The sequence below is a fragment of the Fistularia commersonii genome, chromosome 4 (genome assembly GCF_037954325.1).
Source record: "Fistularia commersonii isolate RoL2024-O1a breed Wild chromosome 4, RoL_Fcom_v1.0, whole genome shotgun sequence".
NCBI lineage: Eukaryota > Metazoa > Chordata > Actinopteri > Syngnathiformes > Fistulariidae > Fistularia > Fistularia commersonii.
Window position 1 is genome coordinate 18,268,982 of NC_141287.1, and position 116,292 is coordinate 18,385,273.

At 41.9% G+C, this 116,292-nt stretch overlaps 6 protein-coding genes across 10 annotated transcripts; 3 read left to right on the forward strand and 3 right to left on the reverse strand.

Moving 5' to 3' along the window:
* Window positions 1-8,589: 8,589 nt before the first annotated feature.
* On the forward strand, window positions 8,590-34,427 carry ppp1r9ala (protein phosphatase 1 regulatory subunit 9A-like A). Of its 3 annotated transcripts, XM_086145738.1 has the most exons (20): window positions 8,590-8,724; window positions 9,248-11,288; window positions 19,429-19,561; window positions 19,886-20,006; window positions 21,071-21,175; window positions 21,537-21,672; window positions 22,380-22,538; window positions 22,640-22,693; window positions 22,937-23,166; window positions 24,269-24,365; window positions 24,457-24,586; window positions 24,733-24,884; window positions 26,168-26,495; window positions 26,577-26,634; window positions 26,716-26,787; window positions 28,368-28,569; window positions 30,316-30,360; window positions 31,436-31,552; window positions 32,159-32,347; window positions 33,327-33,630. In XM_086145738.1, the coding sequence occupies exons 2-20, from the start codon at window positions 9,393-9,395 to the stop codon at window positions 33,483-33,485; spliced, it is 4,383 nt and encodes a 1,460-aa protein (XP_086001864.1). In that variant the 5' UTR covers window positions 8,590-8,724; window positions 9,248-9,392; the 3' UTR covers window positions 33,486-33,630. The 3 variants fall into 3 exon arrangements, with proteins under 3 accessions (XP_086001864.1, XP_086001865.1, XP_086001866.1); XM_086145739.1 differs by lacking the exon at window positions 30,316-30,360 and having other exon boundaries at window positions 33,327-34,427; XM_086145740.1 differs by lacking the exons at window positions 30,316-30,360; window positions 31,436-31,552.
* Window positions 34,428-37,106: 2,679 nt separating this feature from the next.
* On the reverse strand, window positions 37,107-42,661 carry pdk1 (pyruvate dehydrogenase kinase, isozyme 1). Its single transcript, XM_086145741.1, has 11 exons — window positions 42,229-42,661; window positions 41,578-41,719; window positions 41,357-41,428; window positions 41,085-41,269; window positions 40,231-40,326; window positions 40,029-40,106; window positions 39,345-39,421; window positions 39,165-39,263; window positions 38,901-39,011; window positions 37,854-37,967; window positions 37,107-37,773 (listed from the first exon to the last, which is right to left on the reverse strand). The coding sequence occupies exons 1-11, from the start codon at window positions 42,335-42,337 to the stop codon at window positions 37,633-37,635; spliced, it is 1,224 nt and encodes a 407-aa protein (XP_086001867.1). The 5' UTR covers window positions 42,338-42,661; the 3' UTR covers window positions 37,107-37,632.
* A 7,379-nt stretch (window positions 42,662-50,040) lies between these two features.
* Window positions 50,041-52,489, forward strand: LOC147234993 (nuclear pore glycoprotein p62-like). Its single transcript, XM_086145745.1, has 2 exons — window positions 50,041-51,947; window positions 52,056-52,489. Exons 1-2 carry the CDS (start codon window positions 50,358-50,360, stop codon window positions 52,212-52,214), a joined length of 1,749 nt encoding a protein of 582 aa, XP_086001871.1. The 5' UTR covers window positions 50,041-50,357; the 3' UTR covers window positions 52,215-52,489.
* A 461-nt stretch (window positions 52,490-52,950) lies between these two features.
* On the reverse strand, window positions 52,951-74,610 carry itga6a (integrin, alpha 6a). 3 transcript variants are annotated; one of them, XM_086145743.1, is made up of 26 exons: window positions 74,371-74,610; window positions 67,000-67,124; window positions 66,776-66,855; window positions 65,084-65,345; window positions 64,385-64,516; window positions 63,216-63,429; window positions 62,896-63,089; window positions 62,723-62,817; window positions 62,223-62,350; window positions 62,059-62,148; window positions 61,905-61,966; window positions 61,655-61,824; window positions 61,014-61,157; window positions 60,762-60,877; window positions 59,462-59,624; window positions 58,167-58,253; window positions 58,001-58,080; window positions 57,850-57,927; window positions 57,664-57,766; window positions 56,519-56,698; window positions 56,343-56,432; window positions 55,722-55,829; window positions 55,528-55,626; window positions 55,328-55,453; window positions 54,446-54,571; window positions 53,883-54,018 (listed from the first exon to the last, which is right to left on the reverse strand). In XM_086145743.1, exons 1-25 carry the CDS (start codon window positions 74,547-74,549, stop codon window positions 54,464-54,466), a joined length of 3,213 nt encoding a protein of 1,070 aa, XP_086001869.1. In that variant the 5' UTR covers window positions 74,550-74,610; the 3' UTR covers window positions 53,883-54,018; window positions 54,446-54,463. The 3 variants fall into 3 exon arrangements, with proteins under 3 accessions (XP_086001868.1, XP_086001869.1, XP_086001870.1); XM_086145744.1 differs by having other exon boundaries at window positions 53,930-54,018; window positions 54,433-54,571; XM_086145742.1 differs by lacking the exon at window positions 54,446-54,571 and having other exon boundaries at window positions 52,951-54,018.
* A 13,233-nt stretch (window positions 74,611-87,843) lies between these two features.
* On the forward strand, window positions 87,844-89,492 carry dlx2a (distal-less homeobox 2a). The gene is made up of 3 exons (XM_086145746.1): window positions 87,844-88,310; window positions 88,570-88,754; window positions 89,021-89,492. The coding sequence occupies exons 1-3, from the start codon at window positions 87,992-87,994 to the stop codon at window positions 89,345-89,347; spliced, it is 831 nt and encodes a 276-aa protein (XP_086001872.1). The 5' UTR covers window positions 87,844-87,991; the 3' UTR covers window positions 89,348-89,492.
* Window positions 89,493-94,366: 4,874 nt separating this feature from the next.
* dlx1a (distal-less homeobox 1a) lies at window positions 94,367-97,841 on the reverse strand. Its single transcript, XM_086145748.1, has 4 exons — window positions 97,413-97,841; window positions 95,879-96,474; window positions 95,310-95,509; window positions 94,367-94,647 (listed from the first exon to the last, which is right to left on the reverse strand). Exons 2-4 carry the CDS (start codon window positions 96,189-96,191, stop codon window positions 94,396-94,398), a joined length of 765 nt encoding a protein of 254 aa, XP_086001874.1. The 5' UTR covers window positions 96,192-96,474; window positions 97,413-97,841; the 3' UTR covers window positions 94,367-94,395.
* Between the last annotated feature and the right edge of the window lie 18,451 nt (window positions 97,842-116,292).

The following is a 116,292-nucleotide window of genomic DNA, read 5'->3' on the forward strand; positions in this document are numbered from 1 at the left end:
TTTTTTCCATTCTACTTTTACTCATTTTTTAAAGTTGTGTTAAATGCTTGAATCCAACATTTATTGAGAATATGAGAAAATGTCATTGAAAGTTGACCGTTTGTTATTTATTGAAATCATTTTCATATGTGCTCTCTGACATGTTTCAACAGTGTCACTTTGCATCATACTGCATTAATTTGGTTTTGTGAAAACAATTGAAATAACATAGTGATTCTGTATAAAAACATTGGAATTTTTAAAATGATAGATGCTGGGGCTTGTGGAAATACATCTGTCTGTTACTTTAAGATGGTTTTGAAAATTTAATTTAACTTAAATGCATACATTTTAAGTTATTGGTATTTGTTGTGTAAGCTTGAAGTTTTGCCCTTGTAGAGTGAAAGCTCCTGACGACTTAAATCACGACTGAATGCCAATATGCCTGGCACAAACTTTTACTCCCACAATGCACTTACTAAAGCCTTGACTGGATATTACAGTCACCGCATAGTCATAAGTGCAGAAGTGCACTTGTTCTTACTCTCGGTTAAAATCCATTAGAATGGACTAGATAAACACAAATTGTGACATGGATGGATTATAAAGAAAAAAAGACTGAAGTTGTAGTTGATCCTGTATTGTAGGATATTACATTACAAATGGAAAGAAAATGTAAGGGAAAACAGGGTGACCTCGTTGGTACCCAACAACATAACATCCATATTATCATTATTAATATCCAAATGATAGCTCATGAGCAAAATGTTGGCAGATGGAATGGAGGCAAATTATCCTAACTATCTGAACAATTGAATATCTATTAATGCTTTTTGTTTGGCTGACAGCAACTGTTGTTGTGAGATACTTTGCATTGGGAATTACATCTCCTTCGTGCAGGTTAGACAATTTATGTAATAGCCTTTAGAAATTGATGCTTTTTAATAAGAGTCTATAGAAAAGGGTAGTTGGTGCCCTACCGTTACCTTGGCAACAAACTGATGGAGTCAGAGGAGTAATGATAAGTCATTCAGCAGCCTGTGATTCTGCAAAAATATGTTTTGGTGTGTTTTTTCTTTTTAATCTGGTGAGTACTGAGCTGTGGAGCACAGTATGTAAGAATATATGTAAAATACTGCACACATTTGAAACCCTTGTATTAAGTATTTGATGATCAAAATCTAATAGTACTTCAAGCTACCACATCTGTTGTTGTTTGACATTTTCTGCTCTACTTATTTGGTCTAACAACTAGAGGTACACCTTTTCCTTTCAGGTAAATATCCTCCATAATGCAGGATTCGGAAAGTAATGCTATTTCTTAATCTTCTTCTTCTTCTCCTTTCGGCTTTTTCCCTTCAGGAGTCGCCACAGCAAATCAACTTTCTCCAACCAACCCTATTCTCTGTATCTTCCTCTCTCACATCAACTACCTTCATATCCTCTCTCACTACATCCATACGTCCTTTGGTCTTCCTCGGGACCTCCTGTCTGGCAGCTCCAATTCCAGTATCTGTCTATCAATATATTCAGTATCCCTCCTCTGTACATGATCCAACCATCTCAGTCTGGCTTCTCTGACCTTCTCTCTGAAACATCTTACATGTGCTGTTCCTCTGATAGACTCATTCATGATCCTATCGATCCTGATCACTCCCAAAGAGAACCTCAACATCTTCATCTCTGCGACCTCTAGCTCTGCCCCCTGTCTTTTGGTCATTGTAACTGTTTCTAGGCCATACAGCATCACCGGTCTCACCACTGTCTTGTCACCTTTCGTTTTATTCAGGCAGATAGTCTCCTATCACATAGTACCCCTGACACTTTTCTCCACCCATTCCATCCTGCCTGAACCTGTCTCTTCAGCTCTTTTCCACACTCTCTGTTACTCTGGACTCTTGACCACAAGTACCTGAAATCCTCCAACTTCTTGATCTCCACTCCCTGTAGCCTCACCGTTCCACCCGAGTTCCTCTCATTCACACACATATATTCTGTCTTGCTGCGACTAACTTTCAATCCTCTCCTTTCCAGAGCATACCTCAAACTGTCTAGATGTTCCTCTACCTGTTTTCTGTTCTGACTACAGATCACAATGTCATCTGCAAACATCATGGTGCATGGAGATTCTTGTCTAACCTCATCTGACAGCCTGTTCATCACCACTGCAAACAAGAAGGGGCTCAGAGCCTAAGTCCCACCTCCACCTTGAACTTTTCTGTTACCCCTAAAGCACACCGAACCACTGTCTCAGAGCGAGCATACATGTCCTGCACCAGTCTAACATACTTCTCTGCTCCAGACTTCCTCATGCAATACCAGAGCTCCTCTCTTGGCACCCTGTCATATGCCTTCTCTAGGTCTACAAAAACGCAACACAGCTCCCTCTGGCCTTCTCTGTACTTCTCTATTAGCATGAGCAAAGCAAATACTGCATCTGTAGTACTCTTGCTAGGCATGAAGTCCATACTGCTGTTCACAAACGCTTACTTCTGCTCTCAGTCTAGCGTCCACTACTCTTTCCCATAACTTCATTGTATGACTCATCAACTTCATCCCTCTATAGTTGCCGCAATTCTGCACATTCCCCTTATTCTTGTTCCCCTTGTTCCTATTTTTTCTAGAAAAAGGTGTTCACTTCAGCCATTTCCACCCTTTTTGCAAAATCTACCGTCATCTGTCCCTCTGCATTCCTTTCCTGTATACCAAATCTGCCCATCACTTCTTCATCCCCTCAATTGCCTTCACCAACATGTCCATTGAAGTCTGCACCAATTACTGCTCTCTCATGTCTGGGGATATTCTGCATCACTTCATCCAACTAATTTCAAAACTTCTCCTTCTCTTCAAACTCACATCCCACCTGCGGGGCATAGCCACTAACAACATTGAGCATCACACCTTCAATTTCCAATTTCAGACTCATAAGTCTATATGACATTCTTTTCACCTCCAGAAGGTTCCTTACAAACTCCTTCAAGATAGCTCCTACTCCATTTCTCTTCTTGTCACTACCATGATAGTACAACTTAAAGCCTGCTCCTAAGCTTCTAGCCTTACATCCTTTCCACCTGGTCTCCAGGACACATGGTATATCGGCTTTCCTTCTCTGCATCATGTCGACCAACTCTCTACCTTTTCCTGTCATGGTCCCAATATTCGAAGTGCCGACTCTCAGTCCCAGACTCTTGCCTTTCCACTTCTGTCTCTGCTTCCGAACACGCCTTCCTCCTCTCCTTCTTTGACCTACAGTAGCCCAGTTTCCATTGGTAGACTGTAGGTCATCAGTACCAATGGTGGCAGTTGTCAACCTAGTTGTTAACCCAATCCGGTATGATCTGGTTATTATGGTCGATTCGCATGTTTGGTTGTGGCAAAAGCTTTACACCGGATGCCCTTCCTGACGCAACCCTCTGCATTTATCCGGGCTTGGGACCAGCTCAGGGAGACACTGCTCTGTGTCCCCCCGAGGCTGTTTCGGGGAGACACCGGCCAGTGCCGCCCTGAGGCTGCATTTAATGCTATTTCTTAATACTAAAATCAATTGTAAAAATCATATTGAATCAGCTGGAAAATGCGTTTCCAAAAAGTGCTTTTTTTCTGATTTTCTGAAATTTTTCTGTTGAAACTTAGTTCTCGCAGGACAGGGATGCTGCTAACAAACAATAAAAATACAAACAGATTGGGATATGGCTGGATTTTTTTTCTGTTTTGTTTCAGGTTTTTTTCTTCCATTTAACTCCTAACCCAAGTGTGAGTTAAGTGACTTCAACCTACAATATCTGCATAAAATGCAATATACAAATTAAAGCATCAGTAATATTGATACAGCATGTGTATGTGTCTAACAAAAACAAAGTTTTGTGATTTTAAAGTTATATAGCTGGTTGTCCATATTGTATGATATTATTGAAATGAAGTTGAGTTCGATGTTTGATTTAAAAACCTGATCAGCACTAATATTATCAATAAAAAAAACTCCGACCAGTGTTCACAAAGACAGATAACAAAATTGCTTTTACAAAGAAATACAATAATCCTATCATGATCATAATTATTGACTTTTATGCTGTGATTGTCATTATGTTTATCAGATTTTCACATAATAATATGAACGTACTGTCAATTGCCAGATGATGGCAGTACCTCCACAACTCTCTCTGCAGAGCGAAAGGGTTTACTAACTGCGTCTTATCACAGCTTCAAGGCACCGCTCAAGTGAGTTGCCAAGGCCTCTGCCTGACCATGAGATGCTAAATAAGAGCGAAAACGTACTCAGCACAGGCTGATAAGGCTCTATTGTTTGTATATTCATACCATCCTACGAATTCAATAAAGGTTGTTTTCACTCATTTTGTTTGTAGGTTGACATTGAAGTCTGGCACACTGTGGATTTAGATCACGAATGTGGCTTAAAATAGTGGAAATTCAAAAAGACTGAGACCTGAGAGAACGTAATCAAATCGCACATTCCTATAATGCTGCACAAAACCATTCACAGCTGCAAGAGAGCAAGACACAATAATATGTAAGAATTGTGGAGTTATGAAATGCCTCTTTTCTCATGATATTCTACCAAGGCCCTGTGACAGTTCATTTCAAAATTCTAACTCAGGGGGGATTTGTTGCACGAGTGCTGAGTGATTAACCCACACTGTTCATTTATTGCATGAAAATATCCAAACAATCCTGTCCTTAGAAGGCTATATACTTTCTTAAAAGCTTCTAACTGACAGTGGCTGGATTTAAATGCCACGATCACTCAAGAGAGAGGGAGGAATGCAAAGTGTAGAGACAGTTTGTCTCTTATGTGCCTGCACTGAGTTCCAGACATTATCTCAAAGGTTCCACTGGCTGTTTCGACCAGATATCTTCACCTGCTCCTTTTCCCAATTGGTTTGTGTCTTGCTCTTTCACTGTTGTTTAAGAGGTTGCTATAGGGACCGGTGTCTTAGCTCTGGCGTGCCATGTTACCCCCCAGGAGAAAGCCTACTGACTGTGTATACATGGCTTTAAGGATCCACAGTTGCTAGGAGATGATCCAAAAAGCTTGAAATTGTAAACACATGCTGTACTTACAGTATATGCAAACAGTGTAATTTCCCAGTCCTAATCAGCTCAAGAAGAATTCTGTTAACAATCCCAAAACATTTTGCTATAAATACACTCAAATGTGAATATCATCACACTTATGCCTCATTAAATAGTAACTCATCATATTTTATTGGTACATATTTATCTCATTAGTTTTTTTATTCTCAAGAATTACTTGTCTTCAAAAGAATAGTAATGGATAGTAAATTTTGTGGCTTTTGTCACATTTTAAGATTCCTTTTAAATCATTATCATAATTATTTTTGATAACTTTTTGTTTGTGCCAGGGGAGAAATCTGAGAAAGTGTTAAGCAAAATGCGCTAAAAGCATCATGGCTGAGTGGGGCTGTTAGGAGATATGGCATGACATCACAGCTATAGTTTGCAGAAGGAGCCAGCAGTCCAGTGAGTGCAGAAGTCATGGAGGACTCAAACTGGCCTGGGAGACACGCCAAGGTCTCTCATTCTGCGGTGAGCCAGCCAGAGGAGTGTGTGTTGTGAGAAAAGCCAGAAACATGCTAGGAGTCTGAGAAACACAACTGATGATGTGTCCTGAAAAACATCAGCTGGGGGTCTACTGATCCTAGGTGTTTGCCTCGGCTCAACGGCAATGTTTTTTTGGTCTTTTTTGTTATTTCTCTTCCTGTAAATTGCATTTCAGCATAGATGTATCATATTTTGACAGAGTTGCACTTGCAAAGTCAATGAAAATGATGTTTTGGGCAATGTGTTCCATAACTTGTATTGTTGACATATTTCACCCGCCTTTTCTGAGAGCTCTAATTCACATGAGGGCTTGATGTCAGCACATTAAAATGTTTACATCTCTTTGCTTATAAGTAAACATCATAAACTTATAAGATACAGCAAAGACAAACAATGCATGTGCATTTATAAAACTATAAAACTCCACATATCAGATAATTCACAAATGGAATGTAAGACCAGATAACTAAAGAGGAAATGCCTTGGGATTGGATCCAGAGATGTGTCTGTGGTTCTTTTCAAATGGTAATGGTAATTCTGATATGCTGGGCTAAGGAAGCCAAAAACAGGCATAATTCTATTTGATTTTTTTTTTTTTTTAATTCATGAGAAAAAATTCAAAAGGGGTAAAACATATTGCTATCTAAAGGAAGTTTTGAGAATGGATAAAAATTTAATTGTGTGATTAAATATGTAGAGCAGATTAGACTTTTGGCAATTTAAAAAAAAAAGAAAAAGTAAAAAAAAAAGGGGGGCGGGGCTGCTAAATAGACCACCATCTGCTTATGCCTCTCGCTGTAGTCAAGTTCAGGCCATTGTTTGCATTTTGTTGCATAATTCTCCTTATGTTCATTCGTAGACTCTATTAACATTTAATTATTTGTTCAAAGGTGGTTTATCAACATACACATGTACATCTATGAAAATAAATAATCTTAAATGTGGTGTGTTCAAAATATATAGCTAATAGGCATATTCTTTGTGGGACTCCTCTGAAAAGCAGAGATAAAAAGGTATCTTTCACATTTGATCCAACTTCTGCCCCCAAACCGCTTTGATTGGACGGTATTTTTGCGATGTAGGTTCTCAGCCACATTGGGAAAACTTGACTTATGCAATCTTTCGGCGGCCGTATATCAATTCAAAGAAAACCATCGTTCTGTATTCTATGCATCAAACAAGTGAGTGGAAAACAGCCTTTGAGCACAGGAAGCATAATAAGTTAGACTCCACAGTATTGCTCTCTGAGGAGGAGACCTGATTTTAAAAGAACATGACAACTAAATAAAGGCTGTATATTATGTTTAAAGAGGCTTCTATTTTCATATAGCTTTCTATTGTCCTTGTGAATGATCTATTATCCTTAATAAGCAGACAGTAATATTATCATAAAAATCAGAAGATATCTTGTCACACAGCACAGACCAGCCATCTATAGGGTGACCCACTTTTATCAAGACCAAATTTAATGTGACATAACTGTGTTCAATGATAGAAAACAGCCAGAAGAAAGATCTTGTTACATCTGCTGTAACTTCTTAAATAAAACGAATCCTAATTATCACAGTCTGGTTTCACGCTCGTGAGAAGTCTGCTCTCTTATTTTCCCACAAAATATTTGAATTTTTGTGTCTGTGAACACATATCTTATGTCTCAATGTATTAAAAATAACATGCATGACTTAAATAGTGAATAAACTTGCCTTGCTTAGAGCGAAGGGGGAACACCAAGAATCTGAATATATTTCAAAAAGCCAGAATAGACCATTTTTTCATTGTGTTCTTCTCTTATTTCTTCGTGTTTGAAGAGTACTTTGATGGAAAGTGCTTTATACATATATGTATTTGTATTTGGGACATAAACGTATAACCCGGACCCAACTTTAACACCATAAGAACAAGTTCAATAATGAAGTGCTGAAGTGGTTAATATCCCCAACACTTTAAGCATTATATATCTACGATATACGAACATTTTCATTTTCAATTTTGAATAAAACTGCAAGGAGAAACGGCTTGCAGATTTAACATTTAACAGAAGCAGAAACAGAGGGGAAACTAATGGGATATCTTCATTTTGAATGCAGGCCTAAAACAACTAGTAGAATCACTGCAAGACAATAGATCAGGGGTGTACAAACATCTTTAACTGAGTGTCAGGTACAGAAAAATATGGAAAGGACTGGGCCACTCACTAGCGGTCAGGTATGTAACTTCACCTCTATTGTATTAAAATTAGCAAAATCAAGAAAATGTTCGTTAACTATGCTTTTTAATTGAATATGGTTAAAGTGAAAATAGCAGCATACATCACAGCTTTCTATGGATTTTCAGTTATATTATTACCACAAGGGTAAATGTAATCTGCAGTGAAATAACAGTTACTCTGAAAACCAGCAGACTGAGAGACATGAAATAGCTCACAGCAACATCAATCTCTTCAGTATTCAAACCAGACCCCAAAAATGTACAACATAGTGATACAGTGTGAAGAGATTTAAGCGCAAGTTTTATGTGTGAGACATATTCAATTATATTTTTATAATTTGCTGCAGGCCAATTAAAAATGGACCACGGGCCACAGTTTGGACGCCCCTGCAACAGAGGCTGCTGGGCAAATGTAATGAAATCACTCATTTTCACCAGTGATGAGTGATTGGGCTGTGATAAGAATAGTGATATCATAATCTGAACAATGTCTGGAGGTGAAAATCGGAATGCAATTCAATTCTATCCAGTCTGGGAAGTTTTTACAAATGGACCTACTCGTTTGTTTATTGCCAAACCTCGACTGGAAAAATAACTCAGTTTGATTATAGAGTCAAACTGAGTTTTTGCAAGAGGAGAATGTACAGTAAGCGCCTTCCCACGCTTTTGTATTGTAAATCCGCGTGGAGTTACGGAGGAGGAAGAGGAGGAGGAGCGGGTTCAGTCCTGGAATGTGTGCGCGCTCCCGACTCCCCCCCGTGCACGCGGGCGGCGCGCCGCACAGACGGACTCGGGGACGCGCACCGGCCGCGACAGGTCTGGAAGTGCGGGGAGGCAGGAAAACGTTGGGTCGGGGAATGATGGCGGGGAGCGGGGAGAGGGCACAACTTTGAAACCGTGGAAGAGAGGAGTTTCTAAGCTATCTTTCGGCGCTTTGCGCGGTGAAGCACGAACAAGGTGAGAGCTTTTTTTTTTTACTCCTCGCCTCTACTCTTTAGTTCCCTTACCTTTCGCCGAGATTCCGTGGCCGTTTTTCCGGCGGTTCTTACTGGACACTGACACAATGAGTCGCTGAATGAGACAAACCGGGGCTGTTTTTGAAAATGCTGGCCCCCGTTTGCCTAAACTTTTGTGTCTCTCCCGCGTCGTGGAGCTTTACCACCAAAGTTTTAGTTACACCACAGTAAGGGAGCGGAGTAAAACACACACAGCTTGCGTTTCATTGTTAATTGTTGGGTTTTGCTAACGACGATAAGTTGGTCAACATCGGAACACATCAAGCTAATGCTACTAACGACGCCGCTGTCGTTGTCGCATTACTTCGTGATTCAAGTGAATATTTTGTGACCTTTCGCGTTATTACAATGAACATGTAATGACTTGTAGTTACACGTTAACTTTTTTTTATTGCCAGCGTTTGAAAGATAATAGAACCCGTGCTCGGGGCTGAAATATTTTAACTGTTTTTCCCCCCTCCCAGATGATTTGGCTGTGCGTGTTTAGTTGAAGAAGCTCCGCCGGACCCATGGCAGCGCCTGTGTAGAAGCGGGCAGGAAATAACAAACACCGAGTCAAACTCGACATTGGGCTGTAAATTAGAAACAAAAAAAAGGAGGAGGGAAAAAATGATTCAAGCGGAAAATAAAGGAGGCGAGAGGACGCTGAGGAGCGCTTCCCCACACAGAAACGCATACAAGTCTGACTTCCACGCCATTAAGTGCTCATTTGATGGTCCGAAATCGGAGGGCGCCGCCAAATCCTATGCAAATGGGTCCAGCGACTCCCGAGAGGACTCCAGGGGGAGGCCTTTTGGAACCAGAGTCAACAAGATCAAGAATATTTTCCTCCAAATGGACGGTCAGCAACAAGAATGCCAGGATGTGAAAGTAACCCCGAAGCCCGATGTGTCCCAGGTGTCGCCGCCGAAGGTGCAGTTTCCAGTCAACCCTAGCCGAGTCAACTACAACAATGCTGCGAGCCCCGAAGCTGTAAATTTGGAAAAAACTCCCAAGGGCGAGGAGACAGAGATTGACAAAGTTGCTTTGGCGGAGAAGTTTTCAGTGACGAGGAAACTCTTTGAGAGGGGCATCACAGAACAGCCCGCGGTTGAAAAACAGTCTTCAAACAGAGTAGTAAATCGTTTATCTTTCGGAAGTGCATCTGATGAGGGGAAAAGCCCAAGAAAAGTATCAGGTTCCTCTGAGACCGCTTTAAAAATAGACCAAACCCCTACATCGGCAAATAAATGTCGACAAGATGAGAATGCCGATACTGAGAAGAGACATGTGTCTAGAGTGTCGCTGAACGCGGGACCAATGTCCAAGAAGTTGGAGAATTACATGGCTGGAAATGACTCAGAAGATATCGCTGCTTCAAAAGGCGCAATGGCGTCCGTTAAACCAGGAAGTACCGCTGACCACTTAAGGCCTACCTCTCCAACAAGGGGCAGCTTACATAAGGCAACTTCTCCTGTCAAAGAAGCCGGTAACTCCTCGTCGTCAGCTGATGCCACAAACAAACATACATCGCAGGCATCTTGTGTTGTTAACAAGCCAGCATCCCCGGGGTCTACTTTTGGACTTAAACCAGGCTTTGTAGCTACTAATAGACCTCACAAAACTGTATCACCAAAAACTGACGTGACTCACACGCCGCCGTCCCCGGAGCAAACTGCACCCGCCAGCCAAGCCTACAAGCGTGATGGATCGAGTGGGACAACTGTTAGTATGGATGAGGGTCAGTCATGTAGTCCTTCCCCAAGGGACCTGAAGCAGCCTGGTCAATCAGCTGGTATCTCCCAGAGCACCAAAAGGACCAAATACTCAGAAAAAGCCAAGAGTAAGAACAATACTGTTCAAAGTCCCACCAGGGATAAGACATCCAGCCAGACGTCATCACTGGACTCCAAGGGGGTGGCTATGGTCAGGGCAGAGCTCGTTGTGGTTCAGAATGAGTCATCTGACAGTGATGAGAATGAAAATGAGAATGTTGAGGACAGTGCTGTGGAGGAGGATGGGCAACAAGGACCCAAAGACCCAACAACAGACCTGAAAAGAACCTTTGCTCCTGAAAAGCAAAACCTAAACTCCTCTGCTCATGTCATGGTGAGGCATGCGACGAAAGAGAAACAAAAGTTGGTTGAGCCTGTGGGTGAAGGTAGAGTCTTAGAGGATAATGATAGATATGGGCTGAAAGAGGAAGGCTGTTTAGATGTGGGTCAAGATGGTGAAGATAATCCTGAGGAAGATGACGAGATTGGAGAAGAGGAACGGGAACTGGAGGAGCAGTGTGGACACAGAAACAAAGACGGAGCCTCATCAGTAGTGTTTGGGATTGAGAATGCCGCATTTGTGGATGATAAAAGTTTGGACCAGGTGGTTATGGAGGAAGAAGTGGACGAAGAGGGGGAGGAGGACCTTGAGTACGGGCAGTATGATGACTGTTATGAGGTCCCTGGGCTTTCAGATGAAGAAGGCCCTCCATCGAAAAGGAAGATCAAGTTCTCCACCGATCCAATTCTGGTAAATATTTAAAACTTACATTTCTACAATAGCTACTCGTATCTTTGACCTTTTAACGAGGGAGCGGTGATTTAACAACGGTCTGTTCGTGGTGTTTCTATAAAGACATCTGAAATGTCATTTGCTGCTGAGAATCAAGTGTGTTGGGGTTTATCGATTTGGACTCTCAAGGAAATTTCAATCATTATCAATATAAACAGCGGCTGAGGAAATCAGGGATTTGACTTTTGAATGTCCAAGAACTGTAGAGATCAGGAGTAGTAGGGTGAATGCGTCACATAGTTGAGGGACATTTATTATTTGTATATAAATTGTTTTTACATTTGAAATGATAGCTATAAAGAAATCTTGGTGTGGAACCTATGAAACAGACAAGCGACCCTTAATAAGTGTGTTATTAATGAAGAAAACAACGCATACAAGAACAATATTACTCGTACTAACATAATGTTTTGATCATTTCATACTCTTGTAAATAACACTCACACATACACGTCCCTCCTAGAATCATAATTTGGTGTTCTTCATTAATATCCCAGCTGCTGTCATCTGCTGTGGTATTGCCTCACATCATGAGCTGAAAACACTAATGGGTGTTGTAGGGATGTGTAACATTGATAATATCTTTCATCATAGAGGCTCCACTGTCAAAATAACGCATCAACATTTTGCTAAAACAGGGAAAGATAAATTATTCTATCGCATTCCACACAGCCTATGAACAGCTTCATGTTTATCCAGGCCTCAAAATCTGCTGTTATCAGAGGGTGTGGATCCCCCACCATCGCAGCCGTCCAAGCAGGGGGTCCTGGTAGAGGGGATGAGAGGCTGCCGGAGGGCACGCAAACAACAGTGCGCCTCCTTTGCCCCAAGTGGAGCAGTGACAGAGATAAACACAACGATGTAGTTCACAACAATTTGCAATGTTGTGACTACTCCCTGTAAAAAATCACACCCTGTTCTTACAATCTGCAAGGGAAATAGGTGACATGAGGTTTGAGCAGTTAATATATCCTCTACTATCACTACTTTTTATTGTCCATAAACATTTCCGCAAGCATTTCCTTGGACCCTTTTTCTTTGAGGGAAGTATTGCATGTCAAGATGATGAATTGGCTGAAGATACTCGCTAAAAATATTCTGTTACCATACCATCTTTGTTACATCTTTAAAATGCTAGCATTATATGTTATAGTAATTGAATGTGAGGGGACCAAGTATTACACATGCACTTGATTGTTACATGAAACATATGTTGCAGTGAAGCATAGTTTTTCATGATTTGTAGATGGAATTTACAAGTTACAAATCCAATGTGAATTCCACATGTATTTTGAAAATGGTTCAAATTTAGTGTGCCATTTACTAAGCAGGTAAGTTGCATAGAGGATAGTTTTCACTGTCATATCATAACAACAAATAGTATGAAAAAAAGAAATCCAACTTTATGCACTATGAACTGTGTACTTTATAAAAGATTACCCAGTGTTTCCCCATTGTGCTGGGCAGTAGTGTATGCACCAGTCATTACCATTGTAATGGCTGTGTTTTAACTAGCTTGGAAAGCCAATGCGCTGCTGTTATTCACTAGGGTTTGTGTTGCAACTGTTGTAACTGTTGTAACAGCTGACGTGTTCATTTTTTTCAGAATCTAGTTTATTAAAATGACGTTTCACTTCCAAACAAGTGTTGTTTGGATAACCCGACGTACGTTGTTGTTTTCTCTTAAAATTCTTGATTAAATTATGTATCAACTCCACAATAGTAAAAGTACAAATCGAGCTGAAAGTCTGCAAGTGATTTGATTCTGACACAGAAGAGCCTGTCTAAGATGGTGGACCTTCCCTCATGCATTAAACCCAAGTTTTCTTTTTTCGGTTTTTGGGTTCACTCAGATCATAGAAGGGAAGTAGTGTTTGAAGTTCACAAAGAAATTCAACACAGTCGAATCGAAGCCTCACCGCCAACTAGTATTTCAGCATTGTAATTGCATAGAACACAGCCACATCAGTGCACAAGTATACATGCTCACTACAGCAAAAAGCACTTGCATCGTGTCTGGTGTGAGCTACAAACAGCAACAAAGCTGTAGTTAGTTATGTAGTTTTCCTTAGCCAGTATTTCCACCTGAAAGCAGGCTGACAGGTGCTTCTTCCCTAGAGCCTTCCTCGTACGCCTTTTTAATCTGTTGGTTAGACGTGCACTCTGAGCTTGCCCACTTGTGTTGTCGCTGACTAGGAGAAAGGAATTGCTTTGTGTTCCTGTCTCACAACGGGATTAGGTCCCTGAGTAACCTGAGTCCTTTTTACAGAGCTGGTGTCCTGTGTAAAAGAAAGGTTTTCTTTGTGAAGAAGAGGACATTCAACATATCACTCCTATCAGAGAGGCTGAACGGGCAAAGTGGAAAAAACGGATTTCTAGGGCAGTCAGGAGAAGTACAGGGAGTTTCATGATTACTGACAGCTTGCTCATTTAGATATTTTTGGCTGCTGAAAAGCTATGGAAATAAGTCTGTTTTACATTTTGTGTAGTGGAGTTGCAAAGAAAATGTGAAGTATAAAATTGAAATTAGAACTGTATTGTCTAGATTGAAATGCATTGTGACTGTTTTCTGTAGTATTTATTCAATGTACTCTTACACATACTGTAGACACAGCGTTGTTCAGTGGGACAACATTGAAATACTGCATTCCACCGTCTGCTGTTTCAGTGTACAGTGTGCTATCATATACACTTCAGATGTGTTGGCAGTAAACGATCCACTGCTAAAATGGGTTCAGTTTAATATATCATATTGTTTCATTTACAAATACAAACCCGGCCTTGTAATATAAAGTTTGCACGTACACGGGTGTGCTTCCTGGTGGTTACAGGACCTGCGTATGACACATGCCCTGGGGTTATTGAATGATTAACGCACCAGCTGCGGGTGTGTTACCTACTTTCATTGCACAGCACTTTTGTTGGATACCTACGGGGTCGGTTTGAGTTTTGTTCGTCTTGTTTTCTGACAAACAAAATGAGAAAATGCATTTTGACATCACATGCAGCCTGTTGATATTTCCAGTCAGGGGGTAGTTTTTTTCTTCTTTTTTTGCTTCCCCTGTCTTCACTTCTCCCTGTTTCACCTGTTGAAGTATGTTGCTCTGACTCTGTTCAGCTGAGTTCTACCACGTCACCCTCTTGTTGCCTCTTGTGATTTAATGATGTTCATAAGCTGAAAGCCTGTCAGCAAGTAAGCAGATGTAGTCAGAATATGACCAGAGTTAACCCGTTTTACATTCTTGCAGACAATAAGACACCTTTGTTAGGATTTTTTATAAATACCCGTACATTTCATGTGATGGCATGGATGCTACTTTAACGAGGTGGAAACAATGTATTTTCCGTTTTCAAATTGTTTGTGGGTTACTGTCGATGATACTTTCCTTGAACGGATCTGTTTCCCCGAGCAATTTGCTTTCAAAAAAATAGATCCCAAGAATGGTATAGTGACCTGCGGGTAGAAGATTTTCAGTTCTTTTTTGGGGTTTTAAATAGGTAGCAAACACATCGCATTAACTGCTGAAATAAAAAACAAACCTTACATGAAGAAGATTCATGTGTTTCCATTGATCTGAAAGTAATTTGCATTTACCATCCCTGTGTTAAATGAGAGTTGTCATGGAGAAGTGTGAGCTCAGCTGCCCCTTAACAACAGAAGGCATTTTGGTGCCCCTAACTGCCCCTTCCTCCATCCACAATTCTGTCTGATGGCATATATTGGATGCAGTACGAACCTAGCAAACTGTCTACTTTTTATCAATGGGAAACTTAAAAGTAGCACCAAAAAGGCTGAACAGGAAAGTGTTTTGGGATGCTCCAGCTTATAAAAAGCATCTGAAACAGGCACTTTGTCATATTTTGTTGCCTCCCAAGGGAAAGTGCAAATCATTCAAGTCCACTGAATAGTAGCGAATTCACCGTAAACTACGGCGCCACTTGTCAGCCAGGTAGAGGTTTCCCTCACACCTCTGTTCTTCTATAAAAGCAAATGAACAGAGTCCCCTTACCACTTGCCCAATGTAACATGACTCTTCTACTGCAAATGACCCAAATACATGTCCCATATTTGAAATAACTGGTCAGTGAATCTGCTATGTAAGAGGAGCCATAGTATTTGTACTTCTTATCTGAAAAGGTTCTTTTGCTGTCGTGAGGAATTCCTGGCAAGACTCCACCCTCGTCCGACCAGCACAGAGGCCCTCATAGGATCTCTGCTCCATCTCGGCACCTGGGCTGGTGGGGGATCTGTGTAGGATTGAATACTAATGATCTTAGCTCAATGCTGCTCATTAAACATCATGGCGTGGGATTAGTCTTGGGCTGTATGCGACAGCCTCATACTCAAACTGCACCAAACTCCATATTTGAAATTGAAGATTGCCATGATCTGTGCCAAATGTTTTGATCAGCATCCGGAGGATAAACGTGCTGTCTAGAAAAGAAACCTGTTGAGCCTGTTCCTGCATGTGCTCTGTTGGACATATGATTACAATTTGGAATTCTACTTCTTTCATAAGCCACTTATTCCTGTTGCTCATGCATCAATATTCGAGGAAGATATATATGTAACGTTGTTTTTTTCTCAGCAACTGTGAACTTCAGAGAGGATTTTAATATTGAGCACAGTGAGGAAGTACTAGATATATATTTTGTTCATTTTCCTGGCGGTGACAACTAGAAAACTGGGCCCCATGCGTTTTTTTCCTAATTACTCTATGATCTGTGCCAAGCCACCACCCCTGCCCCAGCTGGCTCTCATAGCACTCTTTGATTTGTTGTCTTTTTGTAGGTCTGCTTACATTACCCGCGTCCTGATCCAGTGGTCGGTCCTCATTTTGCACTGGAAAGAGATTTCTCTGGTTTGCTTTTCTTGCAGCTGCTGACTCATTTCCCACATTGGTATTCTTTTGTGGGGAGGGGAATATGGGGAAATATGGAAAGGGTTACGGTTTTGGAGTGTGGGCATGTGTGTAGATCTGAGCACATCTGTGCCTGTGTGCGTATGATGAGAGGATAGACCACTTTAGACAGATAATAACACATACTTCTGGGGCGTTATAGTTTCGGAAGAAATGGAAATATTAAGATGGCATGGTATTCTATGGACCCACATCAGTACATTAATGTAGCAATTTTGAGGAGGGGATCACCGTAAATAAACCTAATGCCTTTATCCGTTTTACAGTATAAAAAATTGGTTATCATCTACTCTTTTCACTGGGCAAAACTTGTGCTTCATCTGATTACAGTAGACAGTTAAGATTTCTGCCACTTGCAACAATTACAATTGTTGAGGGATTTGGTTATTGGGCATTATTGTTAATTGCTCTGATAGTCCATTGCAACAGGAAAATCAGACATCAGAGCCGGGGAGCTAAAAGGAAAGCTTGAGCTGGGTAGATGATCTGCAGCAAGGCCCAATTTGCAGTGGTGCTTGCTATATTCTATTAGCCCAGATTTTGAGCCTTTATTATTTAAGCTTCAAAGTATGTTGTTCAGCATTTTTGAGCAATAATGATGGTTCTGTCTGCTCTACTTCAGCAAGTCATTTTTAGCTGTCTAAATTAGATGTAGATGAGCTTTTTATGACCTATTAATAGAAGGACCTTCAAATGTTTTCGGACTCGTCGACTTTTAGTTTTAATTGCAAAAAGAGTCTAAATGACCCATAGCTTGTAGGTAATTTGGCAGCTGTGTGCCTGCTGAGTATGTCTTTTTCTGTGAAGTTTATCTACAAAAAGAAGTGTAAGAAAACAGAACAAGACATAAAAGAAATACTTCACTCAGGCTGATGGAGGATAGAGACCACATGAATTGCATCGCATGTTTTTTCCCTGTGTGGGGGCAAGTGCAACAAGTCTCTACTTGTTTATTTTACGTGGTATTTTTAACAACAGAATGTTAATACACTGTCTGAAATATGCAAAACATTCTGATAACTGTCACAACCCTTATGGTGAGGATTGGTGTTACCCCTCTGTCCGGAGGCTACAGTGGGAGGAGACATAAGATAGAAAGAGATTTTTGGAACAAAAACTGTCTTGATACGACGTACAATTTTTCCTTTTCCGACCCACCTTCAAAATATTGACTTAATTTGATCATACATCCTCGAAGCAAATGTGTGAAACATACCTGTTATCATACAACCTTATTTCCTCGTTCTCACTGACTAATTAGTAACCTAGATATTGTTGCTGCACCTCTGGCAGCACATTCTTCATCCTTTTAGAACAATGAATATTTTGACATTGTGTTCGAGTTATGTACTTCAAATACTCCATACTTCACAGTATAGGATTCAATTTACAAATAATACCCAACTTACTACTTTTCATGTGCAGTTGAACCTTTTATTGGGAAAGGTAGTATAAAAGCACATGAAGTATCACTTTATTCTTGTGACACATACATCAATTGAGTATTCTTGCAGCAAATTGTCAAACTTTTATCAGAATATGGTCAGAGTTGAACTAATTCTAGCACTTATGGGGGATTTTTTTATAGATCTCACTGAACCTGTTCTTGCAAATGCGTGGTCTAGACTTTTATTACATGTAAAATAAATAAAAGGTCTTCATTAAGTAAAGATGTCAAAGAAGAGACTTAATCCTCCATGAACTTTTGTGTTTAGTCTCTCCATCTACTGTAACACTTGGGTAGAATCTTCAAAGAGAAAGAAGACGTCTGAAGTTTCAAGTCTAACCCTGAAGTTGTAATTATTTCTTTTCAATGTGATTTTCAGTTATGCTAAAATTGCCACAATCTTACAATTTCAAGGCATCTACTTTCAAACTTCCTTCTTTTTTTGCATCTCAAGCGGCATCTCCCTCCCACCCCTTGTTTTGCTTGGCTCAATCAATCTCCATTCCCCTTGCCCTCAAGGGAGCAAAATTATCAGTGTACTACTAGTAAGTAACTTAGTCAGCGTCTTCTTACATTCTGCCACTACCATTATCACAGCTCCACCCAGAATATGGGGGCTAATGATGACAAAGCAGGGTGTTTTCGTTGCATGCTTGTTCACACATAATACCCATAATCAAACCTTAAATCCTGGTGGAGTCTGCAGTTACAGCTTAATTTCTTAGAGTGGTTTATTTTCAAAACATAGGTCACAGGTCCGCTGACATAGCATTTGTTATGTGCCAACATTGTCTTTATACAGAATTAACCACATATTCTGAAAGCAATTCTATAACAATCATAACAAATGGTCATTTCCAATCCATTTTATATAGAATAGCACTGCTCAATTTAGCTTGCCCCCGGGAGGGTAACTCTGAGTGGATTATGCATACCATTTCTGCCTGGAAGTATGAGTGGTATTTGATGTTAACAGCAACAGGAGTGCCGTTTTATGAAATAACCGCAGAGGGTGTTGATGGTCAATTAGGCACTTGACTGAGGAATATGAAAAAAAAGTTAGTAACTATTATTAGGAAAGAAAAAAATAACACCGACAGTAATACTGTACTGATGACAACACTTGTCACCTCAGAGCATTGATTCGTGCTACAGCCACTGCTTATTACTCCCCAGCTGTGTCCTACTTACTGCACTGTACTGCTCTCTCTGTCCCTGTGCGCGTGCGTGCGTACATGCACTTTTGCGGGTGGGTGTGTGTGTGTGCATGTGTGCTTTATAATTCTAACCAGAAAACAGCCACAGGGATTCATCCGGAGCTTTACAAAGCCTGTCTGCAAAGTTCACAGCTTCTTAAAAACAGTGATCAAAGTCCTTCAGAGGATGTTTTCTAAACTGTACTGTGTTTAGTTCCAGTGCCGTTAACTATTTATTAACAGGTGCAAAAAACTCTTGAACGTATGTCCCAAAATGCTGTATACTCAACAAAAATTATAAATAGAGTTAAGACAGTTAAATAACTAAAGAGTGCACCTACCACAATGCACCACCTTGGAGAGGAAAATTGACACAGTTTTATTAAACAAAGTCAGAACCACAAAAACCATAATAAAAAAGTATAGATAAGTCCAATTAAAAAAATCCATCTTAATTTTGCCTGAAGAAAAGTGCACTACTGTTTTCATAGGTTTTCACTGATGGTAAGCACTCAATATTTTGTCCAACACAGGTCTTTAGTACCTTCTCTAATGAGGAATATGATCGGCGCAACGATGATGTGGACCCTGTTGCAGCATCTGCTGAGTACGAGCTGGAGAAGAGAGTCGAGAAGATGGACGTGTTCCCTGTGGAGATTGAAAAAGGTGACTGCTAACCCAAAAGCCATATTGCGTTCAGTTGTAGGCAAATGGTGAAGACCAGTTCTTAAAAGGGAAAAAAAAACGAGCCACGCTGCCCTGCAAAGGCAAACAGTACGGACCACAGTCGGTGTATTTAAATGTTTTAGGGTTGTCACTGTGGTTCACATTTTAAATTAGCTATGTTTCTGTGGACAGATGGTATCAAATTATAGAGTATACATCAACCAAACAGCATTTAATTCCAAAAAACATTTGTAATGAAGGCCATTTGCAAGCAACTCGTTTTCTCCTCCCTTTTTAAGTCCTGAATATTTTCTCTGCATGTAGGAGACAATGGGCTTGGGATCAGCATCATCGGCATGGGAGTAGGAGCTGACCAGGGTTTGGAGAAGCTTGGAATTTTTGTAAAAACGATAACAGAGCAGGGAGCAGCTGAAAGAGATGGACGGTGAGTAACCATTGGCCCTACAAGCACAGTTTTTATTCTACTGTTGTGCAAAAAAAAATCCCACGATTATGACGCATTGCTGTTTTTCCTAGGACTAAAGAGTGCCAGCATGAATTAGCATGTGAGCAAATTTGTACAGCAAATTCAGACATTCAGCAAAGGAAGACCGACGTGTAAATACGCCTGTATCTGCTTTTGAAGTGAGCTGTTACTGTATGGCAGCTCTTTGTTTTAGACTGACTTGAGTTGAATAGTGCGGCAGCAGTGACTTTCTGCCACCTGCTAAGTGACGGAATATTCTATCCTACCACTGCATCTATTGACTTAAACACACAGCGAGGCATAACAGTGACACAATATTTATGACTTGCACAGACTTTGTCAAGGCAGTGGTCACAATAACCAGGATTTTCCACCTTATGATACCTATGTTGTAAAGGCAAGGTTAACTCTATTTTTTCTCAGGCATGACTGTAACCATGTAAATTTCCCTTGTGTGTTGATAACATTTCTGGAGAGCTATAAAACCAGCCATGGAACTATTTAGGTTCCTTGGCTCTATTATCTTATTATCAATTACACATCGAGATATTTCGAAGAGATCTGCTGTTTAGTCAGGACAATCTCAGTTCCATTTGTGAAAATTTTGCTTTGTGTCTATGAGTCATACAATGTGTCTGAATACTGTGTAGGTTCTTCCAAATTTGCCCATACTCTTTGACTGCTTTATATACTTCAGGAAACCGCGACACACCCCATCTGTACACTGCACCACCATACATTTTAATTTGAGATGCTTGGAATTCATCAACCCCCCCTGAGCCCACAGACCCACAAGACAAGACACACACAGATGGTTCTATTTATAACATTTGGTAGAAGTCAAAGAAAAAAGTCTCACTGCCCCTGTTTCCCAGGCAATCTAAGATTTGTCTTTGGCAGTTGCACTGAGACTTCTGTTTGTGTTTCCAAATATAACATTCACTTGAAGATAGTGCCTGACCGTTGAGTGGAAATTCTTTGAAAATACATTATCTTGTCACCACTCTTCTCTGTCCCTCTAGCATTCAGGTGAATGACCAGATAGTGGAGGTGGATGGTGTCAGTCTAGTGGGAGTTACCCAACTGTTTGCAGCTACAGTCCTGAAGAACACCAAAGGCACAGTGAGGTCAGCTCAAAGTCTCTTTCCTAAGCTCCTAAAATACCATGATTGCAAAGATTGTTTCTGTGACAAAAGAGAGCTACTGTTCAATATCATACTAATAAATACAGTAGCAGTTGAAGAGCTGAATATGTTGTGAACTCATGCTTTGGTCTTTTAAGTAAAAGACTGTAAAGAAGTAATTGTTGCAGGCTATTGTTTATCAAAGTCGAATGAACTATTAAAAAAGGAAGCAAGTCGCATCTAACCTGTATCTAAAAACAAAAAAGCTCTTCCATGTTCACAGAATGTTGTGCCATAATTGGTTTGCTTGCAACCACTATATATATATATATATATATATCCCAAAACCCATTCTATTGAACAGGTTTTTGATTGGTCGAGAAAAGCCTGGGACACAGAGTGAGGTGGCCCGCCTCATAAGCGAGACACTAGAGCAAGAAAAGAATCAGCAACAGCAGCAACACCACTTAGATGACCCTTATGAACATTCCACGGAAGAGGTGAGTCGCCTTGTCTGTGGAAATCCATGGAAAGCCCACTTGGTGTAAGCTTTACCACACCAGTCGAGTCTCAACTAGGAAATGAATGTTTGACTATGAGTAAGCCGGTGTCATCGGTCTGCTGATTTGAAAAGAGTCCTTTTAAGTACCGCCTGTCTGCCTGAATTGTGGAATGTTTGCTTTTTTTCCATTCAAGCACCCACAAGTCCCAACTTTAACTGTCAACAATATAATATGTAAGATTTACTGGAATTGTAGGAATGTAACATAATTTACTGAAAGGCAATGCTCACTCAAGCTAGTTGGTTTGGTATCCTCTGAGATACATCTGTAAAATGAATTCAGTTGCAAAATTGCCAAAACAAATCCCAAATAATTCGGTTAGTGTTTACCTTTTGAAATGCCGCCCACTTAACTCATTTCAAAAGACTGGAATTTGCAATCAGTTGTCTGATACACAAGGCATCATTTTTGAGTCATGATGCAACATGATGAAGGGCGTAGGTTGTATGTTTTCGATGCCACAAAAATGCTACAGACACTACAACTGCTGCAGAGCATCCTAGGACGTTTGGATGTGATACATTTATTTCCTCCCAGAATATGCCATTGGGAGTGTTGGTGACAATCACCGGGCATGTTCATCGGCATGCGGGGTGTGTTCGTGTTTGCAAATACGTCATGCCATTCACAATGTCATATTTCAGGAGGAGCGTTATGAGGAAGAAGAGGGAGTGGAGGAGAGGATTCTCGGCTCTAATTTCTCTCCGGGGCGGAACGTAGAGGTATTCGAGTTGCCTGTATCAGAGGATTTGTTTCTGCCCACCAACATGGACAACTCTCAGATGGCCTTCAAGTTTAAAGAGGTACAGTTTCTCACATTCAACGAGTTTCATGAGTTTTAAAATCAAAACTTCAATATGCAAGAAAATCAAATGTTATATTGGTTGCTTCTTCTTCTCCATAGCTGCAGCTCAAACATAGTATTGCTACAGCAGAAATACAGCACCTAAAGGAAAAGGTATGAGACTACGATGCAGAATTTGTTCTGTTTAGCTTTTCGAAATACTCATATTAGTAAAGGTAATTGAATGTTACATTGTACAACATGCAGTTGTAATGAGTGGCATTTGTTTGGTCAAAACGCTCTCAGTAAACTCAGTATTGTGATAAAATAATCATTTCATTTTGTCCGAGAAATATTGTTCAGTTTAGCACTTATCAGTTGTGCAGTAACTTTTAAATAATGTCAATATCTGCATAGGTAAGAATGTCTGATGAGGACAAATCACTGTGGGAAGCCAGGGAGTGTGCACTGGAGCAAAAGATCGAGGATGGCAATGAGAAGATCCTCAAGTTGGAAAGTTACTGGCTGGAGACCCAGGCTCTTTGTAAGAGTGTTAATGAGCAGTTAGCTGAGACTCAGGCCCAGTACGAGACCCTGGAGAAGAAGTACAACAAAGCCAAGAAACTACTAAAGGACTACCAACAGAAGTGAGCATGTTTTGACTTACACAATACTAAACTTTTTATTTTGACTGGAATCAGTGGATTAAAGTTATTCCATCAGTAGAATCCTGTACTAAAAAAACTAGTGTAGGCTGTGATTACATAAACAATTGGAAGGTACAAAAAAAAAAAAAATTCAAAATGTATGGAAATACCATGAGTTATTAGCATGAAATCACAAAATAGAGGTAGCACTTAGTTGTGGAATTGTTCAGTATGGAACAGAATGTGATTCTTTGTATGTTGGCCAATGAGACCATGGTATACAACAGGAAAGTTAAAACTGAATTCTTGGACTACTTTGAATGCAAATGTAGAAAGAGACTTGCAAAATACTGAAAAATCTAAACAACACTGGATAATCTAAAAGCTATTATTCAAATACCAAGCTAAAGTTACATACCTACTATTCACAAGTGCTAAATCATATTGAAGTGGAGTTTGCTTTAGCAGTATTATCTAAGACAGAAGTAAAATAAGGGACAATGGAGCTTTTCAAAACAGATAAAACACTCTCAAGATCAAGTGAGGTATAATACAAAATCCATTTTCTCAGATTTCCTTTGCATTCCCTGTGGGATTTAACTGTGACAGTAGTTATTGTTTCATGTTTTGATGTTTTTTTTGTTCTTTTTAATGTCGATTGTGCCTTTTGCTGCCACATAAACAGACATGACACTGGAATTTCCTCTATAGATTTTGAATATTACTCTGATAATGTTTGAAATCAGGACAAGCCACCACAACACAGATTTTTTGGTTTTGCTGAACTGAATTATTATTTGGAAAGGACCTTTTGGGTTTTAGGGCATGTAACAAGGGTTTTTGTAGTATCAAGGTACTCTTAATATTAAACTTCTGGGGTTTGGGGTTTTTACATGTTTGTAGGTTTCATATTGTGGGACATATCAAACATAGCTATGTATTATTTTTACTAGTAGTAATGTTAGTGTATAATGAAAAAAATTAAAATGTCAAAACACATTGCAAGTTATCCATCTGTTTCTTGATTACATTATGACATTATGTGACTTCTGTGAATTCGCATGAATACGCATTCACAATCACATTAACATTTTCCCTGCAGGGAAATAGATTTTGTGAAAAAGGAGGAGGAGTTGAAAAAAAGTCTCGATGAAAAAGACAAATGGTACAAGGAGCAACTGGACAGCCTGCAGGAGCGGGTGAGACCCCACCCTCGGGAGTAAATTCTTAAGCACCGCTGCAGACTTTCGAGGGAAACTAAGATAAATCTGGGTGCCCTTTTGTGTGCAGCTAATTGCCCTGGAGTCCAGGACGGGGGACTCGGTTGTGGAGCCTCACGTTGGTCCAGACTCTGCAGCAGAGAAGAGACAAAGTTTCCAAGATCCAGTCACCCCTACACAATCTTTTGACTCGCTGCCAGGTAACAAGGGTAACTGAAATTGAACTGGATTTATGACAGAAGTGCAAGTATCATATCTTTCGATGTGTAAAGAATTTCCAAACCTAATCCTGAAAGTTTGTAAATCTTGGTAAGCATCAAACATTTGAATTTTTCCATTTCTGTAGAGCAAGATTGGATTGAGTTGGTCCCTGAGACTGAACGGTTGGACACAAGTGCACACAAAGCTAAAGGCCTTTTAGCCCAGAAGGCCAAACGGCAGCTCCCATCTCGAAGCAAACTGAAGGAGAATCTCACAGTTGTCTCAAGTCATTCACAGGTCAGTCGATAATAGCTGCAAGATGTCACTAACCTGAGTTTTGTTAGTTTACAAAAAAAGAAAAGTCAGCCCCCTGCAGCCAGATGGAAGGTACAACATGAAATCCAAAATACAAGCTAGGTATAGTAATTTGAAATCCCATCTTTAGGGGAAAAAATTCATAACAAAAACATCCTGTGCCCACAATCATATAATGAACAGATAATTTATTAGTACGAATAATGTGAATATAAAAAACCCACACTCATCACAGTTGAGATTTACTGAGGGCATCTTATAGTACCATTGCCTAGTCTATCCATTTAGTATTTAGGAAACCACATTTGCACTTTCTGTTCCATCTTAACATTAATTTCCCCAGTCCAAACCAGTCCATTCTATAAGATGGTAAGAAATAACTAGCAATGTCATGTTGCATTTTCAAAATAATAATGCACTATTTTGATGCCATACAACAGAGTAAAATTACTGGGGCTGTCAAAATTAACACATTCATCCAGAATTAATCAGCACGAGTAATTGAATTAAATTTTAACACTAGTTAGACATGTACAGCATACAGTGACTCAAAATGCCACAATGCCACACACTGCTGCGGATTGGGTGCTCAAAAACTGTCTGGTGGTAGCACGTACTTGATCAAGATGGACGACTCAACAACATATTGGCCACTGGATGGGAGTTTGGAATACAAAAAAAACAAGACAAGATGGAAAGGCGTTTTCGCTTTACAAAAGTACTTCCAGCTTTACCACATCAATGCGAAGCAGACATTAGTTGGGGATGCCTCTGCACGCTCTCTGGTGACCGCGACGCCCAGCTTGCGCCAAACCCTCATGGAATATAGGGGCCTCAGATAAAGTAAACAAGTCTGTCTCAGCAGATGGCCAAAGAGGGCCACATTAATGTGGATAAGTATTTCTTTAAAAAAAGGGGGAAAAATGTGGTTGGTAAATGTGGTGCAGTTGGTCCGTTATTTATTTATTTGCAGCCACAACTTATAACAATTATTAATCCGTATGTATTAATGAAAATCACTCTAAATGAATCAGCAGCAGCCCTTCAATTAGTGTAATTGAAATTTTTAATTATTTTACACCCCTAAAAATTACACCAACAGTAAAATTAGCTTGTACATTTGGACTCTAATTTGAAAAACAAGGCTAACAGATGTGTCAGGCAGGGTGTGTGTTCTTCAATCAACCAGACACAGCTGTGGGAGTTGAGATATTAATCTTTCCTCCCTCCTTACTTTGATTGAACCATAAGTAATCTCTCTTCAGGACACAGAGGAGGAGGAGGACGATGAACAGGAGGAACAGGAACCAGTCAGAAGGAGGTCTATTCAAGAGAGCCTGTCGCTCCCAGTACCAGTCTGTTATCCAGGGAATGGACAGAAAGATGAACTTGGGGAGAGCAAAGATGACTTAAAGAGTAAACCTGAACTGTCCAGCAATCCGTCTCTGTCACAGTCACAGGAAGGCAGCATTGAAGGCAGCAGAAGCCCCTCTTTGTCCTCTCCAAAGGACAGCTCATCCCCACATTCACCCTCTGGAATAATGCGTAACGTCAAAAAGAGGGAGTCCAAAGGCAAGACGAAAGAACCCAAAGGTAAAGACCAAAATGAGCTGAGTGACAACAAGGGTTCCTGTCGTTTTGTTGTTACCGAGTCTGATGTTTGATTTGTTTTAGATGACTTAATGGAGTCCGCATCTGCAGGAAAACCCAAGAGACGGTTCCCCGACTTTGGGTACGTCTTCACAGCAATCTCAATCTTTTACTACATTCTCTCCAAAGTTCTGCACTTTATAATTCATGGTTACCAACACAGGGGCCTCCGGAAGTCAGGTGGCAAAGGGAAAAAGCATGACAAGGAGGCGATGAGAGTCTCATTGGACAGCAGGTATTCCTATTACACATTATCAATACCATTGACTTCTTCTTTTCCTGTCGACTACTCTCTTCTAGGGCCACCACAGTGAATCGACTACCATCCCATCCAATTCTCTGTGTCCTCCTCTCACACCAACTAACTTCATTTCCTCTTGCACTACATCCAGAAATCTTCTCTTTGGTCTTTCTCAAGGTCTCCTCAGCGTCCTACCGATATATTCACCATCCCTCCTCTGTACATGCCCTAAACATCTCAGTCCGGCTTCTCTGACTTTATCTCCAAAACATCTAACAGGTGCTGTTCCTCTGACGGACTCTTTCCTGATTGTATCCATCTTCATCACCCCTCCAGCTCTGCTTCCTGTCTTTCCCTCAGTGCTACTGTCTCTTAACCACACATCATCGCTGGCCTCGCCATTGTCTTGTACACCTTTCCTTTCGTTCTTTTGTCACACGTTGCCCCGGACACTTTTCTCCATCCATTCCAACCACTTGAACGCATTCTTCACCTCTATTATCTATATTATCAATACTATTGACATTAATAAGTCACCTAGTTATGGCTAACTTGGCAAGCATGAAAGGTCATAAAATGCAACAAGAGCCACAAAACAAAGTTGTGTTTCCTTACCTGGGTTCACTCAGTGGGACACCTGACTGTATGTGTTTTCCTGGCTTGAATGCACTTCTGGGCACTCCATCAGTATGTGTGTGTGTGTGTGTGTGTGTGTGTGTGTGTGTGTGTGTGTGTGTGTGTGTGTGTGTGTGTGTGTGTGTGTGAGAGAGAGAGAGCGAGAGAGAGCAGTGCATGGTTTGGATTTCACTTGTTCCAAGTGTGGAAAATAGCAGACACCAATGTGACCTACTGTAAGACACAATTTGGACATTTTTGAAAAAGGAAAAACCCAGGTTACTTTTCAGCATGTTCACCTTGTGCTTGTGAAGATGAGCCTGTGTTGGCATGATGTGCGCTGAAGGGAGGCTTTAAAAGTCAGGCATTTTCTAATAGAAAGTCTTCCCATTTTGCCGCACAAGAATAAATATAATTCCTCCCCATCAGGAAAAGGATGACCTGCTCTCCTGCTTGTATTTGCGCTTTCTTTTTACACACTCCTGGCTCTGCCATTGCTGTCTAGCCAGTAGTGTAGTCCTAGCCGCAAGCTAAGCTAATACTGCGGTACGAGCGTTTCAACGGTAACACCCCCTCAGGTCAGGTCTCTGGCTCACCCACCCGGACCAGTTTATCGATCAAATACACCGATAACGCTTTGACAATACTGTCAGCCCTCCACTATACAGTGCAAGAATTTCCTCAAATGCAAATTCATGAAAGTGGAAAGCCTGTAAAGTGGAGTAAATCAAAGAAAAACTGAAGAAATTTAAAGAAAAAAAAAGAAAAATTAAAAGCAGCGAGAGATGAAAAGCTAAATTCTTTTGGTTGTTTTTTTTCTAATAAATGTTCCTCCTCTTGGATAATTTAGGAAAACGTTTCAAGCGCTTTCCTGAAAATAACCTCTCACTCGGTGAAAACAAACAATTATCTATGGTAGGATGAGTATCTTAACAACTTCCTCTGTCGGTATTATGCAGAGGGTCTGCAGAGTTACTGGAGGAATCTGGGGGCAACTTGTCTCCCGCCGAATCCATGACCTCCATCCCCACATGCATGCCCTTCTCCTGGTTCGGAGACAGAGAGCGGGACAGGGACAGGGAACCGTCCTCATCCAGCAGCAGCCTGCCGTACACTGCAACCGAAACCAGCAGTGAGCAAAGCCAGGATCGCAAGAATAAGGTATGGAGATTTCTGTCACTTGAATTGCGATTTAAGGTCAGACACAGGATCCAGTGTTTTTGGCCATTTTTTAAACCAGTGACCAGCTATTATGTCAGCCAAGTACAGACTTTATTCCAGAGACTTTATTTCCACATTTCCAATGAACTCAGATGTGTTTGCTTCTTGTTATGAAAGAGGATCCACAAGTTTCAACAGTTTTTTAAATACACATTTTAATACTAATCGGCCTTTTGAAAGCATTTAAATAAAATAACTAAAATACCACAGATTTGACTTGTAAAATGTGTCTTTTCCATAATTTGACCTTTTAAAGAGCATTTTCCTTACATTTCTCCTACTCCCCTGCTCACTTGATTAGTATCAGATTTTCATATGATTTGGTAAAGCTATCAAGTTGCCAAGGAACAATGGGATTATAAAAACAACCATCAAACATGCTAGATTATTTTTTAAGATCAGTTTCCACCAGACAAAGAAATCCCTTTTGAACATTTAAAAAATCTCCACAATACTATAAATTGACTTATTGCTGATCCATCATCTTTTTTAAACTCAGCATTTTCTGCTTAAGACAAACAGAACATCACATTGTGGAATGAATTTTTTCTTTTATGTACAAAGTGAAATATCCCCTTCATTTTCTCTTTTTAGTATAACTTTAATGAATCCATAATAGTCACCAACCAATAATTTGTTATTTGGATGAGTCGGCAAAAGTTCCAAGATAATGCTGTCCTAATTACAGCGGAGCATGTTTCTGTAGCTCACCAGATTGAGATGGTGGATCAAATCTGTCGACCATTTTATTACACACTCTTTTGTTTCACTTCCTGGTGCCTTGTGCTATTTGGCCCTATGAAATAGATTGCACCCAGGTTACGTGGTATTATTATGTTTAGTATTTTTGATACTTATGGGTTCAACAAAAGCAATCTTCGGAATATCACCACATTAATGCAAGCTTTTTGCACAACTCCCATTCTAATCCCATGCCACGATTGCTCAATCTTATCTCTCTAAAATCAAAATCAGCACCACAAATTCCACATTGGTCAAGCCTAAATGAATCTGTAGTTCAACACTGGCCTTATCTAGATAAATGCACAGTGTAGAATAAAGTAGCACTACTTCAGAACACAGTACAGTGTATTGCTCAATATTTGTATGCTCACAATTGCTGACATTTTGTTTTGATTAGGAAATCTGAGGAGGCAATAACAACCTTAAATATGTGGAATACTATAAAAAAGGGGTTACAAAAAAAGACGTTTTCGACCTCATCAGCACAACCAACTGAAGGTGTTAGAACATCTTGCGCTTTCTGGGACTATTAAGTGTCCTCCCATCATGATTTATATTTATATACCATAATATGGTAAAAGGAGTGTACGCATAATTTCAAACTCCTGATTCCAGTTTCCAAATGTGTCATCAGCAACCAGTAACTAGATCCATGTGTAAGCCATAAGAGAGAGCTTGTGGGGATTGGAAGCCTTTTTTTTTTAAATTTGCAAATAGAGATACATCAAACAAAGTAATTGAAAATGGCTGGCTGTCCTACACACAGCGGTCAGGCAGAGATTCTCAAGACACTGTTTAATGAGTTCAAGCCATGGGTTGTAAGAACAAGTTAGAGAGCTAAGTAAGTGGCATTAGTAATTCAGCCGAGTACTTTCTGGTACTTTCTGTCAGGACTTTGCTGGCTGAACATACATCTCACTGAACTATGTTTTCTTTAAACAGACAAATCTCTCCTGGTCCTCTTTATTCAGTCGCTCATTAGATTTGGTACAGTATACTGATTCTTGATACGCTTCCCACTTGAGTCTACACGGTAGATTGTTACTAACAAATGTAGATGTGAGATTTAAAACGTCATCACACACTAAACCTTTGTTTTCTCTGTACTGGGTATGTGGTAGTGTTACCGGAAAGTAATTCATTCCCCTTCAAATCACCTTGAGAAAAGCTTGTGCAGCAGTTAATTCAAAGTTCTTCCTCTGGGTGTGGACTTGGACATTTGCCCTTGGGTAATATCAACAATAATTTCAAGATTGTAGTTGTCTTTTTGTGAACATTGACTAATTCTACATTGAAACCAAACTGAAGTTAAATTCACAAATAGCTAGATCAGCAGCATGCAGTCCACTGATGCACATTTATTTTGATTTCTTTTTTTCGACACCTTTAATCGATCTATCGATCTGTCCAAATTTTACCAAGTAAACATATTCTTGCTCAGTTGTCTGCATTTTTCCATAGCAGTTGTTGATATCGTTTAGCTTAAACAAGATTATCATGAAGCTGATTCTTTTTACTTTTTACATTTGTGTTAACGTACTGTCACCGAAATAAACTTGAAATATTTCACATTGACATAATGTAAAGCTGCCCAATTTTACTATATTCAGCAAATTCTTACTTTAGTGACATGAACATCATACATGATTTGAAGCTAGGATACTATTAAATTTAGACAAAATACTGTCTGTGCATATCAATGCACAGAAGGCTTACATATAAATTATTGATCAGTAGATATCCACCAATATTCAACAAACACACTCCCCAAAAGACAAGTTCTTCTTTCTAGTTTCCCAATTTGAAACATCACCGCATACCTATTTTTTGGTGTCATTAGTATTAGTAGTATTAGTAGTAGTAGTAGTAGTGCTAGTATTTGTAGATCGGTGGATGGATGTTCCTGTAGTAACACATATGAAAGTCATTTTTCTGATAGCCCTGGATTGTCACTCCTAGCTATTTTGTCACAACAATATCAGTTGCAAAGGAAGTAGCAATATTCTTACCACCTGTAGTTTTATACTTGTGTAAATGCGTTCCTTGTTTCCACTTGTTCCAGAGTTTTTCAGTCATAGATGATTCTAACCCTGCCAGTCCCAGTTCAGACATCTCTGGGTTAGTTGCTGAACCCAATCTTTCTGGGCGTTCCCACACTTTAATCTTCTCCTCCAGCGAGGTGAGTGTTCTCCTTGCTGCACAGTCACAAAAGCTGTGTGGGACGCCTTGATGAAGCTGAAAGGGAACATTCTCAAGCATGCTCTTTGAGCCCCCCTTTCTTCATAGCTGTGATTAAATCACGAGTAGAGAGGAAATAGAATAGCTGCATGTGTGTATGAAAGCTTTATAGTTTTGTCTTAACAAAAGTCTTGTGGTCTAGCTTTTCAATAGCCCGTTGTGCTTTCAGCCGGCCGAAGTTTTGTTTCTGTTATGAAACTCGTGCTTCACGTTTGTCTCAAGCTCGACAGACCTCGGAAGAATCGGATTGCTCTGCTGCCTGCTCGGTGACGATTCAGCATCTCGTGCTTATGTTTCAGTCTCAGTAAAATGTTTCAGGCTCGTCCGACTGGTGATGTTTGGTGCTTGGATGTCTTCAGAAAATGTTTCGGCTTGAAAAATTTCGCACTGCACACTATTTTGTTCAACTTGCACTGTGTGTTATTTTCTTTGCTCCATGCACACTTTACTTGACTGATCATTCTGAGCGAGCTCATTCTGAAATAAATGCATCGTGACGTATCTTTGGTTTCACATCTCACTGTGGTTATCTGTGTCCCCCCAACAGACTCTGGATGACGAACCGGTGGCAACAGGGAAAGAGTATCAGTGGCAGAACCGACCCGTCTCTGAGTGGACCAATCAGCAGGTCTGTCACTGGCTAATGGGTATGAATATGGACCAATACACACCGGAATTCTCTGCTAAAGGAGTGGACGGTCAGCAGCTTTTGCACCTGGACAGCGACAAGTTGAAGGTACTTATCATAGAATATTGATTATCAATATAAGGCTAGTCCCTTGTTTATCATGGGGGTAACATCCCAGAACAAGCTGCAATAAATGAAAATCCGCAACTATATTTGAATTTATATATATTTTATAGCTTTATGACCCTTCCCACACTAATATTAACCTGGTTAGCGTCTTCCTCTGCCACTTAGATTCAGCGCTAGATACCTTAGAAGGAGCAGAGTGTTGCTGTGTCATAGTCCGGGTCTAAATCAAAAACTTTCAAGTATGATTCCCGAAAACACAACAGCGCAGAGTAACACTAGTTGTCGCCATCGTACGCCCATGTGAAACGGACAAGGCAAAATGCTGAATGCATGCTATGCACAGGAGATGCAGAGAATGATGTCACCGTCGCTGAGCGAATCAGGGCCCAGGATAAGGAACACCTCACTCCTATTGGTGGCAACCCTAGAAAATGCGTAACTTAACTACGATATGGCGAGGGACTACTTTACCTGTCACTGGCTGGTTTTACTCTCCTGCTCCTTATTGCTGCATTTTGGTTGTCTGTTTCTAATCTGTCGTAATTGAGTCAGAGCCATTATAATGGTTCCAATGAGAAGAAATGGTGAGAGGATTAGAGACGATGACAACATTGAGCTCAGTTGCCGTTATTTAGAATTTGTTTTCAAGAACTCAATTTGGTTTTTCATTGACATCATCGTTTTCATCATTATTTTGACTCTTACTTCCTTAAATAAAAGCCTACAATCTCCTAAATCTAGCCACTCAGATTTGATTGACTGATTTTATTGAAATAGGATGGTGACATTTTATACTGTTTATCATAGTTAATCTTAAGATGTCATCGCAAGCAATAGGAACTTCTGATAGTTCATTCTTTTACTTTTAAAAGCTAAACAAATGATTAAAATAACTCTTTTGTTGTCCGTACTTTTGTCAAATGTTATGAGAAACACCATAGATATGTGTGTTCTTCAGGCACTGGGTGTGTCAAGTCAAAGTGACCGGTCAGCCATCAAGAAAAAGCTGAAGGATATGCGCAAGGCCCAGGAGAAGCTGGAGAAACAGAGAGAAAAGCGAGAGAAGGAAGTCCGACGCAGTGGGAAACTACCAGCCAGTACAGACTCCTTCTGCTGAAGGACCAGCAAAGACTTTCAGCTTAAGTGCATCTTGAAGGATACAACGCTCCCCTTCTGACACTACCGTTTATTACCACATCACTGTTGTCACGTCATAGAATTGAATCGAAGCGCCTCAGCCTGCTAAAGGGATTTCATCACAAAAGGTTGTCCCTTTTGGATTAAAATTTAGCTCGAAACCATTATGAAATTGGGAACATCAAAAAGGCTGGTGTGACCAAAAAGATTTTTTTTTTTTACCACTGTAAAGTTAGAAACTAAAAAGTCTGTTTCAAAGATCTAATGTAGTTATTGAACATGATAATGAAAGTCAAATGTGTATTCTTTTTTTTTTTTTTTTGTCAGTACAACATGCTTGATTCCATGTACAACTCTTGCAGAAACACTATTGTACAGTTAAGATAAAAGCACTATATTTGTCTTTTAAGCTTCATGGGTGACAAGGTTTAAAATGTATAAATAAGTTTTATACATGTGTCAATTAACTGCATTACTTTTTTTTTTTTTTTTTACTTGATTACAATTGTTCATTTTTTTTACTATCTAAATTTTCTACTAAGTAGAATAGTGAGACCATCATCTTTGCTGAATACAAAGTCACAAAGAAACCTTGTGGGGACCAGGTGATGGCCGTCCCTGGCTGCGAGTGGCTGAGATGGTACCGTGTGTAAATATGGAATGCATGCATGTCTGCTACATGTCCACTTCCCCGGGCCATTAGATTGTAAGGCGCGTGTTTGACGAGGGATTTGATCGCCGGGAGCAGTATCGTGTATGAATGTGAGGCTGAACGATGAGCTGAACCCAAGTGCTTCTTTTTCTATGTATTATACACCATGTTTGACCGCAAGAAAACAGTTTTCACCTCTCCCGAATCAGAGAAACACTTCTTGGTACAAACTGCATCAATAAACTAATTTTAACTGTTCTGCCAGTTGAATAGACATGTGGAATTATTTGAGTCGAAAAGTTGTAATCAGCTGCTAGCATCAGACTTCCAGGAGCCATAAAAATAGATATTTGAGTTTAGACTACATAGAACATTTCACTCGGTAAGGTTCACATGACCATTATCACTTTTCAGATAAAGCCATAATTAGTCATCAATAATATGGACGTTTTTTGTTTTTTAGAATTATAAAAAAAAAAAAGAATGATCGTTGAACCCCAGCCCACTGAGACTCAGTCCTTTACTTGATTGACTTTTCAGTGATGGGAGTTAAATATTTGTAGGTGGAGGATTTCCCAGCTTCTGTTTTGGGGAAAATACTTCTATTGTCAATTATACGTTGAAAGATCCAATCAAATAATAAAGAGCCAATTGCAGTTGTAACAACAGGTTTTGACATGGGCGGTGATTTCTGGGCTAAAAATTGTGTCCCTTTAAACATGGGTAGCTGCAGGTTAAACGGTCAACGATCCTGTTATTAATCTGGTCTTTGTGAAAGTTCCAGGAAGAGCTTAGATTTAATACGAAAGTTGATGCTGCCATTTGTTTTAATGTTTCTGGTGGCTCCTCCTTTAGAGTACTGAAATACAACACATTCATTATGCAACTGGAGACCATGAACTCGTGTCAACTTACCGGGCTACACAGTTGATTCGACTAAAGATGAATTTGCTGGCTGTTGGCCGTATACAGGTGAACACATTTCCACTCCCAATCTGTTGAAAAGCTTGATCTCACTTAATCATTAATAGACGGGGAGAAAAAAATAATACTGCGATCCCAGATAGTTTTCCATTTCAGCTATTTTACTCAAACTGTTCGGTTTTAAATACGAACACTAAAAGCTGATGTGAGATCTAAGTAAACAGATGGCAAACTGATAATCTATCATTTATGGTCTTCAACAATCAGCGAAATGCCCTCTGAGGAACTAGGTCAACCAAAGAGATCTGTTCCAAGAATTAAAACCATGAGAAACGGAAACATCCGGTGCCAGTAAGCAGAAGGGATGGATTGCACTGTCGTAGTCACCACAGAGAAGCATAGCAAATGTCAAAATTAAAGCAGCTGAGCAATAAAACAAAAGCAGGGGAGCTATAAAACTAACAGAATTAAACTTAGATTCCAGTCCATCTGGCCCTCAGCCTATCCAGGCAGGCATATGGTTCAGTCTCATCTTGTCAGATTTTCACTGAGACATTTTGCCTCGATCCAGGGTAGATGAAGGGATTTTATTGTGCGTTTACTAAAGCATCACAAATTACATTTCACTGACTAGCCCTGATGCCATCAAATATTAGATGACCACTGAGGCAAAATGTCTTGATATTAAAACTCAAAACTCAGGTCAATGGGTTGTTTTAAAAACAAAAAAAATCCCCCTTTCGTGGAACACTGCTTTCACATGTGAACTGGCAGACATTTCTCTGGTAGCTTTGCCGTATCATATTGAAGTGAAAAACAACTGGACAAATTACATGAAACACCAATAATTCAAAAAGAGTTACAGGGTTCAAGTCGAGTAAAAATTAAATTTGGCAACACATTCATTTTCACATAGTGAAAAACTACAATTTTATTATTTTGACCTTTTGTTCTTTTTTCGTAACATTTGTTTGCTGATGCGTCGCCATGGGATACGCAGTCCTCAGAAGCATGTGTCTCATTGTGACCACTGACCTTTACATAGTTCACCCTGTCAATCAGTGGCCATTCAGACGTCTCGCTTCAAGTATTTCCACTTACTTGCTTTAATTACCGAATCTATCGACCAGAAAGAAAGAAGCTTTCCGTCTCTGAATTCTACCCACTATTATTAAGCCTCAGCTCGCTCATCTGCCTTTATCATGATTAAATCCATTTTTATTTATTTCAAACATGATCTCAAAGTCTGTAGACTGCAGCATGTCTCTTGCAGAAGTGCTGCTGCTTTTCGTGTGAGCAGGCAGTACGGAGCGCTGGGCCTTTGCTGGGACGAGCTATTGCTTGTTATTAGTTTTTTGATCGATATGGGAGTCTCTAAATCGCTCCGTGAAATGTCAAAACTAATAAAACTAAACTAGAGTTATGGCCCGAGTCCAGTTCTCCAGTCAAATTCCTCAATGATACCATTCTTTCACAGGAGTAGCTCCAGAAGCCAATCGCAAGCAATCTTGTTAATATTTTTGAAAGTTTCCTCAAAAAAACAAAAGCATCTATTATCGCGATTGGAAACACACAAAAGCGACCATCTAACTGCAGAAAGCTTCTTATCTACCATACAAACACATGGGAAAATTAATAAATTTGCAAGCCGGGATGGCTAAGTAGCTCCCAGAAGAATACAAAGCCGAAGTGAAAATGGCACAGAACCGCCGCACAGATGGATCCGATTGAAGCGAAGGAAGCCCGAGTGACAGCATTCACCAGGCGGCCATTCTTGCTTAACTAAAGACAGAAAATGCGCTTATTTCAAACGGATGCTGCTTTGTAACAAGCTATTGAAAAGCAAGTGGATCTCCTTGACGCAGGCGTCGCTATTGACAGCCAATTAGGATTTGGCTTAATGAGATAAATGCTTCTGACAAATACCCGATGGGGCGCATCCCAAAAAGTGACACAATTTGCTCGGTGATATTCTGAGAACTGGGTTAATGCAAACAATTTTTTAGCACTACCGAGTGGAGGAACTTTTGTTTTTTGTTTTGCATTTTTCCACGTACTAAATTTGTTCAATGTGAGGTACAGACGGGTGAAAACCAAATCCATGTTTTTTGGCCCTCGTGAGTCACCTTCAAGAGACCTGCGCATGGATTTTGGACTTCTCCTGCACTCAATCGGATGTCAAAAAGTGATTTTTCGAAAACCATTTCCTCACGTGCTGCTCTGAAGTTATTGTTGTGAGGAGCAGTGTAATCATACCACAGGTATTACATATCTTTACACTTGTTTTGGCTGAGTGAAAATGAGAAATCGCAGCGCACGTTCCCAAAGGTTTTCCAGTTCTGCCCTTTGCATGTAGCCACTGATTATCCTGTGTTTCCACTCATCAATTCAGGATTTTCCTCCAATTTTTCACCCCTCTGCATTGAGCATTTTCTTTCTTTTTTGCCTCTCACGCACATGCACAAGCACACATTGACGCAGTCCAGCCTCCCGCCATTTGTTTCGTATTTCACTATTATGCACTTCACTACGGGACCGATGCCATGTGGGTCTAGTATCTACGAAACGTCGTCATATCCTTGGGTTCTTTGCTCGGGACGCACCAGTCGTCGGCCTCATGGATGGTCTTGTAGTGTTTCCAGGCCGACTTGTTGTACACGGGAAGCCTCTCGATGGACTCTGTAGAAAGCGCCTGATGGAGGAGAGGGACATTAAAACGAACCGTACTCTTCTTTCCACGCAAGTGTAATAATTGCAGCAAATGTAGATTACCCGAATGTAGATCACGGCATCCGTTCCGTAGCCCTCCAGAGAGTAGAGCTTCAGGTCCCCTTGAAAGTATCGTGCGTAAAGTCGTGAGATGGGGAGGCCGTAACCGTATCCGGCCTGTGGAAAAATGATCATTATTTTTCCAAAATAAAAAGGCAAAGGCACTGTAATCAAACCTACTTTGCCTTGGATTTTTAATGTCCTGTTACTCAACGCAACTCATCCACACACCCCCGCCTCCCCGTCATCCCTGTTTACGGCCTACCTGCCCATTCTTAAACTGGATTTGCCCTCGTTCGCCAAAATCCTCTTCCCTGTCTGGGTTTACTTGACGAAAAGAAGCTTAAACATCTCCTGGATTTCAAGCCAAGGAGCAGCTTAATAAAATGACTGCCAGACACAACGGCTCTGAGGGACACGGGATGTTTTGGATCGATTGAGAGCGTGTGGTGTTCCACAGATGCGCATCGGTCGACATTAGCATCATGTGCAAATCCAAGGACTCTGTCTGGCGTATTGTCTGGATCTTATGTTCTGCTTCTGCATCATATTTTTCCTGTGACAACAATAGCTTGATGATGAGTTTTCAAAGACAGAATTACCACTCTATCCAATTTCACTGCTCATTATCCAAACACACATACAGTTTGCGGCATCACTAGTATAGATCCCAGAGTCGTCAGCACGCAAGTGTGAACCCTAACCTGAATTCCACTTTGAATTGTTAATAAAAGGTTAACTTCCAATAAAAAAAAAACAAGCATCAATCATACAAAGAGCTGAATTCTCACAGATGCAGATCCATTAACTGACACTAATGTGGGACTTAAGTACACTGTCAGAACTTTTAGCTATTTATGTACATAACAATAGGAACATTATAATATCAGCAGTCTAGTGACATTTAAGGTGTGCGTACCAATGATTTGTTCCCCAAAATTTGACCGGACATGTCTTGACTACGATTAATATCCAAACACTTGGCACTTCGCTGTTCACATCCAGCCACATTTTTATGTGAAAATTTGACTGGACATGAATACCACTAACCAGAGGTGCGGCCCGGGACCCGTCGATGCTCGGCCGAGGGGCGGTGGAGTACGTGTAGGTGAACAGCCGGTCGATCTTACGCAGCGGAACACCTCCCCCACGATCGCTGACCTGCATAACGTCGACATCGGCACGTCAAGTCAAAACAGGAGCTTCTATTCCCGTACCTGCTGTTTTCATGTTTGATCCTGCGCTGAGAAACAAGACGGGACTGCATGCAAAGAAATGTAGATAAAACCCAAAGTCACAATCTGGTAGCTTCACCTTAACTGTCAGATCTTCACTTCCCAGGGCGACCTGTGCATGAATGGAAGGGTAATCCAAGCCATCGCCATACAACTCCATGGTGGCCCGCATGGCATTCTACACCAAAATAAAATATATAACTGTTATCCAGATGTCTAAAACAGGTCAAAGACAATAAAGTAAGAAAGAAAATCCTACCTTAAAAAGTTCAAACACCATATGGTATAAATGAGATGGAACGTAGACCATGGTGATGGGCTTGCCTGTCTCTTTGGCTATCAGGAGAAAAAAAAAAGCTATTGATCAGTTCTCTACTTTATAAAGTACTTCCCATAGATCAGGGATGTCAAACTTATTTTCACAGAAGGCCGCATCAGCATAATGGTTGTCCTCAAAGGATCACATGTAGCAGAAGCAGTATAAATTAAAAAAAAAATGTAACCAAATATAATGTAACAAATAAATGACTTCTTAATGTTAAATAACTCTGAATTTATTACTCATTCAAATCCAAAATGTCATATATGCATTCCCATCTTTCTTGAAAACAGCCTTCCATCTGCATCAATGTCTTCCGGGACATTTAAGGATCATTTGTATTTCTCAGTTCCACTCATTGAAAATCACATTGATGTGGATGCACTGCAATCTAAAGGTGGGTTGCCGTCACGTTGCGGATAACATGATCTTCATGAATTGTGGGAAATGTAGTTTATGGTCAATGTGCATGTTTGACTTATTTATTTTAAGACAGTCAGACCTTTTAAGATGATCTGGCGCACCACATTAAATGACGTGGTGGGCCACATTTGGCTTGCGGGCCTTTAGTTTAACACATGTCCCATAGATACAATTAAAAAATAAACAAAAAAATCATATTACCGTTGAATTCATCCAGCAGAAGCTCAGGAGAGTTCATGTAATACCTGTCACAGAGATTTCTTGCATTTTCATAGGCATCTACAAGAAAGAGGGTTTTCATTTGAGGAACATGCAGATTAGACATTGGCATATACTGTATCTACATGTGCGCCAAGCCGAAAATGCTTTTCGAACAACCGTAACGCAACAAGGATATTCTCACCTCTGATGACATCGGTCACACGGCAGTTTGGATCAATACTGCCTATTTGTTTGGGATGAGCTGGATTAACCTTCACCTTCCCACCAAAGAGGAGCGCTTCAGTAAGACACACATGGAGGAGACTATGTCATTTTGCGTCAAGACTTCAAATCTTCAACACCTAAAACTGGCACTCTGCTGGCCTAAAACAGAGGTCGAAGAATTAACAGAGTGTAAATCCAGGTTTAAACTGCCAGTGAAACAAAAAAATAGTGCTGGTCAGATTAGCTTTATAATAACATGTTATACTATCAATTTATAAAGAACAGCCTGAAAGGGGAAAAAAAAACATACATGAAACTTTGGTAGTTTGCCCGGAAACCACATTGATACATAGAGACCAAGATTTGATTTTGTATTATATATGAAAAATAAATACAAAATGTGCTTTTGGATGGCGGTCAGCTGCAAAATGTAGTTACTATGACAGTGTGCAAAACTTGGAGCTTTTGCACAGAAAAATATGTGAACAAGTTTTCAGTCAAGGGATTTAAGCAACAGTTGAAAAGATTAATAAATCACAATATACAGCAATACATTTAAAATTACAATAAAGGCATTGTGAGTGGTATTATGATAAGAGTCATATCCCACTGGTGATTCAGACCCCTGAGATAAGCTCATGCTTGAATAAACATTCACTGGCAGCGTTCAAGAACAAATAAGGTCATCTGAAAAGCAAAAACATGGCGATCTAGAATATTTAATTTTCAACCGACAAATTGTTGTGAAGTCGAAACAAAAAACAGACGGTATACATCATCCTTGTGAAAAACATTTCCCACAATCTATCGCAAATAGCAAAACCTACTCACTGTGCTGGTTGAGCAGCATCCTGATGGATATCCTGCTCATGTAGAAGCGATCCAAAAAATACTGCACGTTTTGGCTGACGACCGGGTCGGTGCCATAGGTCTCCTTGTACTCCACAACTCCTTGAGCCATGGTTGGAATGACATCATTGTGGCGATTACGGATTTTTATGACTGCGTCTGTGAAACTAAATGGTGCCACGAAAGGGAAGCGAGGCGGCGTTAAGAGTAATGCGGATAAGGGGCACCACAAGTGTGCACTTTAGTTTACTTACTCGTACATCACTTTCTCATCATCTGCGTTTTTATCTCTGAACTCGAGAATCTCCTGGAGACTTTGCACATACCTATGAATATACGATGAAAAAGCAATATTTGACACCCACTGACAGGAGATCGCTTGATGAATGCGAGAAGATTATGGCAAAGCCCTGGTTTCCAGGTGATCGTAGCAACTTTCAAAAAAAAAAAGGGGGATGTAAACAAACACACATACCAGCTCTGGACCAGACGCACAGAGGGGGTTCGAAGCAGGTTGTCCGGCAACAACTTGATCTCCTTCATGATGTTTGACAGCCTCACAGGTAACTCCTGCCTCAGGAAGACGAATGATGTTTTCTCACAAGCATTCTCTGAGCCTGGGGGTTCAAAAAAAAATGTAATAAAGAGTTTAAAAACACAGACATCGGTAGATGGCACAGAAACCCATTCATACAAAGGAATTTCCCCTATGGGGATCAATAAAGTTTATCTTATCATACTGTTGTGACGGATTACTGTTGTGTTAAGATTAAGAGGTATGATCATCTTAGATAATGTGCTCACCAAGGTTTGCACACACGTTGTACACAAGATTGCAAACATAGTTAGTTTACATATAGTTGAAGTGAATCTGCATCAACGTGAAGAGGTTCCTCTCGATGAACAGCCCGACAAACAGTTTTGAAATCGATTTACAGCGTGCATCGTTATTTAAAACGCACGCTAATGTAACATATCTTTCTTTTCTTGTTCCGATTATTGAGGTAACTGCTTGCAATCGGAACAAGAAAAGAAAGATATGTTCCACTAATTTACTTCTAAATGGGTACAGTATGTGCGAGTGGGCGTTTGTTTAGTGTGTGCGTGTTCGTATAGGATCACCTACCAAAATCCAGAAATTGCTTCATTGAAAGAGGGGAGGGTGAAAATTTTGAATAAAAGTCGATGTCCTTTCCGATGGACAAGCTGCTCCGAAGAAAGCGTAAGATCCTCATTCTGACCGCACTTGTGTTGCTAAACTGTCCGTTTCACTGACAAGAAGGGGGCTAAATGTTTGTTTACAGGCGGCATCCACAACACCGCTGCGCAGCTCTGCTCAGGCTAGCTAGACTAGCTTGCTAGCTAGTTTAAGAAAATCGCAACAACACCTGCGCGGGTAACATTAACATCATCTTTTTGGACCCCCGGTGAAATATGTGCATCTTACGATGTCACTCCGGTGAAAAAATTAAACGACCAAGACTTAGAATTGCTCGAAGTCTCGGCGCTGTCACCCCGGTGTAAAGGCTATGCCTGTGAGGAAAAATTTAAATCTAATCAAAGAGTGGTGACGATGCCAAGATAGAAATCCACTGACGATTCCGCTTTTTGGGCTAATTCTTGTATTTGCAAACGTGCCTGTCCAAAGTGATGTGTCCCCATGTATTTACCTTTTGAGAGAAAAAAAAGACAACTTCATTTAAGAGATGTTTACTTTTTTTTCCAGTGTTTGTTTATTGTAACTTGGTAAGTAACTCGGGAAATGAGGCCCTAAACCCGTTATATGGCGAATAAAACAAATACCAACAAATAGTCAAGAGACACTTGAAACAGCCAAGATAATGAATGTCCAGATTGGCAGATTCCAATTGAAGATGTATTATTATTATTATTATTATTATTATCATTATTATTATTATTATTATATTTGAGAAGGTTTTAAGTCAGATAGCATCCATGGGGTTGTTTTTCGCCATCCTTGTTTTATATTTTTGGCATAAATTACTTTATAACTTGTGATCTTTACAAAAAATAAGAAATTAATAGAACAAACAGCATTTCATCAGTAGTGTCTTGACACAAATAGTCAAATTCTAAACATAACTTCATCCTCTTATTCCTCCTCCTATTATTATTAATATTATTACTATTATTATTATTTTTATTTTGTTATTATTATTATATTTGTTAAGGTTTTAAGTCAGATAGCCTCCATGGGGTTGTTTTATTGCTGTCCTTGTTTTATATTTTTGCCATTTATTGCTTTATAACTTTTCATCTATACAAAAAATAAAAAATAAATAAAACAAACAGCATTTCATCAATATTGTCTTGAGACCCTAATGAAATTCTGTCTCCTACTGGCCCTCCTCTGCACATCTTTGTCACTCTTTATTTCCTGTAAGGTAAAGAACTCTCCTGCTGATAATTCTCCTTTTTTAAAAAAAAAAATATACAAACCATATATCACCAGTGTCCTCACATTTTTTTGGCTTGATGAATTCCATTGTGTATTATCTTGAGCATACATTTCTAATTTCAACCTTTTTCTTCTACATATCCACACTGACCTTCCCATTCCCAGTGATATACAGTACTTAAGAATATATCATTTATTTTCACCAATATACATACTCTGACTTATTTCCATGCCTTCATCCGAATAGTTCACATTAGTTATCTAATAAGTTTTTCCATAAAATCAATGGTTCAAATATATTCCTTTTGTTGTCCACCGATTGCAATTTAAGTGTATATTTCCACCTCCAATGTATATAACAGGCCTTTGCACCACAGACAACTGCAGCCTCTGGCTCTTTTGCTTGAGATTTTTTTAAATTTCCTCCTCTGGACACATCACTGGCTTCATAACGCTAATTCCCTTCCAAAATGCACACAGATGGGTATCCTCTACACCTCCTTTTTCCAAAGAGGCAATCAATCTTTTATTCGCTATTCATTTTATTCATTTATAAATGTGTGACATCGAGGCAATTGGACCATAGCAGGCCTACTGGCATCTTTTCCGGGCTCGCATATTGGAATGCCGTACTCGGCATGTGTCCCTCTTCCCAGACTTTGCTATAAAGCAGTAACAGTTTCTCCAGATTTCCTTAACTTCAATGATTGATCATGTTATAACATTCTTGATTTTTTTCCAGTTGCAGTCATTCCTGTTTCCCCGAGTGTTTTTATTATCTTACCCATGAAGGAACATCTTACTGGGAACTGCAAGGCTGTTTCTAGACGTTGTTACTTTTATTGGTATCCTTTCCTCCTCTGCTGAAATATGGGAGCAATGCAAAACTTCTCATCACCATCTCACCCCTTAAAATCCATTCATCCTGGGCTATATCGTTCCTCCTGCCGTCTTTTAAATCTACACTCAGTCTTGCTTCTCTTGACTTCTTTCCCATCACTTTCTCTCCTATCACCTCATTAAAGTCCAAATTCTTTCCATCGATCTCCTCCCCTAACATCCTCCCTGGGTCTGCCATTGATAGTAAAAGAACACCTTAGAACACCGGAGTTGTCTGTCGATAAGCGAAATCCTCATTGTACTCTGAAACCGTTTTCTTTGCAGCAAAATGAACCACCTGCTGATTAAATCTGTCCCTCCCATATGTCTGTATGGTATCCTTTGGTGTTAAGAAAGGCACCTTAAAATAAAATAGATCATTATTATTATTATTATTATTGTTATTATCCCTTCTGCTTTTCCCTTCAGGGGTCGTCACAGCGAATCAACCCTCTATATCTAACCCTATTCTCTGTATCCTCCTCTTTCACACCAACTACCTTCATATCCTCTCTCACGACGTCTATAAATCTTCTCTTTGGTTTTCCTCGAGACCTCCTGGCAGCTCCAATTCCAGCATCCGTCTAGCAATATATTCACTATTCCTCCTCTGTACTTGACCGGACCATCTCAGCTTTGCTTTTCTGACCTTCTCTCCCAAACATTAACATGTGCTGTTCCTCTGATGGACTCATTCCTGATCCTATCCATCCTGGTCACTCCCAAAGAGAACCTCAGCATCTTCATCTCTGCGACCGCCAGCTCTGCCTCCTGTCTTCTTGTCATTGTAACTGTTTCTAGTCCATACAGGATTGCTGCTCTCTCCACTGTCTTGTCCACCTTTCCTTTCATTCTGGCTGATATTGTTCTATCTCATAGCGCCCAAGACACTTTTCTCCACCCATTTCAACCTGCTTGAGCCTATTTCTTGAACTCTTTTCCACACTCTGTTACTCTGGACTGTTGACTCTAAGTAATTGAAATCCTCCAACTTCTTGATGTCCACTCCCTGTAGGTCCACCGTTCCACCCCGGTTCTTCACGGGCAGTGAATGCGACAGCCCCGTCATATCTTCGTCATATCTATAATCAAGTCACATGTCCCTACCCGTCCCCTCTGATCTGGCACCTCTTGGCGACTGTCCACCCCATCACTTAGAACCCCTGGCTGCCGATCGAACCGGTCTCGGCTCTTCTCAGTCTTGGCTCCTCAGTAGTGGAACGAACTCCCAGAAAAGGTCAGAACAGCGGGATTGCTGCCCAACTCCCACCGTGAGCTGACAACTCTTCACCAAGCACTACCCCACTAATCGCACTTAGACCCCCCCCCCCCCCCTAAAAAAAAAAAAAGAAAACGAAGAAATGAATGTATGTACATATATGGTTTTGAGACGGCTATTTGGTAGAGTGGTGACTTCTGAATAACGACTACTGGTACTTTGGATCTTCGGTTATCGAATTGCAATATTTGTAAGTCCCTTTGGATAAAAGCGTCTGCTAAATGACTATAATGAAATGTAATATAATTCACACACATATCTTCTGTATTGCTGCGACTAACCTTCATTTCTCTCCTTTCCAGCGGATACCTCCACTTCTCAAGATTTTTCTCCACCTGTTCTCTGCTCTCACAACAGATCACAATGTCAACTGCAAACATCATAATCCATGGAGATTCCTGTCTAACCTCATCTGACAGCCTGTCCATCACCACTGCAAACAAGAAGGGGCTCAGAAACCCAAGTCCCACCTCCACCTTGAACTTCTCTGTTACCCCACCACAGCAAACCTCGCCACTGTCTCACAGCTAGCATACATGTCCTGCACCAGCCTAACATACTTCTCTGCCACTCCAGAATTCCTAACACAATGCAAGAGTTCCTCTCTCAGCACCCTGTCGTATGCTGTTTCTAGGTCAACAAAACTGCAATGCAGCTCCCTCTGGCCTTCTCTGTACCTCTCTATTAGCATTCTCAAAGCAAATACTGCATATGTAATACTCTTATTATTGTTATTATTTACTACTATTATTGAATTATAAAATATTGCATTTTTGTGATTGGCGAATCTAGGCATTTGTATGTGTGCGAAATGACAAGCTATGGAATGGAAGCTATGATGTATATAACAGTGATGTCACAAGGGGGAACATGCTGTCAAATAGGCAACTTTGATGTTACAAAGTGGAGTGTGTGTGTGCTTGAAAAAGGGAAATTGATTTGCTAAGTGATGTCATAGAAGTGGCTGTTTGCAGGATAGTTGCTATTTTCAACATGAGCCTGTTGTTGATAGCAGATCTGTGACTGGAACAAATGTCAGATTCAACTTTGGTCAAAAATCCACTGGCTTAAGCTTTGTTCGCCTGCACAGAGGTCAGCAGATACATCTTTTTTGGGATGCCCAACACAACATTTGGGGTTGATTCAGCTCCTGAATCCACCACGGCACCGGGGCTGGTGGTTGGCTCCATGGCCAGAGTGGCGCCTCGATGTAACAGCAGCTCTGGCTTGACTGCATTATCTACCAATGCAGAAGGTACAGTCACCTTTAGGGCTGCTTCTCAAGCTCAACCCCAGCTTGCAGCAACAGTAGCAGCAACTGCAACAACTGCGTCAGGCGCCTTCTCATTGGAAGCGTTCAGTTTTGAAGCAACTGAAGTCCAGGTTAACACAGCTACTGCCACCTCAGCACCAGAGAAAAGTGATGCCTTTGCCACTTGTGCTCCCTCAAACCTTATCCTGGGAACCCAAACTGCATTTACAGCCTCGGAAGGTGAATTCCATTTTGGAATACCAAACCTTACCCAAACAAACACCAACCCTTTGGGAATTCTAAGCTTTGGTACTCGTGCTACAAACACTTCTGGAAGCAAAGACCTTTCCCTCGGGATTCCCACCACAACATTAAGCGTGCATTCATCACCTCAGACCAACATGGTGACAGGGCTGATGTTGGGCGCCACAGCAGATCCTGTTGCAAAGTTGGAGTCCACGGTTGGCTCAGATTTGACAGCTCCGGCAGGAGAGGATTTCACATGTGGGGCTACTTCGCAAGTTCAAACTCAGCCCACTGCCACAAATTCAGCCACTGCATCAGGTGATTTTTCGTTCAGTGGCTCAAGTTTTGGAGCAACCGAGGTTCAGGCTACCACAGCCGCGGCCGCCAGAGCTGCAGTTGCTGGGGGAGATTTCAGTTTTGCAACTGATGGCCCCTCAAACTTCAAGCTGGTCATGCAGTCTACACTTACAGCCTCTGGAGATGACAACGCCTCTGGAAATCCAAACTTCACCCTGACAGGTAGCAAACCTACAGGGACTTGTATCTTCGGTGTCCCTATGACAAGCACTACCACTTGTGGAGGCCTCTCCGTTAGTATGCCCACCGCAACAATCGGCTGTGGCACATCTACTCAAGTCACAACCTCCACCGGGCTGACAGTTGGCTCCGTTGCGGCACCAGCAGTCGATTCAGGGTTCGCTCTTGGGTTTGGCCTGACACCACCTGCCTCTGCCAAACCTGAAGAAGAGAATTTCACTTTCCATTCTGCTTCTCACGTTCAAACCCAGCCACCAGCAATGGGTGATATGACTGTAACAACGGCATCGGGTCAATTATCATATGGAGGATACAGTGTAGGAACAACCAAGGTTCAGATCACCACAGCTGACACTACCGCAGCTTCCCCAGAGGGAGACAGATGTGGCCTCAGTTTAGAAACACCCAATGCTATTCAGACCAGCACCAAAGCATTGAGCACAGCCTCCAACCCAGGCCTCTTTTATGGGATGCCCACCACCGCATGCGACCTTGATTCAGCTCTTCAAGCTATCACAGGAACAGGGCTGATACCTTGCTCCACAGCAGCGCCGGTGACAGGGTCAGAGGTATCCCTTGGTTCTCGTTTTACCGAACCAGTAATGGCAGGGGGCGACTTCACCCGACCCCAGCTAGCTTCCACCCCTACCTCCCAAACCGGACAAGAAGGGGACACCACCTCCAATATTAAGTCCCCATCAACTCAACCTCCCCCTGCGTCAACCCAGGCAGTTGTACCCTCAGGACCTGCTACTGGCTGGTCTTATTTCTACCACTGCTGCTGTCAATGCGAAGGGCGCAGTCTTTGCTTTGGCTGTTGCTCCTACTCAAGCAGTAGCCCATGCATCTGCTGCAAAAAACAACAGTGAGTGAAGGTTTGCGTTCTTTTCTTATGTCTCTGGGGTCAGCCATCATCGCCTCTGGCCAGCTCCTACAGCGAGAACAGAAGCTGTCTCAGTAGCTGTTAGCTTTTCATTGGAGCTTAATCCAGAATCAAGGGTCATAACAATCAAACCCATAGCCAGTAGTCACGACAACCACGCCTCCTCCAGAGATAGTTTATGCCCAGAGAATTTAAGACGTTTTTAAACAAAAGGTATGGCAAGAATATCACTGTCCTGCATACAGAGAAGAAAGTTGACCAGAAGAGACTAAAGCAGAGGCTGTTGTCCCAGCAGAAGGAACCAGGGGACCTGTGGCTGCCACAAGTTATATTAGATGTATTTATATTTCTATTTTTGTGCATGTCTAAAGTAGACTTGAGTTTGTTTACTTTGGCTGTATTGTGAAAAGACCCCCCCCCCCCCCCCAAATTAAATAAATACATCAACTGCACATTGGACATGTCCTTCATTAACTTTGATGGAATATATATATTTTATTGTTTGTAATCATGGGGGCTAGAATGGAACTCGGTGAATGTGGCTAAGGGGATTTTGAATCAAACCATTTCAAACTAAAAGATTTTGAGGCCTCCACGGTCGAAATGTTTACCCAACTCGATCCACATAAAACATGAGATCATCTTGCTCTGATAGGGTTATCTGCATGACGTATAAAACATAAACCAATCAGATTTCGGTATGACTCAACGCTCGTCCAATGGGTATCAAGCTTACACTGGGAGGCGGGACTTGCAGACCAGCGAAGTTGACTGACAAAACTCAGGTCAAATAAATTCGTTGCGTTTGCTCTCTCACCCGGAAGTGACTACGGTTCGTCTCGTTGGTGCACGAATTCACCACTCTGAAAAGAGTTGTTCAAAAGATCCATTCGTTGAGTTGTTCGGCTCCCCCCCCCCTCAGTAAGTCATCAAAATAAGCGATATTTCAAGCGTACAACTCAAAGCGTCAGAAACCACATATCCATATAGTTATGTTAATACCTGACTGGGGTATGAAAGGGCACAATATAAGTTCAAAAGTTGGGCATTAGTGCGTCCATAACCAAAGTCTGAGCTTTTAATTTTCGCGTCTTATGCAATTTAAAGAATAATAATAATTAGTTCTCTGCATTTAGTCATTGTATTTTCTATGTGGAACACCGTCTTGAGGTGTGCTCGGACTGTAAGTGGCGAAGCAGTGACGTTTCCGCCGCCGCTTTGATGACAGATAAGAGGTCCTGCAATGGAAGCGTGTGTGCTGTGAAAACGGGGAGTTGTGAAACAAAAAGTGGCAACGCATGCTCACCGGCTAACTTCCCAACCTACCAAGCCAAGCAGGCACTGCCGTAGAAAATAATACTTGTCGCTTTATTTTCCTCTACCCGTCGAAGCTCGGCGGTGAGGTGACTCGGTAGAGCGAACGGTTCGTTCGCGATTACAACAACAATATATGTCGTCATTTCCGGTAGCGAACCAAAGCGGTGCTTGTCCAAAGAGTGGCCGCGATTCGCCACGTTTTGACAAGGATGCCTTGTTAGTTTTTCCGTCGTGGTAACTGAAAAGGTAATGTTCACATAATTTCGGACGACGTTATCAATTTCCAACCCGTCGAGGACAGTCGTTTGACCGATTTTCTCTGTGGTTGCTGCCGTTGAACCGCGCCTGGCTTGCCACCCGCCAAAAAAGCCTGGGAGTTCAGCCTGGTGGAGCAGACGTTTTCTGCCTTAGCTGATAGCAGGCGGATCCAACCGGAAGCTACAATGAGTGGCGGCTTTTCTTTCGGACAAAATTCTGGCAGCTTTACGTTCGGCAGCCAGAAGACCACAGCCGCAGCTCCCACCGCGGCCTTCGGCCTGACCAACTCAACGCCGGCAGCCACCGGGGGAGGTTTCTCTTTCGGGACGCCCGGTACTACCCAGGCCGGTGCTAACCCTTCCGGCGCTTTTTGCTTCGGCACCTCCGCGAAGAGCACGGCCCCCGGCGGGGGTCTGTCCTTCGAGACGCCCACGACGTTCGGCCTCGGTTCGACTCCACAGTCCACCGCGGCCCCGGGGCTGACCTTAGGCTCCGCGGCAGCACCGGCGGCCAACGCGGGATTCACGCTCGGCACCGGCTTGGCTGCAGCGGCACCGGCCCCGGCTCCAGCACCCACCGCTGCCGTCCTCACCGCTCCAGCCGGAGGGGGTTTCACTTTCGGTTCTGCATCCCAGGCTCCAACCCAAACCCAGCCAGCAGCGACCAATGCAGCGCCTGCGACAACCGCGTCAGGAGGTTTCTCCCTCGGTGGGTTCAGTTTCGGAGGCCCAAAAGTCCAGGCCGCCACCTCCACAGCTGCATCCACCACAGCTGCCCCAGGAGGAGGCGGCTTCAGCTTTGGGGCTAGTGCCCCCTCCAACCTCACCTTGGGCACCCAACCCCAGGCAGCCTCCATCGCACCTGTCGCTCCTGCTGCTTCTGCTGCTGCTCTTCCTGCGGCTGCTGTTGCTACTGCCACTGCTCCAGCTCCAGCTCCAACAGCACAGGGTGGAGGCTTTTCATTTGGCATCAAACCCTCATCCACCCCAGCCCCCCCTGCAACGACCCAGGCGGCTGCTCCCTCGGGCCCCGCTCTGTTTGCTGCGACTTCAGCAGTCACAGCCTTCGGTTTGGCTGCCGGGCAAACTTCAACAGTAGCCCCCGCCACATCCTCAGTGCCCATCGGGGGCCTGTCCTTTATGCTAAAACCTCAGGGCGCAGTCACCGCCACGGGCACGGCCACTGCCCCGGCTTCTTCAGCCGCCACTGCGGCAACCTCAACAGCAGCAGCCTCCACAGCAGCAGCTACCGGCTTCTCTCTGGGGCTCAGACCGGTGTCTGCAACAAGCGCCACGACAGCAGCCACAACCGCCACCACCATCACAACAACTGCCGCACCCCCGGTGATGACCTACGCCCAGCTGGAGGGTCTCATAAACAAGTGGAGTCTTGAGCTGGAGGATCAAGACAGATATTTCATACAGCAGGCAACTCAGGTGAACGCCTGGGACCGCATGCTGGTGGAGAACGGGGAGAAGATCACCGCCTTGCATAAAGAGATGGAGAAGGTGAAGCTGGACCAAAGGAGGCTAAACCAGGAGCTGGACTTCATCCTCTCCCAGCAGAAGGAGCTGGAGGACCTGCTCTGCCCGCTTGAGGAGTCGGTGAAGGAGCAGAGCGGGACCATCTACATGCAGAATGCCGATGAGGAACGCGAGAGAACGTACAAGCTCGCCGAGAACGTGGACGCGCAGCTCAAGAGGATGTCCCAGGACCTGAAGGAAATTATCGAGCACCTGAACACGTCGAGTGGCCCGGCTGACACCAGTGACCCTGTAAGACGAAGCAAAACAGTCATAGTCTGCTTAACAGATTTCAAGTCTTTTTTTGAGTATTTTTTCAAACTCACCTAATATCCATGTTTTTTTTCTCTTTCTTTTCAGCTTCAGCAGATCTGCAAAATTCTCAATGCTCACATGGATTCACTTCAGTGGATCGATCAGAATTCAGTTCTCCTGCAAAGAAGAGTGGAAGACGTGTCCAAACTGTGTGACAACCAGCGTAAGGAGCAGGAGAAAACCTACCGCTTAACTTTTGACTGATGGGATAAATGCACTTACATGCATTTAAAGAAAAGATAAAAACACTTTTTGATAAGTTTTTTTTTTCTCTTTCAGTTGGAATAAACAGGTATGCGTTTGTAAGCTTAATCTTGATTTTGGAGGAATGAGCAAAGTATTCAATAATCTTGTAAAACAATTTAGTTTTTCTGCGAGTTTTGAGGTTTTCTCCTAACTTTTCTAGAAGAATAAAGATGGTTTCTCATGTAAGTGTCAGCTTGTTCAAAAAGAAATGTAATTAAATATTTCTTTCAAGATAAGTTTCTCAGCGAGTAACGCAGACCATTCACTTCAGCATGCTCCGGTGCAGATGTACACTTTTCTTCCACTTCTGTAAATGTTGAGGTAGAAATGGATTGTCAGAATTGTGCTGAATGTCAGCATTGCAATCAAGAATTAATTCTGATAGGATTACAGAAAGTGGACACAATGACTTAAATCAATCTTAAATTCTGAGCACGAGTTTCAGCCCAGAGGGACAAGCAGCAGGCGGTTACTAAGTGATTGACAGGCATTTACAGTGGAAGGCTATTAATGAGACACGCATAGATTTTGGAAATTAAAAAAAAAAGTATTTAAATGTCAAATCGGTGCTGCTGCCAAAAATCACCTGAAAAAAAAAAATTACATTCAGCTGAAAAAAGTCAAAAATTGCCAAGAAATTCTTCAATGATACAAAAACATGACCAGAACCTCAATGATAAAGTAGTCACACCTATACCAATATGCATATTTTTATGCATCTATAGTCTATGACTTCCATCAGAACTTGTTTTAATAGCAAGTTCCCAAGACACCACATCTTTTAATCCGAGCCGGGTAACAACACAGCAATTACAAAGTCTACATATTACAAAGAAATACAGCATTAGCATCCACTTTCAACTGTATTTATTCAATTTCAGCAAGGCATTCATTGATAATTAAAATACCTAAACTGTCATAAAACTGGTGCATTTTTCTGTACCATCTTCCCTTTGGATTCCTCTTGTGTAGCTAGAAAAGGAACTTCAGTGATCATCTACAGTCGAATTAACGGCGCCTTAACCACAGTGTTCAAGAACCAAGAGTAGGAATGATACCCATCTGCTGACGGGGTTTGCACGGTATTCACAGCATCATTGAGCACATCAAGCCATTTTAGGGAGACGGAAAGAATTGAAACACAATATTTTGATTGACATTCACATTGGAACTTGCTGTACCAACTTTGCATAGACATTAAAAACTGGGGGGGGGAAGGTTTTGGGTGAGACAGTAACCCTCTGTGACATCGGTCATAACTTTTTTTTTTTTTTTTTAATTCCACACTAAGGTAGACGTCAGACAGAGAGACTCTTTGGCTCCATGAAAGTTCTATCAAAAAATAAATATACAGTGTGCAGACATCAGACATATATAAATATTTACAAAACGTACAAAAACATTTCATCTATACAGTGTAAAACTATCTCCAACGGGGTGACTTTCCTTTTTTTTTTAAAACTAAATCACTGACCGTTATGTTCATAGAATGACTTAAAAAAAAAAAGCAAGTTTCAGCAGGTCTGGTTTTGAACGTGAAACAAAAGTTATCCTTGCCTGATAAAAATATGTATATATAAAAAAAAAAAAAAACACATCATGAATAACTTTCATTGTTGACCCAGGTTGTCATCCACTGCTTTTTCTCGAAAGGATCAACCTTGGATTTTCTGTCCTCGTACTGAAGTGACTCCTTCCTTATCCGCACCGCGTGGTACTGGGGGACGTTGTCCTCTTGTTTGGCGCGTTTGAAGAATCCGCACTAGAATTGAAGGAAATCGAATGAAGAGAAATCAGTGTGAATTCCGCTCTTCACCGCGCGCCCGTGAAGAGCAGAGTAACTTCAGGAGTAGAAAAAGAAGAGCGTAGGATAATCATGCTTTGCGATTTTGCAGCTGAATTTTTCAAGCCAAGCAGCGAGAACGAAGCCGGCGATGCACCTGCAGAGCGCACGAGCACAGGGAAGTATTTTGAAGAAGAAACCATTAAGCTTGGATTAATAAGCGACAGATTTCACAATAGCACATACTGGATATACAGTATTTCTGAAATGCTGCAATTTCGCTTTATTGTGAAGAGTTAATAAGCTCGATTTGAAATGTGTCTTGATCACATTCATCAGCTTAAAGGTCTGACAGAGCTGCTGATGGAGGTCCATTAGTCGGCACATGCTCACAGCTGGTGTTTACCCCTGTTCACAAAACAAATCAGGCCTCAGCTGAGAGTTTGTCTTTTTCAGAGGGCTGAATGTGGATCTCTGCCTTGTGATACGCGGCATCGTATTGGTCTTTCAATGCTCTCTTGAAGAAACCGCACTGAAGGGAGGGGGCGGGGTCAAGGAGAATGAGGGAGGGGTGAGGTGTTAAGAATGGCAAAGTACATCAGAAAAAACAAAACAAATTAAAGGTTATGTCTTTAAAATCAAACATGGGTTCATGTTTCATCTCAACAGCGAGTTGGATTAATGGACTTATCCTTACACACACACACACACACACACACACATGTCAAAGGTCCCTAAACTAAACTGAGTCGAACGTTTCTCAGCTCGCATATGAAGTCCAGCGGGATTTTCTGTTCGACTTTTTATCTTTCACGTGTCTTTCACGATTTTCGCGGTGCAGCCGATATCAGGGTTTTTACTATTCTTAGTCTATTCTTATCCCCAAATAAAAACAGCAGAGAAGTTTAGAATTTTAAAATTCAGGGCGCTTGATGTTTACTTTTAAGTGATTTCTTGTTTTTTTCCCATTAGTAACACTTACAACTACAATCGACTTTGTCTAATCCTTTCACGAATGTGTTTGATGTAAAAAAAAATAAACCCTTCCGCATCTTGAAACACATATCGAATAGATTTAGCCAAGTTAGTTTTTTCAGTGAATGTCCTTCGTTTAGAGACAGTTTTGCTTTTAGCAAACAGCCAGATTTTAAGTAAGGACAACATGCCTTGATATTAGTCATATTACAAGATATAGTATGGTACTTCCAAGTCCTGTCTAGGCTTTTTTTCCCTTCTTATATTCATTTTAGTCTTGATTTTGAAACAGTTCTCTAGTTCTTCAACAAACCTTATAGAGAAGCAAAACCAGCAACGCCAGAATTAAGATCCCTGCAAGAACAGCCACCAGTATGATCCACCAGGGAACTCCTCCATACTGAGCCACCGTGCTTTCTGGAAACACCGTCAGCGTCACCTGCGATAAACACAAACGGTGAGCCTGGACTGAAAGATTCAGCCTTCGATCAATGTTTCCATAAAGATCCTCACATCTGTTTCTGGAGTTCTCAGGATCATGTTTTCAGCCTGTGTGTGGAGCTCAAGCGACGCCTTCACGATGATATCCAGGGATGGCAGGGAGGCGTAATCCTGCACGGAAACCAACAGACGAGAGATCGATCCAAGTCTCAAGGGGGGCGCGGAGGGAAATATCAGGACGTATTGCTGAGATCTGAGAATGTCACCTCGATGAAAGTTGAGTTCCACAAGCGAGATCTCAGCTTTACTGTAGATCCGTCCAGTCCCAGCAGGGGGCAATGCAGCACCGTGCACTGGATCCCTTTCCCGCACGTCTAGACAGAAGGGGTCCATTACAGGGCTTTCCAAAAATCTTTTTTGTTTGTTTTTTTTGAGTTTTTAAAGATAATGCAAACCAAATAAAAAAAAAATAATAATCTCAGATTCCCACTGCAAGAATGTGAGGACTTTCCTCTGAGACATGATCGCGTCATGGACTGATAGCAGTTTCAAAAAATGACATGTTTAAGGATTGCAATTTGGGGAAAAAAAAATCCTTTCCATTTTGTTTTGCATTGCATTATATTAATAATTTGATAAAGTGCAAATCACATATTATGTGTGGATTTTGGGGGGAATCGGAAAAATGGTTATATGCATTTTTATTTATTTGTTTTAATCTCCAATTTCTAAAAATATTACAAGCCTATTGCTGTAATTGTTAATTTGATTGACATATATATTCTTTTATATCCTATTTCTATGCTCTCCCTTTCATGCAAAGCCTCGCTTAAACTTCGCGCATGTTCGTACTGATTTATAAACACAAAATGTATTCACAGACTCACCAGAGCCTTGTTTTTGTCCGACAGAGATGCCATTTTGCTGATTGTTTTCACTTCTCCGATCTCCCGTTTCGTCCTGGATGCAGGGGATTCCTGAAAGCGCGCCGCCTCATTAACGGAAAAGTTACAAATTTAAATAACCCGCAGGTTTTTCAGAGTGAGCCGGCTTGCGTCGCTACCTGGATGGTTCTGACGGGGTTGATTTCAGACGCGGGAGAACAACGGAGTTCCGCCGGTTCTCCTTCGGTGGTGATCTTCACCAGGTACAAGAGCCATTTCCCATCTTTGTTCCATTTGGGCCAGTGAATGCGTAGCGAGGCTTTGACGAACGGCTCCAGAGACTTCCACAAGTTGTTTATCTAGGTGTTGAGATCAATATCCAAGTCAAAGTCAGCTTTACTGTCAATTTCTTCACATTTATTAGACCAGCGTTTCCCAACCAGTGTGCTGTGAGTTTTTAATTGTGAGAGATCCGTGAGAGATCGTCAGGTGTGCCCACTTGCTCACCCGATTGGTCCAAAAATTATTTATTCAACACAAATAATGTGACACGGTTCCAAACAAACGGAACACCGTTCACTTCAAGATAAGAACACAGACTATTTTGTTTGTAAACAGACTGAGAAACGGGCTGCGTTGTTGAAGAAAACCACCAAGACGAGTGAGAACGCTTTGAAAGCTAACTACAAAGTTGCTGAACTCATCCCTAACCCAAACATTGAGACATTTACACTACCAGCCTGCAAAATCATCATAGAAGAAATGTATTTTTGACCTATTTATCACGTGGTGTGCCGTGTGATTTTTGTAATGTAAAATATTCACCATGGCTCAAAAAGAGTTGGGAAACACTGTATTAGACATACAGAGGAATTGAGAGGGTGTTTCTCACAATTCCTAGGTGACATGAAATGAACAAAATAATAATAATGAATAATAACAAAAGTGTGTGAATTAAACAGTAAAGTGCACTGTTACATTAAACAGTATACATGAATCTATCAGGTATAAAGTGCGCACAGATGCAAACAGCTGGTAAGGTGAAAGGGTGACAGACATTTGACAGCATGAAGACTGAAACGTACAAATATGTGTAATTTGAATTTTGAGAGCAGCAGCTGTTATTTTTTTTTTCTACCATTTCGTGCAAAAGGTCAGTAAGTAACACAATAATGGTATAAGGTACAATAGCGGCATGATGGGTTTTTTTTTTCAGTGACAATGCAAAATAGCAGAAGTGCAAAAAAAAAATTTGTTGGCAATTGTTCTCGGGAAAAAATGTGACAATTATATATGAGAATGCGATCCCGATGAAAGAACCCACCGTGAAAGTGTAGTTAATAAGGCTGCCGATCTCCTCCTCTGTCTTCATGGCGCTTTCTCCTCTCACGACGCCTCCAAAGGAAACCCGAGGGGGACTGACTTCCCTGAGGAACACCTCTTAAACATTATAAAATATGTCTTTATGGTGGCCTTGGGTTTATTTATTACTAATCTGTGACACACTTACCCGCTGACTGACAACGGCAGTTCTATAATCACCCTGGCCTTTACCCTCACATGGGCCATATGTTTTTGCACGCTGGTTCTAGAGGACAAAAACGCAGTCTAGTTCTTAAATCGTCCCGCAAACGAGTGACGTGCGACCCGGCGGCACTTACGTCTGAAGCTGGAGGTCCACTTCAATTTCTTTGGTGTCGAGAGTCATACCCATAGTGCTTAAGATGATGTAAAACACAATCTGCGGAAAATAAGAAATAACATCTGCGCCAAAGAGTGCCAAAGCAGGACCGCGGGAGAAGGAACACGTTACTTGCGCCGCCGTACCTCCGAGTCCCTCTTGAACGGATTCCCAAGCTCACAGTCAGCCTGGGAGCCGTTCTGATTGGCTGTACAGATGATCTGCTTTTCCATCTAAAAAACATAATAATTGTGGATTAATATAAAATATAGGGTTCCGTGTTTGCATACATTCATATAGGTGTGGGTGCGTGTAACATGGCTGAATTAATGGAAATGTTAATTTCAGACACAGGCCACTCAAAACTGAGGTTAACCTAATTTTTGGAAACAATAAACCGCTACTTTTTTCACACGCTTTGAACACGTACACAATGATGCGGCTAATTTATGGATTTTTGGGGGCTAAATACTTAGCCTCGTCACATCAGACCAATGAAATTACCGTGAAATTCTGAAGCTGTTCAATTCCGACACTGAACAAGACAATTTTAATGGTTTTAGTGCGCAGGAGGAAGACGAAGATAGCGATCAACTGGAGTTGGCCAAAGCGGGGATAGAAAATGAATGGATGGATGGACTTTTCCTTGTGTTATTTATTATCAATCTTTTCCATCAGCTGTGTTAAAGGCACTGCTTGGATTAAAAAAAGGATTTCCAGTACATATTTGCAGATGTTATTTGCAGATGTAGTTAAAGTTAAAAGTTAAGTTGTATTTAAAGTTAAAAGAAAACATTCTGTGTAAATATCTCATATTACAACATGGACACATACATCTTATTGCAAACCTGGCCATTTTACGGCCCGCGGGCCAAATCCGGGCCGCCAAACTATTTGCTTTGATTATTTTAACAAGTATTTTCAATCAATATTGAATTAAGAAACGTATTTCTTCCTTTTTAATTTTTTTTCCTTTCATTTTTTTCCAATATAATATCGGTCGATACATTTGTATTATTATTAATGATTTTAAAATTGAAATAAAATGTCAAACTATTGAAATATTTAAATTGAAATTTTTAATATTGTCCACCGAATTGGCCTGCACATAAAAATTTAATTAGAAATATGTCCCGGCAGCCAAAATACTTGCCCACCCCTGGCTGATTGACAAGCGCGGCCTCTATATGTACACATATATTTCTTGGTTTATTTCTAGCCGGTGCAGCTTATATTCAGGTGCTCTCAATGGGAAAGTACGATAACAGCTGGGAAAATATTTTTCCTCACACAGTCTGACAATGTCCAATTAAACCCTCATCATCCCCGGCTCTCATCCTGGACCACAAGAGGCTGCGCTTCCATGCAACATTGGTTTTTTCCCCATTCTGTGTAAAGAATGCTACAACCACACGGGGTCCCCACCGCACCGCAGGTTTACCGTGGTTTGACGGGATCGGAAGCCCGAGTACGACAGCGTCTCCGGGAAGGAGCCCACCAGCTTCGCCTCGTAGGCATCGTCTCCATTCCTGTTGCTCACGGTCAGTCTCAGCGCCAAGTCCTTTCTCTCATAATTCAGATGAAACACCGGCACGTTGTTCTTGCTGAAGACAAGCAAATATATTCGTATTTAAAAAATATTTTGGACATCTTTGTTTTTCTTTCATCTGATAAGACTCACCGTTTTTTTTCTAGATATGATGTAAATACATCTCGGGCAAATATATGAAGTGTATTCTGTTACTGTAAACTAAAGTTAGAAATTTTCCAGTCAAACAGTTGGATGAAATATCTTGATTTTTTTTCTCCCCATAAATTGGTATAATTTGGTTTGTTTCCCCAATTAGAAAAAAAAAATCCTATACATATCAAACATGTGCCTATAATTAGATTAAATTCAGTAAGTAGTGAGTAAATGTTAACCTGGAGATATAAAAAAATAAATAAATTTAGTGTCGTGTGCCCAATGCTTTCATTCAAATCCAATCCTGGCACAGATCTTTTTGGAAAATTAAGATTCCAAATATCATGATTATCATTTTACACACTGCCAGCTTTGGACAAAAAAAACATCTTTGCTTTTATTTCATCTGATAAGACAGTCCAGTATTTAGATATGATGTAAATATATCTAAAGCAAAAATATATTAAGTGAATTCTGTTACTGGATACTATAGATTTAGAATTTAACTTTAACTTTTCCTTTTTTGTCTATATCCAGTGAAACAGTACTAGATGAAATATCTTGATTTTTTGTTTCCCCATAAATTGGTATAATTTGGTTTGTTTCCCAATCCTTAATAAAAAATCCAACATATATCAAACAAGTGTCTATAAATTAGTAAGTAGTAATTAAATGTTGACTTGGAGATATACAAAAATAAATCAATTGAATGTCGTGTACCTGGTACTTGCATTCCCATCAAATCCTGCTGCAGACCTTTAGTGAAAATTAAGACTCTAAATATCATTACTATCATTTTATACACTACCTGCAGCTACTTATAAATAAACTGCAAAAATTTCAAAGGCCAAATAATAACTATGCAGCAAAGACCGTAAGTGCAGTTGTCTTTTGGTTCCAGTTTTCAGACTAATGGCTCTGTCAGTGTAGATGCTTATCCGAGCTAATTTTGTTTGACATTTTTTGGTTTGGTTTGCAAAGCACGCGGTTAGCGCCGTACGTAGCTCTCATTGGCCGATTCAAAAGTGCCATTTGGCATTTAAATGTCAGAACTCACACTGGTAAAGGGAAATATGTATCCTGATTTATCGGTTTAAACAGTAATTTGTAGTCCATCTTCAGGTTACTCCGACAGATATGATCACTTCCACATCCCTCTTTTATGAAGTTGACCTGAAATAAATCACAAAATATAACAATGCAATACATATCTATACCGACGCAACGTGAACAGCGGGTTCTAGATCAGATGGGATTTCAGTGGTGAATATTTTCATTTATACGATGATACCATCATGTGGACGTTTACCTCGATGACTTCTTTGCTCGGCTGAGACGAATCTAAGATGGGCAAAAGCTGAGGAAGAATGTTCTTTGTCTTCTGGCGCTTCATCCCAACAACCTGGGCCGACACCTCGATGGGAATGCTACGCATCTTATCTTTAATATTATCCTGTACGGATCAGAGGAGGTCTTTATGGTGCAGCCAAAACACTGTATGATCAATTCATTCTCAATGAATTATTGATAAATAGACTATATTCTACTTTGCTGCTGTGTGCTGCAAAACAGGGGCAGACAACCAGTGCCAAATTGCAGTAAAAAAAAAAAAAAAGCACTAATCTTTGTAAAACAAATAAAATTACAAACAATTATTTGGATCACTTTAAAGTATACAAAAAAATTATGACAGTTTTTTGCAACTGCCAATCATATATCGCTAATTTTGAATTCAAGGTAAAACTTTTTTGAGATATAATAATGCTGAAATGCATTGGACAAAACCTTATTTAGATTATATACGCTATCAACATTGATCACTGGGACTTAATTTATACGTTATATTGAGTTTGTGTTACAGAAGTAACTTATTACCCAGGTCTGTTACAGGTCATAATAACTATTTATATCTACGTTATCGTTGCTCTTTGGCTAGTTTCACTTCTCTACCTTTAGTCTGGCTTTCAATTTGACGCACGTTTCCTGATTTTGGCCGCGCAGGTCCACGCTAGAGTTAAACTGGTGGTCGGCGTCGGAGTGGGATTTGTTGAGGAATGTCACTCTGGAGGGAAGCCCTTGTTTCCTGCGATTCCCATCCGCTTCCACAGAATAGCTGATTGCTGCAGTTCAGAGGGATCACGGCGGTGAGAAAGGACAACCAAACGTTCGCGGCTCTTTTCAATGTGCGCTTGTAATTTACTTATTCTCGGGCTGTAGGAAGCGGGGTTTGCTTTATAGCTGAAGCATGCGTCCACTGTGAAGCTGAGAAAAGCGAGACGGATTCAGATTAATTATAACCGAGGGAGTTTCAATTGTGAACACAATTGAAATGTTTAACAAATTGAAATACCTACCAAATGCTGTTACCGCAGGTTTTGACTGTGAGGTCAATTTCACGTGGAGATATTTTGACAACCCTGTGGATACGAATGACTGGCCGTGCCCTGAGAGAAAGGTAGTTACAGTATTTGAAGTTGTTCATGCAAACCTGCCTCTCTGTGAGCACGTGGATAAATACCTGTAGATGAGAGCTGCGTCAGATAAGGAGCCGACGGCCAGGTCCGGATAGGAGTTACCGTCCAGGTCCATATTCCCGGCCAAAGAGTACCCAAAAAGTCGGATATCGTGTTCTTTTCCAGAAAGTATCTATCAAAAAGGGGCAAAAAGACGAGTCAACATAAATACCATCGACCGTGAACTGAACGTCTGCTTGCTTTTCGAAGCCTGCAGGCCCGATCGACATGAACTCACGCCAGCGTTACAGGTGAGGGAAATAGTGTGGATTTCATTGGGTGTAAACAATATTAAGAAAAACATCTAAAATTCTAATCGTCTTAGACTACTAAGTTCAGCAGTGACTTTTGTTTTCAATCATTTAGCATTTCTGAATTATCCATCTTTACTGTTTCGAGTGCGTTCTCATTGTGCAACGTTGCCTTTCATTCATATGAACACTCCAAATCAGATGAGATCGTGCACGCGGATCAGCACAAATCAGCATTTTAATCCCCGTCTTACCTGAGCGGGGCTGGTGTTAATGCCTCGCGCGGAGCCGTGAAAGATATAAACTTTTCCCGCACCTCCGTCATCATGGGGAGCCCCGACAGCGAGGTCTGAGAGAGACAAGGCATTTTAAATAGAACAAGGGTTGGTAAAAAGAAAACAAAATCGCCAAAGAAACCCTTCATCACCTTCATATAAGTCTCGGTTGATGTCTCCGATGTGCTCCACTGCCAGTCCGAACATCGAGTCTCTCGTCCCGTTGAGACGGACGGGAGTCGCCTTTTCCCACCATCCCGTCGGGTTGATATAAACATAAACAGCCCCTCCAACATCTTTGTCCTTCATGTAGAACTGAGGGGCTCCTACAGCTATGTCCTGCCATCTGGGCCCAATAAGAAAATAATTATGTGCCAAGATCATTCAGAATATGGATCATTCCGAATTTTTTACCACCAGTGGAAATAAATGACTATCCCGCAAACCGAAGGGGGCGGGAAATGTGACGTACCCGTCGCCGTTCAGGTCCACTATGGCCACATCATATCCGAAGGAGGAGCCCAGCGCCGGGCCGTGGAGGGTGTGTTCCACGGCGAGACGGGTGGACGAGTCCCTCGCTTTTCTCAACAGGACCACGGCGCCGATGTGATTGGCTCTGGGAGCTCCGGCCACCACCGTTAGATCACGGCTTCTGGTGATGTGGTGCCCCGAGTCAAGGGAGAACCCTGAAACGCGACAGTCAGACGCTCTCAAACAAATAAACATACAATTCTGGGAGCGACGTCGGCTATTCTCCCACGATGAAGACTATATCGAAAACCAAGAAACGTTTTTTTTTTTTTATCTGGCAGTGAACCATCTGCATGGCAGTTTGACCCGCTCCAGTCCTGATCCCCTTCATGCTATGACCTGGTCTACCAGTAGGAGTCACTAACACAACATGGATCTGATCAACACACCACAAACTCTGAGTGCGTCCGGACGTGACCATCCGCTGTCCAAGATGCGCACCTTTGAGCAAGAGAGTTTACGCTTGGCAGTAAAAAGCGTCTCCAACTCACGGATGTGTTTACGCCAGTGATCGACGCCGTCCACCGGTGATCAGATATGTCAGGACGCGTTTTTACGATGGCCGTAAACAAGGCATGCGTCCGGCCCAAAAAAGCCTTCCAGCCGCCCCAGTGTAAACTGATATTTAGCATTTTGGTTGCAAATCTTGGAATGTGCATCAATATTAAGTCACCCGCAAATCTGTTTTTCTTATATACTGCAATGATCCTCTTTTCATGGGAAGGGGTAAACATCTAAACGTCTTCAGTAATTTACTTTTTTCACGATTACACAACATAATTTAATAATCTTCCAGTGGCATTGCTTGTTAATTACTTAGTTTTATAGATCATTTCGTCGGGATTTTAAGTTACGTCACACTTGGCTATTTATGTCATGAAGTGGAAAAGAATTAAATATGTCTGACCCTAAATATTGTGAGTTAATTGGAAAAAAAAGATGGACATGTGAGGAGGTGGACGCCACAATAACAAGTGTGGATTGAACGAAACACGAGTATCTATCAGCCTGAACCCGGCTCGTGAGAGATACTTCTACCGGTGACGTCCGACTGAAGGATTCATCACAGTGGGCCCGTACAAATCGATGTTTTCCGTTGAAGAGACTGACCGAGGTAGCTGTTGGCAGGCACTGGTACGAGGTCCGGGCTCAACAGGTTCTCATCTCCAACTTCATAAGGACCGTCGTCATACATTCCCATTTCCAGGAAAGTGTTGTTTTTCTGCTCCACGCGCACAATGCCTGGACAGAGGAAGGGTATTTTAGAATTGAGGAGCCACATCTTTATTTAAGAGTAGAAAACTCAATGAAATAAAGTGAATTGGTTCCCCAACAATAACTACTAAGGTGTGAGTTAGAGGGCTTGTTAAAATATCGATAGGCCTTTTGTTTAATATCAAAGATCCCATTCTGTAATTTTCACATTTTAATGTTGTGATACTCAACCATGCACTGTTTTATATGTTTGTTTATTTGCTATGCTTAGTTTTTGATAATTCTCTGCAACATCAGAGAATAGTTTTGTTTTTTTTTGTTTTGAGCTAATGTGCTCATCTGTTTCGCTGATTTAACCGATTATGGAGAAATAACACGAGCAACCTGGCGCTATATTTGCAAATATGAATACTTTGCAAAAAAAAAAAAAAAAAAAGTACTAATTAATAAATTAACTGAATCCAGCCAATGTATGACCTGAAAATTAGAAAGGTAGAAATTAACTCTAACAAGAAAACAGCCTGATACATCACGATCTACATTCAGAATTTTTCCATTTCACCCAGCCGCCTGTGTGACATTGAGGTCAGAAACCTTTCCAGTTGTAAGCTCCCGGAGCTCCAAACACCACGTAATGATAATCCTTGGTGAAGGTAGCAGCCAGACCCTGCTGGCAGGAGCCGAACATCTCATGGCCCCTGGCTCTGCCCTCACAGAAGTTCCAGTTGCCGCCGTCCTCATCCGAGGACAGGTCGATAGTCAGGTTCTGACTCAGGACGTAGCAGCGCCCCGTGATGTCACGGGACTCCTGGGGCGTGTTCACGTACAGACGCCTTTGGTAGCGATGGGCACATGTCTGAACACACAAAATAAACCTAAATAAGACAACTGATATATATATACTATCTATCTATCTATCTATCTATGTGTTTATATGAATAAGGGTTTGAATAAAATCTGCACACCAAGAGTGCACCAAAAATAAAGATAATCTATTTTACACATAGTACAGAAAAATTATTTTCCCATGACGTTTCGAACAAACATAGACTCTTACTCAGATGCAAACAAACATGTTATTGTGACGCCATTTTTAAAGGGAATGATCATGTGATTTTTTTTTTTTTTTTTTTTGCGCCTCTTGTTAGATATATCATGTCATGTTAACATTTTAACATTATCTTGTACTTTTTTCTAGACCAGACCCAAGAAACTGATTTTCACATATGTTCAGATATGGAAACTAAACATTCTTGATCACAGGGTTTCAGCATACATGTGTGTAATATGTGTAATGTTTACTTTCGGTATCTATACCGTGTGAGAAATTATCAGTTCTCGGGTCTGGTCTCGAAAAAAGTTGAAGATAATGTTAAAATATTAATATGACATGATATATCTAACAACAGGTGCAAACAAAAGGGGGAATAAATCACATGATCATTCCCTTTAAAAATTTCTGGGAAGCATCTGTGGAAGAGGCTATATTTGCTCGAAACATCATGCAAGAATAAGTTTTCTGTACTATATCTAAAATAAATTATCTTTATTTTTGGCGCTCTCTTAGTGTGTGGATTTTTTTCAAACCTCTATTATTTCGACTTTTTTGATGCAGCACCCATCCCTGACTGGGCAGCGGATATACGTGTTTTTTTTCTTTTTGTAGCTGTTTGTATAAATAATAAATATATATATACCTATATTGACATATTGATGGCAGGAATGTAAAACCTCCTATCTGAAAAAAAAACACTTTTTTCAGGAAATTAAAGAAATGTTTCATTTGATTATAGTATGATCTTTGCTAGAGATATTCAAGAATATTCCATTGTTCACAGGCAACATTTCTATGTTATAATTTAAAAATATATAGCATGTATTTTTACCACTGACAATGCAGATAAGTGTTTTTTTCCAATTTTTTTCCGCTTCATTGTGCACATAGGAGTTTTGTCATGTTACATTTATGTCAAAAGAAAGGGCGAGATTATCTTGCACATAGACTGAAAATGTGGAGCCATCCCATTTTTCACCATTCAATGGGAAAACCCAAAATCGAAAAATTTGCAAATAGGAGGTTTTGCATCCCAGCCATCTATATATGTATGCGAAAACATGTATGTGTATATATATAGATATATATATACAGACATTTATGTGTATGTACACATATACATTTATACACACATACATATATGTATATGTGTGTACATATATATATATATATATATACATCCATTTATATAAACTCAATATTTGTCCTGTCAAAAGACAAAACTGACTTACCACAATCTTTCCTCCAGGTCCCTGGCTCTGCACTGTCACTCCCATCCATTGATTCTCCTTGTTCTCCACACGGACGTCCTCTGTAAAGTACAACGTGAAACAACATCTAGAGTTTACAGCTTCATCTGCTGTTGTCACGGCAAATAAAAGTTGCAGGAACCACTTGTGCTGCTGATGAGGAATCGGGATGGTGATAAATTTGTAATAATTGATGCGTTTCTCACCTTCCTTGTCAAAGTCAATGCGCTCACAATGACTGGAATGGCTGATTTCACATTTATAAAGACCTCCCGTGATGTTGGCGGTCTGTTTCCCCAACGCTCTGGCCCTTGGGGCACCAATTAGCAGCCTGAAGAGATAGAGGAAAGGAGCAATACGATCATCAAACTGGTTTCAATTTTCTGTTTAGTCTCAATTAATTAAACTATTAAAATGAAGCTGTCCTTGCCACTGTTATCACTTGAGAATGATAGCACCAATATCGTGTTCAGTGTTACCTTCTACACCAACAACTGTGCACTTTTACGTTCCGTCATCTCATGTATCAAGTACAATATTGCTTTTTCATTCTTAAACCACGTCCAATACTACTTTCATCATCGTGGGCTGTATCATTTTTCACATCATCATGTACAATATTGATCTCAGTACTATGGGCTATATTAAGTTCAATGTCATGTGCAATATATTTCTCAATTCCATCAAGTAACATCATGTTTTTATACATTGGCAATATTTTCACTGTCAAGTGCGATATTACTCTTCATTTTTCATTATTCTTATTATTGTTACTATAATGTACAATTGCATTTATATTCAATGTGCTATCTTTGCATTTATTATCATGTGCAATGCAAACTCAACACCTGTCAGTAGCACTGACCCGTTTTTTTTCGCTTTACTTTGTACTTAACGTGTCTTACTTCTCCTGGTATTCCATTAGGTACTGTTTATTTGCAAACTACTCGTTAGAGACAATCTACTACAATCTACAATCTAGTAGACAATCTAAAGCATGCCAGCACCTCAAACTATTTCCATTTTTGCTTTTTTGTGTCTGCAAGCTCAGGCAAACCTCTACATCAGGGGTGTCAAATTCATTTTCAGCGAGGGCCATGTCAGCATAATGGTTGCCCTCAAGGGACCACATGTAACACTAACAGTATAAATATAACTAAATGTATCCAAATGTAATGTAAAATAAATGCAACTACTCCTTATGGTGAAATAATTCTGAATGTATTACTCATTCAAATCCAAAATGTTACATATGCATTCCCATCTTTCTTGAAACAGCCTTCCATCTGCATCAGCTTTTCTCTTCCTGGATATTTAGGGATGATTTTTATTTTTCAGTTCCACCTGTTGAAAATCCCATTAATGTGAACGAACTGCAGTCTGATAGCGGGATGCCGTCACTTCGCGGCATTTGACTCATTTAAGACAATCAGACCTTTTAAGACGTTCTTGCAGGCCACATAAAATAACGTGACGGGGCTGAAGTTTGACACATGCTCTACGTGGATATATTTTTTTTTTATCTACAAAGTCTTACCGATGAATCTTAACCTTTTGATATCATAGCACTTCAAAGTTAATCCGGTTGTTATACTGTCACAGCCTTTGCTTTTGCAAATAGGCATTTTATTACGCTGTGCTCCCGAGGCCTCGAGATGATAACAACATGTACTGATACAACACGCAGATTGATGTTGTGTCTCATAAACGTCAGCAAGAAGTTCAGGACGCGGTGTGTGTGTTGTTCCATGTGTCTGCAAATGTTTCCATGAGACCACAAAGGGCATATGCGTCACAGCTGCGTCGAAATATATGCACCCAGGAGGTTAAAACATTTTAATTCATTGAAATATTCTTATGATAAACAACATAGAGGATGAACGATGGTCAGGTCATGTCTCGACGATAGGTTTTTCCTTAATGGCCGTTAAAATATTGACAGAGAATCCTTGTCTTCATGGGGTACACAGAGCAGACAATTGAAAATCCAAGGGGACGTTTGAAAAGGCCATCCAAACAGTAAAAGTCATTCAAGGGGTTACTTGGCACAAAGGAGTTCAGAAAAGGGGTGCAAAAGTCAAAAATGTTTGAGAATGACTGCACAAGAGCGCTGTTATGAGCCGCTCACCCACCAGACAGTTATGGAGCCCCCAGTTTTCATTTTCTGTCTACATAAAAATGTGATGGCCGCCGCTTCTTACAGGGAAGCAGTTTCTTCTTGTCGAAATCTTCTTGGACTTGAGTTTCTCTCGTTGCCGCAACAAGATTTCCACAAGAATTCACCATGACCTGGATGACGGAGAACCTCCACAAGCAGTTTCTTCCACTTTCCCCAAACAGCCGTAGACTAAACAGATGTTCAATACCACCACTTCACTGATAACATTTCAACGACCACAAAAAAAAGGAGTAGCACAGCACAATTTCTCAAGGATATTTGAATTGAAACGCACACATGCATGCACACACGTACGCACACAAACACACACAATACAAACATACGCAAGTTAGTGTTTCCTGATGCTCTAAAACAAGCAGCAATTGAATCCAAGTATTTGTGATCAGCCATCAGTTGCATAAAGCACAGATGCAAAAGCACCTGGTTCTAAAACTGTGATAAATAACACCAAAAGCCCATGTCTCGTCTAAATCAGTCTTTTTTTTTATTTTTATTGATAATAGTTCGGTCTCATGGACGCTGGACAGTTTGCAGACACTGGTGTTTTTCTCAGTAAACAATAAAAATCATCACCAATCAAAAATGGCAGAGTTTCATGCACAAAACCGCTACGGTTTTAAAACGAAGGCCGCAGTATCGGCGACATGTCCGTTTGCTTGTGCATAAATATATTACTCATATATTTACATTATTAAGCTGTTCGGAAGCAAAACCCGTCACCTAGCTATTATGACAATTTCCGATCTTCTCCATTCGGCCCCCTGACCGCCTCCGCCCGCGGCTCGATAGCCAATTGTTGAAGTTAAAACGATCAATATCTGAAATAAATCCCGACATCACATGTGTGAACACGACGAATGAAAGTCCTCGCTCTGCGATTACAAACACGACATCTGACAGAGTTGCTCAAAAACAGGGGTCAGGAACCTATGGCTCGCGAGCCATATATGGCTCTTCTGGTGATGCCATATGGCTCCCAGAAAATTTTGAGTTGAAAAAGAAAAAATCAGTTTGGAACTGATTTTAAAATACTTGTGATATTTCGTCATAAAAATTTTAGGGTTAGATGGAGAAAGTTGATTCGCTGTGGTGACCCCTGAAGGGAAAAGCTGAAAGAGGAAGAAGATTTCTTCATGATACTGTGTCATTTTAAAGTAAACAGAAATTAATTTTGAAGATAAATTTCACGGGTCACCTGTCGGTCGAGTTGGGAACCATTGGCTTCCGAGCACATTGTAAAGGTGAAGAAATAAATTTCATCAAATAGCCAACTACTTTATCTGCATCAACTTTCGTAACGGAAAAGATGGTGACAAAGAAAAAAAGACAATGATTACCGTGCATTCCAGGCTGCGTGGACAGAGGAATTTGGATTTGGATCTGCAGTATGTCTAATATGCTATGATAAAATTGCATGGATAAAACGGTCAAATATAAAGCAGCACTTCGAGCAAATCCATACAGCACCAGAGGTCGCATTAAAAGTAAGACGTGTTTCATTTTTTGTGCGTTAAAAATACTATATGGCTCTCCATGAAATATATCAAGAAATATTTGGCTTTTGTGGCTCTCCAGGTCAAAAAGGTTCCCGACCCCTGCTCTAAAATGTAAACTCTGGAGCACTTTCACTAGAAAAGTGTGGTAGGGTAATTAATACTTGATCAAACAAAAAAAATACAACTTTTGCCAGTAACATATGGAGGCAACAGTATAATGCACTCCCTGTCATTGTTAGAATTTCCTTAAAGGATAGAAGGGAAATCCTGCCCAGCTCTCCCCATGGCGCTGCAGTTCCTCCGGTAAGACCCCTATTGATCTTTGGAGTTACCCTGCGGCTCTTCATTTGCCCAACAAGAGCGCTCCCGAGGAGGTCCGATGCGAAGACTAAAGACCAAACTGCAAACCCCTGGGCTCAAACAAAAGCCAGTGAAATGCAAATATACAGAGGAGCTTGTGCAAAGTTAGCCACAATTTGACATTTTAGCACCAGGGATTGTTTGTCCTGATGTGTGGCGATGTGCTGCGTGCCGGAGGGGGCGTCTGTTGCGTGTGCTTTCTACGTAACCTAAAGGCCGGAAGAGCTATTGATTCTCAATAAGCCACGTAAAACTCCATTCTCCAAAAAAATAGAATCAATAATTGTTGATGCGGATGATGTTACACAATTTGCATTTAGGTGTCTTCAAACATAGAAGTCCACTGGCTCTTTTTCCAAAGTCAAAAAATAGGTCACACACAGGAAGCAACCTAAGTAGTGAGGAGTTTGTACAACCAGAAAAAAAAAAAAAAAAGCACGCTTAACAGTGGAGCTACTCAGGAAAGTGTGACCTGAAGAATTTAGCAGGTGACTGAGGGTTAACACTCAGATTTACACACCAGTTGGGTGGAGACGGGGCTGGGATTTCCACGCTGGGGTAAAAAAAAAAAAAAAGGCTACACTTTCATTTTCTGTTTTTCTGCTGGCGATATCGACACGATGTCTTAAATGTCACCTGATTGAACCATGTACATCTACAACAGAAGTGAAACCACATCCCATAATGCAACATGTCTGCGGCGTACACGGGAAAGCATTGTGGATCGTGTGGGATTAAACCGTGATCTCACCGGTTTTTGTTGACAGATGTGCCGCGGCACTCCTGCAGCTGTGCACTCAGATAGCACTGCAGCTGTCCTTACTGTTTCAGTTTACACACACACACACACACACACACACACACACACACACACACACACACACACACGCACGTGATAAGGTGATGGGTTAGGTGCACATCGCTGTGGGAAGCATGAATATTCAGTTCAAGTGCAAAGTCTGGCTCGGCTTTCAATTTGAAATAATGACTCGGGCGATTTACAGGAGTCAAACTTCCAACGCTTACTCCACCCGGAATGTCTTGACTGATGACGCGTTTAATCTATCAGATTACACGTGTGCAGATGGCCGCCTCAACCAGCCTTTTTTCTCTGGTTTCACGGGGAGAATGTTTAACCCACATCAATAACCCGGGACATTATTCACAGAGAAACCGGCCTGTTGCTTTATCCCGGCGTGAAACATTAATCTCAACCTTTACTGCACGTATTTCCTTCAGAAACCAACATGAAAAATGAGTAAAGGTGATAAAAATCCTATTGATGTTTTTTTTTTTTTTTTGCAAAAACTTTTGAGGAACTGCATGAATACAGTAAAATAAACAATATAACATTGTGAGGCGGATTAATGCATATCAGTGTCAAGTGAGTCAATTAAACTCTGACCCCGGGAACACGGGAGAGTGTGAAGTTTGTTGCTCACTTTTGTTTGACTGGCCGGTTATTGAACCCAGGCATCATCGGTCTGCATTCTAAGTAAAAAAATTACATGATCTGTAAATCAGTAAAATAGTTCTGCGGTGAATGGAAACCAACTCCACTATCTCAGCAATTGACTAAAACCTGTCTCATAAAACTGTCCCACACACACTTCCCTTCAGTCATTGTGTTTACACAAAACCCAAATTATTTTTTCGCTGCAGAAATGGCATTTTCTCCAAATCAGCTCCGACAAAATGTCAAAAATGATTCCCGGAATTCGCTGCGATTTACGAATTGACATTTACATCTTCATCGGCATCGTGTTACCGAGAAAGACCTCAACCCCCCACCAACCCCTAACATGCCGTGGTCTTGGCTCTGAATCCTCATGTGACTCAGAGATTATCAGCCAGACAAGTCAAGTGAAAGCTCACTGAGCACAGACATAGGTAATGAACAGCAGTGAGGCATGCTACTGACTTCTCTGCGAACACACACACACACACAGTTGGCAGTGTGTTACACACTCTGCATCCTCTGGTTTGTTTGGTGAAGACACCCGGAGGCCGAACATCTCCTCATCTGGTTAATCTGATCGTAGCGGATCGTGTGTGAGGAGAGAAAGGCGTCAAGTTTTGCGGAACCCCACTGGTGATCGGACTTTAAGACGTTACAAGACTTTACGACTCATTTTGCACGTAGAAACAATTAAAAAAAAAAATCCAACATGATTCCACGTGTTGCCTAAACAAGGTCAGACTTTGCCCAAATTCCCATGTGAGCCACTCAGCAGTTCTCTTTTTTTTTTTTTTCTATTTGGCTGAAAACCAACTATCAGCCCAGTGTCACATTCTGAGCCTACAGCCACCCAGTAAAATTCCATCCATTCATTCATTCTGACCGGAGGCATGCATTTACATCTTGTTTAAAAATATCCCCAGAAAAACACCGTACTTGAACATCTCGCGGTCCTGTACGCGCACGAATCCGAGAGCTGGAATCAAAACCGCTACCTTAGATAAAATTCCACAAGTTAATCTATTTGATCTGAGGTAAAAGCTCTCCGAGTCTTGTTATCAGCGCTTCTCATCCTTTCTCCCTGCCTCCCAACATGCTGCTGCAGGGTCCTGTGACTGGATCCAGGAGCTCCTGCATGAAGCCTCATCCCCCGGTTGCAGGCTTTGACACGCCATCCGTCTCCTCACTTCGAAGGGACGTAAAAAACGGTGTGACGGACGACGAAGGGGAGGCTAGGAAAGTCCAATCCTATCAAATTCAGGATCGTAAACTTTTCCCGGAGACACATCCGGCCTCTGGATCGCCAAGGTGACTAGCTTCACAGGTTGGGTCCAGGCGGAGAGTTGCGCACGTATCCAAATATAGCCAGATACACTCCGAGTGATGCTTTGCAACTTTTCATAACTTCCTGAGCTGACACCCCTGCGTGATGGGTGTTTGAACATCTATCAAAAACGACACAGCCGGACTCGAAACGTGCACTTGACCCAGAGATCCGGTTGAGATGTGAAGACGTCAGCGGGCAGACACGGATCTCAAACGTCCCACGAGATGCATTGTCTCTGAATGTTACATTTGACAATATCAGAGGCGGAAAAGGTGTGAAAACAAGGCTGCAAAATCAGATTTTCCATTAAAACAGGAAACACAGAATGAAGAACGGGAAACATTTAAGAGTAGTAACAATTATTTTCAGTGATGGACTTCGAATGGATGTAAATATGACAGTTTGTCCTGCAGGGGGGTTTTGCTGTGTTAGCCTCACTGACATAAACACAATCAGGGGAAATCCTAGTTGAGCTGCAAATATGGAAATATCAAATTGATAAATTGAAGGGGAAATAAAAAAAAACAACTTTCGCTCTTCTCCCGTGGCACTTCATTTGACCCCGCAGATAAATCTGCATCCCCGATCTAACCTTTTGTTTGTTCACCGCTTCTCATTTCACATGCAAGGCATCACACGGAGGGACAATGACTCCCTGCTTAAATTGGCCCCCGGGCTAAACCTTACATGTTATAATAATCTCCTTATCCACCTCCTAAGGGTGCGATGAACTCAAACAGAGGAAAGATGACTCACATTCGTTTATCCGGATTCAATTGCCGGTGCAGGGCGAGGGAGAAGCCGAACAAGCTCCCCGGCTGTCCGTCCTTCCGGAGGACATGGTCGGTGTCCAGGTTGAAGGCGAGCGCCATCCAGGTGGAGTTCAACAGGGAGAAAAGTGCGGCCAAAGCAGCGGGGCGTCTCCTCGGCAGCATTCCGGCTCCAGGTGAGACTTTTCCAACTTGCAGGTTGCAGGGCCCCCCCTCGGCTCCTCTCCGCTCGGCCGGCGCTGCAGCGACTGAAGCCTTGAGCGTCCGCCAGCCCGGCCGGGCGCCCCCGGGCTCCACAGCGCCCCCTCCGGTCATCCGCTGGAACTGACCGGTGGCCCCTGGAGGAGTCGAGGTTATGATGAGTTCTCTTTCTTTCTCACTTGATTGTTATTCAGAATATGAATAACTACTGAGAATCTGTCTCACCTTTAACTTTTTAGAAGATATCTGACACAATATTGGATTGGAAAATTGGATTATCCCTTCCTTATCCTGATAAGACTTCTTCTTCTTCTTTCGTCTTTTCCCGTCAGGGGTCGCCACAGCGAGCCAACTTTCTCCATCTAACCCTATTCTCTGTATCCTCCTCTCTCACACCAACTACTTTCATATCCTCTCTCACTACGTCCATAAATCTTCTCTTTGGTCTTCCTCGAGACCTCTTGCCTGGCAGCTCCAATTCCAGCATCCGTCTACCAATATATTCACTATCCCTCCTCTGTACATGACCGAACCATCTCAGCTTTACTTCTCTGACCTTCTCTCCAAAACATCGAACATGTGCTGTTCCTCTAATAGACTCATTCCTGATCCTATCCATCCTGGTCACTCCCAAAGAGAACCTCAACATCCTCATATCTGCAACCTCTAGTTCTGCCTGCTGTCTTTTGGTCATTGTAACAGTTTCTAGTCCATACATCATCGCTGGTCTCACCACTGTCTTGTACACCTTTCCTTTTATTCTGGCTGAAAGTCTTTTATCACATAGAACCCCTGACACTTTTCTCCACCCATTCCAACCTGCTTGGACCCGTCTCTTCACCTCTTTTCCACACTCTCCGTCGCTCTGGACTGTAGACCCTAAGTACCTGAAATCCTCCAGCTTCTTGATCTCCACTCCCTGTAGCCTCACCGTTCCACCCGAGTTCCTCTAATTCACACACATATATTCTGTTTTGCTGCGACTAACTTTCATTCCTCTCCTTTCCAGAGCATACCTCCACCTCTCTAGATTTTCCTCTACCTGTTGTCTGCTCTCACTACAGATCACAATGTCATCCGCAAACATCATGGTCCATGGGGATTCCTGCCTTATCCTAATAAGACATCTGGATGTTTATAGTTCCGTCTGTCTTGTAGCGAGTTGTGAATGTTGGGGTTTGATGCTTGTTTTCTGTGTGATTTTGCGGTTGCTGGGAATTTTGTGGATGTGGTTTGGGGTGCAAGGTTTTTTACCTGGAACAGAGTTGTATTGCAGACTTGTGTGGCGTGGCTGTGGCCGACAACACCTATTGCTTATTAAATGGACGTTTTCCCGTCAACCGGGTGTTTTTCCTGAATAAAGCCCTACAGTAAATTTTTGTCTGTTAATCACATAATCTGCACATAACAAAGATCCACCATACTCGCACTAGCAGTACATATTCGGCTCATATCTTATCCACCTATCTACTTGCACTAGCTGTAAAAAAAAAAAAGAAAGAAAAAAGAAAATTGCATTTATTCTGTAAATACTGCATTTTTCTGTAAAAACTGCACATACAAACTTCTGCTTTTTGCACTTCTGATTAAATGCTAACTGCATTTCGTAATTCCGTTTCCTTATATGTATAATGACAATAAAGTTGAATCAGCACACATTAGATGTTTTGGAGAGAGGGTCAGAAAAGCCAGACGGAGATGGTGAATATATCGGTAAAATGGAGCTAAGGAAATGAAATAAGTTAGTGTGAGGGAAGAGGATACAGAGAATTGGGTTCAATTCAAACCAAAGCTGATCAACAAAGGTCACAGGAAAGAATTGGCTTAATCAGAATCTTGTCATAAATGATTGTACAATGTTATCGTGTCACACCTTTACATGTTGGCCCATTCTGGGAAATGAGATCCCTTCACTGGCGTCCTTCCTGTTTTGTTTTTTTTTTTTTTTCTAATCTCCTCATTCACATTGAGGGTTAAAGTACACAGGAAATCTCTGGAAAGTCCTGAGCGGGAATTACTTGGGATTTTGGATTTCAGTGAGATGTGCCTAAAGGGCCCTTCACCTTCCACACTTGCTGATCAAAAAAATAAATAAAAAAATAAAAAGTATATTATATGTATATGTACACACATGCACACTGAAATGCGACTGAAAATATTGCACATAAACACAAACGTGATTGACTTGAGTTCTTGTTTTCCATTGTATCTTATCCTTTGGAATTTTACATATTTCTTGTCTCCTTATTTCTTTGTTTTTAAAGAATATTTGAAAAAAATAAGAATACCCTGCTACATTGAAGGGGGGTTTGTTGGTCCCGTAACTCTTAAAGGTTTCTATTCTAGTTGTGAGAAAAAAAGGTAAACAACAAGTCACGTCAGCTGGACAAACAAACCTCCCGGGATCGGTCAGACGAGGAGCGTCTCTATGCTGAGAGTCTCACTCAGAAGCGGCGTCCTCCGAAATATCACCGCCGTGATTTGAACGGTCACATCATTGGCGTCTTGAGGGTGATTTTTTCGAGACAAGACAAAGTGTATTAATTATTAATACGTGCTTTCATCAATAACATCTGCTTGTGCATCCCGATTAATAAGTAATAAACACAATTTTGTGGATTACGATTTATGTCACTCTCTCCTCCAATGCCAGGTTTTTAAATAAACGCGTTTGCAAACTGTCAACTTTAAGATTTGTCAGAGCTCACTGTATCGACTGCTGCTGTTTGAACCCGCCTGAGCCACATCCACACAACACGCCACGTCACAATGTGGGCTATTGTCTCAGTTGGGCAGCCCTGAGTGTGTGCCAGTGTGTGTGTCAGCAGGCAGGGGGGTTACCATATTCCTAATTGCACCAAATGGGAGGCTCTAATGCGAAATATGTGAATGGCATCTCTGTTGATGTGGGGATCGGTGACACATGCATTACAAGTCTTTTCACTGATGTAATGACCTCTTAGACACTGGCAGAAACTCCGGCTGGCTGTTGAGGATCGGAACACACCGCCGTCTCTGTGGAAATGATTTGCCCTAGAAATCAGATTTACATCGATTAAGCTGTCCCCTCTCAATTTTACCAACATTTTGCAATTTGGTTTTTCGGACCGTCTCAAACGCTGATGCCTAAAAAGGATTTTGCTCCCACTGTCGGTCATCAGCTATGGAACTAATAAATATTACATGACACCTAAGTCTCACATTAGTCAGAAGCAAATGAATTCACTTACTTCACTTACATTTACTTTGAAACCGTACCATCCTGTCTTATCTCAAGTGTTATTTATTATCTCTGTATACTTACAAGGAAGTAGCAGCTTAACCCCTCTGCTATACATTGTGGTTTGATAAAGTATGATCAATTAAAATGTGAAAAACTTAGAGCCTTGAAAACATCCGTATTGACCTATATCTTATCGTCATATTTGATCAATACTTGTATCGACTACATAAAACAATCTTAAAATCTCTCAACATATCTTCATTTTTATAAGATTGTATTTTTGGTCACTACCATTGTGGTAGTGATGTCACAAAGTTAGCTCTTAGCACGCTTACGTTCATTTTACCCTTTCATCCGTGCAACCCTTCCCATCTGAACCCGAGAGAGACGTGAGCGTGGAGGATAAGAAGTCAAAATGAGCTTCAAAATGAAGACCAAAGTCTGCGTTACTATGTTAACCGAGGGGGACCGGCTTCTGCAAGGAACTCCGCTTGTTGTCAACGGCCGTTCACTGTAGACTTGCGGACCGCCGTGCTGACTGAAAGCTTCCTCCGTGACCGCGCCGCCGCCCGCTCTTTGGTTATCAGATGCTAGTTCTGCAGTTCCAGGTTGCTGACATTCGCACAGGAGAACATCCAGCCTGTGGCGTTTCTTCGAGCAGCCTTTAGTAGTTTCTTGAGGACTTTTGTTTGCTTGTGAAAGAAAATTTTAGGCACGGCTTTTAGCTTAGCTTGGCTAAATTCATCAATAAAACAGCGAGAAAACAGCTGCGGATCCTTCGAAAGTTGTGCGCGTCCACAAGAAATTTCCCACTCCTTCCTTCTTTACTCGTTCTTTGGAAAAGTGTTAAGACCAGCATCAGTGCCTTTGTTTCCCTTGGACTGGAAATTGCACTCAAAAGCCGCACAATGTGGCATTATTACCATATATACCAGGGGTGAGCAATTATTTTGACTGGCGAGCCACATTTCTTATTTAATTTTTATGTGCGGGCCAACTTGGGGAACAAAAGGAAAACTGCAATTTGAACATTTAAATTTTATGGCATTTTATTTCAATTTTAAAATTATTAATAATAATATAAATGTATCGACTGACATTATTTTGGAAAAAAATTAAAGGGAAAAATATTTAAAAGGAAAAAATAAGCTACTAAATTCAATATTAAACTTATTTATTTTCTATGTGCGGGCTAACTTGGTGAAAAAAATGAAAATTGCCACATAAATATTTCAATTTTTTGGCATTTTATTTCAATTTTAAAATCATGAATAATAATATAAATGTACCGAGCCACATTATTTTGGAAAAAAAATTAAAAAGGAAAAATTAAGTTTCTAAATTCAATTTCGATTGAAATACTTGTTAAAATATTCAAAGGTGGCAGATAAAAAAGCAAAACAAAAAAGCAAAAAATGTGGCCTTCGGACCGCACCAAGTGAAAATTAACACAAGCAGAAAGCCAAAATTAATACGAGCAACCTCTGTACATCCCCACTCAGCATATATTTTGCTAGTAAAACAATGTTGGCGTCTCTGGATTTAAATCTGTTAGAAATTGCCATCTTTAAAGAAATAATTCTTTGTGCTTTTCTAACAGTACAGCATATTTATGCCTATTCGTCCTCCCAGGCGTGGGTCCCTTTTAAACGGCGTGTTGATACGAGCCGCCCCTGTGTGTCCCCACGGGTGAAAAGATGGATGAGGTTCCCCTACCTGGGCTCAACCGACCACACAAACAGCACTTTTATGTGCCCTGTTGCCCCGGGCTGGTGGGGGTAACCTGAGCTGTCGGAGGAGGCGAAGCTCCCCCGGCCTCATATTGTGCAGGGGTCATGGGGACGGCGGTAACTGGAGAGACGGTGCAGGTGGAGCAGGTGAACCCCTACAGGTCACGACGCCATTCTTCGCAGATTAGTTGAGCGTTTGCCGGAACAAAATGAACAGCAACTTGTTAAATGTCGGCGCCCCCCGGTATCACATTGCGGGTCAAGAATTCGATTTTTTTATTTTTCTTTTGAAATTTTTTTTTTTTTCTAATTGTTAAATTAGCTGAAGACGTGTGCACGTTTCTGTTTTTTTTTTTTTTTTTTTTTTTATTACGATACTTTTCTTGAAGCTGTGGAACTTTAATCCCCAATGACACTAAAGTGCCACTTGAATTTCACACTAATGAACTCTCTGTAGCTGGGAAGGAAACCAAGCCCTAAATGTTTTGAAGAGGCGAGGAAATACAGTTGGCACGGGCAGCGTGCCAGCAAGCTGCTTAAGCCATCAAATTACATTACAAAACGCTATCTAATGTCAAGACAGATGGATGTTATTAGTATCAATTCCAAAAGAATTCAAGCAAAATTAATGAACGCCTAAAAATGTTTCGGCTGAATTTAGTTTCAGCGCAGACTTTTCTAATGCGATCCCTGAAATAGACAGATGAATATAAAAGAAAAAGACAGGAGATCGTTTTCATTTGGGTGATCGTGAAGTTTAAGAATAAAAAGTGAATCATGTGTGCGTTGATTTCAGCGGAAATCTGGGCGGCGGTCTCACACGCAGCGGGTCGGAGGCCGTGGCGTCGGAGGCGCGTCTGCATCAGCGACTGTGAAACGCGGCGTTAAATTTCACTGTGTGACCGCGGCAGCAGCTGATCTCGGCCCTGTTGTGACAGTGGCACGGTCCTTTGTAGGGAGACCGTCCACAGTAAATCTGCTCCACTCCCCTCGCACAAAGGAGCGCCTCCATTTATGGCTCCCGGGTGGGGGGTGTGCCCCCGAATCAACAATGAAGAGAGCGGGACCTCGCAGACCCCGATGAATTCTTTCTCAGGCCGGCCATGCGGACGACACAGGGAATTCAGGGCGCTCATTTGTCTCCAAAAGTGGTACAATGAATATTTCTTTACCGTGAAGAAGTACCCGGATGCGTTATCATTACATTACAAGCACGATTTATCTTCTATCTGCTTTGGGACATTTCTTATTCTCACACCCTTTAATTGAGCGACATAAAGAAAGAGCCTCTGTTTTCTTATTCTTATCAGGACGGTTGTGGCTCCATCGATTGAGCGGGCGTCACCAATCGGAAAGTTGGCGGTTCAATTCCTGGATCTTTCTGTCAAAGTGTCTCCAGAGACTGCTTGGTTAGCGCTTTTGTTTGGCGGCTCTGCCACCAATCGATGCATGTGAATTGGTTTTTAAATGTTAAGCGCCATATAAGTTGGATTATTGCAGTTTTATCAGGAGATGATAGATGTCAACATAGAAAAGTAGAGACGTTGTTTTTGTATCCTCAAAATCAGCATTGGAAATATCAAAATTTGATCTTTTCCAATATCAATTAATCCAAAATAGTCAATCCCAAATAACGAAAAATAGAGAGCCTTGAAGCGGACAATCAAACCTTTTCCTCAGCGTTTGCAACAAACCCAGAGCTGAACATTTCCTCTCAATTGTTATAGCCCACCTTTGTTGTTAAAAATATCTTCCCTTTGGAGCAAAAGCCACCACGAGGAAGCACAGGCTTCATCATCAACACCCCGCTGAATGCTTCCAAGTGCACTTGTGTCCGGAGAGCAGCAGAACAGAGGTCAAGAAACATTTGGTAGATAAATCCTGTGGAGGTGAAGCTCATGCAAACCTAAACAGGCTCTGAAAAAACACACTGACCACCTACTGTTTCATTTTCTGGGAAGCATCAGATGGAGGTATTTAAGCACAAGGTTGCGGTAATGTGATTTGACCAATAGTTCGAGTTACCAAGGTGATGAATGACCACAGCAGGAGATTCGAGCAGGAAAAATCCAAATTGCCGCGCTGAACTGGAGGCACGACTTCTCTGCCCTAATTAAAGTACTTCACGAAAAACACGTGAGTCTTCGTACCTTTACCGGATCGTACGAAGCGAAGAACATTTCTCGCTCGTTCTCTGATAAACTTGTGCTTCATCGGCTATGAAACACACAAAATACAACCATAAACCTCAAACCTCCTCCGGCGTCATTAAACCGAAATTGCATTGGCGGGTCGGCGGGGGTCTCCTGCGCCGCTTTACCATGATATCAATTTTCAGTACAAGATTATCATGGTTAGGACTCATTATAATCATTAAAAATAACTTCTTGTAAGAAAGTGAACAATACATAATGTGTTTTTTCTTTTTTTTTTTCTTACGATGACTCACCAATCCGTCTGAAACCCAATTTTGGATCCGTAATCTCTTCTTTGAAGATAATTCACGTTGGAGTACAAGCCGATTTCTCTTTTCAGACTGACTGTCGCAGCGGTAAATGATCTCAACTTATATGTTGCTTTGGGTTTCAAAGCAATTCATAAGTCGCTCACACACACACACACACACACACACACACACACACACACCGAGACACTAACCAGGCCATCGGGAGCGTCTTGCCCTAGGACACTTTGGCATGTATGTCTAAATGGTGTGAGAAGAAGAGAGTCTCTATATGTGGCCCTGTGATTGACAAGGGGGAAAAAAATGGCAAAAAAAAAAAATATGGTCTCCATATAAAGTGCCTTAAAGATCAGATGTCTGTGTTATAACTATTTCTATGACCTCATCCATTGACTGGGACAGGCGGTCGGTCATTGAAGATCTTTTATGTTCTTTTGAACCCCAAAACTAAAAAAAAAAGAAATGAAATAACCGATCCTCGATATCTCCTCGGCACGTCAAGGTCGCTCAATTGCACAACAACTTCCAGTTTGGTGCACCTGGTTTTCTTGTAACGCAGAGTCAATACTTTTCCGCAGCTGCTCCAGTCGGGTTTCCTACGTTCAACTTTTGGACGAAAATGCAGCGGAGGCTCCAATCAACCGGTGCTGCGTAAAAGGGGCTCCGGGATAATTGCAATACACTGCAGCTACTCAGGATAACCTTTTACGAACACAATGCTTGAAAATGTCTTAATCAATGTTGACGCTTTTTTCAGATCCGTCAGATACGTTGCGTGTCGTAACAGAAAGAAAAGAAAGAGAAATTGTTCCGGGGAAACTTGTCATCCTTTTTTTCTAATCAGTCCTTCCATCATTTTCTCCTCTTCCTGTACAATTTGAACATTTCATTTAGAAGAAACTTTTATTTTTTTTATCGAAAGAATATATACATATGAAATAAATGTGAAAACAATTAAAAAACACTAGTTTAATGACAATTTCCTTTCAATTTGTCTGAACGTCTTGTTTTTCTCAGTGAACCTCAGAAGCCTCAATCATGCTGGATATAAAAAAAAAAAGTTGCGACTTATGTGTTTTACACTCAGTTACATTTAAAATTTAGGAAAACGGTGTTCATGTAATATTATCTCACTGAAATATTGCATGATGGGTATTTTTCATGTCAAATGGTGTGGTAATTGCAACTTTAAATAATGAAGAAATTACTCAAATCAATCTGTACACAACTTTAGAAAGATCCCAAATAAATACAAATAAGCAAAGCAAAAATCTAATTTATATTACAGTTATCTAGAAATATTAATGGACCCCCTCACACACACTAAAAAAAAAAAAAATCAGAAGGCACAATCTAAAAAATTGAAGTAGAGTTACTTGTAATTTTTCTGGGGGACACAGCATATTGTGTTTGAATATCATCATCTTCTTAATTTCTGTCCGTATTGTCTGATGCTCAAAGCCATATTGAATAATGGATGGGCTTATATGTATAAAGGGGATAAATAATTCATGTCAGATTAAAAACATGCCCTTCTGTTGTATATATTCTACACAGGAGAAACAAGATAAACCCAAAGAAAACACGTTCAGTTAATAGTTATATTCTGGTGTTTAATTTGAAATTAATAAAAAAAAATAAAGAAAAACTCGGGGCAAGAGAAGCCTCAGTACAAATGGGAGTTTGGAATGTGTCCTGTCTTCTAGCATCATTTTCATGTCAGTGAACATTTGGAAGCCCTACTGCACCAGCTGCTCCGCGGCAAAAGCAAAATACGCTGGTATTATCGAGGATAGAGGGGAACACAATCCACACGGCGTCTGGGATTCGGTCGCACACGTATCGAACACGGTCTCTTGACTATCAGCGGGAGGAAAGGGAGAGTAAGATCTTCGATGTGATATCATGAGAATCTTCGAGCCGCGTCCCGAAAGGGCCGTCGACGGCGAGGAGACATGGGAAGGCATTGTGAAAGAGACAGAGCTAAAAAAAGAAACAACAAAACACGCAAAACTGATGACCTTTGCATTTTCCATAGTAACTGCCTTCTTCTTCTTTCAGGCATTTTAACTTGTGAAACACAGGATCACGTCGGACTGGCGTGAATCACAAACATTCATGTCCTGTTTGGCTTGTTACCCCGGTCGAGTTTCACTGAACGCGTTGATTCTTGTGCAGGATTTGACCCGAGAAGCCTGTTTTTCTCATGGATGGTGGCAAAGACTTCCTCTTCTTTTCCTTTCAGCTGCTCCCAATCTAACCTTACTCTCGGCATCCTTTTCTTAGTGACACTTCCAATTCAGCATCCTTCACTCGAGATCGTCCCCCTCCCTCCTGTGCGCGCGTCCAAACCTTTTAAGCCTGGCTTTACATCCAGATCATCCCACATTGACTCATTCCTGATCCCTGTTGAAGACGTCTTCATCTCTGCCGCCTCCAGCTTTGTTTCCCCGCCTTTTCCTCAGAACGGAGCAACGAGGCTGCTCTCACCTCTGTCTTCTACACGTTTCTTTTCATTTCTGGCTAATACTCACACTTGACACTTTTCCCGTTCCTCGCCTCTTCTCCTTGACCTTAAGTGCTTAAATTCCTCCACCCTCTTTATCTCCATTCCCTGAAACCTCACTGTACTACTTGGGTCCCTCTCACTCACGCACATGTATTCTGTCTTGCTTCAGCCTTCTTCCTTCCCTCTCTATGAAAACATTTTTTGCGATGGCGAGTAGGATTTGTGATGTCACAAACACTGTGGAAAGTCCTGGTTGAATATTCAGTTGGTTTCCTATAAAATCCATGTCACGCTTTTCCATGGCGTAAATTTAAACACACCAGCGCGAACAATTGAGGGGATTTTTTTAACATTAAAAAAAAAAGAAAATGACCATGAATCACTTCTCAACCTGCAGAATGTGGAATGTTAAAAAAATGCACTTTCAGATTTGATCAAACCACCTCATCAAATGAACCATTGTGAAGAAGCTTCCTGAATGGGGAAGATAATTACTCATACAACACCCATTGTCAACTACAAGAATAATTAATTACAGTAACTGGTGGGTTTCAGCCTTCCATGTGACTCCAGCTTGGAGAAATCGGGCTCATTGTGGCTCCGGCGGATGAATGCGGGGACTGAGATCCGCTAACGAGCAGTGACATGTAGCCTTACTGGGCCGAGCGGGGAGCTGTGCTTTTCAGGGAAAACAATGGGGCCGGGCTCCCTGCACGGGAGATGGGGGTAAGGGGGGGCCATCTCTCCATAGAGATGCCGGAGAATATGCAGAATACCCTCGCTAGTTTTAATGTTAAATATGCGGGGCATACACGAGATGTGAGTGAATTCAGATAGAATAGAATGGAGTCTTTGTCTGGTCCGAGACACTCAACGACACCTGGGCCGAGACAGGAAGTGTATTTTGCACCAAGGCTCCAATAAAAGGGTCTAAATAATGACGATACTGATCAAAATAATGTATACCTGCTCGCAGGTGGAATATGGTCAACTTTCAAGATCAACAGTAAAAATGATAAACGTCAGATGTAAAAAAAAAACAAGTCATAATTGAGGATATGTTGTTGTTGTTGTTTCCAATTTTTAAGCTGATCGTGGACATGCACCAGCCTTCATTCACATCATCCACATCTGTAATTATCATCATTATTATTATTATTATTATTACTATTTGGTAATCAACAGTAAAAATGATAAACGTCACATGTAAAAAAAAAACAAGTGATAATTGACAATATTTTGTGGTTGTTTCTGATTTTTAAGCTGATCATGGACATGCACCAGCGTTCATTCACATCATCCACATCTGCAATTATCATTATTATTATTATTATTATTATTATTTGGTGATCAACAGTAAAAATGATAAGCATCACATGTAAAAGAAAACAAGTCATAATTGACAATATTTTGTGGTTGTTTCTGATTTTTAAGCTAATCATGGACATGCACCAGCGTTCATTCACATCATCCACATCTGCAATTATCATTATTATTATTATTATTATTATTATTATTATTATTTGGTGATCAACAGTAAAAATGATAAGCATCACATGTAAAAGAAAACAAGTCATAATTGACAATATTTTGTGGTTGTTTCTGATTTTTAAGCTGATCATGGACATGCACCAGCGTTCATTCACATCGTCCACATCTGCAATTATCATTATTATTATTATTATTTGGTGATCAACAGTAAAAATGATAAGCATCCCATGTAAAAGAAAACAAGTTATTATTATTATTATTGTTATTTGGTGGGGGGGTCAGCCAGGCCGCCCAGCCCAGCCAAGGTGCACCTTCTTCAAACACGGATCCCTGGGATATGGGCCTGTAGGTTCTGGAGCTCTCTGCTGCCCATGATAATGAGAGTAGGACTAACCTCTACACCTGTGAGGAGGTTAATAAAATTAATAATAATAATAATGTTGTATATATTATTTTGAATATGAATATTGAAAGTCAATGAATGGACTTGGTGTTACAATCCCTGGTCTTTGCATCGCTTCTAATGGTCTTGAGATATGGTTGCTAGGTGGAGGAACATGGACAGAACCAATGCAAGGGGAGATGGAGAACAAGGAAAGAACCCGAGCAGGAGAGCGTAGAGAGAGCATGGAGAGAGAGCCAGTTGAGGAGAATGCAGATAGAAAATAGAAATATCATTATTGTTGTTGTAAAAGAATAATAACAACAATTAGTAGCTGTCTGAGTCATCTTTTTTTTTTGTTGATGCTTCAACCATCAATAGAGATTGCGTGTGTGGATGTGTCCAATCCTAATACTTGGCTGGACCAACATGTATGTGAGACAAATGACCTGGAGTAGGAGTGCAGTCATTGGAATACACAATTACAAACAAAAAACAAAGCAGTCTTTCAGACGGTGGAACACACGCGGTCAGTCGTTCGCACTGATAAAGGAGAAATGCTGTCACCTTGTGGCAAAAACAGATATCCGGCCACATCGCCATATGGAAATGTGGTTAAAAAGTAATTTAAAAAATCAACGTAAAATGAAAAAACGCCAAGAGGGTTTAGCTAGAAACCTGATCGAATTGCGAATCCGATTTTTGAACGTCTACACATCCAGTTTTGGAGGGAGGTTCACGCCAAAGACACCCTGGCGCGTTCACTTCAGTGAAAACACGGCACATTAAGTATTCACAGCTTCCAACACCGGGAGGCGCTCCAGCTTTCATTTTCCCTTTTCAACCACTTCATCTTTCCTCTATTTATCTCCCTTTTTTCACTCATTTAACATTTCTTTTTTTTTTTTAACAAATGATGAATAAACAATCGATGTTATTGGAATAAAAACTTGAGGAACGGAATAAAAGAAATCACATTACACATTTGGCCATAAAAGCCATTTTGTGCGGATATCAATTGATTTAAATCTTCAGCATCGTGTTTTTTTTTTTTTTTTTAGATTGTCACTCGGCGTGGGGTTCGCAGGAAGGGACCGAATCCCGGGCCGGACCGGATCGGAACCTCCGGTCTGAGCCTTTTGAGATGCTCGATGTGAAACTCTAGGCTGCAGAGCAAATGGTGGCGGGGGGGGGGGGCGGGGGGAGTGGGTGTGGGTGTGGGTGTGGGGGGTCGGGAGGGTGGGTAGTCAAGTCTCCTAAGCCCATATTCATTGGTCGCCTCAGACTCGGCGGCTCTCCCTCTCGCTCGCTCATAAACGCGCTCCCACGCAGGACCGTGGCAGAGAATCGCAGGCCGCCGCGAGAGGGACACACCCTCGGGTCTAATTTTTTTATTTTTATTTTTTAAACCCCCCCCTCCTCCTCCTCCTCACTTCACTCTGGGGATGCGCTTCGACTCGTGTGGACACAAAAAAGAGCCTTCCTCTTCATTTTAAACCTCGACGTTTTTTGGCGATTTTTTTTTTTTTGGGAGCTTTTGGACTTTTCTTTTTTTTTTGCTTTGTGGTTTTTTTTTGCGCGTAAAAGCGCACCGCGTCCGCACCAAGATGACCGGGGTTTTCGAGAACCTGAACACTGATATGCACTCGAACCAGATTACCTCTAGCAATTACCACAGCTTGCACAAGTCGCAGGAGTCCCCCACGCTGCCGGTGTCCACGGCCACGGACAGCAACTACTACCACAGCCCGCAGCCCGGCCACTGCGCTGGCTCCCCGTTCGGCCAGCTCGGCTCCTTCCAGTACCACGGTAGCGCGCCCAGCTCGGTGTCCTACAACGCCAAGTCCTACGATTTGGGCTTCAATTCGTCTTACGGTGCCTACAGCTCCTACGGACCCGGCTCTTCGCCCACTCCGGCCGACACAGGTGAGACCAGAGCGGCGTGGGGGAATTACGCATACTCGGTGGAATCGTCTGGTCCGCCATGATGGCGCAAAATACTACGCGTAAATTCAAAGTGTTTATTGTCGTGTGTACAAGTCTGGATACCGTGTTTCCTCACTGATAGGTAGCAAATTAAAAAAAAAAAGTGTATTATACATGTTGAATCCGTGCAATAGATCTCGTGAAATCTGACAGTACGGTGTCCGTCATCTTTTTCCCGCGTTTGAATGTGTCCGTTCAGAGAAAGAGGAGAGCGAGCCAGAGATCCGGATGGTTAATGGAAAACCAAAGAAGGTCAGGAAACCTCGAACCATCTATTCCAGCTTCCAACTGGCCGCCCTGCAGCGGAGGTTTCAGAAGACGCAGTATTTGGCGCTCCCGGAGCGGGCCGAGCTGGCCGCCTCCCTGGGCCTGACGCAGACACAGGTGGGCTCACATACCCACGCATTACACACCCTTTCTCGCAATTTTTCGACAAAATCTGGAGCGTCGTGTTTGCAACAACATCTGTATCTATATCTGAACCCGAATAAAAGCGGAGTTTGTATTTTCCACATCTCTTTTCTGTTGTATAAATAACAAGAAAGGGAGTCTCAAACGTCAGTATCCAGCGTGGGAATGTACAGGCACAGATCCATGTCCAAAAAAAAAAAATTTTTAACGTTTAATTTATTATTGAATCCCCGATCCAGGTTAAAATCTGGTTCCAGAACCGGCGTTCCAAGTTTAAGAAGCTGTGGAAAAGTGGAGAAATCCCCCCGGAACAACACGTCGCGACCAGCGAGTCCCCCCCCTGCGCGTCCCCGCCGACCACAGCGTGGGACTTTCCACAGACTCCGAGGATGAACGGCGTGAACCCGGCTTTACCTCAGAGCAGCAGCCCCCCCAGCACCAGCGCGCCGGCTTCCTTCCTGGCCAACTACTCCTGGTACTCAGCCACGAACTCTGCCACGCATCTGCAGCCTCCCCTGGTCCAGCATCACCACAACTCCGCCATCAGCGCCGGGACGATATTCTGATGTGAAAAGAAAGTGGGGGATAAAAAAAAAAAATCAACAACAATGCTGGTGAAAAACAAAAAAACAAACAAACATCCCGATACCTTTCTTTTACAGACCTCGTGTGCGCCGCGCCAACTTTACGCGCAGGCTTTAACCCACGGAGCCGGACGGGCCCACGGACCTCGCAGTAGACACAGATTTCTACACTTATTTTTGTATTTATTTATTTTTTTTCTTTATTCGGAGGGATGAACGAACCACTAATTAACCCCAAAGCAAATCTCAGCCTCCTTTTTACACGGACGTCACTTTTTTTTTTTGTTGTTGTTGCCAATTCCTGCAAAAAATGCATTTAAGAAAATAAAAAAAGGGAAGAAAAAGAATACACACACACACAGCGAACCGCAGGAAAACCTGTCACCGATGTAGCACAAGTAAACTGTAACGTGCCTTTTTCCACATGACCTCATGATGTTGTGCTTTTACCGTCACCCTTTCATTGAACCCGGGTTTGAGCAGAATGAAGGGATGAGCGCGTCCACGTTTGTAAATATTTTAACGCAAGGTTTTTTTTATATCACGTGGGTATTTTTGTTTTTGTTTTTGTTTTTTAGGCTATTGGTACAAATCCATTATCCATCGTAAGCTACTGATCGTCCTGCTCTCTGATTTACCTGTATCACACTTTTTTGTCTTATTTATTTTTAGCAGTGATTCATATATATGGCCAAACGTTATTTAAATAAAAATGTTTTCTGTGCACATGCGCGCTTCCTCTCGTTTCTTCCCTGGCTGCAAGATAGAAAGTAACCCCTGCAGGGTGTGTATTATCATCTCTGGGCGGGGAAAAAAAGTATTCCATTGGATTTGGGTCAAACGCTGCATGACGCACACACACTCACAAACACACACGCAACTTCTCTTGTAGTGTGTTGCAAATGCTTTGGGGCGGAAGCTCAACTGGTTTTATCACATTTCTTCACTTCCAGGTTCGCCGGCATATGAAATGGCAAAGTTGGTGCAGGGGGTGGGTAACTGTGTGTGTGTGTGTGTGTGTGTGTGAGAGAGAGAGCGAGAGAGAGAAGGATCACGGGTTCCTCAGACTGCGTGGAGTCACAGAGACGCTTTCCAGACGTTTTATGAAGTCGGGCTTAACAAGAGGAGGAGAGAGGAGCCAGAAACCAGGAGCGCCCGGAGCCACAACATCATGGAAACATTTCTCACGTCTCTGATCTCCCAAGACAGGGAGGTTGACCTACATTCTCTCTCTTTCCAGAATCTACGCGGGCACGCGTCCAGAATCCAGTCAAATCCAGTTTAATCTGGCATATATGTTACAACTGCACATTTATTATGAATAATAAATAGAGCCGTCACACACACACACACACACACACACACACACACACACACACACACACACACACACACACACACACACTTCGCCCTGTGTGTTTGGGTGATGGAGGCTGACGGGATCAAATCTCGGGACAAATCGAGAAGACATGTGCAGAACCAGGATCAGAACGAGAAAAGGCCTTGAATATCCCATCTCCCTTTTTTGTTTGTTTTTAAATAACAATAAAACTATTTCTTACAACTCCATTCATGGATTTCAGTTGTTTTTATTTATTTTGATTTTTTTCCCCCTCCTCCTCTACCCCCCTCTCTCTCTTTCTCTCCTTCTCTGTCTCTCTCCCACTCTCTCTATCTCTGCAACTTGTAAAATGCCATATCCTAATTTATACCCTGATCTGTAATTTCATCCACATTTGCTCCGGTTTCAGCATTCCGGCTTTCAAATCTGAAAGCCTGCAATTACGACATAATTCTGCGCAATTTTAGATGTCCTAATATGGGGTGTAATTTTTACTCAAGACAATTTCCCCGCTATCTCACGCATCAACATTGTCAAAGTTGGATATGTACATAATAAATGGGAATATCAATGCATAGTTTTTAGCCCAGCATCTTGACTCGGCGGTAATTATATCCGTGTGGAGCCCACGCAGAATTAGCCTGAATTGCGCGGTAACTGCTGCTTTGGATTTAAAAAAAATACTCATAATTTCCCCCCAAAGATTACTAAGACCTCGAGTGCACAATGTCATCAGCGTAATGAGGAGTAAACATTTATGCTAATAATCCACATTTTTTTTCCTCCCTTTCTTTCTCCATCGGATATAAAGAGCGGGGAATAAAGCGGACGATTTTCCAGTCGCCAACTCTGCTGCCGGGGACGGCACACGCGGAGCGCGTTTTTTGCGGGATTTAAAGCGCGCCTGGGGCGGATATGCTGCCAGTGTATGTGTGTGTGTGTGTGTGTGAGTGTGCATGAATGTGTGTGTTGCATGCAAGATGTTGCTGCTCATCTGCCTTCACGCTGCTTCCATCTCCCAGGTGGGTCCTTTTATTTCAATTTATTATATATGCATACGTATATACAGATAGATAGATGGAGCGTATGTGTGTGTGTGTGTGTGTGTGTGTCCTGCAGCCTCTGCTATAGTAAGCATCTTTAACTCGTGCGCGGGGCCGATTGCGCGCTCCCGCGATTAAAAGGTGAGGAAGAGGAGAGACGCGCGTTCATTCACCCATTCATCCGTCGTGTCCTCATTACACTCACATTGTGTGCGTGTTTGCCTGTACACGTGTGTGTGTGTGTGTATTTTTTGTGTAAGCCTCTTTGCATTGACGACTCCCAAGACGCGGGGCCACACACCTGCGGGCAATTTGGCGCGCGCGCGTACGCGCACGGAATAGTAGTTCACCTATTTCGATTTTATTTTTTTTTATTATTTTTTTTAACTTCCGCAGTAGTGAATTTCTTTGAGGGGCACTATCTCTTTTGTCAGCGTCGAAAAAAAAAATAGATCCTCCGCGCCAACGAAAGAAAAGAAGACGAGGAGGAGGAAGAAGAGGGTAGGGAGGGAAAAAAGGCTGATAATTACCTCAGAGACGGGGAAACTGCATTAGAATAAATAAGGGGCGAAATGACTGTAATTACGGCTGGGAGAGGACAGAAATAAAGCTGACCCTCCCGGATGTGCAGCTGCGGCTGCTCTCAGGCCGAGAGGTGTCCGGATTAATGCGCGCACGGCCGTCCAATCCGCGCACGCCACTAATGGCGTGGAAACGCGGGCCGGGTCGGCGTGTCACCGTGGACCGGCAGGATGTGCCGTGAATCTTAACGATGACCGGCGAGAAGGAGTCCCCTCTTGACTCCCCCGTATAGTCACATTTTATATATATATATATATATATATATTTTTTTTTTTTCTTTTATTTAAAATTCTTTTATCGTTGAGTTTGCTTCCCATTCTCTCGCACGAGTTGTGACATGTTTTTTTTTTTTTTATAAATAACGCAGTGGAAATAATTTTAATACATTTTTTTATTTATTTATAACGGAAGGCACTTTTTAAAGATAAAAAAAACGGCTGTTTATTTTTTTTCTCTGTTAATTCCCGCATTATTATTATTATTTTTTTACCCCGGAAGTGAAATGTAACGACGGCTCCACGGACCGGAAACGCCCGCGTCAAAACACCTTTCACATCGTTGTTTTCTAGAAGTGTTGTAAAATCAGAAAATGGGCCTTTATTTATTTTTTTCCCTTTCATTATTTTTTATCAGTAATATAAAACTTAAAAAAAGAATGAGGAGAACCTGGGAAAGGTCAATTAAGTGTTCATTTCGGATAATTTGCGTCCTGCGCAGCACCTGCGCCATTCATTCCATTTACGCGCAACATTGATCGCTTTCATTGGTGATAGAATTATCTTTCTTTCTTTTTTTTTTAAGAAAAGCAGATAAACGTCGAGGGTTAATCCGGATTTCCCACCGTTTAAATCACAATCAAGAGATGTCGAGTGTCCAAAAGGATGTGCTTTTAAAAAAAATCAGATTTCCAAATGTCCGATTAGCGAAACGCACGTTGAATGCGTTGATAAATCGGACAGGAGCAGAATGAGACACCTTTCCTCCCTTGACATAATTAAAATCATTATTTTACTGCTTTTGAAAATTTTGCACAATTTGTACATAAACTTCAGAAACCGATAAATAAATTAAAAGTGATCGATACAAAACTAAATATCATATTTTTTTCCTATTTTGGACTAAACACATCCGGACGAATACAGAAAAAAAAATAATAAAAAGAACCCTGTTTCACAGCGTATCCAGTACAGCACAAAACAAATCTGAAAAATATCTACAAAATACAGTGACAGATGAGCTGCTCGCCCCCGGGATGGGTATTTTCTTTTCTTTTTTTTTCTTTTCTTTTGAAAGCAGCAAATCGTCAGGCCTTTTACATTTTCACATAATATCGGGGCACAAAAAAAGCTTTGCTTGCACTCACACACACTCACACTCAAACTCACACTCACACACACACACACACACACACACACACACACACACACACACACACACACATAAAAAATAACACAGAATAATTTAAGTTAAATAATAAACATACACAACAGATTTGAGGCTTTGCAGAAAAGGAAATTAAAAAAAAAATCTGTGGGATAATTATTTGGTTCAGGGACACCCCGGTGGCCCCCTTTTCTCTGTTCTCAATGCGGATCGACGTTTTTGGTCATTTCTGGGGACTATTTTCTTACAAACAACTAACAGAATTGTCTCACGTATGATTTAAAAAAAGAAAATAATAATAATAGACATAAAAGTGACCAACAGCAGCCAAAAACAGGGGGGGTCCGTCTGTCTGCTTCCACGCAGACGCGCCACGGACATCACGCCCTTGTGCCATTCCAGTCTTTTCATTTATATTTTTCCTCCTCTTTCTGCTTCCCCCATCTAACTCGTCTTCACGCTTTCCGACGTGAGCGCCTTGCGCCCCACGCGTGCTTTGTGCGTCACGAGTGCCCCCATTCCATCGTCCCCGGGCGTACGCGGCTTCGTGGGGCAAGGGTGGCGGATGAGGGGGTGCAGATGTCTATGTGTGTGTGTGTGTGTGTGTGTGTGTGTGTGTGTGTGTGTAGGGTGTGGGATGTGGGGTGTGGGAGTGGGTGGGTGGGTGGGGGGTCCACGCTTCACATCAGCTGCGACTGTTGCATAGACTCCTGGTGCGCCGTGGGGTACCACGACGTGTAGCTGGGGATGTAGGAGCCCGCGGTCCCCGCCGACGTCTTGACGGCGCTCGGGGAGCTCCACACCGGCGCCACCGTGGGCGAGCCGCTCGACAGTCCACGGCCGCCCGCCAAAGCGTTCGTGTCGATGGCGCCGCCGCCTTGTTTCATCAGCTTCTTGAACTTGGAGCGCTTGTTCTGGAACCAGATCTTCACCTGCAGGGGTGGAGAAGAAATAACGTTAGAAATAACGCAAGTAGGATACCTAGTGCAGAATACAACAACAACAACAACAACAGCAATAATAATAATAATAGTAATAGTAATAATAATAATAATAATAATAATAATAATGATAATAGTAACAATATTAGCCTTCAGCATCCCTGGTGACCCTGAGTGCAGGATAAGCGGCAGAAGATGGATGGATGGATAATACTACTACTACTAGTACTACTACTAGTACTACTACTACTACTACTACTACTACTACTACTAATAATAATAATAATAATAATAAAAATAATAATAAAAATAATAATAATAATAGTAGTAGTAGTAGTCTAGCTCTCTAATTGGACTTGGAAATATATTTGCTTTTAACTATGGTTTACACACATTTTTTATACATGCATTATCCTTTTGTACAGAATAGAATAGAATAGAATAGAATAGAATAGAATAGAATAGAATAGAATAGAATAGAATAGAATCGTCATTTCCAAATTCCATTTCTAGTTTGTGTCCGTCAATATTCCTGCTGTGCTCTGAGCCGTTGCATCTAAAATGTTATTTTGATGTCCATAGAAATGACAAATAAATTAAAAAAAAAAAAGTCTATCCAAGTCTAAGTAACGGTAGTAGGTGTGGGGACTGGCCTGTGTCTGGGTGAGGCCCAGGGAGGCAGCCAGCTCCGCTCTCTCCGGCAGCGCCAGGTACTGGGTCTGCTGGAATCTCCTATTCAGGGCTTGCAGCTGTAAACTGGAGTAGATGGTCCGCGGCTTCCGGATCTTTTTCCCTTTGCCGTTGAATCGAACCTCACCGCCTTCCACCACTGCGTTTTTCCCCGCTTCTGGCGCTGCGGGAGGAAATGATGATGATGATGATGATAATAATAATACATTGATAAATAAATAAATAAATAAATAAAATTAAGATAAATAAAAAGGACAAATAGTGTGCGTAAAGGGGGTCGCTGGTGAGAGGCAGGGAGACGGAGATGCCGGTGGCAGTGCGGCGCGGGGAGACGAGCGCTCCCAAGTTTTTTTTTTTTTTTTACGGGCTGTACTTTGAGTATAATTACCCTTAATTGCAAACATTGTTTATAGCGTTACGCAATAAATAATTACCGAGCCGACATCTGGGCTCGTCCTCGCACACGCGCGCACGCGCACGCACGCACGCACGCCACGCGATCCCGGAAGAAGGCAGAAGCCGGACAACTTACCCGCGTCTTCCAGGCGCGTCTGCGTGAGAGCCGCCGCGCTGCTCTGGTAGGTCTGCACCGAGCTGAGGTACGGGCTGGCCGAGTGGCCGCCGACCGAGTTGACGTAGGGGTAAGCCAGGGAGCGGGGGAAGGACGAGGCCGGGCTGTAGCCGTCGTGCTGGGCATGGCCTGCAGAATGTAAACAGTGCATGGGGTAGTGTCCGTGAGACATGGAGGACGGCGACATTTGTTGACTCGGGGGTCCAAACTCCATGAAAACGGTTTTTCCTGAGGCAGGGCTATTAAGACTCTCTGGGATTGTAGTCATTGTCATCTCTTCTGGCGGATCCCCTCCTCCGGCTTTTGTTGTTGCCCCTCTATGGTCTCCGCGAAGAGAGAGTCCCAATTTAAGCAGAAGAGATTTTTCCTCCTTCCATTCATAAGAAAATGCAGTTTGTGCCTGTGAAAAGTCCTAGGTATGATGCTGTGAACCAAGACAAACTCGCTCAAAGGTTTGAATCTCGGACTCATGAATATTCATCGAAGACGCTCGCTGATTGGTCCACTCGCTCCAAAAGGGAATCCGATTGGCGCCGCTGGGGCTGGGTCCGAAGAACCTGCGAGTCAAGGAAGCCCATCCAACCCTTAGCATCTCCCATGTCAACATCATCTTCATCATAATCATCATCCTCCTCCTCCTCATTATTATTATCACCATCATTGTTATTCTTTGCTGACGTCACATATTCACACATATATACAACCGAATCAAACCCGCTTTCTTTTAAAAAAGCCGAAATCAAATTGTCACACGCTCGCTAGAATAGAGTTAAAATACTTTTTTTTTTTGTTTGTTTTTTTTTTTTGCAGCCTCCTTATAGCTGCTGCTGCTGCTGCGTGTGTGTGTGTGTGTGTGTGTCCGCTGATCGAGTGTGATTGAAGCATTTGCGTGTGTGTGTGTTGTTTTGATTAAAGCAAGCGGCTGCAGGAAAGTGCATCAGCATAAGACTGGTTGTTTAATTAGTAGATGTGTAATTAGTCATGTATTTAACACTCTGTGACACGTGACAGCAGTGTGTGTGGGGGGGGCATGCTTCAGGTGGGCCTGTTTATCATAACAAAAAAAAAAGAAAAAATATATATGCATATTATATGTGTAATTCGGAATTAAATTCTATGTAATCATCATTTTCCTGGTTGGAATCTCAAGGTAGCGCGGCTTGCATTGTGCGCGTCTCTCGTTCGTGGAGTCAAACACTGTGACACCTCTGATCTGCGTGGATGTGGATGCGAGGCGCGGGTGTGTGGGTGGGAGGATTATGTTGCAGGCCATGCCTCACACATGAAGAATGACCCCCCACCCACTCCCACACCCACTCGGACATTTCATTTAACAGATTCCAACCGCTTGCCAAACATTTGTCTTCTTCTCGGGTTGCAGCTTTATGAACCTCCACCCACCCAAAAAATGAATACAAATAATAATAATAAAAAAAAATGCATGGATGCATGTGTAACCCTTGATTGAGATAAGAAAATTAAAAAAATGACTTACTTAAGAGATCATGTGATGGAAAAGCAGCGGAGAAATCCGCGCCATCCGGAGCCGAGGAGCGTCCGCGGGGTGCGTTTGGCGCAGGATGGAGAAAAAGAAGAAGAAGAAGAGGAAGAAGAGCAGGGGGGGCGGTGGCTCTCCGTCGGGCCGGGTCTCGTCAGCGCGCCGCGGCGGCTCCGGTGCGTGTGAGCGGCCGAGGCGCCGCTCCCTCCGCGGCGGCTCCTGCATCTCCACCTGAGCCGCAAAATTGAAGGCGCTCGAATTCCGTCGCTGTGATTATCGGCGCAATTACATCATTCAACGCCGAGCAGGGCCTGCAGGTTGCAAAAAAAAAAGGGGGGGGGGGTTGTTGTTGTTGTTGGTGGTGGTGGGGTGGGTGTGAAAAGAAAAAAGAAAAAAAAAGTGAAAAGAAAAAGTGTGATCTGCGTGCTGTCGGCGCGGAGCGGTGTGCCACAGTGTGCCAGGAAGCCCGCGGACGCCGGGATTTAAAGATTTCTGAGAAAATATAACGAAAACCGGTCTCTTGTCCCCCCCTGAAAATAGGCCAATTTGAAATGATTTCTCTGGAATTACTTTGGGAGGGGGTGAGAAAAAAATGCTTCAAGATTTCCCTCTATCAGCAACGAAAATGATAATGGCGGTACAACCAATAATTATCATCTTCCAGAACAGAGGACAGATTTTTATGGGTACTTGGTGGGTGCGACTGATAACTGTCATTATTTTTCCCACGATTATAGTATCCGCAAACTCAACGCTGCTGCCGAGAGAGGCCATTAACAGAACAGAGGGGAGAATTTGTGGTAAAATGCAAAATAATACCACTAATCGACCATAATAAGACGCCTTTTCTTTCTTTTCTTTTTTTTTTGGGTTGTTGTTGTTGTTGATGTTGTTAACGATAATGTAATCTCTGGGTGAAGAGGCATCGAGATGAAATTAATAGAAAGGAAAAAAAAAGCAGATGCAACCTCAGGGATTAACCCCCCCTTACACACACACACACACACACACACACACACACACACACACACACACACACACACAAATACACTTTGACAGGCGGGTGATAATATGAGCAATTCGTTTATTTCTAAAAATACAAAAAGTGATTCTTCTATGTGGCAGGAGCCAGGTAGTGGTGGGTGGGTACATACCCCCCCCCTCCAGCACTAAATATAAAATAAATAAAAAAAAGTCCTCCGTGCGTGGAGGCAGGCCTCATTAGGAGTAAGTATCTCCGTGGCTGAGGGGGTTTTAACACCTACTTCTCTTCACCTGAGGGCGAGTGTGCAGAGGTGGGAGAGACAAGGGGGGGGGCTGGGAAGGTGGGATAGTCGAGAGGTAAAAAAAAAAGTCACGGATTTAATCTCAGTCCGGTGATAGAACCCCCCAAAAACCCACCCAACCACCCACCACCATCCCTTTTTTTTTCTCCCAGCCATGCCAACCCACCCTTGAACGGAATGGCAGCGCAGACAGGAGGCCCTGCAGCTCCTCTGTCATCCACCTCAATGACAAACTTTAAAATGACAATAATAAAATACCACATCACACGAATCCAGACCCGCAAATCCTCATCACACGAGAGGTTTATTTCCAAACGAATAACGTGACAATAATTTTTCCTTTTTTTCTTTTTTCTTTTTTTTTTGTCGTGTGTATTTTACTCGCCGCGTTCCGACAATTTCGGAGCGTCAGTGAACGCACCGCAATTAACCGGATCCCGCGTGTTTTTATCCTCAACGTGGCGTCAAGATGCGAATTGAATTTGTTTTACTGGTTTCATATGGAAACTTTAAAATGAGGCGTCATGTCTGTGGAGCAGGGTTGTTCTGGTGTTTCATTGATTGCATTACGGATGAGGATGAGGAGGAAGGACAGGCTGAAGATTACAACTTTTGTCAGTTGCAGGGAATTTATTCTTTAGTTTGCGGTCATATTTGCAATGCTCTTGTATCACAAATGGATGTGAATTTAAACAATGAAATATGCCTATTTTTTTCATTTATTTTTATTATTATCATTGTTGTTATTATTATTATTACTTTAGTTGTTGTGTGGCTCGTTGGTGTACTGGTAGCCAATGTAAATAATACTAAAAATGCTAAATAATATAATAATGATTGTTTTCATTATTATTAATGATGATGATATGAATTATAAATCATACGAATCATGATTTGAATTATTAAATTGCATGTGTGTTTGTGTGTACACGGAGGGGGGGGGGATAATCCTCATGGTCATTTTCTTTTAAAAATCATTCGTCATAAGCTAATTTTGGTCCTGAAATTTTTCTCTAATGAAACTGATTCTAATTTTCTCCTCATCCTGTAATTGCAAAATAAGCTGTTCTTTGTTTAATAAAAGCCCGATCAGTCGGTTTTGCAGTGACAGCAGGTTCAAATCGGAGTCTTTTGTTCCTGTTTTTGTTGCATATTGATGCGCAATAAAAAGTTGGATTGGTTCGTGAGCGGGAGAAAATTATCACAAGAGTTTTTCAAGGGAAGCAAATTACAGAATAATTAAAAGTGTTGAGTTTTGGATTTTTGCTCTGCAGGAAGGTAACAATTGTTTTCTTCACCTTTCAGGCAGCGATGATGAGAGCTCCTGCATCACATCACTCCAGGAAGGCTTCACCCAAAACGCCGAGACTCATATCCGCTGCGGAGGGTGATGACAGGAAGAAAACACACCGTGAATGTGGCGTTCAATCCTGCATAAAATTGTTATTTGTTTTGTTTTTTTTTCTCTCATCCTGCTTGCAAACCTGCTGATGATTATTGATCACAAAAAAGGCTTTCCTCATTCCCCCCGACATGCCTATTAAAATTACAGCTGATGAGAGGCTGCCTATCATGAACGCATGCGTAATAGGACTTAAAGCTGAGCTGAAAAGTCACATTTCACCCCCCCCCACCCCCACCCCAGTGCCCCTCAGCCGCCCCTTACTTTCCCCTACACACCCCCATTTTATATTCGGAGCTGCTTTCTCCTCAGAAAGCCGGGGTCACAGTGTGGAAAAGCCTCCGGTGAACTGGTAGAAATGCTGTCCCCATTACAGCAGCAGCAGGGGTCAGACCATGGCAGCAAGCATCCAACATGCCTGAAATTGGCTGCAAAATGACCAATTACCTGAGTGAGAGCCGGGGAGAAAAGGACTTTGAAAAACATAGCTTTTACTTAATTCAGCTTAACTGTACGAGAAACTAGTGTCACAGTGACGCTTCGCGTTACCAAATCCGGCCTGTTAAGCAAAGATCTGGGCGTCGGATCGCCAACTGATCAGAAAATCAATTTAAGAGAAACGTGACGGTGAAATTTGATAAACTCCGGTGTGAAGTGATGCGAGCGAGGTGAAGCATAAAAATCGATATATGCCTATAAGACGGTGTGTTGGAGAGAGTGTGTGTGTGTGTGTGTGGGTGTGTGTGTGGGGGGGGGGGATTATTTCACCAACACTAAAACAAAGATTGATTAAACATCTTTATATGGAGGCCTTATTGAATTAATTTCCCTACAAATGGAAAACATGCAAATTTGCCAATTAAGTCATTTTCCCATGGAGAGCCTGTCTGCTTGACATTCAGCTGCCACTGTGCCTTTAGTCTGAAACTCCTTTTTAGTTTTTGTTAAGAGTTAAGTCTCCAACAAAGACAGGAAGGAGGTCAGCACTCAGCCAACACCTGAATGCGCCTCTATTTTTTGTGCTCCCCTTGATCCCCACAGTCTGTGCCTGTCATTAGTCTTAATGATGGAAAATTGTCATGTTGATACAAGTCTTGCCCTTCCCCTCTCTTCTTTGTATAAGTAGAAGGTGGAAGCTCCATTTGTAACAAAGTTCTTTGTGACTAAAAGCCATGGACATTGCATTTGTGCCGGGGGGAGAAAAAAAGGCTGTACATGCTCTTTCCATAGCTGGGATAATTATTCCTACTGTGACCTTAATGATTCGTTCTGTTCATCCTGCATCTCATCCACGCGCCAGACCCTCAGCGGAGCCCTGTGTCGGAGAATATGAAAAACCCATATAATGAAACCATTTGGGCTGATGGAAAAAAGGGCTACTGAAGCTGCACTTGCTACAAAGATGACTCAATTATATGAGTAATTGTGATAATTTTCCCTCCATTCACTGCTTTCTCTGAAAGGTAAAAAACACAGATGCTGAAAGGCAAATTACTTGGACAATATATAATCGGTAAAATGGTCACAACAGAAAAAAAAAAGATGACTGTAAGAAAGTGTGGGACTATAAATAGGTATGTTAATGCAGGGCACATAAATACACCCTCAGAGGCTCACAGACATAAACAAACAGCTCTACCCTGTGATGGGGGGGGGGCATGATAAAAGTAGATATGCAGCTGCCACAAAATTAAACCTCCTTCCCTTTGACAAATTTCAGCATCTGAAAATGCACCCCCATACTTGGCTATCATTTGTTGTTCTCTGACAGGAAAAGGATAATTACCTCTCTCAGAGGCAGGAGGACTGACATGCCCTTTAGACTTTGCCATGAATGCAGAGGCCTGATAGAAAGCTGGAGGAATAATTTTGCTCTTGCCTTCCCTTTATGTTGAAGAGCATGTTTTGTTCAGAAGAACTTGGAGATGGCAGTATTGTGGAGTGCATTAAACTATGAGTGCTCATACTGTAAATATGACATGTCCGCGTCTATCAGCTTTGGAGGGAGAAACTCTGAAATGCTTTAAAATTTCAATTTTGTCTCAATGGGGGACGGACAAGGGAGATAGTGAGATATATGCATCCCTCCCGCAGTGGGTGTTAGATTAAACATTTCTTTATTTCTTTTTCTTTTTGTTTTAAAAAAAAAAAAAAAAAAAAGCTCAGGCAAATCTGCTGAAGCCTTAAATTTGAAATTTCCATACACACACTTTGAGAAATGCCCGACATGCACACCGTTCCTATAAGTTCTGAAAAAGAAAAAAAAAACAACCCCTTTTTTTTTTCCAAACGGTTACATTCCTGTTTAAAAGTCTCATTATCTATCAACATCTCCCAGCAAAAAAAAAAAAAAAAACGAAAAAAAAAAATCCGAGACTAACCTCACATCACCGCTGACCCCTCAGACACCACAATCTGGAATAAATCTTTACAGACAAGCTGAGCAACATTACAACCTTTGCAACTCAAATCACACACAAACGATGAGTCTCTGTCACACACCATGTCATCAGTTTCACCCCAAACCCCCAATAACCTCCGCCCCATTGAGCAGCCTCGTGTGTTACCAGGCCATGGCAGTCAGAGACCCCCTAGTTCCAACTGATTGTGCCTGGTGTAACATGGTGAAGCAGCTTGGTCCCGCCGCCAGCCTATACTCAGCATCACTTTTGTGGAGCACACAAACACATAGATACGCACAAACTGCCAATCTCAATTGAAGCGCACCCCACTGTGCACTCCCTGACAGCCTTCAGGAATGTTTTCAAGTTGTCAAGGCCCTGCGGTAATGGTCTGGGAGGATGAATGCAACAAAACAATAATCATCAGACCATATTAGTTTACGTAAGCACTGTAACAACTGTTTCATTTACCACTTTCACTTTGTTTCACCCTGATTTTTGCGTTCGGTCACTTTAACTCTAAAATCCAATTTCAAAATGGTCTTTGTCGTTGCAGGAGACGCGATAGTATAAGTTCATTTTTTTTTTTGCCGTGAGGAACTGCAAAGGGACGGCCGGTGAAGACAAGAGGAGGATTATACTTCATAAAAAAAGATGCCTATTACTTTATTTTAAATTCAATTTAGAATGGCATCGGGATTAACTCGGTCTAAGAACGGCTCCATTGAGAAAATACAATGAAATCACATAAATTCAACATTGTCTAAAAATGATATTTTCTTTTTGAGAACAGAGCTGCTTTGAGGATGTTTTTCAGTTCTTTGCAGCCTTGAAGTATTTCTTTGTTTCTACCTCACTGTCCAGATTTAAAGAAATAGAACAGCACTTTAATACCAAAGTTAAAATGTAATTTTGTCAATTTGAGATCATTTATTAACAACAGGTAGAGACAAGCTGGGATTCACCGGTCTTTGTAGGAAGAGACAAAAGGGACTCGCTGCTAAGTGACCACCACTTATTCCTACCTTTGTTTAATGATATGCTCCTATTTTCATCCTGAAAGTCTTGTTACATGTCAGAGTGAATCATACTGCACCTTGAGAAAGAACGTTTAAAACTGAAATCCCATTAATGTTCTATTATTGTTGACGTGACAGACACGAGGATGGCTTTAATTTTCCAACTCACATGAGAAGATGTAAATGGTTGAGCCGGTTTCTTCATAACATGTCTCGGATGATTCACAACAACTCATATTGGATAATGGATCAAGAAAAATACACATTTTATCGATCAAATGAAACATTTGACAATAATTTAATCTGAATCATGGCTTTAGTTGGAAGAACGCGGGTCAGTAGATGAATGGATATCATTGTTTACATTACATCATGCGTTTTGCCAAATAGCTTACTTCAAATTGTTGCAGTTTTGTGCGTGACTGATGTAGCAGCCTGATATTGAGGATACATAATAAAGAACAATCAATCGGTTCTGCCTTTTGCTTAGAAAATAAAGATTTGCCATAATTAAAGTAATCGTAAATTACATTACACCGGGCAATACCGATTATGATTATCCTATTATCAATTCTATTCTATTCATGCACTTTAATATTTTCAAATTTTTCACAGACAAAGGTATTTTGTACACTTGGATCATGGCTGAAAATTGACACGAGCCATTTCATCATTAAAAGATAAACACATTAAAAACAAAATACATCAAAAGTAATATATTGAGAGATTTGCAAGCAATTTTGGCAAGAGGACTAAATAGACTGTACCCTGGATGGGTCATATTGACACACAATCTCAAATTTCAATTTTGCAACGGCGTCCTTTATCAGTCAGGGCAAAGTAACGAGTAATGCATAAAATAGAAAGGAATAAAAATCAATTTGGATGTCATCATGTTAAACACAGTCATTATTACAGCATGAATTGATGGTATATTCAAGGAGAGGTTGTGTTTTTTGGAATGGATTATTCACTTATATGAATATACAAAATTGGCAAAAAATATATATTTTCATTCAGATAGCTGTAATTAAATAGATGCATAAAATACATATAGAAACCGCATGTTTGTTTTGTGCATCTGCGTCGTCTGTACCGCTCCAACGCATTTGCACCTCGGGTTGCCGTTTGTCAGTTAGTTCTGACACACCTGCCACCTTTAACAACCTGTAGAGAGGGGAGGAAAAAAAAGCAGAAATCAAAGACGTCTCTCCCTAATCTCTCCCTCTCTTTAACAATTATTTCTGCCACACTCCTGATTACACGCGATTCCAAATAGATGTGATGATTAAGGGCGCGCACCGGCGCAGACACTGACCCTGCAGACAAAGGTGGTCTGATTTTGTTCTTCATAAGCCAGTAGTCTGATATAAACCAGTCTGACCTACAGCTGTACCTCACTGATATTACTAGCCAGGGACAGGTAGACACTTCTTTCAATTACACTGCAGCTCTGCCTGAAGCTCAGCCATCTATGGAGAAAGCTAAGACAAGGCTGTCAGAGATTTTAGTAAATGTAGGGAACACTGCATGGGAAAAGTGTTGCTGTCTCAATAGAGTGACACAGACAGACCAAGGCTGTCAATGGAGCCCCTAATGACAGAGTAAGATAATGACAGACCCCAGTTAGAATCAGCAGGAAGAGGAAGATCAATCTGCTGCCAGAGAGGGAGGGATGGAAGGAGGGGAGGGGGACTATGGGCTCTTTCTTTTCTATTTTCTCAGTTTTATCTCATCTTCTACATACATCTTTCTCCTGCAGCTGGCTGGCATCGTGGCAGGGCAGCTCTGCATTAAGCACACAGTAGATCAATAGCCATTACAACTCCCTCACAGCCTGACACATCGCAGCGCCGCAGTTGACATTTCACTCAGGACGCATTGATCCCCAGTGCACAATATTCCAGCCTCCAGTTAGTAGCCGAGCCTGGGGTCTGGCTGGAATTGAAAAGTGAGGGAGGGGGGTGTAAAACGCCAAAGGGCTGGCTAACCAGCTGCCTGTGCTACAAGTAAACAGCACACCCCTTGATGCATTCCTCATTTTCAATCTACTGGTTTTCCTGCCACTACCGGCAATCTGAGAGGCCGTACGAGAGGATCAAAGCATGACCTATTTGAATTATTTATACATATGCGCACGTGTGCATGTGCGTGCGTGTGTGTGTGTGTGTGTGTTTGTGTGTGACAGAAATAGCCACACTGACATCATTGTTGATAGCATCTACAGCTTTCTTGGGGGGAGACAAAAAGGCCCGGAGGGGGGGGGGGGGTTGAAATAAATATTTGCTGCAATTAAAAAGTGGGAATTTCCAAGAAGCTTACTCATATTAATCAAAGCAAAAACACCAGACAACGCAAAATGAGCTCCAATTAGTTTGAGATGCTATCTGTGCAGTCACTTTGACTGTGCTGGGATCAGCGAGGTCGCAGAGTGATGAATTCATTTACAAAACAGATATCACTTATTCCATTTTCACAGTGAAAGAATTCCCATTCAATCCCCTCAAAAAACCTGTATTCTGTCCTATTGTACTCATATCTAAAAAATAAATATATTGATTTTAATTCCGCATTTATTGTTGTTATTGCATTTTTGCAAAGCTTCAAACACACTGGTTATGTCCTTTTTTTTTACAGCGCCAATCTTCCATAGTTTTAGTCGCATGTGAGTTTAAGGTTCCTTCGGAGATCAATGAAAAATGAGTGTATATTTTATCCGATGAATTCTATTATTAGAAGAAAAAGGCTGAAAGCCTCATTTATTTGACGTTGAAAAATTGAGATCTTTGAGATCATTCCTTTACATTGAATCAACTTCCTGTTTTGGTGTGAATCATGTCAATTTGTAGAGCAGCGTGTTTAAAATGCATTTGGCAAAAAACCTCATCCACCATTTTCGAGGAGCATTAAACATTAAAACCCAACAGGTTACCCTGTTGCTGCATGACTCCAATACACTTTCTTTTTTTTTTCCACATGAAAAACAAAGAGTCAAGTCACAACTGCTCTGCTCTGCCACTGAACCTGGTTCTTTTGTTTGATTTCTAAATTGCACTTCATAATTGAGGGGGAGATTCCCGGATTAAACGCAGCAAGAAATCATATACCTGTCTGGTGTTGTGTGACCGCATTGTTCTGCATCGAGACCGACCGAAGGAAAAAAACTCTGCGAAGGAAAAAAAAAAAAAACAACCAAAAAACAAAACGCTTGTGAACCGATCACTGTTGCCTTTATGTTCTCCCTGGCCTTGAACCCGTTCAGACAACATTCATCAATATCCAATCCAAACATGAACTCATTGGAATGGAATACATTATAGTGGATATTGAAAATCTCTGTGGCGCCTCATATCAATCAAAAACATCATAAATAAGTTAAATTACTAGGATTAATGCCATGGATGTTCATAATAACAACTTACCAACCCTGTAAAGGAAGGTACGCATCGGATTACAGGTCTAATGCCATAATTGAATTCTTGCGGCAGGCAGGAATTTGATTCAATCAATTGTTACCACCTGGCTCTGTGTTTGCAGCAACATAAGAGGCCACACGCAGAATTAGAATGTAAAGAGGGATTTAATAAACATTAAACCACACATATACTGCACGGCAGTTAGCATGACAAACCTAATCTCACATGCGCATACCCGCGTTCCTTCAAAATGTTCGGGCCCGTTGACAACGGCGAAGACCCGCAGACGATCTCTGAATCCGATCTTTAATTTCTACGCGGTCGGCCCCTCGGACACGGCGCCTGTCGTCGCGTAGTCTGGGGTCATTACTGGAAAGAAGGAGGGGGGGGGAGGAAAAAAAAAAAAAGTGTACATGAAGATGAGAGCAGGTCTACGATCACAATGCTCCTATTTAACATGGTCGGGGGGAGAAACGGCTTCCCCGCTCCGTCCGATTGTGTGACAGGGAGACACTGGAGCCCCGCGGGCTGACAGAAGACTCTCCCCATCAACACTCATATAATTCTGCCTTGGCACAGACTCACAAGTAAGACAAGGCTTTCCTCCAGAGCCACTGGCAGGCGTCCAACAGGCTTTTTGATATCTGGAACAGAAGATAGACCTTATATTTGCTAGGGGTGCAAATCACAAGTTGGATCATGACCCAGTTCTCCGTGTATCATTTGAAGCGACAATTCTCCAGACCTCAAACGCGGCAGACGCCCGGGGCAGCAGTCGGATGAGGTTTCTCACAAATCTGCCAGTTTTGTGCAAACTCACTAACGCAAACAGCAGTCTCGCTAAATGTGCGATAAAGTGGTCATCTGCGGGGGGAACTGGGTAAGTACACGGTCGTATGTTTTTTCCGTGTTTGTATTAAAACAAAGGGGTTTTCAAACTCTGAGGGCCTCCACTTGAACACGGTTTCATTTATAGCAACACTCATTACAACACATTCATTATGAAATTAATCCCCAAATAACCGACCGACTGATTTGAGCCAGTAATATACCTGAACTTTGTGATTTTAGCTTTTTAAATTTAAATTCATCGCCCCCTCAGTCTTCAGTTACATAGATATCTTCCGCACGGGACAAGAGGGGCCAAGGACCGTCCCCTCTTTCGATGGACCAAACCGCTAATCGATCAGTGAAGAAAATGATCAACGAGTTACTTTTAGTAACTTCACATCTCTGATTTTGTACCCCGAGATACTGATTGCGTGTTTTCTTTCACACTGATTACATTCAATGGCGTCATTTTGTCCGAACCGTTGCAAAGCGGTTGTGAGTCGGTGCCTGGAACCCGTGTGACGAACCCCAGGCCGAGGAGGGGCGAGAAATGTTACAGCAGGTGTGAAAATGTACACACTACCATCCCTTATTGTGGCACCCTCAACGCTAACAGTGCATATTCACGCGTTGGCTGTCAAACAAAATCAAATAAGGCAATATATTTTTCCCCGCTGACGATGAAGCGAGGGGGAAAATCTGTAATTCACACATTAACAACTGTGTTATTGGACAGTTGGATTCAATGTGAGTGACATTCCGGCAGACTGCATCTCAAACTCAAATTTCATTGTACTTCCTGGAGGCAGCACTTTATTCTGATTCCGTCCCTTTTCGAGACATTCGTCTTTTGTCCCGCTCCAGTCACTTGTTCGACTGGTCAATTACTATGTTTTTCTCCCTCACAGCCCCACAAAGTGAAATGAATGTTTTCACGGCTCTGTCTTGTGAGGACATCTGTGTGAATTTATTCAGCCTTCGCTTTTATCAAATGACAATGGCTCGAAACGCTCTAATGCAGAAATAGCAACTCGGTGAGACGTTCAGACGAAAGCCTCGCTCTTCTATACTCTTAAGAATTCATCAAGGCAACAGCTTTCCCATCTCGAATCGTTCGGCGTTGCGGTATTGTGACGGGAGCGCGCCACGCTCAGATATACAGTAGCCGGTTAGATAATGTACGCTGGATTTATACGATCAGAGCTTAAGGGCTGAGTTTCACAGTGAAATGACTGTCGAGGGTCGACCTATGGACGCCGGAGGCGGCGATCCGCCCTGGCTTTGCTCAGAGGAAACACCTGCAAGTAAACACACGGGTCTGTGAGAACACCTCCGCTGTCTGCTTTACATTGATGACCTATTTCAACATTTGCAGCTCTGGATATTGTATGCATGCCCCCACGAGGGGAAAGCCTGATGGAAAGGCACGCCGCGGGCGGCGGCGGCGGCAGAAGCGGCAACGGAGGGCGACCGGCTCGAATCTTGGGAGGAGTTTAACTGCGCGGTGGCGTGGTTCTCCGGGGCCCTGTGAGAAAGTTTTCTCCCTCCATGCAGCCTGGTTAAATTAGCCCCAGAGCCAAAGTGTGGACAGCAGCTGGAGTGCAAGAGTCAGCTCTGGCAGTGGTGATAATCAGCAGGGAGGATGTGGAGAAAGAAACCCTCAGGGAGGAGGGGGTTGGCAGAGAGAGGGGAGGGAGGCTCTGATCTTACAGGCCCAATCAAGTGGAGCAGAGGCCTCATGCAGTGTAACAGCACACCATCACACTGCAGCACTCAACATCCTGGACACAGAGCAGGTCTCCTCCCTAACTGCCTGCTTAACCCTTTCAGAGGGTGTGTGCGTGGCTCCCCTGGCCCTCATTCTCTCATCACTGCACTAATCAGCCTCAGAGACAGCAGCTGCAGGGAGCCCCACTCCTAACCTGGGCTGGAGAGCCTGTTATCCTGAGTGAGAGGAGTGCAAATGCAGAGCTTAGTGTTCTCAACAGGGACTGCGGAGCATCCACACATCTAAAACAAGCAGCTTCCTCTATTGTGCCACAATCAGCTCGGAAAACCGGGGCCGTCGGAGGATGTGAGCGGACAGCGAATACTGCCGCGTGTGAAAACAATAGCGCGTGACGTGGAAAAAGGGGTTTCGGTGGTTCATATTATCGAGACTGAACCGTATCCGTCGTCGAAAGCTCCCATCGGTAACAAAAGTAAATATTACATTTTTGGACATTTCACGAGCAAAAATTACATATGAAATATCATCAAAAGCAGATTGAAAGTAGATCAATCCAACCACGAGTTTCTAGATAATTGCATTTCTGATGTCTCATCAGGGTTTTAACTTCAGCTTTCAGTTCAGCTCTGTCTTCAAAAGGTGACTTTCCTTGCTGTGATGACATTCGTAATCATAATTTTTATACTAGATTAGCTTTGGGTGCACCTAATAAACTGGGTAAAGAATATAAATGCATTCCTCTTCGAAACCGTTCAAAATCAATTCCGATTGGTCCTTTTTTAGACAATATATATTGATCTGACTGCGGCAAAAATGAATGTATAACTGCGCAAAAGTGCTATTTGTTTACAATGCAATTTATTCTAAATGTAAATCTAATTCTGCTGCTCATCTGCATCCCTTGAACAGGTTGAGCTTAAAACTGCCAAGAACTTGTGACCTAGACGCACACACACACACACACACACCGACACACACACACACACACACACACCCCTCGACTTCATTTTCATCTTAACTACCTCGTATTCCGCAGAGTTTTACAGCTGTGGCGTGTGCAGAAATGTCATGACCCCAAGGCAGAGAGCAATGACCGACCCACACGAACAGAGACGCTCATTAAAAGACTTTCCGTTTGACCAAAACTTTCGTTTGAAAGTCCATGAAAGAAGAAAGATAATCTCTGAAAGATAGCGCTTGATTGTTCAGAGCGCCATATTGATGGCGTGTAAAATCCCGCCAAGTCTATTTTAAGTCATCGACTTTGAACCACGACGGTACTAATACTAATCGACCCGTCAAATTTTATAGCATAACGGATGTAGAAAGTCAACTAAATCTAATTTGGACCTGCAGGGTGCTGGAAGGGTTTTGCCTGCTCAGACAGACACACAAAATCAAATCAAAAACAGCTCCACGACCATCAGGTCGATGTGCATGATGGTGACACGGATGGTCGACATAAGGCAGGAAAAAAAACTGTGAGGTTGCTAAACAGCGGTGCACTAAAGGAGAAACGTCTCTGCACACATAGACCTCATTGAGTGGATGCTACACCTCTGAATGCACGTGGACATGGTTTGTAACAAAGACGAGTGCATGTTTGTCCTTTTTTTTTTTTTAACTCATGACCTGTTTAAACACTATGAAATCAATAAACATTGGTGATGTTTTTGCTCAGCATGCTACACAATCTTACCCCTTTTTTTCCCCACAATGCGCCATTATAGTTGTATTTGTTGGTCTTTAAGTTTGTTACTCCCTTAGACATTTGAAACCAAATGAGAAATGCAACTTCCTGATTTCAGCCTATTTTTTTTTCCTGGTTTATACTCTCCTGCTATGTTTGCACTTGCTGTTTATATTCTCTCTATTGTTTTATTTATGTTTTTACTGAAATCTGCGTGCTGGTTATTTCTCTTTACTTGTACGCCTATTTAAACTGTGATTAGCGCGATGGCCAGATCTCTGTCAAAAATAGACCTTGTTCTCAGGGGACGTCCTGCTTAAAAAGGCTGGATAAATAAATAAGAATACAATGGGATTCTATCTTTTCACTACAGCAGAGCAATTATGTGAAAAACCATTTGAAAGCTCTCCAGCAAACTCCAAAGCACTTCTAGAGCGCCCAAGTTCTCAACATGTAGATGGAGGCCTATTGCCATCGCTCACACACTCACATCGCTTACGCCCTGCGGCATTTTCCTGAAGATCAATAATCTTAATTCCGCTCTCATCCAATCACTCATTCACTCTCTTGTTGGTTATAATTCAAAGATGCCACCTGCCAAAAGAAAACCCAAACCACTTTATTTCTCAGTTCAGAAATACGTCCGGACCAGCATTTTGGAGTTGAGTTCAAAGTTTTCAAATCACATGTATTGGTCGTACAAAGTGGCTCAAAGTGGAAATACTCTAGTAATCAAAGCCTTGCAGAAGTTAAGTAAACGGACTGTACTTTTAGACGACATGTTCCCGCTATCTTTCCATTTGTTGCACAGCTTGAGTGGCCGCAGGTCGACCGTAAATCAGCAGGGGTTTAAATAAAGCCCTGATGAATGGGAGGAGGAAAGAAAACGACACTGTATTCACTAAAAGGTCCCACAAAGCTGGTGGTGTACCCTCGCTAAATCAAAGGCGGGTCAAGCGAGCTCAGAGGCTGCACGCGACCGGCGCTTCATCATCGCGCCGCAGACACGCGGCCATGATGGGAGGCGTAGAGGAACGTCCGGACAGGTAGGGTCAGAGCCGGGTTTGATTACACAGCTGCTATTCTAACTCTGGTGACTGAATCCAGCCACTGTCCCACAGATAAAACACACCGCGGCCCTCGGATTTTTCGGACACCCTATATTATTTGTCACGAAACAAGCCCGGAAAAGCGTTTTTTTTTTTTTTTTTTTTTTTGTCAAGTTTGTCAAGTATGTGAAAGCTACACTCAAAGGAATAGCTCGCAGTTGCTGTCTTTTTTTTTTTTTTTGGAGATCTGTCCAAGAAAGATTTCTGCTTTTATATTTAGCGATCCGGGCTCAGCTAATGCAGTCTCGACATGATATGACACGAAACACTTTTATGTCTGTCAAACATACTGAGGGAAAAAAAATAATGTTACTTGACAGCATTACATAAAGAGCCTTTGTGTCTCGATCCTCCTTCTCTTCCTCTGAACTTTACTCTGTGATGCACAGAGCTGCTCTCCAGATCCAGGGAGACCAGAGCTGGCAAAAACAATGTGGGAACCCAAAAAGGAAACTATGCATTGTCTTTTATTCCCCTCCCCCTTCTAGTTCGCTTTGTAACTCCAAAACCGGCTGCATCTTTACAGACCATTTCATATGGCAACATCATCTATCACGGCAGACAGCGCAGACACGTCAGCGACTCAATCCCAGACTTGACCCCGGCATTTTTCCGGGACGACATGTTGGGAATCAAGCAAGTAATGAGGGCGGAAACCTACGAAAATATTCAGAATCAAATGTTATAATCCATCAACGTTGGGCTCTTTTAAACAGTGCTGGAGTCCTAACTTAATAAAAGTGACGCACCACAAATCAGCTTACTTAACCGCTTTCAGTCAAAAGTAATTTGTCTTACTGTTGAAAGCAAAGACACTCGGAAAAGGATTCTTTCTACAGTTGCGACCGAAAAGTTCCCGGAGAAAAAGCTCTCTTCAACAATACAAAACATATTAATATCTATTTTATATATTTTAATTGTGAATGTCCTAAGTTAACAGGGCAATTAAAATGTGAACTATTATATTATTTATAATAAGTGGCATGGCCTGCCTTCAGAGCACGGCTAGGACAAATCAATTGTCTCCAAATGTATGTTGTTTTTTTTAGACGTGTTTGACAATTTTTGATCTGCCAGTTATCCAGATATATGATATTATGAGAAAAAAAACCAATAGCGTAATTGTCCGGGGTTACAACAGTAATATGCTGCTTTGTGATGCCATAGATGCCGAATCTCTCGACAGTCATATTTCTAATCGTCATCGGCGGCGCCGCGGACAAATGTAAGTAAATCAATTGATGTTTAAGTGCACAATTACATTAAACACTCAATGCAGTCAAACATAATGTGAGCGTGGGTTTTACATATAATTACCCAGATCATCAGCGCACATTCACAGTCTCATGGAAAAATGGCGAAAATATTTTCTGATGAAACTGATACAGCACTTACTGCGAGAGTGTCCTTATTATGCGATATTACAGCTCATACCTGGGCTGTTGTTTCACCGCAGGGGTGACGCGGTTACCGGGGTGCCACTGCATGCCCAGGTGAAGGCGATGGTGCGTCTGAGTGGGGCCTGTCACCCTCCCACCCCCCCCCTCCCCGCTCCACCCATTACTACCATCCCCCCCTTGTCGTCTAGAGGAGGATCAGTAGTCGTGGCTTAGAGTTGCCCAGGCTGGGAGGTGAACAAGTGGGGCTTTGAGGAGCCCTCTGCCAGTCAGACGGAGAGCTCCAGGCCTCCAGCCCTCAGGGGTTAACCTCTCAGACTGCCAAGCAAAATACTGCAAGAGGCTCGCAATTATAGAGACAGTCAAAGGCCACACGCAATTTCCAGAGCTATTTACACAGTTAGAAGGCCCCCCTCCAGAACTGCCAAGAAAAGGCAGAATTAAGATTGTGGAGAGATGTAAGGTGGGTTTTTAAATACTCCGAGCCTCGTTGCCAAAGCGACAAATGGTCCACCCAAACCGATCATATACAGCGAGCCTGCCCAAACCGAGGGGTTTTATGCACAGATGCATTTCCAAATATATTTCTGCGTTCAGGAAAGCATTAACACATGAACAGAAGCACCTGCTGCCTCTTTTCATGTTGAAATAAACTACTTGAACGAGCCGGCATTCGGAGGATTGGGATCTACAGGATTTTTTTTTTTACGTGAACGCCGCGTTACCGCGTATGTTGCACTTTGCCATTTTAGACATTTCAGGAGGAAAATTGAATTGATTGATTTAATTTAATTGTTTTGTTTCTAGCATCCTTAGCATCCCCAGGTACCCCAGCTTATCAAGTGGGACATTTCATAAAAAAAAAAAAAACTCTTAAGAAAAAAACCTTAATAATTCTGTTGAATCACAAACACTCTCAACCAACACCTCTGAAAATGTATAATTTGAAACCCTGCACGCAGGCTATTGAAAGAATATTTCCCTGCAACTATAGCGCTGATGGAGAGGCAGATGCAAAGAAAACACAGATAATCACAGTAAAAGTAAAAGTACTTGGATACTGCACGCCATGATTACACATAAATTGTGCAACCGTTAGCTGATTTGGTTTGAGGAGATAACAAATCGAACCCTATTTTGAAAACCCTTGTATTAAACACTAAGAGAAAGGGAAGAATCTGCTGCGGTGGACATGATCGGGGAGTCAAGAGCACCTTTCCTGCATGAATTTCTGATTCGCTCACTGCATATATTTGAAGTTTCCTGCTATCATGCCACCTATCCAGGAACCACTCTGCCCTGGTAGAAGTCTGTGATAAAAAAGAAAGCGTTCGGACCTCCTGGCGGGGCCGGTGCAGCGGAGCTCTCGGGGGGATTGTAGGGGATGCAAGGGGGGCCCCCGCAGCCTCTAACCTGCACAGCTGTTCTCCAGGTCCAGAGTCTCTCCAGAGCCCGGCATTTCCTTCTGCTTTGGGGATCGCCCGACCGCCCGGGGGGCACGGCGCACTAATAATAACAACATCCAACATGCAGGCCCCGGGGTCAGACACAGCCGTGACCCTCCCCATCACAGCACCAGACCCTGGACAGGAGCCAGGACACGAAGACCTGCTGCAGCCCTGGAGAGACGGGTGGGGTGGTGGGGGTGGGGGGTCGAGAGAAGCCAGGGTTTTTTGGGGCTCCATTCACTTCGTCTTAGTTGTCCCACCATCACCCGCATGAGGGTGGAGGAGTTTGCGGGGCGTGCAGCTTTTTTTTTGCACGGCGGCTGGACGATACATGATAAAAGTCATTACTGACATGAAAAATGCGCTGCCAGTCAAAACTTCTCCCCGGGGGGAAAAATAGCAACAAGACAAAAGCGTTTTGCCTCTCAACACCTGTGTACGGCTGCGGCTCCCCCGCACAGTCGGCTCTGTGGAGCAAGAGGAGCATTTTCTCGAGTGACAGTCCACAGAGTTTGGAGTTTCTGGGATCTCCTTAACCTGTATAGCATGAAAAAGAGTTTAAACATCAGAAAAAGTTGGACTTTCTTTGGTATTTTAACCTTTCACTGGAAAATGGAAATATGCCTGTCCTGGTAGAGAAGTCTCAATTGATTTTTTTTTCTGCTAAAATGAGACGCGAGTAATTGGAGAAACAGAGAGTAGCTCCGGGCCTACAATCATGGAATAACGTCCCTTTTCATGAGCGCTATTGGTTTGTCGATTAAAGCTACCATAGTGATTCTCCAGCTCAAACAATGACGTTTTCCGAAACCGAATCAGTGAGCTAACCTAGTAATTATGTTGCCTGAACCTTAGAAAGTTGTTCTCTTGGTTAAATCAACCAAGTCCGCTTGATACCCCGGACTCTTACACCGCACATGCCCGTAGGCAGGGTGACTCGCAGAACACCCAGATGGGACTGCAGCCCTGACACCGCCACAAAGAGGGATACCGAACTGCTCCTTGGGTCCGCGGCAACCAAATATGGTCCCCAGCCAAAGTCGGTTACATTTGAGTTTTCACATCGCGGACTCGGAGCCCTGCCCCGGTCAGGTCTTCCAGGTTGGCCGGCCGTGCACTTACGGTTTCTCACACACTCCATACAAGGG

What these genes read in the sequence shown, in the direction of transcription:
- ppp1r9ala (XM_086145738.1), top strand. Translation starts at nt 9,393, where the DNA reads ATGATTCAAGCGGAAAATAAAGGAGGCGAGAGGACGCTGAGGAGCGCT. An exon ending in TGGCCTTCAAGTTTAAAGAG is followed by an intron (nt 22,539 to 22,639) that starts GTACAGTTTCTC and finishes TCTTCTCCATAG; the next exon opens with CTGCAGCTCAAACATAGTAT. An exon ending in TGGACAGCGACAAGTTGAAG is followed by an intron (nt 32,348 to 33,326) that starts GTACTTATCATA and finishes TGTGTTCTTCAG; the next exon opens with GCACTGGGTGTGTCAAGTCA.
- pdk1 (XM_086145741.1), bottom strand. Translation starts at nt 42,337, where the DNA reads ATGAGGATCTTACGCTTTCTTCGGAGCAGCTTGTCCATCGGAAAGGAC. An exon ending in GGTCCCGGGCCGCACCTCTG is followed by an intron (nt 37,968 to 38,900) that starts GTTAGTGGTATT and finishes ATTTTTCCACAG; the next exon opens with GCCGGATACGGTTACGGCCT. An exon ending in ATGCCGTGATCTACATTCGG is followed by an intron (nt 37,774 to 37,853) that starts GTAATCTACATT and finishes CTCCTCCATCAG; the next exon opens with GCGCTTTCTACAGAGTCCAT.
- LOC147234993 (XM_086145745.1), top strand. Translation starts at nt 50,358, where the DNA reads ATGAGTGGCGGCTTTTCTTTCGGACAAAATTCTGGCAGCTTTACGTTC. An exon ending in CGGCTGACACCAGTGACCCT is followed by an intron (nt 51,948 to 52,055) that starts GTAAGACGAAGC and finishes CTTTCTTTTCAG; the next exon opens with CTTCAGCAGATCTGCAAAAT.
- itga6a (XM_086145742.1), bottom strand. Translation starts at nt 74,549, where the DNA reads ATGCTGCCGAGGAGACGCCCCGCTGCTTTGGCCGCACTTTTCTCCCTG. An exon ending in CATTGACTTTGACAAGGAAG is followed by an intron (nt 66,856 to 66,999) that starts GTGAGAAACGCA and finishes TGTACTTTACAG; the next exon opens with AGGACGTCCGTGTGGAGAAC. An exon ending in CTGCCGTTGTCAGTCAGCGG is followed by an intron (nt 57,767 to 57,849) that starts GTAAGTGTGTCA and finishes GGTGTTCCTCAG; the next exon opens with GGAAGTCAGTCCCCCTCGGG.
- dlx2a (XM_086145746.1), top strand. Translation starts at nt 87,992, where the DNA reads ATGACCGGGGTTTTCGAGAACCTGAACACTGATATGCACTCGAACCAG. An exon ending in GCCCACTCCGGCCGACACAG is followed by an intron (nt 88,311 to 88,569) that starts GTGAGACCAGAG and finishes GTGTCCGTTCAG; the next exon opens with AGAAAGAGGAGAGCGAGCCA. An exon ending in TGGGCCTGACGCAGACACAG is followed by an intron (nt 88,755 to 89,020) that starts GTGGGCTCACAT and finishes TCCCCGATCCAG; the next exon opens with GTTAAAATCTGGTTCCAGAA.
- dlx1a (XM_086145748.1), bottom strand. Translation starts at nt 96,191, where the DNA reads ATGACAATGACTACAATCCCAGAGAGTCTTAATAGCCCTGCCTCAGGA. An exon ending in GACGCGCCTGGAAGACGCGG is followed by an intron (nt 95,510 to 95,878) that starts GTAAGTTGTCCG and finishes TTCCTCCCGCAG; the next exon opens with CGCCAGAAGCGGGGAAAAAC. An exon ending in TGGGCCTCACCCAGACACAG is followed by an intron (nt 94,648 to 95,309) that starts GCCAGTCCCCAC and finishes CCACCCCTGCAG; the next exon opens with GTGAAGATCTGGTTCCAGAA.